General features: G+C 42.5%; 2 protein-coding genes and 1 long non-coding RNA gene across 7 annotated transcripts; 1 reads left to right on the top strand and 2 right to left on the bottom strand.

Moving 5' to 3' along the window:
- Window positions 1–30482: 30482 nt before the first annotated feature.
- Window positions 30483–35332, bottom strand: LOC147432356 (uncharacterized). Its single transcript, XM_086492333.1, has 2 exons — window positions 34463–35332; window positions 30483–33677 (listed from the first exon to the last, which is right to left on the bottom strand). Exon 2 carries the CDS (start codon window positions 33078–33080, stop codon window positions 32586–32588), a length of 495 nt encoding a protein of 164 aa, XP_086348459.1. The 5' UTR covers window positions 33081–33677; window positions 34463–35332; the 3' UTR covers window positions 30483–32585.
- A 28999-nt stretch (window positions 35333–64331) lies between these two features.
- LOC147432355 (MLO-like protein 9) lies at window positions 64332–80903 on the top strand. 5 transcript variants are annotated; one of them, XM_086492328.1, is made up of 16 exons: window positions 64420–64759; window positions 65017–65030; window positions 65214–65271; window positions 65355–65566; window positions 69278–69394; window positions 69478–69538; window positions 69835–69920; window positions 71011–71085; window positions 72225–72313; window positions 79179–79228; window positions 79319–79359; window positions 79439–79612; window positions 79705–79740; window positions 79876–79943; window positions 80083–80143; window positions 80349–80903. In XM_086492328.1, the coding sequence occupies exons 1-16, from the start codon at window positions 64681–64683 to the stop codon at window positions 80577–80579; spliced, it is 1452 nt and encodes a 483-aa protein (XP_086348454.1). In that variant the 5' UTR covers window positions 64420–64680; the 3' UTR covers window positions 80580–80903. The 5 variants fall into 5 exon arrangements, with proteins under 5 accessions (XP_086348455.1, XP_086348454.1, XP_086348453.1 ...); XM_086492331.1 differs by having other exon boundaries at window positions 64625–64759; window positions 65017–65087; XM_086492329.1 differs by lacking the exons at window positions 64420–64759; window positions 65017–65030 and adding an exon at window positions 64332–64395.
- On the bottom strand, window positions 71159–111399 carry LOC147432354 (uncharacterized). Its single transcript, XR_015185552.1, has 4 exons — window positions 111058–111399; window positions 110812–110967; window positions 78724–78838; window positions 71159–71942 (listed from the first exon to the last, which is right to left on the bottom strand). It is a non-coding gene; the product is annotated as an uncharacterized LOC147432354 (long non-coding RNA).
- Window positions 111400–144179: the final 32780 nt, after the last annotated feature.

The following is a 144179-nucleotide window of genomic DNA, read 5'->3' as shown; positions in this document are numbered from 1 at the left end:
AAAGGGGAACGTGGCCCACATCACATGTACCTTGCTTAGGACTCTTCCATTATGCACCACATGAGATTGACACCTCAGGATACCTCAAGGGCCCATGATGTCACCAAGCATGGTATCTGTACACAGGGAAATTTCTAAATAGAAAATTTTGGAATGGTGGATCATGCCACTTGACCTTCCAAACTTCACTCTTTCCCTAAGTAAAATTAACTCCCATTCCCTTTACCATGGATTTCACCAATGTATGGAACTCATTCCCATGTGAAGCTCATGCATGTGGAAAAACCAAGTCATGATTAGGCAGCATCCCCCAAGCATATCCTCTCAACTAGCTATAATTTTCTGTCCGCACTAGCATCACGCATGGAGCTGGAAGCCTTCAAAATGCAAGATGAATTTTTTTTTAAAATTCTTTTTATTTATTTTTTGGTTTTTTTCCTCTTGGCTATGTACAAATGACAACTTCTGGGGGGTTGTGAAAAGCATGCATCACCATACATTCCAGTTGCCCCTTGCCTGCCCAGGCCTTATATACGAAGCTTACCATTTGTGTCATGTTAAAGTACAACTTGAGTACACACCGTTATTTTCTCATATTAAACTGATCATTTAATGTGGGAGAATACACGGGAATAGGGGTTAAGATATAGAAATGTGCTTATAGATCTATCTCAACACGAGGCCAATGGTAAAGTGGCCCAAATGAGAGATGGTCTATCAAAGAGCAAGGCTAACCAATGGAGCATAAGACCTTAGGGTTAGCTTCATTGAAGACCTCCAATAATTAGTGTAAAAGTCCATTGATCTTAGGTAAGCTAGGGTTGAGCTTGAGGTGGGAACCCAGCCCAAGCTTAAGGTGCTTCAGATGCTTGTCGTGCTTGATGACTAAGTGCTTGAGGTGTCTGATGACTGAGATGCTTGAGATGCTTGAGGTGCTTGATTATTGAGATGATTGAGGTGCTTGTCATGCTTGAGATGCTAGGGTTGTACTTGAGGTGAGAACCCAACCCAAGCTTGAGGGGCTTAAGGGCCAAGCTTGTGGTGAGAAATAGGCCCAAGGTTGAGGGGCTTGAGGTGGCACAAAAGTCAAAGCTAATCGCTACAAGAAAGGGGCGAGCCCTACAAGAGGGGGGATGAGAGAGAACACACACACACACACACACACACTCACACAAAGCATGCTTGGTTCAATGAAAGCAAAAGGGACACTTGTCAAGTTCCTCCTCATGTTGCCCTCATGGTGTGGCTGAAGCCTATTGGTTGGCCACCCAAGGGGTCCAAATGATAAATTAGAAGATTTAATTTATTCTTTTTACATTTATCAAGTCCTTTCTCTCAAAGGGGAAAGGGGGACACTTGTCCCAAGGCTACCCTTGTTATTTGATTTACCTCCTGCTTTTGATTGGCTAGGCCTGGAGGGTCCAATGAGCTTCAAGCATGAGCTACAAGGGGCCGACCAAGGAAGTTAGGGAATTGCTTAGGGGGTATAGTCTCCCACACACAATCACACACACTATCATTGTGTGAAGTGATAAGTGCTAGAGCTCTCTCTCCTTCTCCAAGCAAGTAGAGAGGTTGAGAGCCTACACCAACACTCCTAGCTATGGAATGCAAATCCAACCAAGAGCCACGCTTCAATGCTTAAGCTTTCCATCTTCTCAATCTTCATTACTATGCTATTATGTACGCTAGCAAGAAGAGTGATGATAAGTGAGGAACTAATTATTTCTCCTATGAAATGTTTCTTCTTCCTCTTCCCTACCCTAATTCTCTGCTAGCTCTCTCCAACCTTCGAAGGTGTTTGAGGTCTTGGGAGTAAGGTTTGGGATAGTTAATACTTTCCTCAAAGTTTATGCTATGCTCGTGATGCATGAAGCTTTCTATCTTCATTGCATCACCTAGGTCACAAGGAACACAAAGATTGTATTGTAACAAGTTTTTCTTGATGGGAGAAATCATAATACAAATGCTTATTGGAGGGGGGACCGCGGCTCCACATAAATCCGGTCCTCAACTGTTGTCATGTTCTCTAAATTCTCTCTTTTGCAAAATTTGTGTTATGCCAAGTTAACTAAATGCTATGTTTATGTTGTTAACATCAATTATGTTCACTCACTATGCTCACAAAGTAATTTTACAAAAGTTATCTCTCTAATTTTTGCTACTCTCAAGTTAAAAGGACAATTCCATTACATTGGTATCAGAGCATTTGGTTTCTCTTTTCTAGGTCCTTAAGTAGCCTATAAATGGTTGATGTTGTTAATTATATTAGGGTAAGTGGAACTTGGATCTATAATCAGTTTTGTTGAGCCCACTATGTGGGATATGGTGGACACCTCTGGAGCTTTGGACTTAATAATGAAGTATTTTTAGACTTGCCTATGGCTTTACCATTATTGAGCCATAAGAAATCCAAAAGGATCTAGCCCTCAGAAACTCTACTATGTTAGACCTACTCCTCTATTCTCTATAATTAACCACTTCGAGCCGTGGGTGTAGATACTTAAGAGCCAATTTTCAAAGGCTAAGAGGAGTGGCAACTAAGGTTTTGAATTGCCAAAGCATACACTAAGTACGCACACAAATTTTGTTAACATGGCTGACAATAACCACGAGAGTAGAATGAACATTTATAACTTTGATTTTTCACATGTTTTGGTTTCCTTTGTTTTCTTTGATTTGACTTGTCAATTTTCTAAAAAAATTATAACTAAAATCACGAACTAATTTCAATAGTTGTCCCACCTTCACATAATTGGGTGCTTCTAAGTGTAAATAAGCTAGACATGTGTGTGTGTAAGGTGACAATCATGAGGATTGTGTGTCCTTGATGATCCTAGTGTGTTTACACACATCACTTCCACATGTATATGGTAACAACAGGGGGAGATTGCACCGAGTGTCTGCGTCTTTCTTCTCTCCTCTCTCGTCGTGCCGACATAGCACTCCGCTCTAGGAGCTGCGCCTACACGTTCTCACTTACTCTTTCTCGCTCTCTGTCTCTCAATGTTCGCATATGACGTTGATTATGTGTCATGGGATTTTCCAAGTAAGGAGATTTGTGTGTTTCATGGATTGGAATATGTTGTTTTTTGGTATTTTGTAGGGACATCGCACCTCTACTTATAGCAGTGTGGTATCACAGATTTGGAAACGCTCCTCAAAAAGTTGCTTAATGTTGTTGCTTTATTATCGACCATATTTGCTAATCAAGTCTTAATTGTATGTCTTACCCCCAAAGCATATTAGGCATGGGATTAGTAGGTCAAAGATAACTCATCGATTTGTTTAGAGACCATGCATGTTAATCTTAAAGGCACACTCAGTGTTGATAGTGATTTAGGAAGCTAGCTATAGTAAATTAGAGTGTAGCAAGCGAGACAAGTTTCATGCGATCAAGTTGCTGAAGGAGAAGATCATTTGGAGGATCTTTAAAATGAGAGAAACATGTGCATATAATAAAATTACTAGAAGGAAGGCAAGTAACATAGATGTTTAGCATGAGATGTTTAGGATAAATATGTATTCGACCTTGAAAGAAACAACCCAAATAAAAAATAAAAAATTTATCAAGGGCCAATACCAAACAAACTCAATTTCGAATTTGTGTGGGCAAACCGAGGGTTGAAAAACCACACCATGGGAAAGCTACCCAACACTGATGTTGTTTATTATGTTGGCATTGGGAAAATTTGACTGAGAAAGACGTAACCTCTAGTGTTACCTTCAATCGATCGTCTGCTGCGATGGAACGACAACATCAATAGAAGTGCCGCCGACAACATTTGTTACCAAGCAACCAGAGCCTACCGTGGAGCCACTCAGCAAAATCGCATGCATTGTGACAAACTCGGCAAGCTACTACCCCACGTTGTGCATGTATCTTGCAAAACCTCGATTCTCAACCACCCAACCTGCTATCCGTCCAACTACACTCAGCCACCTAAATCTCTCTCAGATTCTCATGCAACCACACACATAGTCAGTCTCTCTCTCGGCTACTTTTCTCTTTGAGCAAGAGATTGAGCTATTGGCTGTAACAAGGTACATAGAGTAATTGAGGGGGGTATGATTTACAATTTTGCTATGAAGCGTCCATAGTATGCGCACATACCAATAAAGATCCTTAGCTCGTGTAGATTCCTTGGATTAGGCCATGATTTTATTACCTCTAACTTTGATGGATCCATACAAATACCATCTTGAGGGATAATATGACCTACGTATTGAATCTCTTGAATGAAACATTCGCTTTTATTTTGGTTGAGAAAAAGCTTGTTCTTCATCAATGCTTGAAAAATTACTTGGAGATGTTGCTTATGTTCCTTTAAAGACTTGGAGTAGATGATGATTTTCAATTCAGGGAACTTCATATTGGCAGCCATGCGATCAAACCATGGTGCCCCTAGGATAGCATCCTCATGTTTGAGAGGAGAGATAAAAAAGTATTCTTTGTCGACATAGCTTTGGACATAGAGCCTCCACTTCCCAATCAAGGGAGTAATGGAGGCTTGCAAAGTTGTGTCAGCCATTACCATATCTCCCATCTCAAAATCTTGAATGCCCAACTTGGTGGCCAAGTCCGTTGTATGAAGTTGTGAGTAGATCCAAGGTCAAACAAGATGAAGGCATCATGATCTCTTACCTTTCCCCAAGCATCAAACAAAAAGTGATGCTCCTTTGCAAAATGAACATCCTCTTTTGGAGCTTCGATGGTGGAAGTCCTAGGAGTCTCATTGCGAGCATTCTTCTTGGGGCAAGAACAATAGCCATGTCCTTGCTCCCCACACTTGAAACACTTATGGTCCTTGCAAAAAGCTTCAAGCTCTTCAGGAGAGAGTTTGTTTTTGCCTTTGTAAACTCCCTTCTCCTCGGACCGATTTTTGTTGTTGTTGTTGGAAGTGCCTTGAGAAAAATTTTGAGCATTGGTTTTCCCTTTTGCATCATTTTTGTCTTTGTTTTCCATGGGCTTGACATTCCTTCTAGCCCCTTGATGGATATTGATGCGTGAAGCAACAATGGTGTGATGGATTACTTGGATGATAGAACCAGGCCATTGAGAGTTGATGTATTTGGCCATCTCTTTAGGTAATCCCACACAGAATTGCTGCTTTTGCTCGGCAAAGTCTATCTTTTGAAAGACACTAGCCTTGAGATGTAAATCCCAAAACTTGTCTACATACTTGTGGATAGTGTTAACTAAGTCAACGTCTGTTAACAAAAGCTGCTAAAGATCGAAGACGTACAGATGCACATCAAGGATGAATACAAACAAGTAGTAAAGATTGGACTTACACATTTTCCACGTTTTTCCAAAATGGTCACGTAGTGTAAATTCCTGATTTATTTCAAGCCATTGTATTATTGTTAATGTGTTACAGGCTCAATGGGAGTTCCAAGCTGTAAAGAACAGGTCAGTTAGTGTGCCTAGGTAGCAGATTCAGTAAGTGGTGGAGCCCTAAAGGCCTTGGGCACCCGGACATTGCATATTTTTACCCTAGGTATATAAGGCAGTGTGTAAAATAAATTAGGGTTCTCAAGCTCATTTGTTGAGAGCACTCTTTGGTGAGCTCTTGAGGTGTGTGGCTATGGAGTCCTTGAGCTTCTCCTTGCTCATGAGACTTTATTAACACTAATCGATGATTCATTCTCTCTCACTATGCCTCTCTCATGCTTCTTATGATTGCCTATGATGCTTAGATTAACTAGATCTTAGCTAATTAGTGGTTAATCCCTCTCTAATCTTGTGTGATTGCCCTCTTTTGCTTGTGTGTGCATGTAGGTTTGATTGGAGTGTGGTGCTCGATAGATCTAGGTGTGTGTGCTTGCCATTAGTGTGTTGCATGATAGGATTAGTGTTGTGTGCATCTTGTAATCGTAGTGTGTGTGATTGGGTTGATTGGCGGTGAAGAGAAGTGGATGTGGAGATTTCCCTTCATTGCGGCTTAGCTCCTCCATAGGTAGAGAAGCTCACCTCGTAGAGTTAACCATTTGTGATGACATGATTAGATCACTAACCGTGTGAGTGTTTCCATGCCTTAGCCGGGTAGCTCATCCCTCTAGATTGATAGTTTTGTTGGCCATTGGAGCTATTGCAACGATGGAGGCCCCAACATTTGGCACCGTTGCCGGGGACGATGGCCTACGCTAGTGTAATTATGGCATAATCAAATGCGTTCCCTCACTAATTTTACTACTAATTTCACTTGTGTGTTTATGTTTTTGTGGATTTTGAATGTGTGTGCATGAAGCAATGTGTTCATAATTCCCTAATGTGTCACTGTATCTTGTCAATTGTGTTTTAAACACGCTAATTTCACACTAACCCCTTGTTAATTTGACTAATTTTTGCTAGCTTACTAATTTGCTATGAAGGATTGGAGCATTCGACCATTCAATTGATCTTCAACGGAAAGGTAATCAAAGGTGGTATTCTCAACCTCCTTAGAATCTAAGGATATGTAGAATTGTGTAGAAATCCCACCATGATGCAATGTAATGCTATGCTATGTTGATGCAATGCAATGTTGATGTTATAAGATTGGAAATTTTGCGATTGTTCATTTTCATGCCGTCGTAATGCCGAAATTTTTAAAGATTTGGTGGCGCATGAATTTGCCAATTTCAATTGCTAATTCATCATTGTAGGTTGCTAATTGGGTGCCTAATTGAGTTAATTGTATGCTTTGATGGTCAATTTCAAGTGTGTGCACACTAAAATCAAGTGTGTGTGCATTCTAATTCAGTGTGTGTGCTAATTTTAGGTGTGTGTACACTATTTTGCCCATGTTTGTGCACCTAAAAATCAATGTGTGTGTTATGGATTTTCAATTGTGATGATTAATTTGTGTTGTGCTCATGCCCAACTAATGATTTGTGAAGTCACATTGCAAATTCGACAAAATTAACCCTTTTGCGTGCGCACCTAAAGATTGGTAAAAACTGACAATTTTATTAGTGTGTGTGTGCGCCTAAAAAGTGTTGATTTGCATGATTGGTTCATATTTTGATTGCATAACTGACGTGTGTAATGATGAATTTCTACGTTTTTGTGCTCACAAATGGGAATTTACACATTTCAATTGCGTCAAATTTTGACCTAAATTTGTCGATAATTTTGCCGGTTTAATTGCCTAATCTTGATTTTATTGATAAAATTGTTTGGAAATTGAATTGATGTGATTTGTGTAATTTTATTTGGCTGCACTATTTCCCAATCTGTGGAGAATTTATAGATAATTTTTGTAATTTTTGATAATTTTTGCATTAATTTCTGGATAATTTTAGAAGAACTTGATTTTGTGATCTTTACGATCTATTTTGTGTGTGCATAATTACGGCATCATTTTCTTCGCATTTGTGGCCTCTATGGTCAATTTCGTCGAAATTCGCGTTTCAAAAAAAAAAGCTATTTTCGGTGTGCTTTTGCATGTCGGAAAGTGTTCGGTTGTAAATGACAATGATTTTCTAAGGTTTATAGAAATTTTCCGGCAAATTTTTGGATTTTCGAGGGATTTTCAGTGTTTCGGCTAATTTTGCGGCGTATATTAGGCTTTTTTTTTTGTTTTCGTTTGTGCCTTTCGGGGCATGGACTTTCCTCGGCGGATAGATCTTTACAGTCTCTTGGGATAGTTTTCTACGACGCTAAAATAATCTTCTTCTTCTTTTTACTTCCGCTTCCGTCGTCGTTCTCGCGCTTCATGGCGTGTGAACCCACCCTTACACACACAACACAAGAAGACCAAAAAAAAAAAGGGGGACCTCTTCTCAACGTGCATGCCTGCTCGGAGCCTTTTGTCTTTTGGCCTTTTTTTGTGTCATTGACTTTTGTATTGATTCATTTCATTTTAATTTCATTTCATTTCGTTTTCTTTCCCTTTAAATTTCATTTCATTTCAATTCAATTTCATTTTTCCCCTTTACATTTCATTTCAATTTCATTTGCTTTTTTTTTTCTCACTTTCATTTCATTTATTTGTATATTAGTAAAAACAAATCACAAAAAAAAACCATTAAAAATCATAAAAACAATAAAAATTTTCAAAAACCCAATAAAAAATAAAAAATAGAGTTAGAAAATTATAGAAAATGGAAACCTCATTAAAAAAAGAGTAAAATAATTATTAAAAAAGAAAATTCACAAAAAAAACACATAGAATATCACAAAAAATTCAAAAATTCACAAAGAAATTCATAGAAATAGTACAAAACTCAAAAAATTCACTAAAAATCCTAAAAAGGTCCAAAAGTGATCAAAAAATTCAAATAAATCATAAAAAGTTCAGAAAAACTCATAAAAATTAGAAAATTATCAAAAAATAAAATAAAAACCAAAACTTTTCCAAAAAAATCATAAAAATACAAAAAAATAAAATAATTCAAAATTTCATAAATAATTAGGAAAAATAAAAAGGGAAGTCACAAAAAGTGCTAGAAAAAGCCAGAACGAGGCCGAAAAGCATAAAACAACTCAGAGAAAAATATCAACGTCGGGAAGCCAGGAAGTAGTGTATCGCACACCGAACAAACCGTGAAAAAGCTAGAAGAGCCGTAAACCGAGCAAACCGTGCAAAGTGAACCAGAGATTAGCCGGAGAAAGCGAGAAAAAAGATCAACTTGAAGCTTTTTTTCAATTTTTGCATGCTAGAAATTGGCTAGTCAAGCAATTGCATTGCAAATTAGCTTCTGTTGGATGAACGGGGGCACAACTTGCACATGATTGCAGATTAGGCTAGTACGAGCAGCATAAATTTTGCTAATAAATACCAAAATCGACATGGACTCAAATCAACCGAGAGTTCAAGTACAACAGGACAAGCCAATAGCAGTTGCAGCACAAGTGCAACTGCAACCGACCAGATTTTACAACTAATTTTTGTACACGAATACAAAAGGTCATAGGTATCTTATGAACAGTAAAAGAAGCACAGTAGCCAAGATCCTATTGATCAGAGTAAAGCCAGATTCCAATAACTCCCAGATGTTCACAGACTTTAGTGGAGCCAGGTATTGCAATCTCAAAGATGAAGTGCAGATAGAAGTTCAGAAAGTCAACCCAAGTGGTTATCCAGAAATTTGCACAAGCCAGCAACACATACAGTTGGTGCATATGCAATCAGGATCATTGTACATGGATTACAGTGGTCAGATCTATAATCGAGAGCCAGTAATGCAAGATCCAATAGACCAACCAATAGAAGCCAGTCTAATGGGTGAACCAAGCCAAAGACGGTACAAAGGTCAAGATGGAGCAGTCTACAGTTTGATGCTTAATGTTCTAAAAGAAGAAGCCGGCAACTTGGTAAGCATAGAAGCTGAAACTTCTCTACAAGAGCTTGACATGACAGAACCAAATGAAATACCACCATTCATGCTGTATTGCTCAGATTGTGGACGATAAGGTGGACATTTTTCTGAAGATTGTCCAAGAAATCCTTACAACAGGGATATATCAACTGCCAAGCAAGGTACAAAGAAAATTGGAAATGCGAATCTCGATATAATTGCATTTAACTTGTCCCTTTTAATGCAATCAGATGATTCTACATTACCATTAGAAGCACTAGCAAAAGCACTACAAATTCAAAATTAGCATAAAGATGCACAAGCACCTGAAAAGCTTAAAAATTGATTCTTTGAACAACAAATTCTTGCATGAATTTGGTCAAGGTATAGAGATATCATCGAATGTTGAAATAGGTTTGCAAATGATTTTGCATCCAATGCCACAAGTGTGCAATCATTCTCACGAGTCTAAGGGACACATCAAATAGAATGATGTTAGCTTTGTATGGTACAGAAAATTCATATACACACTATGTGGACCAAAAAGGGCATTTATACAAAAAGGAACAACTAGTGTTTGAACGGCCCACATACCAGCTCATAGAAGTGCGCCCAGTGATAGATTAGAAAGGATGGTTCATTTCATAGGAAAGAATCTATTATAGCCCATCCTCTCTAGAGCTGAAGGATATTACTCGAGTGAACCCAAAAATTTGTTCAGAGCCAAACTCTCCTCCATCGGAAATCAAGCTTCGATGTTGTGACCAAATGAGCATATACTTTGACCAAAATAGTCATAGATATAAACGAGAGTCTAGTATCTATGATGCATTGGGTGTTGAAACCACAGAAGCTCATATCATAGAAGACCCATGGGATAGACAATATCAGGGCAAAGATAATGCTATCTATAGCTTGCCTTGGGGAATAATTTGTCATGTTTCCATCAGAATCTACAGATAAATGCCTCTATGAAGATTATCACGGACAAAAGTTTCACCTGATCTCCACAAGTCAAATTCAAAAGCCAAAAAATCCCATAGTGTTCAAACAGTTACATGTGATCAAGCTCACATATGCATATCAAGATGCACATGGTAACGAATATCAGCAAGATCATGACCTTGTACAAACTTGTATGGATGGTACGACTGAAGTCAAAGACTATCTGAAGATGATGCAAAGCCTCAAGCTGCCAGAACAGGTAACAGATAACTCAAATTCAATGGGAGCTAAAGTCCAAAATCTACACAAATGTCAGCACCAAAATCTCCTCCAAAGAGATAGATTCTGCCAGAAAGTACAGTGGATCTTCTAAGATCAAAGGTTACTCAGATGAAGGTAGATAATGCTCATCAATTGCGAACAAAAAGTGGAGTATTACAGCTAATGGAGCCAACATCAACGGAAGAAAGTGGTCAAAGCAAAGAAAATGCAGATGAAGCTCAACCAAAGGACACTATCACAACCAAAGAAACCAATTCAGACATAGATCCCAAGACAATCAAGTGCAATATTGTTGGTGAAAATGAAAAAAATTGTCAAGAGAAATAAAGCTAGATTTCAGTTAGACAAGAACCTCATGTCTTTTCGCACTTGGAAAAGATGTGGCCAACCACAGCTGGAAGATGCTCCTAAATTTGGGAGCATATTAGGAAACAAACGAGTAGAATGTTGGGGAATCATCTCCACCACCATTGAAGTAAGTTCACTGATCATCATAGCTCATTTCTATGTGATCACAACAAAAGATATGCCAGACGACATCATAATGGGAATGCCAATGGCCCAGAAGATATTAGAAATGTAGAATGCAAATATGATGGACTATCACGGACAACAAAGAATGGAGACCAAGACTGGTCACCCGCGGACGACAGCACAAAGTCCTCAAGCACAGATAAAATGGAGACTAATGCCAAAGAAAAGCTTATTGAAGATGATTCATCTCCATCAATCAGAACTTCACAAGAGCTTAAAGAAAATCAGGCAATAGCAAGTGCAGATCAAACAAAGCAAATAGCAACCATGGAAGCTATTGAGCAGAGAATGCCATCAAAGCCAGAAGTTAAGAAGAACGGGGTTGCAGACAGTCAAGAAGCAATATAGGAAGTCCAAAGATCAATCAGATATTGCCAGCTAAATCAACTGAAGAAAGTCAAACTGGAAAACAAAGTCTCAAGCTACCCTCCATAGAGACACATTTAGATCAAGCTGAGACCATGGCAAAATCAGGACATAAATCTTCAATAGAGCCAACAATGAGAATAGTTATACTTCTCAGTAGTACAAAAGGAGAAAGTGTCAGATGCAATGTTCTATTGGATAAAGAAGCAAAGTACGATATGGTTGCAGACAACATTCAGAGAATTCTAGAGATTACTCAGAGAAAACCAATTCTAGGTATGCATACAAGTCAAGAAGAAATGGTTGCTACCCTTAGCATCATCATGAAGAGCAGGTAAAATTTCAAGTGAAGCCTTCAAAGGAAATTCTTGAAGATGTCATCCTTGGACATCAGTGGTTAGATAAAGACAAGGCCTGCAAAGAAGATAAAATGCTAATACTCTCTTTTCCAAGAGGTAGCTAGCAACAGTTACAGGTACCGTTAATGCTAGATTCAGAGTTGCAAAAATCACAAAAATCAAAGAAAAATCTTGCAGACAAAGGTAAAGCTAAAGTGGACCTTCCACTCATTAGCAAAGAAGGTGTGACATCGTATGCCTCTACATCAAAGGACCCACATGGATCAGCTTCTTCAAGCAAGTTAGGCTTTCAAAATTTCAAGTCAATTGTTGACCCAACGGAAACCTCTAAGGAGACATCCAAAAAATCAAAGGTATATCAGCCCAAGTACTCAAGAAAGCTGAGAAAATTCAAGCAAGTGTTTGTTCAGAGAAATTTAATCAAAGTCAATGATCGAGTTTGGATTAAAGACAAGAAATCAACATAGAAAGACAAACACATGGGATGGATAGCTTCACAATGGAGCTTAAAAGAACAGGAGTACTATGGAGGTAATAAATTGATATGGGTACCAAAACCGCAGGTTAGAGCATATGAAGTAACATCAAGACTCTCCTCCCAAGAAAGAAGGCCCACAAGGTATCAACCTCGACAATGTCTTAGGATACCTAAGCAGTAGGTATACAACAAAGCAACATTGAAGATGGTAAAGTCAACACAAAACTCTCAAGAGGATACAGAACAAAGACAAATCTCAAAGAGTCTTCCTCTTGGAAAAGGATTTTACCCAGGGTATACAAAGATTTGGCTACTAGTCAACCATAAGCCAACTGCAACTACACCAGACCTGCATGAAGATATCAAGCAATCAACAAGACCTAGAGTGAAGCAGAGTCAACAATGGAGATACAAAGGTCATCGAGAGATTTGGATTCCTAAGTCTTACATGCTCTGAGTCAAAAGCCAGATGCCGACATCCAACAAAGGTCTACAACAACATCAAAGACTTCTATCAACAGGCCTACTTGGAAAATCAAACAGATGATGGAATCTTCACAGTCAAAGAAGGACAACCCAACCAATGTGAATGCAGATTCAAAGATGATGAAACAGGTATAGCAAAGAAACCTTCAATGCCAACTTGGTCCTTTAGTAATCCTGTTTTTGAGGATTCAAGATTACTTTTACCTGAAGAAATGTTTGTAGTAAGCACAAGAATGTGAAAAAGTCAAGTCGCCAGGGTGCAAAAAACACTCTTTGGCATAGTTAGAGTCGAGCTGCTGAGCCATAAAATGAGCAAAGCATTAGTCCCAAATCTTCAAGTCATATTATCCTTTGTGCTAGAGTCGTACTTACGCTCAAGCTGGAAGAGTTGAGCATATCTAAAGTCATGTCGCTCATGCTGGATGAGATGATTATAAGAGTCGAAGTCTATTAACTTACAACAACTGGTGGAGTGTTGTAGAGTCCAACACTCACGCACAGTGCATAGTAAGATGAGAGCACATATCCTCATCAACAAAAACATTCTTAAAGGGGTGCCAGCTTGCAAAGTTATTTCATATGCTTCTATAGCTACACCATCTTTCTGAAGAACTCCTCAAAATCTTTCTTGCACAACATATTGTTTTCCATGCACTTTTGTGTATGCATAAATAGGATGTCCCATCATTCGACATATGCATTAGACACTCTTTTTTGCTTCCACCTATGCACCTTGAGTGGACTACAACAGGAAACAAACCAATTTCATGCTAACCAACAAATCCATGAAGTGGGGTCACTACTGGGCGAATATAGGAGACTTTGGGACTGCCCAACGCTCCCCATCGCTTGGTGTTGACCTTGCTCTTAAAGTCATTACGTATGACAGTTAAGTCAATACGGGGCGAATAGGATTCTTGGGGACTGCCCAATGTTCCCTATCGCTTGGTACTGACCTTGGGGTTAAAATCATACATGCAACAATGGAGTCAACACCAAGTCCTTCCAATAATAGACTATTAGACGTCAACACATAAAACTTGCACGCACTGAGATTCACTTTGAACGTCAAATTCCATCATCCACTGCTCTGCTTCCATGCATTGAGACTTATCACCATGCTCCAAAGTAGATGGTCTTATAGCTTCTCCCTACTTTCTACAGCAACACCGCTCCAATAGCCATTGTACCTACTATCATAGCCACATAGAAATCATCCTCTCAATTGGGAGAACACACTGTTGGTAGCTGACACCAAATCTCCCTCACCTTGTTGAAGGCCTCCCTGTTAAGTATGGAGCCTGATTTATCCTTGTAATTTTCTGTGGTAAAAGCGTACATTTGTAAGGCCCCCATTATGAGGAGAAGCCATAAGCGTGAAGGAAAATCACTCACCGGAAACCAAAATTTTCACGGACAAGAATTAGGGCAGGAATATTATGGCCGGACGGCGGTCGGAAAGTGGTCGGAAAACAACCGGTCGGTTGGCCGGTGCCCGGTAGTCAATGGCCGATGGCCGGTGGTTGGAAGTCAATGGCCGGTGGCCGGTGGTCGGAAGTCAATGGCCGGTGGCCGGTGGCCGAATTCAAAAGCGGACTTGTCTTCTCAAGGGCAGCCACACATGGGCGGATTGGAGGGTCCGATTTGGACTTATTCGCACAAGCGCGGCTACACATGGCTGTCTCTCATAAGAGAGGGCATCCCTTTTGGCCTATAAAAGGAGGCCATTTCTACACACATTTCATAGTGTGAAGTTGATGCAACAAGGTGAGTGTGAGGTGGTGAGAGTGAAGCAAGGCGGGAGCTCCATTAAGGGTATAATCCCTTTGTAATTTACTTCTTGTTTTGAAGTACTAAAGCCATTGAGTGACTGCTTTCCCGTGGACGTAGCCCACATTGGGTGAACCACGTATATCGTGTGTACTCTCTCTCTCTCTCTCTCGCTCTCTACTCTATAATCTCGTGTATGTAAATCTGTCTCTCTCCATTAAGTAATCTACTCAATTATCTATTTAGCTACGTCTTATTTCCTAACAACTGGTATCAGAGCAAGGTTTTCTCGTAGCTAAATTATCTCAAGGAAAGGATTCCTTGAATTGAGTGGGAGTTATGGCGGAGGAAGGGAAGCTCAAGATTGAGAAGTTCAACGGCAAAAACTACCAACATTGGAAGATGCAGATTGAAGACTATCTCTACCAGAAGGACCTCTATTTGCCACTAGGTGGTCTTGCAAAGAAGCCCGCAACAATGGCAGATGAAGCATGGATTGTCCTTGATCGAAAGGCACTGGGAACAATCCGGTTAAGCTTGGCGTCAACGGTGGCCTTCAATGTTTCGGAGATGAAGACCACGGAGGACTTGATGAAGTCACTTGACGACTTCTACGAGAAACCATCGGCATCCAATAAGGTATTTCTTATGAAGCGCTTGTTCAATCTAAAGATGGCAGAGAATGGTTCAGTTGCAGAACACCTAAATGACTTTAACACAAACATAAGTCAACTTCGATCAGTGAAAATCAATTTCGATGACGAAGTGCGAGCTGTCCTTATACTATCATCTCTACCGGATAGTTGGGACAGCCTTGTGATGGCTGTAAGTAATTCTATCTCTGACACAAATACTCTTAAGTTTGATGATTTTGTGGGTGTTCTCCTAAGCGAGGAAATGCGAAGGAGAAGCACAGGAGAATCATCAAGTGCTGCACTATCAGTGGAAACAAGAGGAAGGCTTAAGGAGAGGTTCAAAAACCAAAAGGGTCGTGATCACTCAAGGCGGAGCAAGTCATGCACAAAGTCAGTTCTTGAATGTTGGAACTGCGGCAAGAAGGGCCACGTCAAGAAGGATTGCTGGTCCAAGAAGAAGAAGGAGACAGAGTCTCAAGACAATAAGCCAACATCGGAGGCCAATGTGGCAGGTAAAGTAGAGCAAGATGCTCTAATTCTCTCATTAGACAATGTGTCTAATTCCCTGATAGTAGATTCCGGGGCTTCATTCCATGCGACACCACACAAGCAACATTTCCAAGACTACACCAAAGGTAATTTTGGGTATGTATACTTGGGAGATGATGAAGCTTGTGAGATTGGCGGCAAAGGTACAGTTTCTGTCAAAACTACTAACGGAAATGAATGGAAGCTTAAAGATGTTAGACATGTTCCTTCTCTTCGCAAAAATTTGATCTCTACAGGACAATTGGATGATGAAGGTCACAACATTGCATTCGGAAACAAACGGTGGAAGATCTCAAAGGGATCTTTGGTGGTTGCCAAGGGTGAAAAAGTCGGTACACTTTACTTGTGTACTGTTAGCACACAACCTTCAGCTTGTGCAGCAACTACAGAAGTTGACAGTGCGGTGTGGCACTACCGACTTGGGCATATGAGTGCCAAAGGAATGCAAATCCTTCAAACAAAGAAGCTTCTACCAGGTTTGAAAGAAGTGGACTTAGAGTTCTATGAAGATTGTGTTTATGGTAAACAAAAGAGGGTAAAATTTAGAAAATCAGGAAATGAAAGAAAAAATAAAAAACTTGAGTTGGTTCATTCTGATGTTTGGGGTCTTGCAAGTACACCATCACTTGGTGGCTCATTGTACTATGTAACATTCATAGACGATGCGACTAGAAAAACATGGGTTTATGTCATGAAGAATAAATCCGATGTATTTTCCATATTTCAAAGGTGGAAAGCCTTTGTGGAGAATGAAACAAGTACCAAGGTTAAATGCCTCAGATCCGACAATGGAGGCGAATATTGCAGCCAAGCTTTTGAAAGCTTTTGTGTTAGCAATGGCATTCGGAGGCAAAGGACAACCCCAAGGACACCTCAACAAAATGGGATTTCAGAAAGGATGAACAGGACAATCATGGAGCGAGCACGAAGCATGCGACTACATGCAGGCCTACCGCTTGAGCTTTGGGCGGAAGCTGTAAGTACATCTGTGTACTTAATCAATCGGTCACCCTCAACGGCATTGGATGGGGGAGTTCCAAAAGAGGCATGGACAGGTAAACCGGTGAATTATGCATTTCTCAAAGTGTTTGGGTGTGAGGCTTTCATGCACATAGATAGAAGCCTAAGATCAAAGTTAGATGCAAAGTCCAAAAAGTGTTTCTTCATTGGCTATGGAGAAGGAGACTTTGGGTATCGCCTATGGAATCCTGAAGATGGTAAAATCTTAAGGAGTAGGGATGTAATTTTTAACGAACAAAATATGTACAAAGATTACTTGGAAAGAAAACAAACAAAAGAAACAAGTGATGAGTACATGGAGGTTGAGGACGGTGAAGACTCATGGACTGCAAACGGTGACAATGTGCAACAACGTCGACCAAATGAGGAGCCTCAACCTATTCCCCGAAGATCTACAAGAGCAAGTAGACCTCCAGAAGGGTTTGTTCCTTCCTTCAACCATCTCTTGATCTCAGATTCTGGAGAGCCCGAATCATATGAAGAAGCTATGCAACATGAATCCAAAGAAGAATGGACGAAGAGCATGCAAGTGGAGATGGACTCACTACATCACAACCAAACATGGGAGGTTGTTGAGTGGCCTAAAGGTAAGCGGGCACTTCAAAACAAATGGGTGTACAAGCTAAAGGAAGAAGAAGGTGGGAAGAAAAGGTACAAGTCTAGGCTTGTGGTAAAAGGTTTTTCTCAAAAGAAAGGTATTGACTTCAATGAAATATTTTCTCCTGTTGTAAAAATGAACTCAATTAGGCTTGTCTTAAGCCTTGTGGCTGCTCATGATCTAAATCTCAAGCAAATGGATGTAAATACGACATTCCCTCACGGTGACTTAGAGGAGGAAATCTACATGCTTCAACCAAAGGGGTATGATGTAAAAGGTAAGGAGAAAATGGTTTGCAGATTAAAGAAGAGCTTGTATGGTTTAAAGCAAGCATCAAGACAATGGTACTTGAAGTTTGATCGATGGATGTTGGATCATGGATTCACAAGATGCAACTCGGATCACTGCGTCTACACGAAGAATTTGGGAGATGGGAAATTCATCATCCTAATGTTGTATGTTGATTGCAAGTGCTAACATGCAGGACATCAAAGACCTAAAAGAGGAGCTGTCCAAATCTTTTTCAATGAAAGATTTAGGTGCTGCAAAGAGGATACTTGGTATGAAAATATCAAGGGACAGGACGAAGAAGACAATAAAGCTATCACAAGAAGATTACATCAAGAAGGTACTAGAAAGGTTTGCAATGCAAAATGCAAAACCAGTTTCTACACCTTTGGCTGGTCATTTTAAACTAACGAAGGATATGTGTCCAAAGACACAAGAGGAGATAGCCTATATGTCTAAAGTTCCATATGCTGCAGCGGTAGGTTCTCTAATGTATGCTATGGTCTGGACAAGGCCAGACATTGCACATGCAGTGGGAGTTGTGAGTAGGTTCATGGACAACCCAGGTAAAGAGCATTGGCAAGCTGTGAAGTGGATACTTAGGTATCTAAAAGGGACAACAACAAATGCTTTGTATTTTGGAGGAACTGATATTTTTCTAGAAGGGTATGCTGATGCAGATATGGCAGGTGACAAAGATACTCGAAGGAGCACTACTGGCTATGTGTTCACGGTTGGAGGCACAGCAGTAAGGTTGGCTTCAAAGCTGCAGAAAGTGGTTTCACTTTCTACCACGGAAGCAGAGTATGTAGCAATGACGGAGGCAAGCAAAGAAATTCTGTGGCTTCACAGATTCTTAGAAGAGCTTGGATTCAAACAAGACAATTGTGTCTTGTACAGTGATAGCCAAAGCGCTATCCATCTTGCGAAGAACTCAGCCTTTCATTCAAGGACAAAGCACATTGAGGTGAGATATCACTTCATACGCACTCTTTTGGAAGAGGGACAGCTAAAGCTAGGAAAGGTGCATACAAGTGAAAATCCTGCAGACATGTTTACAAAGGTGGTCAACAAGGAGAAGTTGAGCTTTTGCTCATCTTCAATCGGCATTCAAGGATAAGAAGCCAGAATGGAAAGCAGTCACAGGTTTGGTTTGGAGATCAGTCTCCAAGTGGGAGATTGTTAAGTATGGAGCCTGATTTATCCTTGTAATTTTCTGTGGTAAAAGCGCACATTTGTAAGGCCCCCATTATGAGGAGAAGCCATCGTGCGTGAAGGAAAATCACTCACCGGAAACCAAAATTTTCACGGACAAGAATTAGGGCCAACTTTAAAGGCCTCGGGGGCGGAGGCCCCCGAGACTTTTTTTCTCGCCGGAATATTATGGCCGGACGGCGGTCGGAAAGTGGTTGGAAAACAACCGGTCGGTTGGCCGGTGGCCGGTAGTCAATGGCCGATGGCCGGTGGTTGGAAGTAGATGGCCGATGGCCGGTGGTCGGAAGTCAATGGCCGGTGGCCGGTGGCCGAATTCAAAAGCAGACTTGTCTTCTCAAGGGCAGCCACACATGGGAGGATTGGAGGGTCCGATTTGGACTTATTCGCACAAGGGCGGCTACACATGGCTGTCTCTCATAAGAGAGGGCAACCCTTTTGGCCTATAAAAGGAGGCCATTTCTACACACATTTCATAGTGTGAAGTTGATGCAACAAGGTGAGTGTGAGGTGGTGAGAGTGAAGCAAGGCGGGAGCTCCATTAAGGGTATAATCCCTTTGTAAATTACTTCTTGTTTTGAAGTACTAAAGCCATTGAGTGGCTGCTTTCCCGTGGACGTAGCCCACATTGGGTGAACCATGTATATCGTGTGTACTCTCTCTCTCTCTCTCTCTACTCTATAATCTCGTGTATGTAAATCTGTCTCTCTCCATTAAGTAATCTACTCAATTATCTATTTAGCTATGTCTTATTTCCTAAGAACTGGTATCAGAGCAAGGTTTGCTCGTAGCTAAATTATCTCAAGGAAAGGATTCCTTGAATTGAGTGGGAGTTATGGTGGAGGAAGGGAAGCTCAAGATTGAGAAGTTCAACGGCAAAAACTACCAACATTGGAAGATGCAGATTGAAGACTATCTCTACCAGAAGGACCTCTATTTGCCACTAGGTGGTCTTGCGAAGAAGCCCGCAACAATGGCAGATGAAGCATGGATTGTCCTTGATCGAAAGGCACTGGGAACAATCCGGTTAAGCTTGGCGTCAACGGTGGCCTTCAATGTTTCGGAGATGAAGACCACGGAGGACTTGATGAAGTCACTTGACGACTTCTACGAGAAACCATCGGCATCCAATAAGGTATTTCTTATGAAGCGCTTGTTCAATCTAAAGATGGCAGACAATGGTTCAGTTGCAGAACACCTAAATGACTTTAACACAAACATAAGTCAACTTCGATCAGTGAAAATCAATTTCGATGACGAAGTGCGAGCTCTCCTTATACTATCATCTCTACCGGATAGTTGGGACAGCCTTGTGATGGCTGTAAGTAATTCTATCTCTGGCACAAATACTCTTAAGTTTGATGATGTTGTGGGTGTTCTCCTAAGCGAGGAAATGCGAAGGAGAAGCACAGGAGAATCATCAAGTGCTGCACTATCAGTGGAAACAAGAGGAAGGCTTAAGGAGAGGTTCAAAAACCAAAAGGGTCGTGATCACTCAAGGCGGAGCAAGTCACGCACAAAGTCAGTTCTTGAATGTTGGAACTGCGGCAAGAAGGGCCACGTCAAGAAGGATTGCTCGTCCAAGAAGAAGAAGGAGACAGAGTCTCAAGACAATAAGCCAACATCGGAGGCCAATGTGGCAGGTAAAGTAGAGCAAGATGCTCCAATTCTCTCATTAGACAATGTGTCTAATTCCTGGATAGTAGATTCCGGGGCTTCATTCCATGCGACACCACACAAGCAACATTTCCAAGACTACACCAAAGGTAATTTTGGGTATGTATACTTGGGAGATGATGAAGCTTGTGAGATTGTCGGCAAAGGTACAGTTTCTGTCAAAACTACTAACGGAAATGAATGGAAGCTTAAAGATGTTAGACATGTTCCTTCTCTTCGCAAAAATTTGATCTCTACAGGACAATTGGACGATGAAGGTCACAACATTGCATTCGGAAACAAACGGTGGAAGATCTCAAAGGGATCTTTGGTGGTTGCCAAGGGTGAAAAAGTCGGTACACTTTACTTGTGTACTGTTAGCACACAACCTTCAGCTTGTGCAGCAACTACAGAAGTTGACAGTGCGGTGTGGCACTACCGACTTGGGCATATGAGTGCCAAAGGAATGCAAATCCTTCAAACAAAGAAGCTTCTACCAGGTTTGAAAGAAGTGGACTTAGAGTTCTATGAAGATTGTATTTATGGTAAACAAAAGAGGGTAAAATTTCAAAAATCAGGAAATGAAAGAAAAAATAAAAAACTTGAGTTGGTTCATTCTGATGTTTGGGGTCCTGCAAGTACACCATCACTTGGTGGCTCATTGTACTATGTAACATTCATAGACGATGCGACGAGAAAAACATGGGTTTATGTCATGAAGAATAAATCCGATGTATTTTCCATATTTCAATGGTGGAAAGCCTTTGTGGAGAATGGAACAGGTACCAAGGTTAAATGCCTCAGATCCGACAATGGAGGCGAATATTGCAGCCAAGCTTTTGAAAGCTTTTGTGCTAGCAATGGCATTCGGAGGCAAAGGACAACCCCAAGGACACCTCAACAAAATGGGATTTCAGAAAGGATTAACAAGACAATCATGGAGCGAGCACCAAGCATGCGACTACATGTAGGCCTACCGCTTGAGCTTTGGGCGGAAGCTGTAAGTACATCTGTGTACTTAATCAATCGGTCACCCTCAACGGCATTGGATGGGGGAGTTCCAAAAGAGGCATGGACAGGTAAACCGGTGAATTATGCATTTCTCAAAGTGTTTGGGTGTGAGGCTTTCATGCACATAGATAGAAGCCTAAGATCAAAGTTAGATGCAAAGTCCAAAAAGTGTTTCTTCATTGGCTATGGAGAAGGAGACTTTGGGTATCGCCTATGGAATCCTGAAGATGGTAAAATCTTAAGGAGTAGGGATGTAATTTTTAACGAACAAAATATGTACAAAGATTACTTGGAAAGAAAACAAACAAAAGAAACAAGTGATGAGTACATGGAGGTTGAGGACGGTGAAGACTCATGGACTGCAAACGGTGACAATGTGCAACAACATCGACCAAATGAGGAGCCTCAACCTATTCCCCGAAGATCTACAAGAGCAAGTAGACCTCCAGAAAGGTTTGTTCCTTCCTTCAACCATCTCTTGATCTCAGATTCTGGAGAGCCCTAATTATATGAAGAAGCTATGCAACATGAATCCAAAGAAGAATGGACGAAGAGCATGCAAGTGGAGATGGACTCACTACATCACAACCAAACATGGGAGTTGGTTGAGTTGCCTAAAGGTAAGCGGGCACTTCAAAACAAATGGGTGTACAAGCTAAAGGAAGAAGAAGGTGGGAAGAAAAGGTACAAGTCTAGGCTTGTGGTAAAAGGTTTTTCTCAAAAGAAAGGTATTGACTTCAATGAAATATTTTCTCCTGTTGTAAAAATGAACTCAATTAGGCTTGTCTTAAGCCTTGTGGCTGCTCATGATCTAAATCTCGAGCAAATGGATGTAAATACGGCATTCCCTCACGGTGACTTAGAGGAGGAAATCTATATGCTTCAACCAAAGGGGTATGAAGTAAAAGGTAAGGAGAAAATGGTTTGCAGATTAAAGAAGAGCTTGTATGGTTTAAAGCAAGCATCAAGACAATGGTACTTGAAGTTTGATCGATGGATGTTGGATCATGGATTCACAAGATGCAACTCGGATCACTGCGTCTACACGAAGAATTTGGGAGATGGGAAATTCATCATCCTAATGTTGTATGTTGATGACATGTTGATTGCAAGTGCTAACATGCAGGACATCAAAGACCTAAAAGAGGAGCTGTCCAAATCTTTTTCAATGAAAGATTTAGGTGCTGCAAAGAGGATACTTGGTATGAAAATATCAAGGGACAGGACGAAGAAGACAATAAAGCTATCTCAAGAAGATTACATCAAGAAGGTACTAGAAAGGTTTGCAATGAAAAATGCAAAACCAGTTTCTACACCTTTGGCTGGTCATTTTAAACTAACGAAGGATATGTGTCCAAAGACACAAGAGGAGATAGCCTATATGTCTAAAGTTCCATATGCTGCAGCGGTAGGTTCTCTAATGTATGCTATGGTCTGGACAAGGCCAGACATTGCACATGCAGTGGGAGTTGTGAGTAGGTTCATGGACAACCCAGGTAAAGAGCATTGGCAAGCTGTGAAGTGGATACTTAGGTATCTAAAAGGGACAACAACAAATGCTTTGTATTTTGGAGGAACTGATATTTTTCTAGAAGGGTATGCTGATGCAGATATGGTAGGTGACAAAGATACTCGAAGGAGCACTACTGGCTATGTGTTCACGGTTGGAGGCACAGCAGTAAGCTGGGCTTCAAAGCTGCAGAAAGTGGTTTCACTTTCTACCACGGAAGCAGAGTATGTAGCAATGACGGAGGCAAGCAAAGAAATTCTGTGGCTTCACAGATTCTTAGAAGAGCTTGGATTCAAACAAGACAATTGTGTCTTGTACAGTGATAGCCAAAGCGCTATCCATCTTGCGAAGAACTCAGCCTTTCATTCAAGGACAAAGCACATTGAGGTGAGATATCACTTCATACGCACTCTTTTGGAAGAGGGACAGCTAAAGCTAGGAAAGGTGCATACAAGTGAAAATCCTGCAGACATGTTTACAAAGGTGGTCAACAAGGAGAAGTTGAGCTTTTGCTCATCTTCAATCGGCATTCAAGGATAAGAAGCCAGAATGGAAAGCAGTCACAGGTTTGGTTTGGAGATCAGTCTCCAAGTGGGAGATTGTTAAGTATGGAGCCTTATTTATCCTTGTAATTTTCTGTGGTAAAAGCGCACATTTGTAAGGCCCCCATTATGAGGAGAAGCCATCGTGCGTGAAGGAAAATCACTCACCGGAAACCAAAATTTTCACGGACAAGAATTAGGGCCAACTTTAAAGGCCTCGGGGGCGGAGGCCCCCGAGACTTTTTTTCTCGCCGGAATATTATGGCCGGACGGCGGTCGGAAAGTGGTTGGAAAACAACCGGTCGGTTGGCCGGTGGCCGGTAGTCAATGGCCGATGGCCGGTGGTTGGAAGTAGATGGCCGGTGGCCGGTGGTCGGAAGTCAATGGCCGGTGGCCGGTGGCCGAATTCAAAAGCAGACTTGTCTTCTCAAGGGCAGCCACACATGGGAGGATTGGAGGGTCCGATTTGGACTTATTCGCACAAGGGCGGCTACACATGGCTGTCTCTCATAAGAGAGGGCAGCCCTTTTGGCCTATAAAAGGAGGCCATTTCTACACACATTTCATAGTGTGAAGTTGATGCAACAAGGTGAGTGTGAGGTGGTGAGAGTGAAGCAAGGCGGGAGCTCCATTAAGGGTATAATCCCTTTGTAAATTACTTCTTGTTTTGAAGTACTAAAGCCATTGAGTGGCTGCTTTCCCGTGGACGTAGCCCACATTGGGTGAACCACGTATATCGTGTGTACTCTCTCTCTCTCTCTCTCTACTCTATAATCTCGTGTATGTAAATCTATCTCTCTCCATTAAGTAATCTACTCAATTATCTATTTAGCTACGTCTTATTTCCTAACACTCCCGTGTTTCTTCCATCCATTGGAAACCATGCACTTGTTGGATCATCTTCACATATTGCGAAAACATCCAAAAAAATGTGACGAACACTTTAGCTTATGCATAAATGAAGCCAAACATTGAGCACACGATGGCGGCTCCATCAACACCAGAGATTTCATTTTTTCCAAATTAGCTTCTATCCATTTTGTGACACCACATGATGCATTAGCTGAGCTTGAGGTTGCGCTAGCTTGAACTTCTTAGGGTTCAATTGACCACCTTCCTCATCAAGCCTTTGTAAACATAGGTGCAACTTTGATAGGTGCTCCAACCTAGAATTGTGGCATCCTACATCATCCATGAACACCCTAATAAACCTGACCAAGTTTGTGACACCACATGATGCATTAGCTGAGCTTGAGGTTGCGCTAGCTTGAACTTCTTAGGGTTCAATTGACCACTTTCCTCATCAAGCCTTTGTAAATATACGTGCAACTTTGATAGGTGCTCCAACCTAGAATTGTGGCATCCTACATCATCCATGAACACCCTAATAAACCTGCCCAAGTAGGGCCCAAACACCCTGCTCCTGTTCATCTAATCTTGAAAGGTAGCATATGCATTCACCAAAATGAATGGCATCCTATGGTAGGAAAAACATCCCCATGAAGAGATCAATTATGTAGTCTTCAACTGATCCTCAAGAACAATCCCTATCTAGAAGTACTAAAAAACCCATCCATAATCAAGTACCCTATGTGCCCTGCTACTTGGTTTATGATCTCATCCTAAAATGGAAAAGGGTAGTGATTTCATTTTGTAGCTGCATTAAATGGCTTGTAGTCGACGCACACCCTCCATTTTCCATTCTTTTTTGGAGTGATGACCACAGGTGAAACCCACTCCAACTCCTTCACAGGATAGATGATACCTATATCTGACAGCTTATTAATCTCCTGTCATAGGGATTCTTTTCAAATCTCCCTTAGTCTTCTCAACTTCTATAAATTTGGTTTATACCCCTCCTTGAGTACTATCTTTTGCTCCACACATTTTGCCCCTCTGCAAATCTTTGCACTCTGTCACAAAAAAATAAGGATAGGAGGCACACAGTTGCAGATAACCCTCCTTCTGTTGCTTGGTCAAATCCTCACTTAACATTCTATCTTCTCTACACCTATACCATGAAATTGAGATGGCATACCTTCTTTCACATGGTATCATCTACGGTAACCTCAAACAGATTGAAATCTATCTTCAACATGTTGTTGTCGCTCTCATTCTTCTGATGTATTAGTGTAGCCCTCATCATAGTTCTTCTTGGTCTCAAACTCATAGTGTGTTGTTGTGTTGTCTTCATCTCCTACTATCATAGGATGAACATTACTCTCCTTAGTCTTCAAATCTAGTAGTATTTGACTTTGACTTTTCATGTCGCTTACTAAATCACACTCAGGGTAAACAAGTCTCAACTGGAAGTTTTCATGCTTGATTTTGGAGGGTCTCCTTCTTTTGCCAATCTCTAGTTGCTCTTTGCCCTCATACACTTCCTCTTTGCCTTTGCGAGCTCTAGTTTTCCACTCGGTTTCTATTCCCCTTTCACGTCTTTCTCTTTTGTTAGCCAAGACCTCCACATCTTGCTTATTCACCCCTATGATATTGACCCTAGCTGGAACCTCTTCACCATTCGGGGGAGCTGGCGGTATCGAATTCTTGACTGACTACTCTCTTTGGTCATTGAATTTCCCTTGACCTACGCCTCTACCAAACAGTGGGTATATGCCTCCTCTTTCTCTAGGCGGATGGGGGCAATTTGGTGCATAATGACCCTCTTCTCCTCAATTATAACACCTACCAGGCGATGGCCTTGCCTTGTCTCTTCCTCCTCTTGGCTGTGATTTATCCATCATGCTTAGTCGCAACTCCTATATCTGCTCAGACAAATCTTGGATTATATGCACCAAATTTTATGGAACAATTGCTATACCTCAATTTCCATGATTCTCCTCAGAACCGCATCATGAGGGCTCTTTGATTGAGTAGGATTCACCATCTCATAGCCCAACATGTCCTACTCAACCTTCTTCTTGATCTTCCTACTCTTTGACCGTACAATTGCCACTACACCATTGTAATTCTTTGGGCTTTCAAAGTCTACCTTTTCCCTCACCTTAGGATGCACGCACACCATGATTTTATCTAGCTAAAGAAATTGCCATTAGCCAACTACATGGCTACCACAAAATTTTTCCAACATGCTCCAAAACGTTCCAAAAACAAATTTTTGAAGTGCCTTTAGCTTTGCATTCATCTCGACTTGGGATGCCTCCCTACAAAAATTGTCCAAAAATCATGCCCAAATAGCCGAACAAGCATGCCTTGGCTTGCGTTCCAAAGGTTTGTACCACACCTTTGCTTTACCATGCACCACCAAAGGAAAAGTCTATATCTTGCTATCCTTGTTCGGCATACGCAATGATAGCATATACAACTCTATATTATCAATCCACTCGTCTGGATTCTCCTCACCTTTGAAAATTGGTCCATAGCTTCGTGTCACCATGCTTACCAATGCAAAAACCATGCCTTCTCATCAACCTAGGAGCAATCAGTGTGCTCCTAAGTGGGGGCACCAGAAGATGGAGATGTCAAGAGATAGATAAGGATAGAGATTGAGCACTTGCAAGCACGCACACGTGTACACACACACGCACACACACATGCACACACACAAAGATGAAGGCAAAGACTATACTTCTTCTTCTTCACTAGCTCAAGATAAGAGTTCTACAAAACATAAGGGAAAACACAACATAAAAGGAAACTAGTACAATGGTCTAGTGTAAACCACTAGTGAGTGAGGTGAGTAGATAAGTATGTCATCACTCTAGTAGGTATTTCAACTAATAAGTGTGCTACAAATGAATACGTGGAGAGCCCTGCAAAATACCAAAACTATATACTACAATCCATGATACACACAAATCTACATACCTGGCAACCATCCTTGCACATAATCCAAGCTGTACGCGAACATAGAGAGACAAAGAGAGAGAGCCCGTACATGCGCACTTCCTAGAGTGGAGTGCTACACTGGCACATCGAGAGAGAAGAGAGGAGAGGAGAGAAGAATAACAGGGACATTGGGTGCAATTTCCCCCCGTGCAAGAGTGACCATTTCCCTCTTTCAGGTATTTAATTTATAGATTTCTTGAATGGTCAAAGTGAGTACAAACTGCCCGGCCAGTCATAAATGGCTAAAGCTCATAAAAGAGCACTTGAATAATAAAATGTACATAAAATATATATTCATACGCATAGGCCTAGATCGGTCAAGACTTTTCCACCTGTCAACTGCAATAAATAGTAAAATATCAATTCCATTACATACCTCTCCGTTGGAAATAAATTCTCCTCAGTTGCAAAGATAAGAATCTGCAAACTATATTGGTAAAAAACAATGAATACTATTCTGTGTTAGGAACATCCTATGATTTTGGAAGTACACCGTGCTTGGCAAGCATGTCAAGCAAAGCATTGGGTAACACGGTAATGTACTTGCTTACCCATGACTAATAACGTCATCCGTATGTGTTACCCAAGTTAGCGTTTTGCATAATACCACATCTTCAAGATGCAAGAAGAGGCATTCACAGTTGGAGAGTACCCCCCACTTGGCACACATGTTGACCAAGAAATCATGGTGTTATTGTCCAATAACCCTTGACTGTAAATCTCATCATAAATTTGTTTGCCCCAACATCTTGCTTTATGCACATGCCTTCAAAAGACACCCACAATCATTGCATTTGGAGAAATTTGTTGAAAAGAGCCAAGAGATTTTGGTGATTGCATTGAGAGGAAAGCCCTATCTCTCTCCTTGTTGAAAACAACCTAGAGCTTCCTGGCCGTACGACACCACAATTGACATGCATGTTGAGCACAACAATTCCAAGCAATATTTTTTCTTTCCAAGGGATTGTAACGAACCATCTCTCCATGAAACTATTTTCCAACATCAACTACTTGTATAATGTCATATGCCTTGAAGATGCAAGCATAGGTGACTATGTCTATAGAGTAACATTCACTCCATAATGGCTTAAAGAATCCAATAGACCAAGGAAGTTCGAAAGGATCTTGTTGCGCTATCAACAACATACCATATTTGACATACATGACAACCACAACATTGCAAGACCCCTAGCTAAAGATCTCACCATGAATTTATTTATGTACACAACCATTGCCCCATCACTTCAAGATGCAAAATAGTTGAGAGATTTTGGAGATTGACAATCTAGAGCTTCCTTGCCATTCCCATGTTGGGCATACCCTAAAATAAATGTGCTTCAAGACACGACATCCTTACAAATCCGACAATCACTGCATTCCAAGAAATTTTTGCGTTTTAGAAGTACATCATAATTGACATGCCTGTCAAGCAAAAAATTCCGAGCAAGTTTTTTCCCTTTCCAAGACCTACTATTCAACAATCTCATCATGAAGCTGTTTACAATGCCAAGTGCTTTCATAATGTTGTATGACTTCAAGATGCAAGAATAGTGAGTGCATCTAAAGAGAAGGGTTCACTCTATATTGGCTTAAACAACTCATTGCTCACTTTCTAGTCTTATCCCTTTTGGGAATATTTAATAACCGTTGCATTCCAAGAGATAACATCTAGAGTAGGAGGCTAACAAAGAACTCTTTGTGCTTTCAATAGTATACCATATTTGACATACGTGACAACCACAACATTGCAAGAGTTGCTAGCTAAAAAAATCATCATGAATGTTTTGCAACAATGTACACAATCGTTGGCCAATGACTTCAAGGCATAAAGAATTGCATCTAGTATAAAATGTTTCCATATTAACCTTCTTGCATAATACTCCAGGGCCTTTAAGATGCAAGCATAGGTGATTGCATATGGAAAGAAACCCTCACGGAATTTGTTCTAAGTAGCCCACCACGTCCTAGTCCTACCTATGTTTGGCATATTTGACAATCACAACATTCCAAGAACATTTGGTGCTTTCAAAATTATACCAAAATTGACCTACAATTCGAGCAACAATTTCAAAAGCGCAATATTATTTTCCCAAGAGCCTCTGATGAATAACAATCCCTTCATGAAGCCATTTGCTTAAGTCCATGGCGTTTCCTAGACCTCCCTAGGTTGCCCTTGTTTGACAATTGTTGCATTCCAAGAACTTTTTATGCATTAAAAAATACACCACATTTGATATACATGCTGAGCAAAGAAAATTCAAGCACAATGTTTGTTATTCAATGAAACAATCTCATAATGAAACTGCTTGCCAATGTCCACAATGTAGCCATGGTGGTCAAAGGCGACATTTGCCCCCCCCCCCCGCCCACCCCCCCCCCCCCCCTCTCTCTCTCTCTCTCTCTCTCTCTCTCTCTCTCTCTCTCTCTCTCTCTCTCTCTCTCTCTCTCTCTCTCTCTCTCTCTCTCTCTCTCTCTCTCTCTCTCTCTCCGATCGAGATGTCCCCATAGTTCAATTTTTGTCTCACCAACCCCTGTTGACTTCTCCGGGTTGACGGTGATGACCCTCCCCCTCCTGCAGCTTCCCTACTTTCCTTTATTTTCAACCAAGTTAGCTTCTTTGAGTATGGATATGTGTAATAGAGTAAATAGATTTTGCATACAGATGGATCAAAGCATTTCCAGGCACATTATGTTTCTCCAACAACCCCTTGCATCGTCATGAGTTCTCTCACCTATGTGAATGGCTTCCATACATTGGAAAGGCGGAAGGGGGAAGAAACCCCAAACTTGCCTCTCTATAGCCCAGGGATTAACCCGCACCCCTAACCACACAGAATCACACACACAAATACACAAGTTGCAAACTGCAATTGCACACACTCACTTTTGAACACCGCTGCACACACTCACACATAAACACCTCAGCACCACTAATCCAACATCATACCATCACCCACTGTGACCACGCTCACACCGGGAGGCCACACATGCCTCGACCGCACCCAGAATAGTTCACCAATATCCCTCTCTCTCTCTCTTCTAACACACACACAATCGAGCATACGGCAAAAGAGGAGATGCAGATGAAATTGATGGCAAATTTGACAGAAAACACAAACCAACTATGTTTCTCATAAACACAATCAAATACAATGATGGCGACTGTCAACTGCGTGCCTTGGTGCAACCTGGTACCCTTCCTCGTCTATTGGCAACCCGTACAGGTGGCCTTCCCCTGTTTCACATCGGACGGCTACAACTCTGGAGAGACACACTCTCTAGTTCTTCACTTCATGTCAGAGCATACACTGCTCATCTCTATCAACACATGACCCAAGAGACCTTCCAAAAACAAGAGAAGAAGCACTCGTTAGCTACTTCATGACACACAATTCAAGCATTTGCCTAGTAGCCGTTGTATGGATTTCCACGGCAGACTCCAACAGCTTCTTGCATCCCTCGCCTTCACCACAACCCTTCACCTTTCTGGTATGCTCCCTTGAACTCTCAGACTATCGAAGGCCACCCCTTCTCATGCATCCAACCCCTGGCGGCCTCACTTGCTCACGGCCGAGTCCTCCAAGTTCCTGCAGGATCCACCCTTTCAATTGACGAGCCCCTCAGCAGTCCCCCCAAGCAGCTTGCGGCCTTCCTCACTCTTGCCATCCACTGGTCATGCATCACCCCCCTGTCTTCAGGCCTCCCTCATTTTTTTGTCCTCAGCGGCGCTGCTCCTTTTCCTGCATGTCGACCGCCCTTTTCCACCATGCAACTGGAGAGATGCTCCTTTTCCACCAGATGGTTCTCTTCTTGCTCACCACTGAGCTCAACTACCACTTGCACTCCTCTTTCCACTCTTGGCCCTGCTCTCTTTCCAGCACGCCTCGTTCTCCATCCAGATGGCACTACATCTCCATGCAATCCTAGCGACTTTCCTCCTGACTTTTCTCGCTAATGCATACCAACCCGAATTTGAAAAAATAACCTTTTTTTACCCTTAAAAAAACTCTCCAAGTTGGCAAGCATTCCCACGCGAAGAAATCCCGCCGATCGCTGTCATGTCGAGCTCGGCATTCCCTTGCCCACAATCACAAGCTTGTGCATGGTCATGATTCTGTCCCTAGCAAAATCCAACCCCCGCAATGATTCTCGGCCAAGGATATTTTTGCCAAAAGATGGTGAACGTCATGGCCATGCCGCTTCAAACTTGCTAGGATGCTCGACCCTCAACCTGCCATGCACCTCCCTTTGAACACATAAAACCCTTCAAGCTAGCTGACCTTGATGGCCGACTCGGCATACACATCATAGCACCTTTCACCTCACAAGGCTTGAGAACCACGAATGACCTGTACAATGCCGCATTTGGCATACACATCCTACCAAGAGTGTCCTGCAGACATCTGGATCAAAATCCCATATCATAAGCCTCATATCACATGTATCCAGCATCCCTTCTCTCGTTCCCAACCTTGTGATATAAGCATTTGCTCCTGTCACCTGTGACAACAAAAAACACTTGCAACTTCTACTAGCGAGTGCTCATCCCTGTGTACTTGTCTCCTAGCTCCATCAAATACCTGCTCAATGTCCCTGTCATTTGCCTGCAAACTGCTATTCCTGGGCTTCTTGCACTTTCATAAGCTGACCATCTTCAACTGTACCATCATTGCCCAACCCCTCGTTGAGCATTCATGCTCAACCATAGCATTATTCAGATAAGAGATGATTGCATATTAGAAAATTGATACTTAGTATGTACATAAGCAGTAGATAGATAGATAGAGAGATTTTATCAGCTGTAGAATCCCCTTGGATCAAATGAAAATCCATAGGCTCTCCCAATTGTGATGCAAACTCTGCTAGGATCAAATACATGGCATTGAGCACTGCCATGCGTCCATAGTCCATGCATAATCAACCATTTTTTTGCACCTGTAAATCCAAAAACAAGCCTCTCTTGCAGTTTGGCGTAGCATCGATCTTCAACAACCTGTATCCTCCATACACTGAATGAACCTCTACACCAACCTGCGAAGCATCTACACCATACATCATGGTTTTATCACTTGCTATAGAGCCCTCCATAGCATAATATTCTTCCAAAAAACTTTGCAATCGGTACACAGTTGCCTACAAAGCAACCTTCAGCAACATGCCCATCAGCAACATGCATGCCCATCAACAGAATGGCACAAACCTTTGGCAACCTATCTTCCACTACCGCTGCTTCTTGCATAGCCAAACCTACCTATTTTCCAAGCACTCTCTGTTGTTGCATGTCCTTCAAATAGGATACACTCCATACCTGATTGCCAATCTTTTCCCACCATAGCCTTTGATGCTACATCTTCAACCACTTTATGCGACAGCAAATCGGATTGCTCAATCATCAGCTCTTGAATGTCAACCTGCTCTTCTAGGACCACTTCTACAACCATATCATCTGCTAAGCGAGAAAGAAAGCCATCTATTACCTCATGTTCTAGTATGTTGAGATCGTCCACACTTTCTGGAATGCACTGCCGCTCTTCAACACAATTAGTAGGGCAAGGTTGCCCAACCCCCTGGCTAGCTTCTTCCTGCATAGCTTCGACCATCACTTTGCCAACATCTTCAAAATTGTCCTGTGAGCTCTCATCCATAGCTTCATTTCCTTCTTCATGCATACATACTTCGGCTTGGACCGCATCCTTGCTAGCCATGCTAATAGGATCTTGTACAACAGCACACCAAATTGGAGGTACAAATTGAAACGAGTGACCAGAATGGCAAAGTAGCTACCTCTTTGACGCTTGAACTTTCTTTTGGCACATGATGAAGCTCCGGATCCATTGTCGAGCTATACCCATAAATTGCAGGTTTCAACCAGCCCATCTCCAGGTTCTTCTTTGCTTTCCTCCTCTTACGTTCACCAAGAAAACCATTTTCGCATAGTCCTCTGCACCACCACACTCGACCTTCTCCTTGATCTTTGGATGCAAGCAGGCTAGAAACTTCTCTCGCTTGAAATGATCTCCATTTTGAACACATGTAACAACAACTAGTTTCTCCCAAATAGACTCAAATTTATCCAACAACAAAGCAAAATTGTCCCTTACATCCTCCTTCAACTTGCTCAATTGTTCACCCAAGTCCGATGGAGAAACACGCTTCTGAAAAGCTTCAACAAACTGCTTGCGAATCTCGCTCAGCGATGACTGCCAATCTGCAACCTTCAATCCTTCAAACCAAGCTTTGGCTCGTCCTTGTAGAACGAATGGTAGTGCCTTCAATTTGGCTTCATCTCCACATATTCTTATCTACAATAGGTATAGCTCCGGATCAGAAAACCAATCTGTAGCCTCTTCTTCTCCAACAAGCACCAATGTGATATCATGCATCATCTTAGGCTTTAAAACTTCACCGAGGAGCAATCAGTAGTTCCTCGGTGGGGGCACCACTGATGGAAAGGGGGAAGGCGGAACAAACCCAGCACACTCCAAACTTGCCTCTCTACAGCCCAGGTATTAACCCGCACCCCTAACCACATAGAATCACACACACCAATACACAAGCTGCAAACTGCAATTGCACACACTCGCCTTTGAGCACCACTGGCTGCACACTCACACATAAACACAACATCATACCATCACCCGGCCACTGTGAACACGCTCACAACGGAAAGGGGCACCACTGATGGAAAGAGGGAAGGGGGAACAAACCCAGCACACTCCAAACTTGCCTCTCTACAGCCCAGGTATTAACCTGCACCCCTAACCACACAGAATCACACACACCAATACACAAGCTGCAAACTGCAATTGCACACACTCGCCTTTGAGCACCACTGGCTGCACACACTCACACATAAACACAACATCATACCATCACCCGGCCACTGTGAACACGCTCACAACGGGAGGCCACACATGCCTCGACCGCACCCAGAATAGTTCACCAATCTCCCTCTCTCTCTCTCTCTCTTCTCACACACACACAATCCCGGAGCCACTGCTACCACGGGCATGCGGAAAAAGAGGAGATGCAGATGAAATTGATGGCAAATTTTATAGAAAACAGAACCAACTATGTTTCTCACAACCTGTACTGGCAGCCTTCCCCTGCTTCACATCCGACGGCTACAACTCTGGAGAGACACACTCTCTAGTTCTTCACTTCATGTCAGAGCATATACTGCTCATCTCTATCAACACATGACCCAAGAGACCTTCCAAAAACAAGAGAAGAAGCCCTCGTTAGCTACTTCATGACATACAATTCAAGCATTTGCCTCGTAGCCGTTGTATGGCTTTCCACGGTAGACTCCAACAGCTTCTTGCATCCCTCGCCTTTACCACAGCCCTTCACCTTTCTGGCATGCTCCCTTGAGCTCTCAGACTATCGAAGGCCACCCCTTCTCATGCATCCAACCCGTGGCTGCGCCTTTTCAACCTTGAAACCCTTGATCACTTCTCTACTCCGTTCTGCTGCCCACGCTACACCATGGCTGCCCCTTGAACTCCTTCAGGTCGGTGCCCCTCCTCCAATTATATTCAGCCCTAGCAACTCTCTACATGGCTTCCTTCACTGCAGCGTGAGGCCCCTCCTCGGTAGCCCCTGGCTTCTCCCTTCCTCAAGTGATCATCTCCCAGTCGGCACCCAACTGATATCAGCCCATCTCTCAACAGCTCCAAGCCCTGCCACCTCTGGCGGCCTCACTTGCTCACGGCCAAGTCCTCCAAGTTCTTGCAGGATCCACCCTTCCAATTGACAAGCCCCTCAGCAGTCCCCCAAGAAGCAGCTTGCGGCCTTCCTCACTCTCGCCATCCGCTGGCCATCCGTCACCCCCCTGTCTTCAGGCCTCCCTCGTTTTTTTGTCCTCAGAGGTGCTGCTCCTTTTCCTGCATGTCGACCCCCCTTGTCCACCATGCAACTGGAGACCTGCTCCTTTTCCACCAGATGGTGCTCTTCTTGCTCACAACCGAGCTCAACTGCCACTTGCACTCTTCTTTCCACTCTCGGCCATGCTCGCTTTCCAGGCACGCCTCCTTCTCCATCCAGATTGCACTACACCTCCACTCTCCAACTTGGCAAGCATTCCCACGCGAAGAAATCCCGCCAATCGCTGTCATGTCAAGCTCGGCATTCCCTTGCCCACAATCAAAAGCTTGTGCATGGTCATGATTCCGTCCCTAGAAAAAGCCAACCCTCTCAATGATTCTCGGCCATGGATATTTCTGCCGAAAAATGGTGAACGTCATGGCCATGCGGCTTCAAACTTGCTAGGATGCTCGACCCTCAACCTGCCATGCACCTACCTTTGAACACATAAAAACCTTCAAGCTAGCTGGCCTTGATGGCCGACTCGGCATACACACCATAGCACATTTTGCCTTACAAGGCTTGAGAACCACGAATGACTTGTACAATGCCGCATTTGCATACACATCCTGGCGATAGAGTGTCCTGCAGACATCTCGATCAAAATTCTATATCATAAGCCTCATAGCACAATTATCCAGCATCCCTTGTCTCATTCCCAACCTTGTGATATAAGCATTTTCTCCTGTCACCTGTGATAGCAAAAAACACTTGCAGCTTCTACTAGCGAGTGCTCATCCCGGTGTACCTGTCTCCTAGCTCCATCAAATACCTGCTCAATGTCCCTATCATTTGCCTGCAAAATTCCATGCCTGGGCTTCTTGCACCTCCATAGGCTGACCATCTTCAGCTGTACCAACGTCCAAGCATAGATGAGAACATTTGGAGACTCAGCTATTTCTTTGAATATGTTGAATATAGCGCATAGCTTCCTTGCCACATTTAAAGAAAGGCCATTCCTTCGCATCTATTGAAAACAGGGCAGGGCTTCCTTGCCACGATGCTCTCTCTCTCTCTCTCTCTCTCTCTCTCTCTCTCTCTCTCTCTCTCTCTCTCTCTCTCTCTCTCTCTCTCTCTCTCTCTCTCTCTCTCTCTCTCTCTCTCTCTCTCGCTGCTGTCCCCCCCCTGCTCGCTGCCCTGCTCGCTGTTGTCCCTGCCCTGCTCGCTCGCTCTGCTCCCTCGCTGCCCCCGCCACCCTGCTCGCTGACCCCCGCCGCCTTGCTCGCTGATGTGCCCCTGCGCTGCTGTGCTCGCCTGCAAACCTTGCCCGCCTGCAGCCCCGCGCCCAGTGCCTCCCTCTCCTCGCGTTGCCTTTGCAAACCTGCCCCCCCTCGCTTCGCCTGCAGCCCCGCCGAGACGCGTGAATGAGCAAGGGTTGCCCCCCCCCCCCAAAATAAAAAATAAAAAAATTAACGCGTAGGATGTCCCCCCCTTCTTCTACGCGTAGGAAGTAATTTATAAATAAATAAATAAATAAAAAACCCGCCCCCCCTCCCCCACTCTCTCTACCATACATCCCACTCCCCTCCCCCCCCCCCACACTTTTGTTTTGTTTTCCACACACACACACACACACAGTTGAGCATTTTGAGGCCGGCTCCCCCACTTGCGTAGCTGTCGCGCCCGCTGCTAGGGTGGGTGCACACGTACAACTAACTCCCTTGTGGACGGCGATCAAGCATGAGGAAGACAAACGATAAAGCCGACCCCCTAGAGGATGCCATTCGAAAATGCAAAGAGGAAATGACGGAGACCATCACCAAGTTGAACCGCAATCTCTGGGGCACAATAAACATCCTCGAAGGACGTGTGCTGATCCACGAGAGCAAGATAAGCACGCTGGAAGACCGAGTGACGACCCAAGAGGAAGAGATCGCGTCACTCAAGAAAGATTTCGCCGAAGCCCGATCAACAAAAACACTGGAAGAGGGCGAACTGCAACCCTCAGTAATTGACGAAATCAACACGATCAAGGAACAAGTACGGGTCATCAAAGAGGGAGAAGAACAACACAAAGAAATGACAACTTCTTGGGTGGATGTTCTTACCAAAACCCAACAGAAGGCGGACGAAGCCGAGAAATGGATCAAGGTGGCCAAGAAAGGAAAAGACAAGGAGATAACGCCCACGTCCACACCCAACAACATCATTAACCAGACACTAGAGGAGGAGCAGAGGAGAAGGGTGCGTGCTTTACATGTGAGAATTTGCGGTCTTAAAGACAAAGGCAATGTGGACGAAGAAGAAAAAGAGATCACAGCCCTGATGGGGATTCATGAGCCGACACACACAAGGGCATGGAGAGTGGGCAACATAAAGAAAAATGGAGGCAATGGAGAAACCTCAAAAGAAAGAGCACTCATCCTCTGTTTTCCCTCCATGGAAGCAAAGAAGTCATTCTTGAAGAAAAGACCAACTCTTAAGGAGACTGGCATCTTTCTCGGGGACGATCTCACCCTTTCGCAGATCGCTCATATGCAGGAAGTAATGCCGGAGATTAGAGCGGCAAGGGGACAAGGCAAGATCGCTTTTTACCGAGACGGAAAAGTAGTAATACTGGAGCGACGCTCCACATGATGGTGCGAGACTTATGGGACCACACTCAAAGTAGCTACCTGGAATTGCAATGGATCTATGCGTCTTGATGTGGGTGCTTTTGAGGATAGCTTTACTGGAAGAGACATCATCTTCTACTCCGAGACACACCAGGCCCCGGGGCAATCCATGCCTCACATCAGTGGATATAGGTGGGAGACAGCCTACAGACAGGAGACACGCTCAGAGCACAGAGGGCGGGGCTCGGGAGGAGTGGCAGTGTTATTTAGAGAGGATCTGCAGCCACTGATACATATAGCCCGCAGGGACGAGCAGGCCAGGTACATGTGGGTGAGACTGAAAGCAGAGACAGGCAGATACCTCTATCTAGCTATTTGTTACTTTCCCCCAAGTACATCAGTTTATGCACCACCCAGGGGACAATCCCCTTTCTCTATTTTGGATGATGACATATGGGAGTTCTCTAGGGACGGTGACATGATCATCCTCGGGGACTTCAATGCTAGGACTGCCCATCACCAGGCAGTGTTTTATGATACTTCAGAGGAGATGCTAAGAGAGATAGATGTGGCAGATATGGGCCTTTCCAGACTATCACACGATATGGAATATACTGAGTATGGGCGACACCTGATAGACATGGGCACTGCACATGGATTGGCCATCTTGAACGGCCTACAGAGATTTCCTGCTGCGGGAGGTTTTACATGCTTCCCACAGACATGGAGCCAGCACGGTGGACTATGTCATGGCACAACCGAATCTCATCTCTAGTATCCAGGATCTCACAATTGGGCCCAGACCGATCAGGGTGGCAGTGGATCATGCTCTGGTGTCAATGACCATCTCTTTCCAATTCAGTGTAGCACACAGGCCACAAGTAGCAGCCCCTACTCCCTACACATTCACAAGGGAGACGGACTCTGTATACATGGACGAAATCTATAGACGCTTATGCAATGAGGACCCGGGGCGACCTCTGGAGGAGCTAACTACTATACTGACACAGACATTACATGAGGCAGCAACAACAGAAGCATACCCACACACCCAGCCTGAACAGAGCCGCCGATCTGGGAGCATGCCTCAGAACAGCTCGTACGATGAGGAGTGCCGCCAGACTAGAGCCAGACTTCAGAGGGAGGTGCTGGTGGGGGGCGTCACTCACAGACAGTCACAGATGGACTTTCGACGCCTGGTGCGGCGAAAGAGGAGGGATTTTTTGGCTCGACTCGAGCAAGATCTATATCAGCTATTCATGAGTCAAGACTCGCGTGAGGCGTGGCGGCTCTTTCATGAGCAGTCCCCCCCCCCCCCCCCCTGCTATTTCCTCCACAGAGACCTGGGGTCAATACGCATCATCTTTGTACACAGTATCTGAACAGCCGCCCCTCCCCACCCCCCCCGACCCATGCCCACATACATGTGTCTTTTTCACCGTTGAGATGGTGAAGAAAGCTATTGACAGGATGAAGACTGGGAAAGCATATGATCATGAGGGCCTAGTAGCTGAGCATTTCATGCATGCCAAAGACCTACTAGTAGAGCTTCTAGCAGTTATGTTTAACCGTGCCATGTGTGAGGGCCTACCGGACACTTGGAGCCTATCCACGATCGTACCTATCTTCAAATCAGGAGACCCCATGGAGCCTGGGAATTATCGCACTATTATGATCGGGCACACACTGGCACGGTTGTATGCATCCATTCTTGAGCAACAGCTGAGTAGATGGGCAGAGAGGGAAGGAATGCGTGCAACTGGGCAGGAAGGATTCAGGAGAGGCTTCTCTACTCTTGACCATATCCTAACACTCAGGGCCATCATCGAGGAAGGCAGATCTCATGGGAGACGGATCTATTGTAGCTTTGTGGACTTCCGCAAAGCTTTCGACACGGTACCCAGAGCTAGACTGATGCGCAGATTACAGGAAATGGGAGTACCCACAGAGCTCATTTGGGGGATCATGGCATTATACAGATCAGTAGTAGGGCATGTACGCACCCCGGAGGGACTCTCAACACCGCTTCACTCCACTATTGGGGTGAAGCAGGGTTGCCCGCTCTCTCATACTCTTTTCGGTATGTATGTGGATGAGGTTTCTGACTACATTGACAGGGACGGGGATAAAGGTGCACAGTTGGCAGGGATGTGGATTCCACTTTTGTTATATGCGAACGATATTGTGTTGATCTCCGAATCCCCAGAGGGAATGCAACGCCAATTGGATGCTCTGCATACGTTTGCCCACGAAAGTGGTTTGTCTGTCAACCTTGGTAAAACCAAGGTTATGGTGTTGTTAACCCTCACGGCTCACGGACACCCCATCACCTACGACGGACGTGTATTATGTATTTGGTAGAGTCAGGTACCGGGCTTGTCGGACAAATAGGAAAAGGGTAAGAGTGATCGCCGATGAGAGGCGCACTCTAACTGGGACATTCATGGCTAAGCATGGGCGCCCAAGTGTGAATGGGATGAGCTCATATAAAAGCCAACTAAACCTAAAATTCACTCATTCTCTCATTTGTGCAATAGAAGAGTGCTCTTGCTCCATCTCCATCTCCATCTTCTTCTTCTTCACCTCCTTGTGTGTGTGTGTGTGTGTATGTGAGAGAGAGAGAGAGAGGGAGAGTGTGTGTGCGATCGAGCATTACGAAGGCACGACGGCGGCGAAGCGGTTGAGCGCGGCACGACTGCAGCTTCTTCTTCATCGCGGCGAGGAATCCACCACGAAGGCGAGCGTAGAGCGATGAGTGACACACCCTTTGCTCTCTTGAGCTTGCTAGTTTAGGCTTGTTGTGTGCTTGGAGCCATTTGTGGCTCGCACACGGTGTATCGGCAAGTCCTTTGCTTCGACAGTGCGGCAAGGAGCGCACATTTTTAGCGCCGTTGCCGGGGAAATGCCCTACACTAAGCTCGGTTAAGCACTTTACGCTTTCTTGTGGTGCAATTTCTATCATAGGAAAGGTAGGGAATGAGTGTGTGTAGTTGTGTGGAGAAGGATTTGTGAAGAAGGAAGGTGTGTGGTTGTGTGGAGAAGGTTTTTTGTTACACTATACTGTCTTTTTTGTTTTCTGTTAAAGAAGGAGTTACATTTTTTTTGCAATGTACTGTTAGAATTAAGGTATTAGCTATGGAATGTTAGTTCTGTAAGGTTCAATGTTAGTTCTGTAAGGTTAGTTTTGTAGATCTGTTAGCTACTGTAGTACTGTGTAAACAGTGTTAGAGTGTGTGTGGCAGTATCTCCATTAGCTGTAAGTAGATAAGTTAGGTGTAGGTTAAGTGTGTGTGTGCGCGCGCGCGGCGCGGCTGCGGTGACTTTAAAAATAAAATAAAATAAAATAATAATTTAAAAAAAATTTTAAAAAAATTTAAAAAAATTTCAAAAATTTATTTTCGGGCTGGGGATCATTCCCCAAGCTCAAGCCCAAACCCAGACCTTAGTCCTCAATTTTAAAAAATAGTTTATACACCTTTTTATATTTAAAAACTATTTTTAGGATTTCGAGGACTATTAAAACTATTTTTAGGATTTCGAGGGCTTCACGTAGCCAAATAGAGAGCTGTAAAGCACGGCACGTTCCTTTAGCTAAAATGCTCATCTTGAGCTATTACACGCCATATTTTGTGGCTCGGTTACAAAAAATAACCAAAAATAACGAAAAACTTGGGTTATAAACAACTATATAAAAAAAAAAAACTAAGTGAGCGGCCTTCACGGGCACTCACCAACGCGCTTAGAGTGTGGAAGTCATATGAACCTACGCTCTGGACGAGTGTTAGAGCACGAGCATATTGGTAGTGCCTCCATTTACGCGAGCACCCATTATTCCTCCACCCTAGGTTCTGGACCTTCGGCCGGGACTCAAGGTAGCGCGACCCAAGATCCTCATATCGCGTCTAGTGATTCTTTCTTTGACTACGAAGTCATGGAGGGGTATCCTACACCAAACCCTGATAGTTCAAGTCAAGACATGCATGCCATGGGCCCACGGCCCGGGTCCAGCGTGTTTAGCCGCTTAAAAGAGACCCTTAGTAGAGCTACTCGCTCCGAACATGCGGTTAATGAAATAAATGAAGGGAGTGGGGAAGTAAATTCGTCATTCATGCCTAAAATAGACTCTATGCTTCTTGAGAGTGTGCATGTGAATGTTCCATCCACTGCACCTCCTAATCCTTTAGGACTATCTCCCTCTGAGGTTTTACTACCCGATGGTAGGAGTCTTGCCGAAGTACAAGAGATCGAACGCTATATGCAAGCAACAAGGGAGAGGGAAATTGAGAACCTACGAGGGCTAGAACAAAGTCGAGCCCTGAAAGCAAAGGCTCCTATGACAACAATCATACCAGCCGAGCAACCAAGTGCTCCCAAGGTAGCAGTCACGGAGGGGCAAGCAATGGGGAGCAATAATGCTTCCACTTCAAGGGAAACCTCCAGCACGCCAGGCCTAGATGGGATATTCCTAAACAAAAATTGGGAGTATGACCTACAAGCAGAAGCTTTAACTAATCGGTACACAGGACACACCTATCATGTGGGTTGGTTAGATGTTCTACAATCCACATCGGGTGCTACTAGCATAGATGAGCAACAACAGAAATTAAGTCTGTGATGTCCTCCATAGGATTGTCGAGTTAGAAAGACAGAACACAGGGATCAACATGCCTTCAACAGGCCTAATGAGATTCTTGGATACGGGAAAGGCCAACCAACCAACCCTGTCACAAATGGAGACCCCCTCAGTGAGCCCCATTGATCCTCCATATGTTGTTTAGCCAGGGGTCTCAATGCAATCTGAGCCCACAAGTGGCAGCTTTACCTTCCCAGATCTAGCTCATCTTTCTCTTAATGACACTACGGCTACCATGCATATCCCAATGGTGAGCATGACAAGAAGTACACCATGGAGTTCATTTGTTAACACTGCGCCGATGCCTAGTAGCACAGTGCCCCCAACTATACCTACATGTATGTATCAATCATGTGCACCTGTTGTACCTCAGCCTCATGTAGCTCCTACACCTCCGATTATTCCAAGAGCTTACAATCCACAATGGAATTATCCAAGCTCTTATACAAGTGGAGCCATGCCATTTAATAATAACATGCCATATCAAGCACCCCCTATGCCTAGGGCCACGCCTGTAAACTTTGGACCACCGTCTGGTACACCACCATACGAAATATGGGACCCAAGAGCCACGCGTATGCCAAGGCCAAGGCCAACTCCCATCTCACATGTGGTTCCAGGAGCACATACTCCCATTATACCTGCTCAAATAGGAGATTTGGCAGCATTTTCTCAAACTATCGATCGCTCTATTGCGGAAAACATGCGTGGTGCACCTGATAGAGAGCCTAGGAGCAAGGCAGTTCAAGTAGCTAAGCTCACACAGAAATTCAATGGAGACGGAGATGCTAGAAAGCATATGGAAGTCTTTGAACATGTGTGCGATTCCTTGGAAGAGCACAATGAGCTACATAAGTGTAAGGCTTTGAGTTTGACCCTAAGCGGAAAGGCTGGAGATTGGTATAGAACCTTAAGAGTAGAAGAAAAAACGATCTACTCTACTCTTAGGAGACTGTTCTTAAAAGAATACATACGAGAGGGAGTACTTTGGGGTGTAGCCTCTCAGCTCCAGAAAGCCCAACGAGAAGAAGGTGAATCCGTGAGAGACTTCATTAGTCGCCTAAAGAATTTGAATTCTCGATGCAATCCAAATTAACGAGCGATTCAACAACAACCAATTGCTCGATAGATTCATTAGGGGACTACGACATGAAAGTATCTATAATGGCCTAGTCATTAGAGGTATCACTACTTGGGAAGCAGTCACCATGAATGCAATCCAATTGGAGGATAATTTAATGATTGCAGGAGAAAGAGTGTCTGCCAAGCCGAAGTCAAGTAGCTCCCAAGCATCAGGGCATGAGCCAATGAAGATAAAGCCAATCGTGAAAGAGCAAACGATATCTGAGATGACTTTGGCAGATCTCACAAAGGCCATCCAAGAAAGCCTTAGGGGTAATCGTGCTCCATAAAACACTCATATGTATCCAAGAAGGGAGCAACAATGGTGCTCAATTTGCTTGGGCCCACATACTACGAGTGAATGCCCTACTTTCAGAGTAAAGTTTAACGGGACTTGTAACGCGTGTGGTAGGTATGGCCATCAAGCGAAGGATTGCCTAATGCTTAAACGCATCATGGAAAATAGACCGCCTATAGCTTCGGCAGACTCACCTCGAGTTCCTGCATTGATGCCTACCCCACCCATGGAGCAACAGTTGCCATTACAGCACATGGTCCCTAGAACCCAAAATGTGGTCCAAACCACACCGTTGCCACCTCCAGTGCTAGGACCGCAACCCCCTCATCCAAGAGTTACACCTATGAACCAAATAGGTTGCGAGTCATCTAGTACTTATGTAGATTGCGAAGAGGACATAGACTCTAGTATCACCTATGGAGTCGACATGCTTGAGGAGTGTCCCATGTACTATATGGAAGACCATTGGGGACAAATCAAACCGGTATATCAAGCTACTGCCCTAGCAGCAAGAGGCCAAAACATTAATAGTTTTGCCAGGAGACCACCTCTTCAGTGCTACGAATGTGGTGGACCACATCGAGTAGCTGAGTGCCCCATTAGAATACAAAAGAATGCCGCACTAATGCAAACCAGTCAAGGGAGTGCATTGGCAATGCCAATACTCACTTGTAATCGTTGTGGCATAGATCATTTGATCGCACATTGTCCTAACAATCCAAACGCACCGAAAATCACACCATTGAACATAATAGGGATTTTTGATGGGACACCACCAACTATAAACATAGCACCAGTGAATGCACTCACACGGTCGATGCTCCAAAAGCAAAATTACATCCTCGAAGAGAGAGATGCTGCGTCCATTGGCCGAGCGAGAAAGAAGAAAACACGAAGAAAGAAATCCCTTAATGCTTCTAGCTCAAAACCTAGTTCAAAGACTAACATAGGGACAGGAGAGGATCCCGTACTGTATATGAATGACCCTGAGGATGACTCAGATTCGATAGAGACCACGGAGACCAAAACTGTTACTACAAAGGAAAAAGCCAGTGAGGAGGATCACGAGAGGGAATTACGACGAACACCAAAAGAGTATTCAAAGTTAAACTACCCAGTTGCGAACCCCCAAGATAAGCCACGAGAGACAAAAAATGAGGATTGCAAGAGAAAGATTGGAACCTATCCAAACCCAACAGTGGAAATTGAACGAGTCCAACAACTGAGGGGTTTGGTGAGAGAAACTCAACGAACATTAGAACCTGAACCCAAACACATCCAGATGTTGGACACAGTGTTTCCCACACAAGTTCAACCTCACAAGAACTACAGGCCGTTAGCTATACCCAGTATCATTCCGGAAGAGAGTGAGGGTAGGACATCTGAAAGTGGACACACACCTTTCCTACTAGAGAGAATGTTTGGTGAGGGAATGCCCGACCCCCTTGAGGAAGTGGAGATTCCATCTTCACCATTCTCTTGTCACGGTCCTACATCCCACAAGATGCCATTAAATGTTGCCAAATTGATGGATTTCATGTCTTCAGAAGTTAGAACCACCATCATGTCCAAACTATATAAAGACCCCGAGCTAGTCTCAGCTCTTCGAGCCTTCCTCAATGGAGAATTACAGGCCGGATTACCACAGTTTGCACATATGAACAAACCTCACTCGGTAATGAATGATGAGGAACATTTAGCACCACCATCTGACCTAGCGGGACATGAATCTGTAATTGAAGTACCCGTTAACAAGTTGGGGCAATACTTTGAAGGTGATGAATCTAATGCTACTCTACCAATCACTACTAAAGGATTAACTGTAAAGGGAGTCCTTGACGGTGGTGCGGGAGTTAGCATGGTGACAAAGAGTTGTTGGGAGTCTATGGGACAACCTCACCTTGAAGCCACAAGCGTGGTGGTAAAAATGGCTAATGGATCTATTGTTACGCCTATCGGAATGCTTAAGGATCTCAAGATCAAGGTCTTGGGACACAAGGTAAGGCAGACTTTCATTGTTATGGATTTTTCCAAGCATCCTATGTCATTTGAGATGATCTTAGGGCGTCCATTCATGAGGGAAGCAAAAATGGTGCATGACTGGTCCAAAAACCACGTCTACTTACAGTTCCAAGACTCTGTCATTCGAGTTGATCTTTTAAGTGGTCGAACGCATACTCTAGGAAATAAATTCATCATTGATAATCGATCAGACACTACAATTCACTCAGCTCCATTACAGTATTGTTACATGTGTAACGAAGACACGGATATTGGGGAGAACTCTCCTTCTATGGATATCCTACCCGGAATGGCTGAGTCGGACAATGTGGATTGGGTCCACCTAGCAGCAACCATAGACACTTGGGGAAATAGGGGGACAACCTGGGTAACACCTGAGGGGGATGAAATGCCTGTACCTTTAAATATGCTAGAAGCAATGAGTATAGCTTCTTACAAGACTCATCCTCACATAACGAAGAAAACATACAAGTGGGTCCCTAAAGCTTCTTTAGCGACCATGGCTGATGCTAAAAAACAAAAGCCTCATAAGAAACGTCCCACTCGCTCTAAGAAAAGTAAGAAAACGTGGCGGTGGATTCCTAAACGACTATTGGAAGCCCAAGGCTACTATCAAGGAAATGATCAAATCTGGGTGCCAAAACGTAGATTGTGTTCTTACCTGTCACCTGACCCATGTGAGTCCAATTCCGTAGCTCCAAAACGAATCGACAATCGCGGAAAGAAAAAAATCACAGAAAGCTACACACCCGCTCCAGAGCTAGTTTGGGTACCAAAGAAAGAACGATTTGTTTCACCTAGCTTAGGAAGGGGGGAGTCCCATGAAGCTTCTAGCTCCTCATGTAATGCATCCATAGAGGTAAAATCTTCTCCACAGTCTCCACCTACAATAGTGGACCTCCATAAAGCTACAAAGGAATCCACACCTCCCAGTGTTCAAGAATCACCTGAAAAACCACTTCAAGTTCGATCCTGGGAAAGTACCTTACCACCCTTGCAACTTGACGAGGCACCTAAGGCCAGAGAAAACTACTGGCAAAAATCCTCACCTATTATCAACTGGAACGATTGGTTTCAAAGGGTGACGAGCTCATTTCAAACGGTATGATCTACCCAAGGAAGGGGGGAGTGTTTGCTGACAGTCATCATTCACTTACTCCCCTCTCAACCTTCTTCCCTGACCTCTCAATCTCCCAATCTTAGGGAATGTACAACCTTTGATCCTCATCACTCGAGCGATGGAAGGTAGGTAAAATTAGTACGATAGGAGTGTTTTTGTTTTAGAGTTGAGTGATTAGCAAAGTTCCTTTTTCCCACTGATGTGCCTCCTAGAGGTATCTTTGTGTTTCCTAGTGTGTACAAGAACATGTTGCTATTGGTAGGATTTGGACCTTCATGGAATCTTTATCTCAACTCACTCTTCAGATCAAGTGCAACCATCAACACAAACAGGTGTTTCTTGTCCATTAGCATTGCCCCTTATCTTTTTGCATCCATGTTTGTCTGCTTTGATTGTGATTGGTAGCATAATATTTCAGCGCATTTGCTTAGTATCAAACATTTAATTCAATGTAATGTTTTGTCATAATCACTTGTCTAGGTTTAAAAATCAAGCAGTCCGACAAACTAGTTTAACCAAGTTAGGTGTTAGAAATCTTCTCTTAATACCATGGGGAATGCCTTCCTAATAATTAATGGTTACTTAGGTTCTTAATCCAATTTAGGCAGCATTGTGTGAAATGTACTAGGGCTTTCTAGTGGGCTTGACCCTATTGACCTTTAGCTTAAGTATTATAAAGGGAGTTTACTGGTGTGATGAGCCTGGGAGGTGTATCAGTGTTATATGACCCCCCAAAGTTACAAAATTAAAATGCTGAAAATGAACAAACAAAAAATCAAAGTACCACACTGTAAAATCTTAAGCTGGAAGAGAAATCTCAGCTTGATTTGGTACTTCACTCACATGTATTGCCTATGGTACTAGAGCCCTAGAGGTTCCCATTGTGGGCGCTTTTCCTTGAAAAGCAAAAAACCCAAGGCATACAAAATAAGCACACACATCAAATTGAATCACTGTGAAAAGACTTTGGGGGGTCAAAGAAAAAGTAATCAGTCAGGCGATGATTTCATGAGAAATTCCTTTTATGGTAGCTTAACTACAAGGTCTTCTAGATATAGCCTCTAGTCAGCCCTCGAACATGAATACTTGGCTCTCGCGATTAAACAACTTAATTGACCACTGAAAATTAAGAAGCTTACCCATGGTATTAATATTCGATCTCTAGTGCCTTTCGACCGTCAAATTAGCGACCCGAGACTTGTTTAATTTTTTACCTTTACATTTGTTTATGCATTTGATTACATTGCAATTTAATGTTCATTGCTGACAAATTGTTTGAAATTCTTTTACCAATCAATGTGTCTACCTAAAACTGCATATGCTTTTTAATCACTTATGAAAATGCAATTACTGTGCCAATGTTGTTTGATTTTGCAGTGACTGAAGAAGGCTAAGGACATTCATCTCAAATGCTCTTCCACCTCGACGAACGAGCTTCAACTCAATAGCTTCCGAGGACGGAATCTACATCAGGAAGGGGGGCATGTTAACCCTCACGGCTCACGGACACCCCATCACCTACGACGGACGTGTATTATGTATTTGGTAGAGTCAGGTACCGGGCTTGTCGAACCAATAGGAAAAGGTAAGAGTGATCGCCGATGAGAGGCGCACTCTAACTGGGACATTCATGGCTAAGCATGGGCGCCCAAGTGTGAATGGGATGAGCTCATATAAAAGCCAACTAAACCTAAAATTCACTCATTCTCTCATTTGTGCAATAGAAGAGTGCTCTTGCTCCATCTCCATCTCCATCTTCTTCTTCTTCACCTCCTTGTGTGTGTGTGTATGTGCGAGAGAGAGAGGGAGAGTGTGTGTGCGATCGAGCATTACGAAGGCACGACGGCGGCGAAGCGGTTGAGCGCGGCACGACTGCAGCTTCTTCTTCATCGTGGCGAGGAATCCACCACGAAGGCGAGCGTAGAGCGGTGAGTGACACACCCTTTGCTCTCTTGAGCTTGCTAGTTTAGGCTTGTTGTGTGCTTGGAGCCATTTGTGGCTCGCACACGGTGTATCGGCAAGTCCTTTGCTTCGACAGTGCGGCAAGGAGCGCACAGGTGTTTAATACCACCCCACAGTGGATCAAGAGATCAACACCTACATTCACATACGGCCAGGAGACTGTGGAGTACACAGACGCTTACACTTACCTTGGAGTGGTTTTTACTGGACCCACATTCTCACTCATGAGAAGAGCAGCAGAGACCAGACGGACTAGAGCCCACGCAGCATTGGGTAGATTGGAGAGGATGTGTTCGCAGGTTCAGTTTCAGGAACCCCGGACGAAGCTCTGGCTCTTTGACACCTTGGTGGCCTCAGCACTGCTCTATGGGGTTGAGATATGGGGACCTTCATTGGATCACCACGGGAGGCCAGGTCGCACAGACGGATGGGGGAACATGGAGAAGCCTCTCCATCTCTATGATCTCGCGGCTCATTAGAGCCAAGGCATCAGTACCACGGGACATTATCCGAGCAGAGCTGGCGGCCCCCCCACTAGTGGTAGAGGCGCTCACCAGATCAGTCTCCTTCATAAACCGCACATGGGAACTTCCCAGAGACAGATATGCTCGCATAGCACTTGAGTCCTCTCGACAGTTAGCCATACAAGGAGATACAACATGCTGGTATGGGGAGATGACAGCATGGTTTCAGGCGCATGGGTTCAGCATAGACGGGTTGCCACCATTCCAGTACTCATTGGATGCACCATCTCTCATTCTTACACAGTCGGAGATCACCAAGCTCATCCGCCAAGACCTGACCCAGCTAGATACCAAGAGGACATGGATACAACCAACACAAGAACTGGGCACGAAGATGGATTTCTACAGAGACCACCTTCTCCAACTTACGGAAGATGGTTTTGTGATGAGACCCAGATACATGGATACCCACCTGTCTCATGGGATACAATGTGCTATTGGCCAGTTACGCACATCGTCTCACCAGCTGCGGATTGAAACCGGGAGATATAACGGAGTACCAGCAGAGGCCAGGACATGCCCCTTGTGTGACATGGAACCTGAGACAGAGCTGCATTATACATGTCGCTGCCCCGTCTACTACGAGATACGAGGCCGCTTCCATTGCTTGTTCACAGAGGCTTTTGGACCACTCTCAAGAATAATGGGATACGAAGATCAAAGATGCCTGGGTTTGTTATTGCTCGAGCTGCGTAGACACAGAGAGAGCCTGATGAATGGCGAGGCTAACCAGTCTCAAAGACGGATTACAAACTTCTTCAGAGCAGACACGGGACAGCCGCAAGAGCCACTCCCACAGCAAAGCTCCCCCCCGTCTCACACCAGAGGCACATTGATTGACCGAGTGATTGAACTGGGGAAATCTAGGTGCCCACAACTGCGCAGGACTACACAGAATCGACGGAGGCTACGTCAAAAGATTCAGAGCACGCTGGCCAGGCATGCACGACGCCCGGTCAGACTACTAACCATGGAGGAAATTGATGAGATTCGCCAACGACCGATGCTAGATCTTTTGTGATTCAGCTATCCCAACTAGCCGCCCATTTTTGCTTAGTTTTTTGGCTTAGCTCACATCGACCTATCTAGAATCCCATAATTTATATCTTTGTTTTGTACTAATGATTAGGTTATTTTGTTACTCTGACTTTGTATCAGATCCACCACCTTGTAACTTTCTGGTCTCATAGGTCACTATGGCCTTTTGAAGACGTTAATATAACATTTCATTTCTCTCTCTCTCTCTCTCTCTCCTCTCTCTCTCTCTCTCTCTCTCTCTCTCTCTCTCTCTCTCTCTTCCTTCCTTGCCACAATGCTCTCTCTACATGTATGAAGGTCTCTCTCTCTTCCTTCCTTGCCACAATGCTCTCTCTACATGTATGAAGGTCTCTCTCTCTTCCTTCCTTGCCACAATGCTCTCTCTCTCTCTCTCTCTCTCTCTCTCTCTCTCTCTCTCTCTCTCTCTCTCTCTCTCTCTCTCTCTCTCTCTCTCTCTCTCTCTCTTCTTCCTTGCCACAATGCTCTCTCTACATGTATGAAGGAGAGAGAGAGAGAGAGAGAGAGAGAGAGAGAGAGAGAGAGAGAGAGAAGAGAGAGAGAGAGCCACAGTGCTCTCTCTCTCTCTCTCTCTCTCTCCTTCATACATGCAGAGAGAGCACTGTGGCAAGGAAGTTGTGACTCTCCCCCCCCCCCCCCCCCCCCCCCCCCCCCCCCCCCCCCTTCATACATGTAGAGAGAGCCACAACTTCCTTGCCACAGTGCTCTCTCTGCATGTATGAAGGAGAGAGAGAGAGAGAGAGAGAGAGAGAGAGCATTGTGGCTCTCTCTCTCTCTCTCTCTCTCTCTCTCTCTCTCTCTCTCTCTCTCTCTCTCCTTCATACATGTAGAGAGAGCATTGTGGCAAGGAAGGACTTCATACATGTGGAGAGAGCATTGTGGCAAGAGAGAGAGAGAGAGAGAGAGAGAGAGAGAGAGAGAGAGAGAGAGAGAGAGAGAGAGAGAGAGAGAATGCGACAGCTTGGGAGTTGGGATTGACACCTACCAACTGCAAGCAGGAGAGGGTAAAAGAGATGGGCATTTTGTTCATAACCCGTTAGACTAAGGACCGAGCCTTTTTCCACAACCTGCAATGCCTCCCGAGCTCCTCACAACATTGTTGAGTTGCGGGAGAGCCTGGAGGCCACTTTTGAGCTCAATGTGCCCTATCAATGCCCTCGTACGCTCTCTCTCTCTCTCTCTCTGTCTCTCTCTCTCTCTCTCTCTCTCTCTCTCTCTCTCTCACACACACACACACACACACACACACACACACACACACACGTGAGTGTGCACATGCACCGTGAGAGGCTTGTGCCCTATCAATGCCCTCGTACGCGCTCTCTCTCTCTCTCTCTCTCTCTCTCTCTCACACACACACACACACACACACACACACACACACGTGAGTGTGCACATGCACCGTGAGAGGCTTGTGTCATCAAGATCTCTCTCTCTCTCTCTCTCTCTCTCTCTCTCTCTCTCTCTCTCTCTCTCTCCCCCCACAATCGTCTTCTATTCGTGCATGGCATGGGAAGTGGGAGGCAATTGTGCTCGCGTGGAGGTAGGCTACCCTACGTTCAACTTTTTGCCAAGTTGAAGGGATGGCGACTGGATTGCGGAGTTTTGCAAGCCCTCTAGGAGTCGACACGTGGAGGGTCTCTCCTTCATTCAAAATTTAAGGTCCATTATATATAGTATAGATGGCATGGAAAGGGTTGTGGAGTACATGATAAAGATGCATCAGAACCCTCACATCGACTTCCTACAGTTGCATGGGATATAAGAAACTAGGCAACTAGGCTCTCCTGGATCCTCCTCCCAACCTCCCTTTATAGGTGGGCTCCTAGCCCCTTGCCCTAAACGGATCCCCTGTCCACACTGCCTAGCCCGGCCCTTGGCCGTAGTCCTTGCCTAGCCTAGTCCTTAGGGTACAGGACCCGTGTCCTGACATTACTTCCCCCTTCAGGAAGAGTTTTCTTCCTCGAAAACACAAGTAGTAACATCTTCTTAAGAATACTGGTGTTCTCTTTATTGACGTCCCATAAGTGAGCCAGTTGTCTGTATGACCGATAATCGGTGCAGTGAGGAGGTTCAATGAAACCAAGAGGAATATCTCGATTTTCAACATTGTTGTCCGTTTGCAACCACTTTGGTCTAAATGGTAACTCCATATATAACTCACTTGAGTGCTGTAAAGGAGGAACCACAACTAAGAGTTGTCCAAATGTATAACCAGCTTTCAGATCTTCTGAAGGTACTGGAATTATGCAAGGAAACCTTGGCGTAACTTTCCATGCAGTTGTGAGCCAGATTTCCTACTGGCCTGAGTATCTTGAACAATCCGTTACATGTTCATCCCTAATGAAGGTTACTTGACAACATGCTCTGTCAGCACACCTGGTAAGTCTTTGATGTATGAAAGTATTGACACAATCTCCAACCCCACCACAAGAGTGTTCAAAGTCGAACATCGTACTTAAGCAAATTCTAGAATAGGGAGAAACTCATCTATTTAGAAATGCGTTGTGTTAACGTATGCTCTTAGCAGATCCTTTAGCACAATATTACTCTTTGTAATCTTTGTTATCTGCCTATCCCCTTGGATAACTGACAGTACTGAGGTGTGTTTTCCTCATGGTTTACAGACAGTCATCCCAGATGACTGGTAAACGTGAAATCACAGCAGTGTTTAACATTGGTGAAGAATCAACAATGTCCGAAATAACCATCGTGGTTAACTTGAAAAAATCTACAAACACCCAAACCGAGCCATGACCTCTATTGGTGATTAGTAGACTCAAAGGTAATCTCATAGAGATAGTGCACATAAAGTGCAAAATGCTTCATAAGCAACAACTTGAGGAATATGCATGCCGTTCCAAATCAGCCTTTGCTAAACACTAGGGCCCATAACACCTAGTGTGCATGCATTTAGCAAAAAACAGATCCGAACCTGTATTTCCATGGTAATTCGTGCCAATACTCATGGAAAATGTGATGCGCCTAGCACACATTAAGAGGAATGTAAATAGTTCTAGAAAGAAACTAAATACTGTCATTTGCAATCTTTTGCAAGCTTTGCTTAAACATAATAGAAGGTGAAACAGTGATCACTTCTAGATACAAACAATGAAACTTTTTCATTTCCTATATGTATAAACAACCATCTGTAATGTTGTTTAGCAGCACTTGTACCCTAACAAGCCATTCTAAGTATCCGACAATTTCTGGCCACCGAAATTGATCCTGATACGTGCTAAAAATGGTCTAGAAAATAGATGTGACCAGCACCTAGGGACTTTGTCGTGACACAGAATTGAAATAATGGCGCCAGTGTCAGTCCAGAGACTCATATTCTCCACATGTGGAATATGTCTCAACTAAGGATGTCTGAAAAAGAACATCCTACAAGTACAAGATGTACTTGTGTGTGGAGGTAGCTCTAAACACTTTACGACAAGAGTGAGAGGGACCCTCATTCATTGCTCCACGCTGGCTAAACCGAACTCCTTGAGTTCCTAGACCATGTTGTATCCCATGTGACAACATGTGCCAAATTGAACCCTACAAGTAGGTTCGTAACAGCATAAGGCAGAAAGATAGATTGGATACTTGGCCAAAAATACTTTGTGCCGACATGCCCTTGGCATGACTCTGTAACATTCAAGCGTACTTATACGTCTTGAAAAACCAAGCAAAGCATACTAAAAATGGAGTAACACCAAATCAATAGATGCGTACCTGGAGATTTGAACATAATGTTCACTTACCCGTATTCAAACGGGGAGGAGCACGTCTCCTACCTGAAAAAACAAACAACAGTGCACTGGGAACCATGGGTGTTGCCCTCGCAATCCAACCCCTTTGGTTAAAATCTACATAGTCAAACCCTTTGGTAAGACCCTTTGTAGAAACTGCTCAACTAGCAGGTAACAGTAACCAACAGAGTTAATCGTGTACGTAATGATTGAAAGTTGAATTTGTCTACTACCACGTGGTAGATTGTAGAATTCTCTCCTTGAAAGTCTAACTGGGAGAGATCAAACTGTGATCCTCAATGCAGATCAAACAGTGATCCTTAATGCCTATGGGGAGATGTAGCAATCACCTGCCGGGTCTTACCCCAAAACAATATGTCCGTAGACACTCCGTAGTGCTATAGAGAGAGCAGGACATCAACACAAGTGAACTGCCTAGCTCTTGTGGACAGCCATGCTGTCTCAACTGATTGCTGCATCTATACTTCCTTGTAGAGATCAGCGACTGTGAGTTGAAGATTTATCAAAAAGTTAACTTGGGTGTCGCACTGAAAACATATAGTGCAAAAATGACACTGTAAACATCCGTAATGACAGGACTCTTGCTTGTCCAGTAACGGCGATGTATACTTCCTTGGGTATGGCTTGAAAACAATCACCCAAAGAATGCCAATAGGTGGATCTTACCCGTGTCCTGACATCGGCTCTTAGCCTGTTTGGCTCATAGCCCTGATGCAAAATAGTGTTCAATCGATGAACCGATGAAGACTAAGTTGAGTAGCATCTTAGCCACGTGCTAGCTGTGAGTTAGAGCAACTTGGCTCAAGCTGACTCACGAGCAGAATATGTAGCAAAAGCTTCTTAGAAGAGTTTCGTTATTCTTGAAAGAAATAAGAAAAAGAGAGAAAAGAAGAGCATGCTGGGTTGAGGAACTTTCCCTAAATTTGTAGAGTGCGTGCCCAAAATGTGTGCTCTTAGACATCTTATGCCTGAATTGCAGCTTATCCTATAAGCATTCCACAATCTGACTATATGACGCTCTCATCGAGAGCGGCAATAGAAAACACAAATTGAATCTTGACCATCTACCGTGTAGGGTCGTGACTGTATGGGGATGACTTAAAAAGGCACCTTGCACAGTTGAAACTGGTAAGGATTCTGTGAGCTGAGATCCCCTATTTTGCCAGTTCCCTGAAGCCGTGCTTCCTATAAAATTGCTAAAGCACTTTGCTTTGCACAATGACAGTAATTGCCAAGTAAAGTGAAAACAAAAAAAAACATAAACTTGGCTAACGTGGTCGTTGTTGCTGCAACCAGTTTTCATGAAATTTGGAAGGAAAAACTCATGCCAAAATGGCTTATAGCCGTATCTACACAATTAGGTAGCACAATCTGGTGTCCTTGCATCATACATTCCATCACCATGCCATGCATGTGACGCATGCTTTGACGCCTTGCATACCTCAAGCTCTGCTTGATAACTGCCTGTGAGACATGTGTGTATGCCCTGCGCACCTTCATGATCTCCTAGGCATGCTTACTGTTGCTTAGGCAAACATGGTGCCTGTTAGGCACACTTTTTCTGCCTCCGAGACATAGGGGTTACCTCGAGGATGGAACTATCATCGGTTAGGCATAAGGGTACCTCTGAGGATTACCCTAACGCGTCCCAAGCATAAGGGTTACAACTTGCCTCGAAGCAAGTCAACAACATGCTCTACAGGCATACCCTCCACAAGCACACATGGTTATTTCTCCTCCGCGAGAGCCATGTCCATGTCATACATGTAGGGTAGAAGCCGTGACCACATGGAGTGTATTCCGAAGTAATTTGACACACACATCCATCTACTACGACTCAACCAAGTGTTCTATCGTAAGCATACCATATCAAGCATACAAGGTCGTATGCCTTCTCTAGGGGCATTCCTTGTCATGCATGATATCAAAACATCTAATGTACACGGTACTTGCAGTCTTGTGCAAATTTTGTGTACATCAAGCAACACATAGCTGTCTCTACGACTACTCAAGCATAACTGCTTGTGTCAAATGCATATGTGAAAGAAGAAAACATAACTTTAAAAAGTTACCTTGGCTTCCAGTCCCTCAGCTTCATGTTTCCTCTGGCAAGCAAGTATGTCGGAGCGTGTGCATATAAGCTGACCCAAGCATTATTGAGTACACCTGTTTTGATTGCCTGCTGTTGAGAATGGAAGTTATAATCGGGACCGGCCTTCCAATCACCGTTGCCTTATGTGAAACTCATGGTGAAGAGCGATAATGAATCGTAAAGATATCCGTACTATCGTTCTTTATTATTAAAGGACGCCACCATAATAAATTCGCGGCTTTTTGTGTGCATATTCTTTTGTAAGCAATCGCCTAGCAGATGATTTTGTAAGCAATCACATGGCTACATGCAAACATGCATGCTGCATGCAGTCTGATATGAGCACAATACAGTGTTTGTGCTTACAATTCCGCAGGCCACTCTTCCTTTTTTGTAGCTATACATGCCGTGCATGCAATGCCTCGACAACATGTATTCGGCCAATACCCTTGCGGGTGGCACGCAAACATGCCCACCTTGCAAACTATGTAGCTCCTCTACCTGCCGTCCATGTATTGCCTCGACAGCATGCCTTGCTGACCATGCATGGAGAAGAACCCCTGTTGCTTATGGGAAACGGACCCTGCTAAAGTTGGGAGAAAAAGTTAAAAATAAAAATAAAAGAAAAAATTTAACCTCAGTGCAGCGATGGTGGAGGCGGCCGCCTGCGCGCAGGCGATGCAAGAGTTGCAGCGCGATATGTTGCTCCCTGCAAGGCGCCTCTTTGACAGGTTTTTCTCCCCATGCAGGTGCGCTCCCAGCGATCCCGCTCTGGCCTAATTCGGCACAGGTCGACTGCCGGACCACTCCCCTGCTAGCGACCCCTCCCACGCTGGTAGTGAGAGTCTCGTCTTCTACTCAAGGGGCCATGCCCGCGCTGCAGCATCGAGAAGAGGACCTTCGTCTTCTACTCAAGGGGCCATGCCCGCCCTGCAGCATCAAGAAGAGGACCTCCCATGGTTTTTCCAAAGAGAGAGAGAGAGAGAGAGAGAGAGAGAGAGAGAGAGAGAGAGTTTTGGAAGAAATGGAGAAAGAGAAGGAGAAAAAGAGAGAGAGCTCCATGCCTTCTCCTCCACCATGGCTCCACCTTCCCCCTTCCTCTCCACCTTGCTCTGATACCAATATAAGAAACTAGGCAACTAGGCTCTCCTGGATCCTCCTCCCAACCTCCCTTTATAGGTGGGCTCCTAGCCCCTTGCCCTAAACGGATCCCCTGTCCACACTGCCTAGCCCGGCCCTTGGCCGTAGTCCTTGCCTAGCCTAGTCCTTAAGGTACACGACCCGTGTCCTGACATGGGAAGCAAGCAAAAAAGTTCAAAAGATGCATAAAAGCAATATCTTGAGCATGGGATGGATGCAAGACATAAAGAAGTGGTTTGGGGAATGGGATGCATTACACTTGCTACATGATGCCTCAATTGACTCCCAGAGTCCCAAGTGAATGAAGCCTTTCTACAATGCCAATGTATTACGTCTTCTTGGGAGAAATCCGGTGGGTCATACATTACACCACCCATATTGTCCCCAACTACAAAACCATGTTCTTCGATGAAAGAGGAACTCCTCCTCACCCTTACATGCTTGAGCCTATCCCCTTGTCAGCAATATGCACTATCGTAGCCATTCGGCTTAGTTCCCACTCCCTTCGCTATGAGACAGGGTGCATTCGCCGAACTTGCTTCCCTCACATTTTTAGCCATGACTTAGGCCTACACACTTTCCTCTCCTAGCCACAATGTGGGCTCTCGATCACCACTCTCATCACCACAATTTTGGAGCATCGCGAGTCATTCATAAGCCATACACATACTACATCACATGTAACTTTGGTCCCACATGTCATATTTGACCTCCAAAGGCGATAATAAAATCTATCTATCTGTATATCTATCTCTTTCTTCCTTTCATTGATCGTTGCCTCTATGACTGCTCCCTCTTTCACACACACGTACACACACACACACATGCACACAACCTCTTTCTACTATCTTCTTATTGATTGGTGCCTCTCTCTCTCTCTCTCTCTCTCTCTCTCTCTCTCTCTCTCTGTGTGTGTGTCACACACACACACACACACACACGCGCGCGCGCACGCACACACACACACACACACACATTGACAATGACCTATTTACAATCCCAAAAGAAGGCGATTCATAGAAGTAGATGTTCTCTTGTCAAATCTAGCACTGGAATGCCCACGTACCTCCTCTCTTTGCCAACTCTCTCTCTCTCTCTCTCTCTCTCTCTCTTCACTGGTGACATACTTGAACTACATCTAAAGCTAGTCCATGGATGGCCCACATTTTCTATAAGTGGGCAAGCTACCCTCTCTTCATAGAAGCATACTCAATGTTCAAGTTTTTCTTAGTGTCTCTGTTGTGTGTGTGCACATACGTACATATACTACAATAACCGACAAATTGGGGGAGGAGGGGCAATAGCAAAGGTGCCTAAAGTTTCACAAATTTTCAAGCACCTAAGAAAGAGTACTTATAGAAGTGTCTCTTTATAGTTATTTTCAAATTTTTGAAATGTAAACTTGCACAAAATTTTAAAAATATCATTATTGGTCTCAAAAAAGTCCCTTGAAAAGACACAGAGAATTATAGTTTTAGAAATCATGTTTGCATTAAATAAAAAAATCTCCACCAAAATTATCTTTTTTATGGTTATGTGCACTTAAATTGGTGCATTTACTTTATGTAGAGTAGAAATTCTTTTGACTTTCCATTACAAAAACTTTCCATTTCCTACAATGTCACCCTTCATGTTTCCGGTTTAAATATGCTCACCCTTCACTTTTGCATTTTAGATTAGAAGTTTTGTTAGGTTTTTTTTTAAGTCAACCAATGTGCAAGACTTGTATGCCTTGTCCTTCCTTAAATTTTTTAAGCTCCATAATATATAGTATAGATAGATATAGATAAATAATAAATGACAAAAATAGATTTTATATTGTTTTAAAAGAAATTAGTAAAATAAATCATTTTTCAAGAAATGATTGATGTTGACAATTTGGCCAACATTTACATTCTCAATTGGAAAATTCACAATGCCCAAATGTTGACCTTGGACACTTACGTTTAATCAAAATTAAAATCATTTTACACTGCAAAGCAAACTCAAGCATCTGAGTGTTGATAGCCTCCTCTACTTTAGCATCTTCAATTAGCATGTCCATGCACGTCACCACTTAAAACCAATATTAATGAGTAGCACTTGAACTCATCACCTACTTAGTGTGAAACTCAACGTAAACCACTAGGCTATATGCCTACGTTGCTCCTTGAGCTCCCTTTGAGCTAAAAAAAAAAGGGATACACCCCCCTCCCCCCCCCCCCCCCCCCCTCTCCTTTCCCTTTTTTCCCCCCACCCTTTCCTTTTCCTTTCTTCCCCCTCCCCAAACTAATTAATGCATTTGTGAAAAAGTCGTTTTGGTTGCCTACTTGCAAATTTAATTACCTTTTATTTTACCTTATTCATTGATACACCCAATTTATTATTTGGGTGCCTTTATGTTGTCTTTTAACTTTTTGGCCTCTACAGGCCTTAGTATCCATATGGATGAAGGTGTTCAAATTTTGTTGCTTGAGATGTGTCCCTCAAAAGAGCTTTAAAAAGTCTTTAAGAGAATTGAAAAGAAAGAAACCATGTCCTTTCAAATGATCTTTCCCTAAACCATGTCCTTTTAAATCATCTTTCCCAAAAGCTTTATTCAATTTTTCAATTTCCTTTGGAGGGGGATGTAACAAATGTTTGAAGTTTGAATATAATAATTTTTTTAAAAATTTGATTTTTTTAATGTATCAATAATAATTTTATAATTAATTAAATTCTATAGATTAAGCATGACACATTGCATATAGACAAGGCCGCACATTTATCTATACTACTAATAATGGGGGGAGAGATTCCCCCCCCCCAACCCCCCCCCTACTACCATGTGTCAGAAGCTCCTTCAAGCGACGGGTGTGGCCTGTAGCTCTGGGAGCACATCGACGCGCGCGCGCGCGCACACACACACACACACAGAGAGAGAGAGAGAGAGAGAGAGAGAGAGAGAGAGAGAGAGAGAGAAATGAAATATTATATTAACGTCTTCAAAAGGCCAGAATGACCTATGAGACCAAACTGATACAAAAGTGGTGAATCTGTTACAATGTCTGGGTACCTTAATACTAAAGTACTAAGTGTGAAAGTGTGAAAAAAAACTAAATACAGAGTATTAAATAAACTTCTTAGGAGCATTTTGGGTGTCTGGCTAGAATGTTTCTAATTCTTTGTTGTAGTCTCCTCCGGTGAAGTGTGCTTCTGCATCTCGGTCGTGGTCGTCTCGATTTCCTAAGCTCAATCGCCCTGTCAATGAGGGTGCCTTTGGTATAAATGTGGGTACTCCTTTGTGCTGGCTGCTGGCCTCTTGCTTCTCCTTCCACTCCTGCTTCTCTCGATCCGAAGAAATTTGTGATCTGCCTCTGAGGTTGTATTTTACAAAGACCCTTGCCATGTGGAGCTCATCGAGCCAAAGAATCCAACGGCCTCAATGTTGCAACAACCTTGCACAATGAACCCTATGGTCTTCCACATGCCAAAAAACATATATGTGTGTGTGTAAAATTTACTAAAATTATATAAGGTGAAACTTCACTTTAGCATTATAAAACAATAGAATGCAAAAAAGTAAACACATTATATGAAATGAAAGGCAAGTCTCCATCATGCACTTAAAACTATGAAAGTCCCTCTACCCCAACCCAACACTAAGGGTTTCTTTTAGAAAGCCAAAAATAAAAACTCCATCAAAAATGCAAAAGTGAAGGGTGTAGAAAATGAAAAGCTTCTTACATTTGGGAAATCAAAAGACTTTTATTCTATACTAGTGCAGTCTCTCTCTCTCTCACTCTCTCTCTCTCGCGTGCTTGTGCGCTCGTGCACGTGCCATTTCCTCCCATTTTCTCCTGAAAGCCCTCAAGCCATCTTTGTAGATTCCTATCCAAATAAATGGACTCTAAATTAAGCAAACTTACTCGCTTTCAAATTAAGACATTTGGTGAAGGGTTTATTGTATCAAATAAGAAACAAAAAAATACAAAGTTTATGTTAGTCGAGGCAAAAAGAGTGAGGCACTTTAAGGCAATGTCCCTTGTGCAATGAGCTAATGCAAAATTTTCATCTCATATTGTAAATGTTTTTTTTTTCAAACTCATAATTGTGAGTATATGATTTTTAAATCTCTCTCTCTTTCCCACATACATACATATATACATACATACACACACACACACACACACACACATAAAGTAATCTCATCAAATGCATTAACTAGTTACGAAAAAAATATCTTCAATATGCATGTTTGGATGATTTTTTGTGAAAGATTACTTTTATATAGTGACATACATGATTCTTTAAGGCTCCAATCTTCCTCCATGGCAGATGAGATACAACAAAATTAGATCCCTTTTAAGGAGGTTCTCTAAAAATACATAGACAAACAATTAATAGCTCAAAGTCTTTTAAAATGTGTGTTTCTAATCTTTGTAAGTGCCTTTTTTAATAAAAATGATAATTATTCTTTTAAAAAAAAACCTCAATTGTGATGGTTAAAATCTCTTCATTTTTAATCATAAATAGTAATTAATAGCTAAAATTTTGTAAATCTACCTTTTATATTAAGGGCTAAGTAAAATGTTTCTTTTAAACTCTCTCTCAAATTATTATGAGTTTTAACCTTTTTAAAATAGACTTTTAACTCTCACGACCCCTCAATAGTCACTTTTTTGCCTTTTGAAGGTCCGTGTGAAGACTTCACCTTGTTCTTTTAAGTAGTCTTTCATTATTTCCTTTCACAATTGGAATCTCAGAAATAAAACAAGGTGAAGACTCATTTCGACATTTTAAAACAAAAAATTGAAAAGAAAAGTCTGACCTTAAATAGAGGGACCAGTCCATTTACAAACTTATCTAAGCCTTTTTGGCTCTCATAAAAGGACCATTTTACAAACTAAAACATGAGAGAATATATCAAGCTAAAACATGTTTTTCTCTCATGTTTTAGCTTGGTCGAAAGAGCCACAGCGGGCCCGATGGGAAGAGAAAGCATGCCTGCAACGAACTAGATCTAGCCACAGCGATTTCACGCCTCTGTGCATAACATTTGCCTAGCAACGTCTGAACACAGCCTAATTTTGCAACGAAACTTGGTCAAACATGTGGAAGCTTTATGCCTTGCTCCTTGTTCTCTAAGGCATGTTTTAACATGTCAAAAATTCACTAAATATGAGTTGTCTTATTTTTAGTAATAGAAAGCATCAAACATGAGTCGTGGACGGGTAGGGGTTGGCATCTAGATTTTATTCATAAAATTGGTCATTAGTTTGAAACTTTGAGGTTGAAAAGATGAGGGTGTATAGGCCAACAAATTTTTTGGCGTGCAAACTAGAGTTGGCATCAAAAACTTGCTTGCATGGGATTTTGTGTGACAAGGGTGTAACAAACCTAATGTTGCCATGTGCGTTTCTCTCTCCCTCTCACATTATTGCAGCATGTGGAGCTGCACCATTGTATAAACTCTCGTGCATGTTGCATCTCTCTCTCTCTCTCTCTCTCTCTCTCTCTCTCTCTCTCTCTCTTGTTTGCGTGCAAGGGATGATAGGAGGATGGCATATGCATAGATGTGATAGGGAAAGGTCGCTCAATGACCTTTCTTTGTAATCTAGGCGAGCAATGGGTGACTGACGAAGGTCGGGAGCTGGCTTGGGAGCACAAATTACGAGAAAGGTCACTGAACGACCTTTCCCATCCATCGAGGTCCATAGGAGGGGGGACATGCCTATATTTTCTGTGTGTTGAGGTGACAGCCACACGATAGCCTTATAGTCGCTATCGTCTCTTGCTGGACAATTTTCGTGTGCTGATGTGGTGGAGACTCAGCTACTCTGTGTACTAACTTGTCAACCATCTAGGGAAGCTAGGTGGTGTTGCGTTTTTTGCGTGCCGAGTTGTCAAGGATCCAACGGTGCATGCATGATTTTTTCAATCAGTAAAGTACTATAGATGGACGATGGAGATCTTCAACTCCCTGACCGTGGTCATTGACGAGAAGGGGATGGGAGGAGTAACAATCTAGATGATAAGGAGGAGGTGATGGAAGGAAGTGAAGGGAAGGTTCAAGGGAGGAGGCGATGGAGGGGCAATAGTATCCAACCCAATATTTTTTAGTCCATTGGTGTAGTAGCGGGTGACGAACCGTGGCGGTTTGAAGTCTAATACGGGTCTAGGGCAGAAAAATACATTCTCCCTAACTTGTGAAAATATGGGCAGACTTAAAATTCTCTCGATTTTCAAGTCAAAATTTGAAGCTTTTGCTTGTGTAAATTTCCCGGTTTTCTTAGGGCAAGGTCAAAATCTATTTGGGGATTCTACTATTTAGGGAAAATTACCAAAATACCCCTCAAATTTCAAAAATTCCCAAAATATCCTTGTACCTATTTTAGCTGGATTGTTCACGATTTCCTAATCTTTATTCTTTTTTGACAATGTATATCGGCTTAGCATGTAATTTGTCACAAATTACCTCCCAAAAAAAGACAATTATGTCTAAAAATAATGAAGCAATTCATCTCCAAAGCCTACCTAACCAGCTCAAATTCTAGTTTTAGTATCTTGTATTCATAGACAATCAATCGCCTTATGAAAAGCTACAATTTTTTAAAATTTTGGATAAATTTACTCTCACAATCAGGGGTATTTTGGGAATTTTGGAAAATTTGAAGGGCACTTTGGGAATTTTTGACAATATATGAGGGGTATATTGGGAATTTTTGAAATTTGAAGGGTATTTTGGGAATTTCCACAAATTAGAGGGGTATTTCGGTAATTTTCCCTACAATTTAATATCCACAGGACCCGGTCTCTTACGATTTTGAATGCAAGAGCATTCAGACAAAGACACGATTGAGCTGGTTCTTCGTGGGGCATGTCAGCCAATGGCGACTCTCCTCGACCAGGTGACAAATTGCAATTTGCATCTTTCCCTCTCTCTGTCAGCTCGCGCGCATCATGCATGTATGTGGTAGCACCCACTTTGAAAATTTCAAGTGGGCTCTGCTCCGGTTTACGTGTGAGAATTCGCTTTCTGCTTGAGCAGAAGCAAGAGATTACACAGAGAGAACGAGCCCAAGAGCCAGAGAGCGCGAAGCCTGGAGACAGCGAGAGCAAACATTTCTCTTACTGCTTCAAGCTTCTTCCCTCTATAATATGGCTGAAGAAGAAAGCCTCATTTACACACCCACATGGGCCATAGCTTCCACTTGTGGAGTTTTCATCCTCAGCTCGCTCGTGGTAGAGCGTGCTGTGTACTTTATCGGTCAGGTTAGTACTGGTCCCATGCTCACAATTTCTGCTTTAACAACTTACGCGCACACACATGCCCAATTACCAGCCGAGCTACTACTCATTGGTGCAAAATGCAAGAAATCCCATTACTAGTTGAAGCCAAATATGGGATAATGCAGTGCAGCATGCATCAATGTGCTCTTGTGGGGTTCAAACCTTGATTTGAGCTTCGAGAGATTTGCCTCAGGGAATATTAACACAGTAGCTCTTTGGTTGGAAAATTTATTTTGCAGTTATTGAAGCAGATGTAAATATACATATACCTTGCATTGGAACATTCTGCTAGGAGTTTGCATGATTTCCGGTCATCAGCGCTCTCAATTTAATTCAGACCACCTTGCATTTCCTCTCTTTGGATTAAATCTGCATGCCTGATTACACAATATATGGATACTCCCCTACTGTTGACTCCTCATTACCTTTTGCCCAGCTCTTGGTGAATCACAAACTTAAAGCACTCCAGGCAGCCTTTGAGAAAGTAAAAGAAGGTAAACCTTCCTAATTCTATGCTTGTGCAGGCTCATTTTCATCCTTTAAGTACACAGAAATTACGGTTTTTTTTTGCCTGCAGAGCTGATGATGGTGGGGTTTATTTCACTCGCTCTCACGCTTGGGCAGAGTAGCTTCTCAAAAATTTGTGTGCCAACTAAGTGGACTACAACCATGCTTCTTTGCAACAAGCCAACCAACGACACCACGGTCGAAGAAAGTATGACACTGGCCATAAGAGGACTTCAAGAAACTGAGAGCACGGAGGCAGCTGACTCTTCAATCTGCAAAGAGGTGAGCTTAACATCACTTTGGATGCTTTTGATTGTGGAATTAACATATGCGTTCAGTTGGTTATGTGTCTCAAGATAACAATAACTTTCTTTTAAATCTGTAACGAAAATTAAAACAGCAAGTGATAACTCTCCCCACAAACCTGAAAGATTAATATGTATCAGCTGAGCATGCTGTTTTTTTTCAGAAGAGGAGGTTTTGCATCATTTGTTTCACAATAATCTTTGGCCACTTTCTGATTTTACTGCTGGAAACAACATAAAGAAAGAAGTATTAACATCTCTTAAAGGCCAAAACGGCATATGAGGCCAGAACAAGGGACGACTGATCATGATATCTCTCACCATAAACTGTTAAGAAAGATGAAGCATAATTCCAATTAAAATCCCACAGGTAATGCCACATCACATGCCCCATATATGACTATATGGTGTAGGGAAAGGGAATGGTCACTCGTGACCATTCCTTGTAAACCGGGCGACCACATGGCGGAGGCTGGAAGCCATGGTGGGAGCACATTTTACGGGTGATTACTGGGCAACTGTTGGCGGTCATAACAGTCGGGGGGAGGGAGGCGATAAGGTAGATGTGTCAAAGGTGGACACATCAGCAGCCAGAAAAGTTGACTGCACGTATTCCTGATGGGTGCTGAGGTGGCTTGCAAAGGTTGGTAGAGGCGGAGATGATTCCGCATGCTGATGTGGTGCTGTTTTTACGCTCTGAGGTGGTGTTAGGTGATTGGAGGTAACCGCAGGGATTGTGGCAGCTGATGTGGCAATCATCAGTCGGCTTCAGGCGGGGATTCTGGCCAGGCCAGGATCTGCTGTCCCCCGACCTCCAACCGTGACGGAGACCTAAGGGCAACCTTTGAGCTCTCAAAGTGGCTGAAAAAGAGCTCCCAGCTATATCTCACACGGGCATGGAAGATGGGATCAAAGGCCCCCATTAATCTAGGGCCCCGACATCTAGTTAGTTCTGTAGATCTTGTCGTGGGAAGTGCCCGAGTGTACTCTACCTGGGTACCTGAGTTTACTCCCCCCCATTGCAATGTGTTTGCACGTCTACATTACACAAACTATGTGTGTGGGTGATGTGGCTAGGGATCCCTTAGGTTGTAGGTTCAATCCTCCAAGGTGTGAGGGGGGGCCAAGGGGGCCAAAGTAAACTTGAGTGTCCGAGTTTACATTTTTCCCAAGTCTACTTTGCCCAAGATTTAAAGTGCTCAATCATCCCACCGTAGATCCCATCACCTCCCATGCCCGTGTGAGATATAACTGTGGCTCCCCAGGAGTGAAATTTCTATGTACAAAAGCACAATTGATGAGAGATTGAGAGCAGGTAATGACCGTCTCTGTCACCACAAAATCAACCAACACATGTCTACTGTACAAGCCCTTTTAACTCAGCCATGCAATGGCCTGCATCAAAAGGGTCACACCTAGGGATTTTAAGAAGAAAGAATCTGCCCATGCAATTGACTGAAATTGGTTAAGTGCACCATAGACGTGATTGCATAAATTGAAGTGCCTAGTGGGTGGTGAGCCTGTCTTACCGATGTCCACAAATCCAAAGACCCAATGAGCTTTCTATTTGGAATACTGGAAGATCGATTGTTTCCATGCAACGAATTAACTAGGTTTTACATCTTTTCACGAAAATCCATATGCTTCATGGTATCACAATGAGAGAAGTTTGATTGTATCCTTTGCATATTCAGTACCAACGTAGGCATTGGTGACATTGTCTGTGATGTCTTTGGGATACAAAAACCATATTAAGTAGAAGATAACAGCATATGTAAATCACAGAGTATATCGCAGAATTGAACTTTTGATTTACGTCTACAAAAGACACAAACTACCTATCAGACCAGAAAATTACATCATAATTAAATGATCCAACAAAATTTAAAATGTGAACAAATTCTTTAGCCAGTAGAGCTAGCTGGTGGTCTATTTCTCTCATGGGCCGCTAGATCATGGCGTCAATCTCCTCTTTAAAGAACCTCGTAAGATGTGCTGTGCCTCAATAATGGCCCGGATGTGGTCACGATAGATATGTTGGTGATGTGGTCTGCGAGAGGTACGAGGGCGTTCACATTTACTAATTTCTAACTCTATCTGGGAAGAGTCTTGTGAGCTGAAAATTGACATGTCCTGGGTCCTGTCAAGAGTTGCTGTTCTGGAAGAATTTTGCCACTTGCCTCTTGGTGAGTCCTATGCTACTTGGTGTGTAGAACTCCGTGGTAAAGCATGTTTTTGCCTGCGAAGCTCCAACTTTGCCTGACAGTCCCTATAGCCCCTCTTGTGAGTCAACAATGAGAACAATATCATCCGCAAAAACCAACAAGGGTATCCAAGTGCCTAATAACTGTGCCCTTCTATCACCCTTTCTATTAACTAGTCTGATATTTCATCAACGTACAAAGCAAAAAGAGTTGGAGAGAGCTGATATCCGTGTTTCACTCCAACGGTGGAGTGAACTATCTCTGATAGACAGATAGCCCCTCTGGTGCACACACTCTACCTGTCACTCTGCAAAATCTACAAAGCAGACACAGCTACGGCGTGCATGTGTTTGACCCTTCTCAATGACGGCTCAAAGTGCAAGTACATATCAAACAGAGAGAATTCTGTCCAGAATTAAGCCTGTCCACGTGCTCAAACACCCTCTCTTTCTGCCCAATGACTTAGCTCATGCTCAATCATAGAAGCGCAAAGCTTGGCGAATGTGTGGCCTATCATGATGGTAGGACAGTTATTAAGGAGCATAGGAATCCCAGCCTTCAATACCAGCACAATGGTGTTAGTGCTCCAGCTTTCAGGAAAGTCTTTAATGCAAACAAAGAACACCAATTGTAGAGGCGAGAGAGGCGGAGTTCCACTCTACAGAAAAAACTGGTGCTTGTGACTGTATTTGTTTACTCTTATCCACACATCGTGTGCAATTTCAAAACCACATCGGTATACAACATAATTTCATAAGAGTGTCAGACACAACTTGTGTGCCATAATCCATTGTATCTGTCCAAAACCTCATAAAAAGTCACCAGAAGATGCCCTGCGGAGTGCTTGCTGCTTGAGAATAAAGACTGCCCACAGAGTTACATCCTGTGGGGGAGGGCATTTTCCAAGGAAAAGTTGAATGACCACTTGTTACTTGCCTATTACATCAAAGGATCTTTACAAGCTCCTTTAGCCCTACATTCATCTCAGTTGATGCAGTCTAAAAATCTTGATGGGAGCATTCCCGAGTATGCTGCATATCCTCATCTGTTATTGCAGCTTGATGTAGAGTTTACTGAAAATGCTGTTCTTATTGTTGCTGGCCCTGACAGCAAAAAACACTATTACTGTTACTTTTACATAATTCATTTAGTACCTGATAATTAGAGACAAATCTCTACGGTCTGTGTTTAGTGTGTCTGCATGGCACCCACATGACAACGCAAAGCTTCTCACAGACGTGAGCTCATGCACACACTCGTGCATGTGTGTTTAGTGTGTGTGCACGGCACCCACATGATCAAATGTCACATACACACCATCAAGTAAGCATCCAAGTCACGATATTCTACGGATTCTTGTCATGCAATCATGTGAGTATCAAATGTTTTATGCGTTTGGTTTCTTGCTCTTTCGCAAAGTTTTACATGAGTTGAGATGTTTTTGGATATAGATGATAAACTTGCACTTTTTGTTGGTTTTGTAGGATTATTCGCTTTTCATGCCTGCGGAAAACCTTCATCAGCTACACATTCTGATATTCGTGCTCGTGACAACTCATGTTGTTTACTCTTTGGTCGTTGTTGCACTTGGAATGTGGAGTGTAAGAAATCTTTTTTTGAAGAAAATTTATTATGAAGCATTAACAGAAGGAGAAGTTTCTTACTAGCCTCAATTGGTTTATAGGTCAGTCAGTGGAAGGCCTGGGAAAATAGAGCCCACATGAAAGAGGAGTTGAGTATCCATAGTAAGGCCAGTTTTATTTCAACTTTTGCTACATTTTTCTCACTTTAATTGTTTGCAATTATGCTCAAGATTGGATAGCATGCTTTCCTGCTTGCATCAATCAAAGATTTTTACATACCCAACAGTCAAGCATGTCTGATTTACTCTTCATCTCTAAATTTATATATCCATGCATTCCCAAGATTTGATTGTTTGCATTTGTGGAAGGATATGATACTTGAGACTGGCTAACACTAAATTTCTTTCCAATACTAACTCAGTTTTTAATAACTAACATCATGCTTTGTATTCTAAAAGATGAAGTCAGACTGACAAGAGAGACGACATTTATGCGGGCCCATGCATTAAACAGATGGAAGACAAATACCTTCATTTTGTACCTGGTATGTATGCTGTATCGTTCTGTTTCCTTTGTTTCTAATAGGAGACTATCACTCTAAGGTACAGTTATTTGTAGGTTTATAAGAAGTCCCTTGACAACAAAAATAGAGAGATTCAGACAGAGAGGAGGACAACTTCCTTAGGTTCATTCATGTTATAAGGGAGCAAGAGACGAATGCTTATCTGAGCCTTTAATTGCAACTTGTGACAGGAGTCATCAAACGCTCTGTATGACAGACATAGCTAGAGTATATACTTCCCTCATGCAGACTGCATCTATTCACCCTTGCAGCAAGTCGTAGAAAAAAGCATGGCCGAGCTTAAGTGCATGTTCTTTTCAAGATAGACACTTTCCCTCACTAGATAATATTTCAACAAATGCTTACAAAGGTTTAAGACAATCTGTCATTTGTTGACATGATTTAACATTTATAATGAACATCTAATCTAAGTTGCCTGCCATAACAATTTCCTGCACCCCATTTTCCTTAAAACCATCGATGTATCAATTCCCAGTGAGAGACATTAAATCAGGATGGAAAGAGCAATTGATCTAACCATTTTTAAACTTCACCTCTTTAGCATGAAATTCAGCTAGATAATTGTTTGCAATTGAGTGCTTTGGTAGGTGATAGGCACTAAAACTAGCTACACAGAATTCTCAGTGTACATGGGAATACAGAATAGCATCTTACCGGTTGCCTCCTCAGTGAAAAAGCCTGTTAAAATGTATGTTTTAAGAACACTTCAAGAATCAAAACCAAAAACTTCTTTAGATAATACCAACTTTGTACGAGGCTTTCACTGGAGGAAGGCTAATAATTATTTGGTATACTCATATGTCAGTTATACATACATTAAACAGAAATGTAAGCCCCCTTGCACTTTAGAGAACTTGTTGGTGTCCATACTCTCTCACTCTACTGTTGTACTTTACTCCTCGATGCTGCCCCATTCTTTGACTTCACCAGAGAGTCACTGACCTCACTAGTCCATGTGTCTCTCCAAGTGAAGTGATCAGACGAAGCTTCTCCTTGGTTTTCTGTGCTTCTAGTTTTTCTATCAAAAGTAACTGGCTTGTTGCTTTTCTAGGTTGCTTTCTTTCAACAGTTTCACAACATAGTTTGCGAGACGGACTACCACACCCTTCGCTATGGGTTTATTATGGTAAGACTTCCTCCCTGTGGAACAGAGCGCCCCCCTGGTGGGTGAGTGCATGCGTGTCTCAGTTGGGTGTTTTGTCAGTGCAGGTCTGTGTTTGTGCATTTGTGTGTGTGTGGCGGGGGGGGGGGGGGGCATGTGTGTTTTGCACAAAAAAGGAGCTGTTTTGTATTACTTCATAAATCTCTCAGAATGCCCAAATGATGCCGATTTGGTGGGCAAGTACATATTGATGGTACACAGTTAGCAGGAAGGCGAAATCTGAGAAACCATATACAATTAGCCACAAGTCAAAACTGAAAAACTGAAATGAAAGACTAGGGGGAAAAACCTATCCTAGAGGCAGTAAAAAGTGCCCTGGCCACCTAATGGTGAGAGAATATATACAACTAGCCACAAGGGCAAAACTGAAAAACTGCAATGAAAGGCCAGGGGGAAAAACCTCCCCTAGAGAGAGTAAAAAGTTCCCTGGCCACCTTACAGTGAGAGAGGATGACTGATGCCTTTGAAAGATAGGCACTTTTTGCTAAGAATACTTTCAATCATGTGCTCCAAAATCGCATGAGAAGTAGAGTGCCGCGAGTGGTATCAGTGAGGAACAAACGTGCTGTCAAGGCAGCCATTTCAATGTCTGGCGAAAGCCCGCCAACAAGTACCATCTGCATTGTCAACGAGTGCTAGCTCAGTTGATAGAGCAAGAGCCTCTTGTGTCTAAGGTCTTGGGTTCAAACCCCCTTGACAGCTCGTGTGACATGTAGCCCTTAGGCGCTGTTCCCTTAGTCCATATGATGGGTTGGCCAACCTTATCTGTCTGGGATGCTCCACCTCACGGAGTCGGGTGTGTGAGTTGTAATTTCAAGTTCCTGCTTTCAAAAAAAAAAAAAAGCACCATCTGCATTCATGGAGCTGTGCTAAAAAAAGGAATGAATTATTTATCAATATGAGAAAGTTGCTTGTTTTGTATTTTCTTTCAGTGCTTCACTTTTAAAAGAAAATATCTTGTGTTATTATAAAAGGGATAATATATATGAGATACTTAATGAGCATATTTTTCTTTTGTGAATGTCATTGTATATGTTTGAAAAGTTACTTGTGATCAATGGTTAATACAAAATGCTTATGTTGATATGTTCACCTTGATCTAGACCCATATGCCAAACAATGCTAATTTCAACTTCCACAAATACATTCAAAGGTCATTTCAAGATGATTTCAAGTATGTGGTTGGCATCAGGTATGTGCTCCGAAACTTTAAAAGTCTTTATTTCTAGCCACAAGGCATAATCTTGGAATAAATGATGACCATGTAGCTATCTTAGAAGCTTATGTTGTTGCCCAAAACATAAGTCCCTACCGGAAGACTTTTAATCGATGCTTCAGAGGACCATGTGTAAAGCTCAATTGTGTCCCCTATTGCTGTTTCTTTACATATTCAACAACTTGTTAAGTGTTCACAAAAACATGTTGCAACCTTTAGGAACTCTAGATTGTTGTATTTTGAAATAAAACACGTGTTTGGGAGGAAAAAACCATTGTTTGATTGGTTTTGCAAAGTGCGTTCTCAAGGCCTTCAGGCATGTCATTGAGATGGTGCTCTTTCCATGGGAAAACTGTTCTTTTATGGTTTTCTTCGAAGCTCTCACCAAATTATCTGCCTTGGTCCAAGAGGTGTCTTCGCACTTGAATGGAGTAGGGCAGCGGTGGGGCCCTCTCTCCTTCCATGTTCCCAACTAGCTCGTGTAAGTTGAACTACAAAGCCAATGGATTGAGAAAAAGAAGAAGGGGGCGGGTGGGGGGTTTGCGGGGAGCAGGGCAGCGGGCTGAGGGGCGAATGCAGCGCGGGATGGGAGGGGGCAGGTGAGATGGCAGGAACAGGCTGGGGCAGTGGGAGCGGGGTTTTGGGGGGGGTGCAGCAAATTGTCTAAGGCTGGCGTATCTTCTCAACATTTCTTTATTATTATGCTTCGCAAAGTACAATGTCCAAGTGTCCTCCTCCTCTCAGTGCTCCTATACTCACTACTGTTATATGGCAGGGGGACCGGAACGGGAAAAAACGAGGACCCCCAAAAATGGCCATTTCTTGTGACTATAGAGTGTGGCCCTTGGGTCCCCTATGTAGGGACCTGCATGGCTTCTCGACTCCAACTTTGTAGCCCATGACATGAAAAAGGAACCACAAAAGAACAATCCCTATAAGAAGGCATTGATCCTAACAAATGCTAGGATAAGGGATTCAACCTATTGCTGGCCTACAAGCTGGGCATGCACATGGATTGATAGGCCAAGGGAAAGGTATGTCTTATCTTATATATGATTGGGCACAACCACAAAACAACCTTCACTCCCTTATCTACTCCTAGGAGATCTTGGATCCACTACAGACTCTGCATACACCCTCTTAAGCTTCTAGACATGGAACCAATCCGAGAGAGCTAGAGTGAAGGGTGAGTGTCTTCCCAGGAAGAAGTTTGGTAAGAATCAAGACATCTTCATTATTGTTCAAAGTTGAACAACACACAAACAGAATAGTCTAATCCAACATCTTATGTGGGGCAGAGTAATAATCTACCTCTATTGCTTCGTTAAAGCATGAAATACCAGATTTTGGGCAATTGCTATACAACTTTGGTTGTGAGAATAAATTACAATTGTCTACTATGGAAATCCCATCTCCAAAAGTAACTGCTTCTACCAAACAGACTCGCACGTCCTTCACCTCTGTGGAAGACAAGGCTATATTGGATTGCTGCTTACTACTCCTTGAAACTGCTCTGTACCAAGAGTAAAGGTGTACTTCTAGTCAAACGTCACCACCCTATTCTGAATCACTCCATCCCTGCCAGAGTCTGTACCTCTCTCAGCATCCCAGATGTGGGAAGACTTCAACTGCCCAAAATGTCGCAAGATCACCACCCTAATCTGAATCACTCCGTCCCTGCCGGAGTCTGTACCTCTCTAAGCATCCCAGATGTGGGAAGACTTCAACTGCTCAAAATGTCGCAAGATCCAAAGAGCTTGCTGTTGATGTAACTTCGTGGGATTCTCATGAAGGAATTGAGAAGTTTCACTAGAAAACTGAGGTAAAGACGGGTACTCAACAATAAAATGAGAGAAACAGCCAATTTTTGGTACTTCGTAGCATAAATTGCTTGTGATGAATCATACAATGGAAGCTTTGTGTTGGGATCCATAGGAGTAGAGCCTTTAACATATTGCTGCACAGAGAGAGAATATAACCCCCCTCTATCTACAGTCCAAGAAACTAGTGCAGTAAGCCAAGATTTGTCATGTCAAGCTCCTCTGCTAGGGTCTGCATAGTCCAGCGTATATGCTCAATATGGTTACCTGTAAAAACTAGATTGTCCACATGTAGGATGACAACTGTCAGGAGTCCACCTGCTCCACAAAATGTATAATTTTGGATTTGTAGAAGACAAATGAAAGCCATGTCGTCCTCAAAAAGCATCTATCGCTAGCTAACACACATGAGGAGCCTGCCTCAAGCCTTTATAGATCTTAGGATTTAGAACTTTAAAGAAAGGTCTACCTACTTGGATTGATTGAAAGTTCTCCAATCACACCTACCTACCAACTTCTATCAAACCTACCTATCACACTGTTTCTCTCCCCATGATCTTGCATATAAACCCATTTAATAGTTTGGTTTTCATAGGAGTTTTGAGTACTCTCAGCTTGTGTCTCTAGTATTTCATTAGTGTCAAATGTGTTTTCATAACCAATTAGTTCTCATATGACACATGGTATCAGAGCTCCACTGGTTTTATTAGCCTCCTCCTCAGCTACTATAGCTATCATCTAGCCCATCAAGAAGCTATGATCCATTCCAAGGAATTGCAAGCACTAGATGGCTTGCTCAGATTCCTCATCTGCTTCTGCTTTGTCTTACAAGCCTGTTGTTGCTAGCTATTAGTGAGAATGGAGCTCTACCTCAAACAGCTTTGTCTTTGGGATCTTATGTTAAGCACGGCTCGTGTGCCTAAATCACCTTAAGATAAAGCACCTCAGGAAGGTGATTGACATACGAAGCTGGAGAGACAGTAGTGCTGGAATGGAGCTCATACAACATTGCCATGACAAGAAAGTGCAAATGATAAGAAATATTACCACCGATTGAGCCATTTGGCAATTTTTGGAGCCCAGCTACGAGCATTGTTAAGAGACTACTTAATGCCAACATGCAGGAAGATTATCATTTATTACGATTCAAGCAATCGTGGAGAGCTTGCGATGCCAAGACTTAGTGGCAGAGAATTGAAAAGGAAGAAACATTGTGTGATCAATGTGGTGACTCTCAAACATTAGCGGCACGAGCTACCACAACTGGAATTACAACAATACCAAGACGCCTTATCCTCGACCCAAACAACCTCAACCTCAGAAATTAGAAATTTCTCTGCTTAGCTTTCACCTCTTTCAAGCAACTTGCTGATGAGTGTCATTGCAGAGATCCTCCTCCCATAATCTGAGATTCTGGACAAGTCACGAGCTCATATGCCAAATGTGTAGTAAAGAGTGGAGTCACTGGAGCACTATATATGCCATTGTAAGGTGTACTGTGAGATCTGAGGAGGTACTATGGCCTTTTTTGTGAAGGGCTTGAAGGCCTTCTTGGACCATTGCTTCAGATCATCAGCTTTGAGGATCAGAGTTGATTTGGGCTCTTTTTAGAGGAGCTTCAGCATGAGGGACAGAAGGGCAGTAGGCCTCACGCTACAGACATAAAGAGCCCTCACAATGCCAGCTGGCACTGTTCTCCAGAAGCATACAACCACTGATTTACTCGTGGTAGACATCCCTCCACACAAGCGACATTGGAGAGGGACATTGCCATCTATTATGAGTGTGGTGATCACACAAGATGTCTCACAAATGAGGCTCAAGTCCTATTTATAGGAGTTAATAACTAAACGTCCAGGCTCACACTGGCCGGACATATTGCAGGCGCCCATCCTGATGTCTGGGGATGTAACAGCCCACACTGCTGACCTGCAGCCGCTCCTAAAGACCACCGCCTTGGTGCCAACTTGCACCGCCTTTACAGGTCGCCGCCCTGCCGCCTTGTTACCAGCTCACGCCACGCGTGCAGGCCGCTGTCCTACAGCTGTATTGCCAGGTTGTGTCGTCCTTGCTGGCCGATCTGCTGCGACCACAACATGCAGTCCTGTGCTGCAGCCATACGGTGTGGCTGGCTGTGCGTAAATGCTGATTGTACACACACATGCCGCCCAAAACGACCTTGTGCAGCTTGGCTGCCTCGCAGCACAATGCCACCAACCCAAGGAAATTTTCATAACAGAGTAGAGAAAATAATAAATCCTCTCTTCAATATTGAACACTCCATGCAAGAAAAACTTCCAAAATGCACATACGGGGGATGGTAAGACATAGGAGTGGCCAGCTCCTAAAAGCGTACCCGTGTGCGAACTGATATGCGGAGAAGAAAAAGTAGAAAACACCTAAGCAATCCATGTGACTGCCTCCAGCAATCAACATTGCACACACGGGAATCTGTGGAAAAAAACTCACCAAATTCCCACCACCGACTGGCATGTGCCCGCCTTGCCCTCCTCTCTCGCTAGTAGCGTCCCATACCATCATATACGAGAGTTGGGAGATCCTATCAGGCTGCGCCATCACGGCCCCATGAGCTCTAGTCGTTTTGTGGACGTCACCATGTCGCGTATACGAGAAGGAAGGAGGCTCTGTTACCAATGTTAGTACCCCTGCCAAATCCATCTTGCACACATGACATGACACAAGCAAAACTCACACCTAGACACACATAGTGAGCGGACATCAGGCCCACCTCCCAGCCATAGAGCCAATACAAGCTCACCCCGAGCCTGGGAGCCTGCAGCCAAGTAGGCTAGCCTCTACCACAAGGGCCGGCGTCCCATACCACCACGCCCACACCAATATGGGTGTACGGGCAGAGCTGCCAAGGGCCTAGAGTCCAAGTGTGCCATGTGGTGATCACACAAGATGTCTCATAAATGAGGCGCAAGTCCTATTTAAACTAAATGGCCAGGTTCACACTGGCCGGACATACTGCAGGCACCCATCCTGATTCTGGGGATGTAATACCACGTCTTGTGAACGCCCTTGTCCATTCGAAGGAGGTTGAGGACTTCGTAGGTTGAAGTGACTCTTGGGGAAATTATCCTGTGATTTGAAAATCATTCATTTTTGGGCGCTCTGAGGATGCCATCCAAATCCCCCAGAGATTTGGCACCTATCTAGATGCTACTTCAAACACGGGGACCTCCATACAATAGCTGTGTGTAAACACTGCAGTGTTCAATTTCTGCCTGTCTAAGCTAGGTCAACCGTCACAGGTCAGGTGCATAGAAGCTGAATAGCAGTCTTGCTTCTATGTATAACCAGCAGCAATGCCATACGTGAAAGCACAATATCGAATAATCTACATAAAACAATACGGTGAAATACGCTTCTCTCTTTTGTTAAACTTTCATAAGTCTTAGTTGAAACAAGACAGCCTGTTGCACAGTCATATGGGTCTACAGCCCTATTACTTCAAACTGGATTAATCACTTATGTATGCCAGACAAAATAGTCTACACCTACGGTGCACCAAAGTCAACAGGAAGTTGCAGTTCTTCCCCCAAAGAGACAGCTCTTAAGAGTCCTAGTTTCAAAGAGTATCGATAAAATGATCGAACAAAATCATCACCTTTGAAAAAGCATGGTTCTATAAGCACTAAATTAGGAGCTCCTCAAAAGTTTCCCCTACGGATGAGGCCATGTGAGATGACACCGCATCATAGTTACCAGGAACGGAAAATCAGAACGTGGCATTGTGAATACTCGCATCTAAAACACGGAATGGGCACTCACATCTAAAACATGGAATGGGTATTCGTAATGGGAATGGGGAATGGAAGACTGAAAATGACCATTCCAACTCAGTAGGCAGGCCAAGTATATCCTTACCAAAAGATGCATCCTTTCTATCAGTATATCCTGCAAACAAATCTAAGAAAAAGTGCTAAGTGCCTCTACAAAAGAGAAGCAAAAGGGAGCAAGCTATGCCAGGAAGAACTGGTCAATCATCTAATAGGCACTGAAGCCTACTAGAGGCTTGTACTGCAAAATCAAAGGCTTTAACCAGCAGGTTGAGCTGAGCTCCTGGAGTGTTCTGCTGCCGGAAGCAGAGGGCTTAAGACACTGTATTTGATGCGTATGTAAATGCCTCAGATCACTCTTCTGGTATTTTATACCACAAACTTAGACACTTCGATGCCTTTTCTTTCACATAGAATCAGCCTGCCACAGTGTCTTGTAACTGGTTGGGTCTAAGTTCATATGCTTTCATGCTAAAGTTCTCGAATACCTGCCTCACAGACTCATAGATCGTCCCATTCAAGCTTTGACGCCCATGCTAGCATTGTTGACTATGAAGGGTGTATCAGAAAGCCTGACCCTAACCATTCTAGCAAGCCTTGCCAACATAATTTCACTCAATCCCTAAAGACCTAGATGAATCCAGGAAAAGCCCAATTCAACTATAAGGCCAAGTGCAAGTTACAGATTCATAGTAGTCATGTGCAACAATCAACTCTGGATAATATTGACCACATTATACAAAAAAAACATTACACATACAAGGGGGATGCTTCGGTTGCGTAGATCTGTCCACTCAGCCTTGACCCTTTCACTGCTACTGGAACAAAGGTCTTTGGATGAAGCTCAATGGGTCCAATATTCTCCACAATGCATGCTGTGGACCATTTGAAATATAGTCAGACTATAAACAACTGAAAAATATAGTTTTATGAGTATGGGCTTTTTTTTTTCGTCTTAGAATTAGTGATTCCGACTATTCTTCAACACACCTGTCTCAGTATTTAGATGCCCAGCTTTGATAAACTGTATGCGACAACATATTGCATCATTTTGTTCTCACACAATCAAATGAAGTACAGCGATACTGCACTAATAGTCATCCTCGGATCATCGATGCATACTTGTTCTGGTCTCATGGTTTTAGCTCTTCAAGAATGGGGGTGAATAAAACAAACAACTTTGAGATTTATATGATATATTACTTTTGTGGACAGTCCTGGACTATGGGTTTTTTCTCTTGCATGGTTGCTGGTCAATGTGAATGGTGGGTGATTCTTGGACCCTTTGGTATCAATTACTGCATGCAAATGTAAAAGTTACATCCTTACCCAGTTCAGATTGACTTTTCTTTCAGGTCGGGAGAGTAACATTATATTCACTGCTGTACCCTTAATTGTGAGCTTTCCAGAAAATGCGGTGTAATCCATCATTTTTTAAAAATTTGAATTCTTGCATAATTGAAGTTTTGGAACAGCTTGTTCTTGCAGTAGGTACAAAATTGCAGCATATAATTACGAAGATGGCAATTCGTTTCAACGATACATACCCTTTGACAGTAGGGATGCCAAATGTCGAACCAAACGACAAGCTGTTTTGGTTCAACCGTCCGAAATTTATTCTCTTCTGCATTCATTTTATACTCTTTCAGGTTTGGACATAAAACCTTCTTAGCTTTGCTCACGTCTAGCTTAATAAAATTGAGAAATATATGCAATACTAATAATTTTTATCTGATGGCAGAATGCATTGGAGATTTCTTTTGATATTTGGGCTGCAGTAAGTCTCATGCAGAGCCTTCTGACTCTATTGTACATCTAATGGCATGAAGAAATAGCTTGTAATAGCTTTGCATATCTCACTTCACTTTCAAGCATATGCTAGTCTCTAAGAAAAACTTGATTGTTTGTCCAGATCACTTTTCCTCCAGATAACTGTATATATCGACATACAGGCTTACTTCTTGGTCGCATTACTATAGGGTAAGTCATGAGCAGACCGCTTCATTAAATCACTTGCATCACTTGAGAAGCCAAAATCTTTGTGGTTACCTCCAATGTCATAATAAAAGCTTGCTGCAACACATATTCTGATGCGATATTTGCCGTGGCTATATTGCAGGATCGTTGTACAGCTGCTTTGTGGATTTGTTACCCTACCGATTTATGCCCTCGTATCTCAGGTATTACTTATGCTACTAGAAATGCATGTGGATAAGGTCAAAGTCATGTTGGCAACTGAAGTGCATTTGGATGTTTTAGCTAAGGCCTGCATACAAATATGAGAAAATCCTTTGTACTGCAAATTTATGTGCATTGTTGTAATTGAAAGGATGAGTAATAGGCCATGTTTCACAAAAGAAACCCTGGATGGCTTTGTGAGTGTAGATGGGCTCAAATGTGAAGAAGGCAGTCTTTGAGGAGCACATTCAAACGGCTGTAAGGAAATGGCACAAGCATGCAAAGGCAAGGATCCGCAATGCACAAGGCATTGGTGAAGGCAGCTCTTCAAAGTCCTTTTGTGCACCACAGGCAGTTGAGGATGAGCATCGTCTTATCGAAGATGACCCTTCTCAAGATGATGCTCGTTCTGTTGAAATGGTGGTTTATAGCTCCTAGAGTCGAAAGACACCTTAAATTTGATCATGTGTGCATTGCAAAGCTATGGGGGGGAAAGGCATGCAGAGAAGAGAAGCAACAAGCAGACCACCGGCCAGCTCCTTTTGTAAATTTCTCCAAAAACTTTTTATGGGAAGAGTGTGTGCAACATCAATTTTGCCTCCCAAAACCGACAGTTTTTTGCAGGCTACAAGCCAGTTGATAACCTTGGCATCAATACACAAATGTCTTGGTGGGGAGGGAAGTCCCACGAAAAAAAAACACATGTAACATATTATTGCAAACACTGTAATGCATTTTTTGTATAGTAGTAGTCTTTCCAAATCAACTGCATTGTTTAAATCAACTCCCAGGACAAGCCAGAAAATTTATAATAATGATTGAAGTGAAAGTCTGTCGGAATCTTGATCTGTGGGGCATTTCTTAAAGCAGGCAATTGATGACCAGTTATGTCGATCTTCGATGCCCAAGTTGTTTTTAAGTCGAGGGGCCTTGGGGTGCATAAATATCTTCCATGAATGCAGGATCTGTTGAATAACATAAATTGCAATGCTTCTGCAATAGTGGTGCTTCATGGCACATGACACCTTTGAAGGATCTGTTATCCAACATGCAACGAAATGTGGTTCCATTTTCATTGATGTTTTACATTAAGGAACTTGGAAATCTAAGTTTGCTAACTAGAACGCATTGATAATACGCCCAAATTGAGACCTAGAAGAGTCTTGTGAATGAGTATCTGGCCACAACAAGTTTTGCAAATGGAATTATTACAGGAAACTTCAATCTTGATACATGTTGAAATATTTCTTCAGAATCAATCATGAGCTTCATCTCTTCTTCTTCCAGAGACAAACATTTGGAATTTGGCAGCAAGTGATTAGGCAGCTCCCTTGCCCTTGCAGGATGTGGAGGTCCTCTTACAAAACTCTGTGGGTTAAATAAGGTCTCCAAGGTTGGATACACACCACCAAACTTGCCCCTGCCCATCCCATCCTCGGGCGCCTAGGTTTTACACACTGAAGAGCCCAAGTTATGTTTTGACCCAGCTTATTGGTTCCACCTCTATGTAATGAACACCACAATGTGATCCTAATTTAGCCACCCTAAGTGCTTTGTTGTCCATGAGAGCTACAACTTCCACCCATTTTGTGCAATAGGGTGTGGCTACAAGTTTAATTGTTGCTTCTATGGAATCCACAATGTCCAATCTCCATTTTTGAAAAGGCTCTAATGGAAGCATTGGGTTGTGGCCCATTATGTCTATATTGGTGTGGCCCCTTTCTCTTGACATTTCAACTAGCTTTTAGCATAATTATGTGTATACATCGCCACCACAAGCTTGCTTGTAATGTTTTTTTGCTTGTGATTTCTCTCAAAAAATGACCTCTAGAGTCGATGGCTCAATCCCTCCCCAATCATGGATAGGGAATCTTGGTTGTCCAATGGGTTGTCAATAGGCCCAAGTATTATGTCTTTTGGCATATTGTAGCCACGTTGGCTTGTGCACTTGTCGTCCGAAGTTGTGTAAGAGGGCTCCCCTCCTCACTAATTGCTACGTCCCTAGGGAGGTAGGATCAATGGCTCACATTAGGCATCGCGAGGCGGGTGCAATTTGAGCCGTCCAATCGCTTTTTGAACTAGGTGTGAATTAAGTGTGAACTCGGGAGGTATGTGCACCACACCAAATTTGATGTGAACTCAATGTAACCTAAGTGTGAGCTTCGTGTAAACTTGGAAGGGTATGCACACCACACCAAATTTGGTGTGAACTCAATGTGAAAAAAGTGTGACCTAGGTGTAAACTTATACGTGAAGACGTGATCTATGAACTTAACACAACACACCCTTCAATGAGCGTGCAATAGCATAGCGGTTAGAGTTGATCCCAAGGGTGGGGAGGGGAATAGGTTCAAGCCCCAGACTTGAAAATGTGGGAATCTTTTGCATTCCCTACGCAATCCAATGGTCATGATCAATTGGTGATTGTAAACCGTTGATCCCACCTCCCAAAGGGCTTTGGGAGGTGTCAATTGGTGACATGGGAGGGCTTCCTCATATGACATACACCCGCTAAAACATTTTTTAAGAAAGGGGCCCTCTTTAATGTGTAGGACCCTTTTTATTTTTTCTTGTGGCCATATACCCATTAAAAACAAGTTTCCACTGCTCATTTAATGGTGTATGAGAAAGCCCTCTAAGCTGCCTAAAAGAAAGGAGATCCCATCTTTTGGTGGTGATTTAGTGTGTGTTGTATTGTAGAAGGTGCACAACAATGACTAATACTCAACTTTCATAATCAACCAAATAGAGAACATCAACCCATAAACTTGTTTATGATGTTTGTGTTGCCATAATATGGAAGTGATAGGTCCATCGCTAGGAGGTTTTATCATTGGCTTCTGTATACACCCAACATTCTAGGGCAAGCCTTATGTTGGTATTTGCACACTCAATAGTACTACTTCCTCTTTTGTGTGCCCTTAAGATTCATGTTCTCATCATAGCTTTGCTCACATCATAGCTTAATAAAATAGAACAATGTATGCAATACTACGAATTTTTATATGATCGTAGGACACATTGGAGATTTCTTTTGACATTGGCTTGCAGTTTGTGTCACGCAGAGTCTTTTGAGTTTATTGTAGAGCTAATGGCATGAATAAATAGATTTTTATACCTCACTTCATTTACAAGCATATGCTAGTCTCTAAGGAAACCTTGCTTGGTTGCCTATACCACTTTTCCTCAAATAGCTCTTTATATCACCATACATGCATACTTATAGTCACATTACTGTTAGGCGATTCATGAGCAAATTGCTTCACATTGAACTACTCGCATCACTTGAGAAGCCGAAATCTGTGTGGCTTCTGCGACTCCAATATCACAATAGATAACAATTTTTAGCTAGGATTGCTTGTTATAACACATATTTTGATGCCATATCTCCCATGGCTGAACGGTAGGATTGTTGTACAAATTCTATGGGCTTGTTACCCTACGGTTATATGCCCTCATATCTGAGGTGTTGCTTATGTTACATTTTTCTTGGTCTTCATGTTTTGTTATAGCTCAGTGGCAAAATAAACATTTGAAATGTCAATAGAAATGTGCGTGGATAAGGTCAAAGTCATTTTGGCAACTGAAGTGCATTTGGATGTTATAGCTAAAGCCTACATATGAATTTGATGAAATCCCTCGTAATGCAAAATTTATGTGCATTGATGTAATTGATGAGTAATAGGCCATGCTTAACAAAAGAAACCCTGGATGGCTTTGTGAGTGTAGATGGGCTCAAATGTGGAGAATTAAATCTTTGAGGAACACATTCAAATGGCACAAGCATATGAAGGCAAGGATCCACAATTCACAAGGCATTGGTGAAGGCACATGTTCAAAGTCCTTATGTGCACCACAAGCACAAGACGAGCATTGTCTTGCTGAGGAGGACCCTTCTGAAGATGATGCTAGTTCTATTGAAATGTTGGTTTATAGCCTCTAGAGTCAAAAGACACCCTTAACTTTCATCATGAATGCTTTGCAAAGCTAAAGGGAAAGGCATGCAGGGACTATAAGCAACAAGTGGACCACCAACCAGTGCCTTTTGAAAATCTCTCCGAGAATAGGTATTGGAAGAGTGTAGAAAATCAATTTCAACTTCCAAAACTGGTATTTTTTGCATGCTACAAGTGAGTTGAGAACCTTGACATTCATATACAAGTGTCTTGGTGGGGAGGGAAATCCCATTAGAAGGCCACGTGTTACATATTCTTGCAAACAGTGTAACATATTTTTTGTATATTAGTCGCCTTTCTAAATAAAATGCATTGTTTAGAAACTCTGAAGACAAGTGATGGAAGTCTGCCTTTGTCAAAATAAATATTGATTTTTAACAGAAATTTTTCCCGTCAAAAATTAACCTGCTGAGAATCTTAATGTATGTTTCTTCTTGAACCAGTCAAATGATGCCTAGTTAAATTTTCTATGCCTAATTTGGATGTATGGTTGAGGAAGCTTGGGGTGCTTATATATCTTCCATGAATGCTTTTTTAGTGCAAGCTCTTTGATAACATGAATTGCAATACTTCATTAGCAGTGGACTTTATACCACATGTTTTGCAGAAGATTTTCGACCCAATTAACTGATATTATGCATGCTTTACATAAAGGAGCCTAGCAATCTAAGTATAAAATCAGGATCCAAAAGAGTCCTAAGAGTGATTATTCAATAAATTTCTACACAACCAATTATGATCTTCATCTCTTATTTTCCCAACCACAAACAATTGATTAGGTGGCTCCCTTGCCCTTCGAGGTGTGGTTGTGGAGACGTCCCTCTCACAAAACCTGTTGCTGCAAAAAATTACATTGCTAAGTTTACTATTTTGAACTGCACTAAAAGCTCGATACACACCAAACTCCCCCCTCTCGAGTGTAGGTTTTGAGGGAGCTACAAAGTGAGATTTTACGTTTTCTTGAGCCACATTGTATGTTCTCCCAAAAAAAAAGCTCACTCCAAAATCGCTTTCAAAGCTCACTCCTAAAACTTGCTCCTTAACTTGCAATATTGTTTAATAGACATTATGCGTAGACAATGCAGATCATATGTACATTTTTACAGGAGCATGAACACATTCTAAGAACATGCAAAGCATACATAGCACCAATATATATATACATAGTTGACACGTACGGTCATGTACAACAGGTACACGTACGAAGACGTGCCGTACTAATCGAACTAAAAAAAATTAGACGTACGATAACGTAACGTACGATGCAAAAAAAAATCACACGTCTTACACATGATAGATCATATGAGTCATGACATAGACCTTAGTACTTAGTACTAAATACTTGTAACTTAAGTCTTACAAGTTAGAACATGAAAGATCTGTCATGGACATTGGAAATGGCAATGTCCGAAGAAAGAAGAATCATGATCTCCAAAGTGGTGGCGGCCATAGTAGATCCGATACTTGAGCCTTGTCGCACATAGGTCATGGTTGTTTGAGCCAATGCAGCCATTGGGATCTTGGTCAAATGCAGTCGAGATGCAAAACAATCCCACACCAAAAATCACCCCCGCAAAAAAAAATAAAAAAAATTGGACGAGTCATGTACGGAACATATGAGTCGTACGGTACGGTACGGAACGTCCCGTACGTCGAACGTGGACAACCCTAATATATATATATATATATATATATATATATATATATATATATATATATATATATATATATAATATTCATGAAGGTTTAAAGGTACATCTTTTTCTTGACATTGCTCTAAGCAATATACTAGGCAAAAGCTTACATGTCATGGACAAACCGGTCGAGTCCAAGCATTTTTCTAGTAACACCAAAATGTTACATGTTGCAACAATTTTTGGACATTGCTATAACATGATCACATGACCAAAAAACAACCCCTCTCCTTATGATGCCCGATCAGCAAAGACTTTACAAGTGCACAATGGGTTCATTGCAATGTGCACTCCATATACATCATCATGTACTTGAGAACTTAAAGTCCTCACCATAAATCTCTCAATTTATTTTCTTTTATCACATCATGATTTGCCTCCATAGATATTGCAGTCTATTCGCCTAATGGTAGCAATGGAGATCCTTGATGATACCGTACGCTTATTAGGTCAGTCATCAACCACTTGAACCTTAAATCCTCCTTCCTCCACCATCTTTAATTCACTTGATTCCAAATTCGTCCCTTTCTACACATGCCATGTGTTTGGCGCTCTCTCTTAATATTAGATAATCGTATTATAGATTTGCCATGGACATATCCATTAGATAATGGATTACAATTCTTATCCTTGAGTAAACCTTATGTTCATTCTTCTCTCCAAGATTAAAGATCAATTCCCTATCAAACTCTATGAAAAAAGGATTAAGCTAGATATTGAATTGCTACAAATTTCATCTGTACTACCTCTTGATGATGGTATGTTCTCCCAATCTTGTAATATATGTTAGCCTTATGTTTTTTATTGTTCTTATTCACCCTTCGTTCCAATTATCTGTATGAAGAAGCAACCATGAATAAAACTAATATTTAAACCTTCAAGTTAAACAATTGTGTAGTCACTTTGACTTTTGGAAAATAACTTTATTCTGCACAACTGCATGTCATATCTCCACTAGTTCTTCTTAGTTGCTAGTGTAGACTTAAATGTAAACAGAACTAATGGAGAGATTGATTTACCTAGAATTTGCAATAGTAATGAATAAAACCTTGAAAGGTGTCATGTACTTAGGCACTTAGATACTCGATGAGGAGGTCAACTACAACAATCTACATAAGGAGGACCTAAAAGGCCCTTTAAGACCTCATTTCAGAATCTAAGAAACTGGGTTCATTCTGACCTCCACCCTATTGTTTCATATAAGGCAATTTCTAAATGTAAACCCTCTCTTGAAATCCCCACTCATGGTTGTCTCCATCGTCTTGGAGTCCCACTTATGATTGTGTGCCATAGTACCATCGACCTAACATGACTCCCATTATAGAAGAGTTCTTTTTCTCAGGAACATAAAGAGTTAAAGAAAACTCTTATTCAAAACATCCATCTTCTCCAAATTGAAAATTTCTTGAGGTTGGCCTTGCCACTTTACAAGTAGTTTTTATCATACATGATGTGGTGTAGGGTACTCATGGTAATATATAAAATTGAAATAGTGATCAAAAGTCACATTATATACAAAAGTGATTTTGGATTGAGAGTTTTAATGCATATGTAAGCGAGATTTGTGTGTTTTAGGAGGCTATTTTGTCCATCTCAATGTCTTTTTGAGCTTCAATCTTGCAACAACGAAGTGGAAGAGCTGAACACTAGCTAGTAAAGGACTCTCATAAAATCATGACTCACCAACGGTACATTCTTGGTACTCGATTCTATCTTTCTTAGGAGTTAATTATGATTTGTGCCTCTTCTTAATGTAATATGAGTACTTATTTCTAAGCTACCATATATAAACCTTGAAAAATCTAGAAGTTTATATCTTGTGTAGTAGAGGGATAGTTGCTATATTTTCAAGTTGTCTTCTCATATTAAAAATTTCAAAATGAGACTGATTTGATCTCTTGACCCACTAGACAATCCACTGGTTCAAATACTGGTCCAATATATCCTGATGGAGTGCCTATCACTCATGAAAGAACTTTTCATCCGAGAGAAGTCGCCCACCTTTTTGAACTAGGAGGAAAGGCATTCTTACACAAATTTTTATCTTGACCAACATCGTTTTTTTAATGATGGCATGAAAAAAAGTAGTGCTTGGTTCAAAAAGGTCTTCAATAGCACATATTTGAAGAAATATACTAGTGTAAAGTTACACACAAATATGGATGTAGATCAACACATCCAAAACTTTATCGAAGCTCATATTAAAGAGTTGGACACCATTGAGTTTGGCCTAGGGCCAAAGGATAAATTTCCTTGGAAAGTAGATGATGTATATGAAAAAGTTTTAGAATGGAGGCGTTTCAACAATTAGGAAATAATTACTTGCAAGATTACTACACCATTGTCCAATAGGATGGTAGTAGTCGAGGTCTCTCACAGGATGTGTCTTGCACCTTGCAAGATCCAAGCAATCGAATGTGTTATGCAGCACCTAAGCTTTCTTTCATAGTATGTAAAGAAGAAGAGACAGATTGGTATGTTGAATTGTATGAAAGTAGGAAAGATATACCATTGATAGTCATTGTCTGGTGATATGGCATGCAACGTGGTACTAGTGAGGAATATTTGAAAATTCCTAGCCTAGATTGAGATCTCATGATGTTTGGTGTGGGCACATTTCAAATGGAAACAAGTACTTCACATTACCTTCTATGGGAGGTAGAGATCACTCATAAAGTGAACAACATGCAATGCATCAACCCCATATACATCCCAGGATCTGGTGGCAAGCTCATAGGTGACTACAAAATTGTATCTATCCAATTCTTTCTTTGTCTTAAATATTTGACACTTTCTTACTTCAATAGATTATGACATTTATCTTTTTTGATAGGGAGATTGTATTGTCATACCCTTAGTTTATGCAAAAAGACAAACTTATACTAAGGTGCAAGGAGACATGGTAGGCGACAAGCTTAAGGATGTATTTAAGTAGTATGTTCAATTCTATATCAAAATAACTTTATCAACTCTTCAGGAATCTCAAATTGTGGAGGATTTCACTATGATGCATAGTGAAGGCTCTTTGGACAAGGGTGCTTTTGGAATGGGTTGGAAGACCTTTTCTAGAATACATGAATGAAACCCTAGAGCTAAGTGATGCATGTAAGATGCAATATTTTTTGGGTACAACAATTGCAATTCAAGAACAATGGTTATATTGACTATAATTATGTTATTTAATATCTTTTTAGCTTCATTCAGTCAAATCTATTCTCCAACCCCAAGTATGGAGTCGTTAAACAAAACGTCTTAGCTTCTCAAATTGGAGAGGATTTTGATAGCTATCAAAAGTAGACCTTGTTTCCAAAGACCTCCATCTACATGCGAGGATCCAAACCCACGGTATTGAGTCGTGGCCTTCTGAAAGGATGTGTAGAACATGCTCACTACAAACATGTGGTAATCGATTCCTGTCCATTCTTATCAAGCTATTGATAAGCTAATGATACACTTGTATGTCATCATTTTGAGAATGTTTTATAAATTTCCAGTCCACTTTTGAAATTCAAATGCCAAATACAAGTGGACTTCAAGAAGAGACTATCTTGGACAAAAATCATGGGTATTACATGACCACTAACTTTTACGTAAGTAAATAATTGATTTTAACATTTTGGATATTGAATCGTTAGTTGATTGTGTCAGCATTTGGCATGCTATTTCTTCTTCAAAAGATGTTATCACTTTATTATTTTTTTGTCAATTAGTTTGCATTCTTGTTGTCCATGAGCCAACCCTTACCTTCATGCTAGAGTTTTAAAGCATTCAATTTTCTCCCCATGTATTGTACACGAATGTTACATTTGTTATTTAATATAAGCTTTAGAATAAGTGAAACTATTATTTTTGCTTTAGCCATAGTCATGGAACCTCTTCTAGCCCTGCATTACACAGTGTGTTACCAGAAAAATTTATCTGTGGTATTCATTATTTGATATATAAGATGTAACCTATGGTTATGCAATGTTGTCAACCTTCTCATTATGTCTTGATATTTAATTAATTATTTAGTTTCTTCTTTGGTTTACCCTATCCATATTATTGTCAAAGGACAAGGAAAGTGGCTTTGAGAAATACTAGGTAATGAGACATGAAGAGAGTAATCCTAATCAAGGACAAGTGGAGAAGGTATGTCTCTCTAGCTACTAAACTCATGTATCTCAATTTACTTTTTTATATGTTCAATGCATAGTGTTTAAGTCACTTATTCAATGTAGCTCATTGATTTAGCAAAACTCGTCTATGATATTCATTATTTTGGCGTGAATATAACAAATGATGATGCAACATTGTCAACTATTTCATTGTTTTGTGATATTTAAATTAAACATTTTCTTTATTTGTTCACATTTTCATCAAAAGAAAATGAGAACGACTTTGAGAATTAAGAGGTGTTGAGACTAGAAGAGAGTAATCATAATCAAGGATAGTCTCAAAAAATTTGTCATTCTAGTTACTAAACTCATGTTTTTTATTTTACTTTTTCATGTACTCAATATACATTCTTTGGGTCACCTATTCAATGTAGCTTATAGATCTAGCAAGACTATTGTTTAAGCTATCTATAGATTGAAATTGGATTTATTACCCCTAATCTAGTCTACTACTGGATCAACTTTCGCAAAACTTATTAATTAGTTTGGTAGATTCCCTGGAACCTCTCCCAAAACACACGAAAAGAGTTTTGCAAAGCGCCCCCTTCGCCATGCCTCCCCCGTTGCCCCCAAAATCTCTTGCGCGGAAACCACCAGCGAGCTGCTAACCAATGACCACCTTCCACCTTTACCTGCGCATTGCAGACATGCCGTAAAGAAAAAAAGTCTATTCGTGTCCGGCGTCGCGGGTCCTTAGTCCTGCGACTCCTGCATGCATCCACACATAGAGGGCTACCCGTGTGCGCCCGGGTCAGGCGATAGGGTACCAAGACTACAAGTATGAAAGAGAGGGAGTTCGCGAGTCCGCCGTCCCTGCACACAAGGGAGTTTGCCATCCCTGTGTAGACAAACATGTGTGTGTGAGAGAGAGAGACATTCTTCCTCTCTCTGTGTCTCTATCTTGTAGACATCCACCACCAGCACTCCTCCTGTGATGCACAGTAGAGCTAAGAATCTGGCTCACACTTTCTTGCTCTCCCCCTCCGCATGGCATTTCCCTCCGCGCACACACACTTGACCTGCTTTGTGCAAGAACACTCGACCAGCCGAGAGAGAGAGAGAGAGAGAGAGAGAGAGAGAGAGAGAGAGAGAGAGAGAGAGAGAGAGAGAGAGAGAGAGAGAGAGAGAACTTGCTGTTGAGGCCTCCCTTGCCCAAGCAAACAGAAGAAAAAAGTATGCGTAGCGTAGACGAGACAGAGGGAGAATGCACAACCAGCCAGCAGCCCCCCCCCCCCCCCCCCCCCTCCTCTTTGTTGCCTAGTTGAACTGGCTGATCGAAGCGCGATGCCGACACGGAGAGAGCTACCCCCCATGGACCTACTGCTCACCAGCTAAATGGCCTGCGACCTGCCTCCCGCACATGGCATTCCCCCCTCTCTCTCTCTCTTCTCCTGTTTCCTCTATTTGTTGTGCAACCAGAGAGCGAACAAAATCTCTCTCTCTCTCTCTCTCTCTCTCTCTCTCTCTATACTCTCTCCACGTGCCACCTTCCTTCCCTTTTCAAAAACCCTCACCTCATACTCTCCCATCTCAAGAAACATCTTCTTCAACGTATCTCCTCTCCCCTTTTTCACTTCAAAGCCATGAAAAGGGATCTCTAAAGATACCCCTTAATCAACCCAAAACCAAAAATTGGTGGGGCCTACTTCCATTTTTGCATAATTTAATCAAGCGCAAACTCTGTGTAACATCAAAAGATAAAAAATGTGGTTTTGGAAAGAAGGATACGATAGGGCAAGAAGAGAATATCTCAAATTATGGCACGTTGAAGAAAATAGACCCTTTGGTGAATGCATTTTGTTAATTTTCTAATAGTTTGTGTTATTGCCAAAGTTCATTATTGGAGTTGCAACATAGACAAATTTTAAGAGGCTGTAGGTATGAACTTTCAAAAGGACAAGGATTATATTGGTATTTCATGTACACGATATGGTCTTGCATAGTAGTTTAGATACATACATATAGTTTTATGCCTGAAAATATTTTATTTGTTTAGTTTATAATTATTTGATATATCTTATAGAAATCTGCTATCCATCACGATTGATGGAGAGAAGATTCTCGATTTGAAAATGGGTGCTTCATTGAAACTCCCATTAGGAAAATTTTGGACTAAAAAATGGGCCTTGTAAGAATTGTTGATGTGGCATAGCTTTCAAAAAGTGGGGATTGGTAATTTTTTTGTAAATAAGATCCAAACTTGTCGGAGGTTGGATATTTAGAATCTACTCTTCAAATGCTATGATATATAGCATGCATGTATCGGACATTGCCTTCATGTAGATCTAGAAAAAGGTGATTTTAGATTACCGTAACGGTAACAAAATCTGGCTGATTGAAAAAAAATGGCATAACTTTCATAGAAATCATCCAAACTTTTCGGACCTTGGCTCTTTAGAATCCATTTTTCAAGAACTTTCCAATGATAGGTCATATCATGGGGTTCTAAGCAATATTTAGAGGGGTCTACTTGGTTGCTTTTTTTTGTACAACTTTGATGATGTGGCACTCTTAAAAGGCCCAAAAATGAGTTCAAAATTTTCCTAATGAAGAGGCAAACAGGATGGATTAAAGGAGATTGAGGTATAAGCATAATATATTGACTCCCAAGTGTATAACATTATTTTTTCATTGTTGTGTAAGTTTTGATTTGTGTGACAAATCCTTATCCATTCTTACAACTTGATTGTGATAATTTTTTTAATTGAACTATCAATACAAAAAAGTCGACTTCATGCAAGATGACGCAACATACAGACTTGCGTATGATTAATGTTGACCTAGAGAATTGGGTATGCATAAGATTAACATAAGTATACTAATATCTACTCCATTTCTTCATAATTTAATCAAGCGCAAACTCTGTGTAACATCAAAAGAGTAAAAATGTGGCTTTGGAATGAAGGATATGATAGGGCAAGAAGAGAATTGCAAACGCCTTAAACCTTTGAGTAGGCCGGAACCCAATATGATTGCATAGTCGAAGAATCCTAATTAGCAAAACAGAATGAGGCTCCATTGCAAAGAGATATGCTCAGTTTGGATCCAACACATCTTTATCATCCCTAACCATAGTGAGAGGAAAATGACCTGGTGCATACTTGCAGATGAACCTTGCACTCGTCTCGAAAAGAGGGATGATCATAAGCTCAAGTAACCCTGCAAATAAGGTGAAGCTCCATTGTGATGATAGAACGAAAAGCATTAACAACAACGGGATGGCAACTAGGTGAATGCTTGAAAGCCACAAGGAAACAACCAAAAGCTCTGCTGTGATCGGATTACAAGAAGCTGCTCTCCACTTAGTGTCGCTAGCCATCATCTGTGAATCAAGGAAACAAAGCCCGAGGCCCGCTTGATTGTTAAATTACAGGAGGTCTCTGGCTCCTCACCCGAAGGGGTGAGGTGGCCCTAGGTACGGGCGAGGGGGTGAGAAAAGGGAGCGAGGGCTCGGCAGGAGGGTGAGGGGTAAGGGGAGTAGGGCGAGGGGGACTAGGACGAGGGGTGGTGAGGGGGGCGAGGGGGAGGGACTAGGGCGAGGGGTGGTGAGGGGGCGAGGGCGAGTGGGTAGGGGGCGAGGGGGAGGGACAAGGGACGAGGGGGTGAGGGGGAGGGACTAGGGTGAGGGGGTAGGGTGAGGGGTGGTGAGGGGGCGAGGGCGAGTGGGTAGGGGGTAAGAGGGTGAGGGGGAGGGACTAGGGCGAGAGAGGGGGTGGTTAGGGCGAGGGCAAAGGGAGGGGGTGGGTAGGGACGAGGGCAAGAGAGGGGTGGGTAGGGGCGAGTTGGGAGAGGGGTGGGGAGAGTTGGGAGTTGGGAAAGGGAGAAGAGGTAGCAAACTATCAGGAGAAGGGAATTCATCAAGCAGGACCTGCTCTATGAAGGGGGTTTTCTAGACACAGAGGAGAGCTTTGTCGTGGTCGAGGAAGCAGCCAACCACCAATGAGGCTGATATTCGAGGGAGTGTGAACTCCTGTAGAGGAGATTTCTTCCCGCTTCTATGCTTCTTCATAGGCTCGCCAAATTCAAAGGCTTCCACTAAGGGCGCATCAAGAGTAGCTTTTGTGACCTTCAACCTTTGAGCTGGCTCAAATGGCTCATTAGGTTTAGGTATTGTGGAAACATTGGAAGAGGTTGTACGTTCATGCAAAGAGTGAATAGAGACTCCATAACAGGGCAGAGATTTGGTAGCATCCAACCACTCCAACAGATCCTTGTCTGACTCGTCAGGTAGAGTAGGTTGTTCTTGTTCAGGGTTAGTTTCCATTGACAAAGAAACTTGCTGCACCACGGGATCCATACCTCCTTCTAAGAGAATGGGTTGCATCGGGGAGCCAGAAGTATGTATCCACATGGCATCGTTTCCCCAATCATGAAGTGCTTTAGTGTGTCGCAGCCATGGTCTTCCAATGAGCAAGGGAAATCCGCCCTCAACCTGGGGAAGACGAACCACAATGAAATCCAAGTTAAAAGTAAAGTCTTGTACCTGCAGAGGCACATTGTCCAATATGCCCACTGGGTAGACTGTCCGTTGGTCGGCCAATGTAACTGTGAAGGGAGCAGGGCGAGTAGGTTGTAGACCTAGAGCTAACATAGTGAACTCGGGCATCAGGTTGATGCCCGATCCACCATCCACTATCACTCCTAAGAATTGCTGACCCAAAACAGGCACTGTCAGGTGAGGGCTTCTATAATTAGTTAGTGGAGTAGCGGGATTGGATATTATATAGGACTCGGATGGTCGCACTGGGAGGTGCCTGCTACTAGGCCTGGCTCTAGGGTAAAGTGACTGAATAAGAGCAAGGGTGTCACTTCGAAAACTCGCATCTAGTCGCTCGCAGCATGTCGTAGAGGGACACTTGTTGGAAGGTGTTCTTCAAGATTGTCTCTGCTGTAAGCTTCTCTTTTTCTACCTGTTGTTTCTCTGGTACCTTGATATTCTGTAGATCGGAAACTGCTTCCAAGAAAGCTTCATCAAGATCGGAGAGCAAAGATTTGGATTCTTGCTTGCCACTGGTTGCCGCATGTGGTGTGGATGGCCACAAGGAGAAACCATATTGGATGCCGGTGCTGCCAAGATTTTGCTGTATTTGTCACAGTAGTAGCAATCCTTGCCCTCATGACCAGACTTTTCACAGAAGTGGCAGTAAACCCGAAGGGAAGGGGACAGTCCTGTGGAGGGTGTCCTGGAGAGTGGCATGAGCTGCACCATACCATAGCCTTAATCTCCTATTGAGACCTAAGCTCTTCTAGCTCTCTCTTTATTGATCCAAAGCGTCGTGATGTGGGGGCTTCTCCTGTCTGAGGAAGATTGATTTCTCCTCTTAAAGAGCTCTCTGTAACTTTAGGGCTTCAAGTTCTCTGCGCAAAGAAGTCAATGGATCAGCAGGACTACTTTCCGAAAACACAGAGGGAGTCTCTATGTGAGGGGAGTTGCTGAACAGCTTCCTAGCCCCCTCTATCCTAGTAGCAGCTGCGATGAACTCCTCCAGAGTGGCATCGGGTCGGAGACTCTCTCGGAGTTTTTGCTGAGAAGTTTTGGGGAGCGCCTTCTCCACCCACTTATTAACCATGAATTCACTGGGTTGCTGGGGGAGCTTGGCCACCAGAGACTTAGGTTTAGTCATAAGCTCTTCAAAAGTCTCCTCTGGCTGGAGCACCATGTTGGACAACTCATCCAACACCTTCTCCTGGTAGTCACCTGCCTTGAAAGCTGCACATAACTGTTGTCTTAAGGCTTCCCAAGTTGCAAAATGGTTCTCTGCAAACTGGCTGTACCATTTGTTTGCTAAGCCATCCAAGGTGGATGAAAAGAGTACCAAATAAGCATCTTCTCTGTTAAGACCACGACCCCTATAGAGAGATACAAACCTCCTTGCATGGTCGTCAGCATCTTCTGAAGAGAGTCCTTTGAGGCTAGGGGACTTGATGTTTACCTTGGCCAAAACACTAGCCAACGCCTCCATGGCCCCTTGCTGAGCCTGTTGTAATAGAATAGGAGAGAGATTTACTAGAGAAGGTGATCTGTTGGAAGATGAGGAACCGGATGAAGGAATGGGGGAGGTCCTGTGTAGAGGTATGGGTGATGAGGTTGATAGACTTATAACGGGTACCAAGGGTCGTCTTCTGTTGTAGTATTTCAGAGGGCTCAGTAGTGCGCTTTGACGCTCGACTGAACGCCTTGTATGTGTCATGCAGTGACCACCAACCCAACCAAACTTTGGTCAAGAAGACCCTTAATTGTGGGCTGAACGAACACAGGTCTAGCCCAGGACGAGTGAGGACTAGACCACCTAGCTGAGCTGGACCAAGACGAGGAGGACTCGACCAGGGCGAGGAGGACTCGACCAGGGCAAGGATGAGCTGGACCAGGACTAGGGACGAGCTGGACAAGACAAGGAGGACTAGACCAGGGAGAGGAGGACTGGACCAAGACTAGCTACACAATGCAAGCAAAGTAGGCGAAATTATCTCCACAGAGAGTGAGACTTCCTTTGAGATCCCATCGTGGTCGCCAAAATGAGAGCACCTGTAGTGCGGATAATGTGTCGTGTTCTCTACAGTGGGTGGTCCTCAGTGCAATGTGCATGGCAATCTCACTCAAACAGAATGAAATCAAAGGAACAATAGACAACAGCTGAGCTCACAGAGACAGAGACACAACAGCAGTAGACCATAACAAATGACTCGACTATCTCCAAGAACTGATACAGACTCTCGCGTGGCACCACACTCAGCTCCAGCCCAGGACTCACAGGTACAATGGGGGTGTCGAGGCTCAGATGTGCAGGGATGGTGAAGACGTGCTCTGTGTATCCACTCTTGCTAAACTGCCTAAAGATAATATATGAAGAAGATGATGATCGTGACCCAACAACTACTACTCACATGTACCACCATAAAGAGCCTCCCATGGCTCATAAATGTCATCCATGTGGTCACCTGGCCACGATGTCCACTAGACCAGTCCGTATCTCTACTGCCACGTGTCACTGCGCAATCCAGAGAGTCTATCCAGTGTGAACCAACTTAGACCAACTGTACTAATTCTGTGTCCTGTGAAAGTGACACTATAGCCTGCTACAGATCTGCAATCTATGAGTCGAGCTCTTTCCATAGATATGCTACATGATATGATTTTACCCACTAGATTTTAGATTCTATTTTGGGGGGAAACTTTGAATTCAAATAAACTAGCCGTTTTTCTTGTTTGAATTCAAAAGCTGTCCTTTGATTACTTTCTTAATACAAAAGGTTTGACTTCCTTAAACTGCCAAATAAAGAGGCCCTCCTAGACCCCATTCTCTTCCTAATGTTAGATACATACATATAGTTTTATGCCTAAAAATATTTTATTTGTTTAATTTATAATTATTTGATATATCTTATAGAAATCTGCTATCCATCACGATTGATGGAGAGAAGATTCTCGATTTGAAAATGGGTGCTTCATTGAGACTCCAAGAGGCAAACATGATGGACTAAACGAGATTGAGGTATAAGCATAATAAATTGACTCCCAAGTGTATAACATTATTTTTTCATTGTTGTGTAAGTTTTGATTTGTGTGACAAATCCTTATGCATTCTTACATATTGATTGTGATAATTTTTTTAATTGAACTATCAACACAAAAAAGTCGACTTTCATGCAAGATGACCCAACATGCAGACTTGCGTACGATTAATGTTGACCTAGAGAATTGGGTATGCATAAGATTAACATAAGTATACTAATATCTACTCCATTTCTTCATAATTTAATCAAGAGCAAACTCTGTGTAGCATCAAAAGATTAAAAATGTGACTTTGGAAAGAAGGATATGATAGGCCAAGAAGAGAGTATCACAAATTATGGCACGTTGAAGAAAATAGACCCTTTGGTGAATGAATTTGTTAATTTGCTAATAGTTTGTGTTATTGCCAAAGTTCATTATTGGAGTTGCTGTTAAGTATGGAGGCTGATTTACCCTTGTAATTTTCTGTGGTAAAAGTGCACATTTGTAAGGCCCCCATTATGAGGAGAAGCCATCGTGCGTGAAGGAAAATCACTCACCAGAAACCAAAAGTTTCATGGACAAGAATCAGGGGCAACTTTTTTTTCCCAGGCCGGAATATTCCTTTTCGCCGGAATATTATGGCCGGACGGCGGCCGAAAAGTGGTCGGAAAACAACCGGTCGGTTGGCCGGTGCCGGTAGTCAATGGCCGGTGGCCGGTGGCCGAATTCAAAAGCGGACTTGTCTTCTCAAGGGCGGCCACACATGGGCGGATTGGAGGGTCCGATTTGGATTTATTCGCACAAGGGCGGCTACACATGGCTGCCTCTCATAAGAGAGGGCAGCCCTTTTGGCCTATAAAAGGAGACCATTTCTACACACATTTCATAGTGTGAAGTTGATGCAACAAAGTGAGTGTGAGGTGGTGAGAGTGAAGCAAGGCGGGAGATCCATTAAGGGTATAATCCCTTTGTAAACTACTTCTTGTTTTGAAGTACTAAAGCCATTGAGTGGCTGCATTCCCGTGGACGTAGCCCACATTGGGTGAACCACGTATATCGTGTGTACTCTCTCTCTCTCTCTCTCTCTCTCTCTCTCTCTACTCTATAATCTCTTGTGTGTGAAATCTATCTCTCTCCATTAAGTAATCTACTCAAATATCTATTTAGCTACGTCTTATTTCCTAACAACTGGTATCAGAGCAAGGTTTGCTTGTAGCTAAATTATCTCAAGGAAAGGATTCCTTGAATTGAGTGGGAGTTATGGCAGAGGAAGGGAAGCTCAAGATTGAGAAGTTCAACGAAAAAAACTACCAACATTGGAAGATGCAGATTGAAGACTATCTCTACCAGAAGGATCTCTATTTGCCACTAGGCGGTCTTGCGAAGAAGCCCGCAACAATGGCAGATGAAGCATGGATTGTCCTTGATCGAAAGGCACTGGGAACAATCCGGTTAAGCTTGGCGTCAACGGTGGCCTTCAATGTTTCGGAGATGAAGACCACGTAGGACTTGATGAAGTCACTTGACGACTTCTACTAGAAACCATCGGCATCCAATAAGGTATTTCTTATAAAGAGCTTGTTCAATCTAAAGATGGCAGAGAATGATTCAGTTGCAGAACACCTAAATGACTTCAACACAAACATAAGTCAACTTCGATCAGTGAAAATCAATTTCGATGACGAAGTGCGAGCTCTCTTTATACTATCATCTCTACCGGATAGTTGGGACAACCTTGTGATGGCTGTAAGTAATTCTATTTCTGGCACAAATACTCTTAAGTTTGATGATGTTGTGGATGTTCTCCTAAGCAAGGAAATACGAAGGAGAAGCACAGGATAATCATCAAGTGCTGCACTGTAAGTGGAAACAAGAGGAAGGCCTAAGGAGAGGTTCAAAAACCAAAAGGGTCGTGATCGCTCAAGGCGGAGCAAGTCACGCACAAAGTCAGTTCTTGAATGTTGGAACTGCGGCAAGAAGGGCCACGTCAAGAAGGATTGCTGGTCAAAGAAAAAGAAGGAGACAGAGTCTCAAGACAACAAGCCAACATCGGAGGCCAATGTGGCAAGTAAAGTAGAGCAAGATGCTCTAATTCTCTCATTAGACAATGTGTCTAATTCCTGGATAGTATATTCCGGAGCTTCATTCCATGCGACACTACACAAGCAACATTTCCAAAACTACACCAAAGGTAATTTTGGGTATGTATACTTGGGAGATGATGAAGCTTGTGAGATTGTCGGCAAAGGTACAGTTTCTGTCAAAACAGCTAATGGAAATGAGTGGAAGCTTAAAGATGTTAGGCATGTTTCTTCTCTTTGCAAAAATTTGATCTCTACAGGACAATTGGATGATGAAGGTCATAACATTGCATTCGGAAACAAAAGGTGGAAGATCTGAAAGGGATCTTTGGTGGTTGCCAAGGGAGAAAAAGTCGGTATACTTTACTTGTGTACTGTTAGCACGCAACCTTCAGCTTGTGCAGCAACTACAGAAGTTGACAGTGCGGTGTGGCACTATCGGCTTGGGCATATGAGTGCCAAAGGAATGCAAATCCTTCAAACAAAGAAGCTTCTACCAGGTTTGGAAGAAGTGGACTTAGAGTTCTGTGAAGATTGTGTTTATGGTAAACAAAAGAGGGTAAAATTTTAAAAATCAGGAAATGAAAGAAAAAAATAAAAAACTTGAGTTGATTCATTCTGATGTTTGGGGTCCTGCAAGTACACCATCACTTGGTGGCTCATTGTACTATGTAACATTCATAGACGATGCGACTAGAAAAACATGGGTTTATGTCATGAAGAATAAATCCGATGTATTTTCCATATTTCAAATGTGGAAAGCCTTTGTGGAGAATGAAACAGGTACCAAGGTTAAATGCCTCAGATCCGACAATGGAGGCGAATATTGCAGCTAAGCTTTTGAAAGCTTTTGTGCTAGCAATGGCATTCGGAGGCAAAGGACAACCCCAAGGACACCTCAACAAAATGGGATTTCGGAAAGGATGAACAGGACAATCATGAAGCGACCACGAAGCATGCGGCTACATGCAGGCCTGCCGCTTGAGCTTTGGGCGGAAGCTGTAAGTACGTCTGCGTACTTAATTAATCGGTCACCCTCAACGGCATTGGATGGGGAAGTTCCAGAAGAGGCATGGACAGGTAAACCGGTGAATTATGCATTTCTCAAAGTGTTTGGGTGTGAGGCTTTCATGCACATAGATAGAAGCCTAAGATCAAAGCTAGATGCAAAGTCCAAAAAGTGTCTCTTCATTGGCTATGGAGAAGGTGACTTTGGGTATCGCCTATGGAATCCTGAAGATGGTAAAATCTTAAGTAGTAGGGATGTAATTTTTAACGAACAAAATATGTACAAAGATTACTTGGAAAGAAAACAAATAAAAGAAACAGGTGATGAGTACATGGAGCTTGAGGACGGTGAAGACTCAAGGACTGCAAACGGTGACAATATGCAACAACGTCAACCAAATGAGGAGCCTCAACCTATTCTCCGAAGATCTACAAGAGCAAGTAGACCTCCAGAAAGGTTTGTTCCTTCCTTCAACCATCTCTTCATCTCAGATTCTGGAGAGCCGGAATCATACGAAGAAGCTATGCAACATGAATCCAAAGAAGAATGGACGAAGAGCATGCAAGTGGAGATGGACTCACTACATCGCAACCAAACATGGGAGTTGGTTGAGTTGCCTAAAGGTAAGCGGGCACTTCAAAACAAATGGGTGTATAAGTTGAAGGAAGAAGAAGGTGGGAAGAAAAGGTACAAGTCTAGGCTTGTGGTAAAAGGGTTTTCTCAAAAGAAAGGTATTGACTTCAATGAAATATTTTCTCCTTTTGTAAAAATGAACTCAATTAGGCTTGTCTTAAGCCTTGTGGCCGCTCATGATCTAAATCTAGAGCAAATGGATGTAAATTCAGCATTCCCTCACGGTGACTTAGAGGAGGAAATCTACATGCTTCAACCAAAGGGGTATGAAGTAAAAGGTAAGGAGAAAATGGTTTGCAGATTAAAGAAGAGCTTGTATGGTTTAAATCAAGCATCAAGACAATGGTACTTGAAGTTTGATCAATGGATGTTGGATCATGGATTCACAAGATGCAACTCGGATCACTGCGTCTACACGAAGAATTTGAGAGATGGGAAGTTCATCATCCTAATGTTGTATGTTGATGACATGCTGATTGCAAGTGCTAACATGCAGGACATCAAAGACCTAAAAGAGGAGCTGTCTAAATCTTTTTCAATGAAAGATTTAGGTGCTGCAAAGAGGATACTTGGTATGAAAATATCAAGGGACAGGACGAAGAAGACAATAAAGCTATCTCAAGAAGATTACATCAAGAAGGTACTAGAAAGGTTTGCAATGCAATATGCAAAACCAATTTCTACACCTTTGGCTGGTCATTTTAAACTAACGAAGGATATGTGTCCAAAGACACAAGAGGAGATAGCCTATATGTCTAAAGTTCCAAATGCTGCAGCGGTAGGTTCTCTAATGTATGCTATAGTCTAGACAAGGCCAGACATTGCACATGCAGTGGGAGTTGTGAGTAGGTTCATGGACAACCCAGGTAAAGAGCATTGGCAAGCTGTGAAGTGGATACTTAGGTATCTAAAAGGGACAACAACAAATGCTTTGTATTTTGGAGGAACTGATATTTTTCTAGAAGGGTATGCTAATGCAGATATGGCAGGTGACAAAGATACTCGAAGGAGCACTATTGGCTATGTGTTCACGGTTGGAGGCAAAGCAGTAAGCTGGGCTTCAAAGCTGCAGAAAGTGGTTTCACTTTCTACCACGGAAGCAGAGTATGTAGCAATGACGGAGGCAAGCAAAGAAATTCTGTGGCTTCACAGATTCTTAGAAGAGCTTGGATTCAAACAAGACAATTGTGTTTTGTATAGTGATAGCCAAAGCGCTATCCATCTTGCGAAGAACTCAGCTTTTCATTCAAGGACAAAGCACATTGAGGTGAGATATCACTTCATACGCACTCTTTTGAAAGAGGGACAGCTAAAGCTAGGAAAGGTGCATACAAGTGAAAATCCTGCAGACATGTTTACAAAGGTGGTCAACAAGGAGAAGTTGAGCTTTTGCTCATCTTCAATCGGCATTCAAGGATAAGAAGCCAGGATGGAAAGCAGTCACAGGTTTGGTTTGGAGATTAGTCTCCAAGTGGGAGATTGTTAAGTATGGAGTCTGATTTACCTTTGTAATTTTCTGTGGTAAAAGCGCACATTTGTAAGGCCCCCATTATGAGGAGAAGCCATCGTGCGTGAAGGAAAATCACTCACCGGAAACCAAAATTTTCACGGACAAGAATCAGAGGCAACTTTTTTTGCCCTCGTCGGAATATTCCTTTTCGTCGGAATATTATGGCCGGACGGCGGTCGAAAAGTGGTCGGAAAACAACCGGTCGGTTGGCCGGTGGTCGGAAGTCAATGGCCGGTGGCCGGTGGCCGAATTCAAAAGCGGACTTGTCTTTTCAAGGGCGGCCACACATGGGCGGATTGGAGGGTCCGATTTGGACTTATTCGCACAAGGGCGGCTACACATGGCTGCCTCTCATAAGAGAGGACAACCCTTTTGGCCTATAAAAGGAGGCCATTTCTACACACATTTCATAGTGTGAAGTTGATGCAACAAGGTGAGTGTGAGGTGGTGGAGTGAAGCAAGGCGGGAGATCCATTAAGGGTATAATCCCTTTGTAAACTACTTCTTGTTTTGAAGTACTAAAGCCATTGAGTGGCTGCTTTCCCGTGGACGTAGCTCACATTGGGTGAACCACGTATATCGTGTGTACTCTCTCTCTCTCTCTCTCTCTACTCTATAATCTCTTGTGTGTGAAATCTATCTCTCTCCATTAAGTAATCTACTCAAATATCTATTTAGCTACGTCTTATTTCCTAATAGTTGCAACATAGACAAATTTTAAGAGACTGTAGGTATGAACTTTCAAAAGGAGAAGGATTATATTGATATTTCATATGCACGATATAGTCTTGCATAGTAGTTTAGATACATATATATAGTTTCATGCCTGAAAATATTTTATTTGTTTAGTTTATAATTATTTGATATATCTTATAGAAATATGCTATCCATCACGATTGACGGAGAGAAGATTCTCGATTTGAAAATGGGTGCTTCATTGAGACTCCAAGAGGCAAACATGATGGATTAAAGGAGAGTGAGATATAAGAATAATAAATTGACTCCCAAGTGTATAACATTATTTTTTCATTGTTGTGTAAGTTTTGATTTGTGTGACAAATCCTTATGCATTCTTACAACTGAATTGTGATAATTTTTTTAATTGAACTATCAACACAAAAAAGTCGACTTCATGCAAGATGACGCAACATGCAGACTTGCGTATGATTAATGTTGACCTAGAGAATTAGGTATGCATAAGATTAACGTAAGTATACTAATATCTACTCCATTTCTTCATAATTTAATCAAGCGCCAACTCTGTGTAACATCAAAAGATTAAAAATGTGGCTTTGGAAAGAAGGATATGATAGGGCAAGAAGAGAATATATTACAAATTATGGCATGTTGAAGAAAATAGACCCTTTGGTGAATGAATTTTGTTAATTTGCTAATAGTTTGTGTTATTGCCAAAGTTCATTATTGGATCAATTGCAACATAGAAAAATTTTAAGAGGCTGTAGGTATGAACTTTCAAAAGGAGAAGGATTATATTGGTATTTCATATGCACGATATGGTCTTGCATAGTAGTTTAGATACATATATATAGTTTTATGCCTGAAAATATTTTATTTGTTTAGTTTATAATTATTTGATATATCTTAGAGAAATCTGCTATCCATCACGATTGATGGAGAGAAGATTCTCGATTTGAAAATGGGTGCTTCATTGAGACTCCAAGAGGCAAACATGATGGATTAAAGGAGAGTGAGATATAAGCATAATAAATTGACTCCCAAGTGTATAAAATTATTTTTTCATTGTTGTGTAAGTTTTGATTTGTGTGACAAATCCTTATGCATTCTTACAACTTGATTGTGATAATTTTTTTAATTGAACTATCAACACAAAAGAGTCGACTTCATGCAAGATGACGCAACATGCAGACTTGCGTATGATTAATGTTGACCTAGAGAATGACATTGATAGTATAAGTAAATAATCATTATATAAAAGTATATTGTATTAGGCTTTGTTATGGTAGTGCTCTATTTCTTGAGCATTGTATATGTTCTTGTGTTTTGTACATTTACCTTTAGACTCCACATGCGATGGATCAAAGTACATTATATAAAAGTACATTGTATCAGTATTTGTTATGGTAGTGCACTATTTTTTGATGTTCTTGTGTTTTGTACATTTACCTTTAGACTTCACATCATGAGATGGATCAAAGATCATCTTCAAGTGAAGGAACTCTTGTACCTCTTGTCAAACATTCTAACATTGACAAAGAGGATGGTGCGGTCTTTAAGTAGTTGCTTAGAAAGAAAGAAAGCTAAAAAATGACAAGAAATTTGTTAGCCTAACTTGTTAATGGTAATTGAGTGTCACGTTTTCTTTGTAGTCTAGTATGGATAGTAGTATTCTATGTTTCCTTTCTCCTTTGTGATTTATGAAATCTCAAAAGAAGAGATCAAAAGTCGAAACGAATATCCAGTGACATCAAACAAAAGAAAATACAATGAACCTTCACTTGCTTCCTATAGCAAATTCAAATAATTCTCTATTGATATATACATTTGACTGATTTTATGTATTGAAAGAAATCGAAGGTAATGAAACTATTGGTGTGTGCAAGATGCGAGACAAGGGTCAAGGAAGTGATTTTGGTTTTTGTTTTCTTAAACAACTATTGAGATTTTTGGTGTACATTACCTGTTGCTCTCTGCTAATATATTTTTTAATAGGGGGCTCCTATGTCAAGGTCATCTTGAGTGATAAAGAAGCCATTGAAGTACAATGACGTCTCTAAGGATAAGGTGAGCATTATATGCAATTGAAAGCTTCAACAAATATTGATTTCTGCATGATAGAGCTTCTTTATGAGTTTGTGATGTGCAATTCAGAAGAATACATTAAGGAAAAACTAAGAAGGGATCAAGCAAAAGGAGCAAGCTTTCAAATATGAAACACACATTATAAAGAAGGTACTTTAGTTCATTAATCATTATCTTAACTATTGCGTGTAAAGTTGTGTTTTTACTCATTTAAATAATATACTTTGTTAAACTGTTAGTATGGTAAAAATTATCATGCCTTCTTGATTGTACTTTTTGAAGGTTTCTAGCATTATTGTTGATACCAAGGAAAAAATTGCAATGCAAGCAATGGATGTGCATGATGTTGATAAAACGTACAACCAAACTATCGAGATTATCCGAACTCTAAAAGTTAAAAAAGTGGTCTTCTTTGTCGATTGTTCTATCAAAACTAATCCATCTTACTTTTTAGATTACTTTGTTGAATGGGCTATAGATAGTGGTTGTGTTAGTTTTTCAAGCCAACTTTTATAATTTGTTAGTCTTGCAATAGATTATTGCTAAGTGGCTAACAATAATAGAATGGTTTTAACTGAAGAAGTCGTTACATGGAAAAACAGTTGGTCCATGTTGTTACTCGTATTTTTATAAAGCACAATTATGTTGATACAATTATGGATGTACTTTGTTAGATTTGTTTTGGGTTTTGAACAGATGTCCATGCCAGTAACACACTGTTAGTAACTTAGTCCTATCACTTGAAAAGTTTTCGAAGAAAATATTTGCATGTGTGAAGGATTTTAAGTGATTCGATGGATTCACAAATTGTTGTCTCAATTGGATTGCATTTGAGTTACTATAAGTATTAGATCTTGAAGGATGAGCACTTCTGGAACTGATTACATCTTTTTGTAAGATGTTGACACCCATGAGCTTGTCTATAAGTTTCAAGTTTCAAAGTACTTAAGTTAGTATATATATAATGGTGGATCACAATATAGCTCATCTTTTTAAAAGTGAGCACAATTTTATAATATATTTTTCATTTAAAAAAAGAAAAAATTTGTGCACTTTCATCGGGTATTTATTATCTTGAATGGAGTTAACAACTTATGGTATCCGTCTGGTACTATATATGCACCTTAAGCTCTACATGCATATGTTTTCATGAGAAATAGAGCACATCATATATTTTTTTACTAGAGACAACTTGTTGAGATTCTTTTTGTTAAACTCTTTCCTACTTTATAATGCACACAATACTATGTTTAGAAATACAATGTCTCTCCTTTTCAAAGTTAATAATTGTTACCATATACATGTGGTAGTGATGTGTCTGAATACACTAGGACCGTCGATACATTTTTTTTCTCTTTAGGAGGTTTTTTCTCCCGTACATTGTATATACATCCATCACTCTCTAGGGCTATCTATCTTTCCATTGCACACTAAGTAAAACACTCTCTATTGTGTGCCTTGAGCTTCCTTCGTCTTCTCCAAGCTGTGTGTGTTTTCCTACAACCCTAATTCCAACAATTGTATCAGAGCAGGTTGCGTCCTCCCGGCTTAGTCGCAAGCAGCTCCAGCACATGCTTGCTCATTTTCTCCAATTTTAGTGAGCTTTGGCGAGCATCGCAGGTCGACAAAAATTTTGGGCTCATTTCGGGCTCCGTTTCAACTACAGCCAGGTCTGCATAGGCAATAACTTTATTTTGTGCAAAATTTCTGTCAGTATCAAATACTGCATAACAGGGCCCCATACGGTCTAGTCTCGGGGGGTTCACCGTTCAGTATACCCTTATATAACGTGCGTTTCTAGGGTATTTAAAAAACCCCTCTTTGAACATGTCTGAATGAATAAAATGACTCCTTATTTTATGATTTTTTTCCAAAATTGAATATAAAAACCCCTTATATTAATGTATCTTTGTTAAACTGCCTAAATTTTTTGCATTTCAAAATCCCTCCTTTTGAACTCACGTTAAAAGTTAACATGATTACATAGTGCACTTCTCGAGAGTCTACTGCGGGTTGTCCTGTATAACACGTGCTGGTCTCACTCAATTCCTCCTCATTTTGGGCAGTTTTCACATCAGGTGTAGGCATTTTCCATGGCTGATAAAAACACAGATGTGTTCAAGATGTTTGCTAATGAGGACAGACTGGATGGGGACAATTACCCTGTGTGGGCTTACATGATGCAATATGTTCTTGTGTCAAAAGGCGTTTACAATATTGTGTAGGGCATCGATGTATGTCCTGGTTCTGAGGATGTAGGCGATGTTGAGGATGTGGCAGGTCTTGCTGCAAGGATTGCTGCTATTAGAGTTGTTTTGCCTACGACAGAACAAGTTTGTTGGGATGTAAAGGATGCGCAAGCTCATGTGATTGTGTTGTCTGTGAAGTGCACCACTACTCCTCACATTCGTTCAACAAAATCTGCAAAATAGGCTTTGATATTCTGGCTGGTCTTTATGCAAGCCGCAATAAGGAAAAAATTGCATTGCTGCGTAAAGAGCTGGAGTCGAAGATTATGCATGAGGAAGATGATATGGACACTTTCCTTGCTGGTGTGAAGGATATCAATGAGCAACTTATTTCTGCAGGTGAAGTCATTTTAGACTTGTGCAGATTGTTCTTGATGCCTTACCAGATTCTTACCAGACTTTTGCTAGTACTTGGAGACTTATGATCCAAGGAAATCCTGAAGTTGTCAAGTTTGATGCGTTGTGCACATTGCTGTTGCAAGAGTCACTTTCTAGAAAAAATAGGACTAGACAATGTGCAGTTAAACAGGCTTCAAAGAAAGGGTGGTAATAGTAATGCAACCACTACTTATGGTTCTTCTAGGAGTGAAAAATCACCTGTTCCTAATGCTTCTGCTGGTAGCAATTCGTCTGTAAATTCTAGTGATAAGAGCAAAAAGAAGATGCGTTGCCATTATTGTAAAGCTAATGATCACTTGATCAAGCAGTGTCCTAAGTTGAAGGCCAAAGAGGCTAAGAAGAAAGAGTGTGGTTCCACTGCAAATGCTGATTCCACTACAAATACAGCCATTGTTGAGTCTTCTGTGAAAGGAGACTGTGATGCTGATATTGATGCAGAATGGGCTTTTAATGCAGAGTGCGCTTACAATCCTGCTGTCCATGATGCATGTATGTCAGTTGCTGCCGATTCACATATGTGGTATTTCGACAGTGTTGCTATAAAGCACATTACCTCACATCGTGAATTGTTCACCTCTCTCGAGTCTATCCCTCATGACAATGCCTCTTATTCGGTTCAGGGAGTTAGAAAGACTGTACTTATTGCTACGAATGGCAGTTCTTTCACACTTGTTGATGCACTTTATGTACCTGCGATAAAAAAGAATCTTTTGTATATATTTGCACTTGCTAGACTTGGACTTGTAGTCAAATTTGTGGATGACAGATGTACAATTTATGATCTCAGTTTTGGTGATGAAATTGTTGCATCTGGCCTTTTGTGTTGTGGGTTGTATAAGCTCACTTTATATGACAAGTATAGACAAAATTTTGCAAATGCAGTTGTAGATTCAAGGGCTGTTTTAGATACAAAACTGTGGCATGCACATTTTGGACATATGAATTTTGTTAGTTTGGTGCGTTTGCAGAAATCTGACATGGTTACTTCTTTGCCGCCTCTTGAAGCACCTATCAAACATGTTTGTGAAGGCTCTATTTTGGGCAAAATGCAGCGTTCGAAGTTTCCAAAGGATGGTTTAATTAGGATTATGCAGGTTGCAGCTTGTGCATAGTGATGTTTGTGGGCCCATGCAAACTCCGTCCTGGGCAATTACCTTTACTTCGTAACTTTCATTGATAATTACTCCAGGCATGCATGGGTATTTTCGCTTAAAGCGAAGTCTGAAGTTTTCATGTGCTTCAAGCAATTTATGGCTATGGCTGAAAATGTCTCAAGATGTACTATGGACACCCTCCATTCCGATCGAGGGAGGGAGGGGGGGGGGAGTATATGTCTCATGAATTTAATGCATTTTTGGCTAATCGTGGAATAAAACACCAATGTACATTGCCTTATATGCCTCAGCAAAATGGTATTGCTGAGAGAAAAAATAGGTCACTTACAAAAATGGCACGATGTATGGTCAAAAGTTAAGCTTTGCCATATTTTTTTTGGCTTGAGACCATCATGTGTGCCAGTTATGTACTTAACAGATGTCTTACGAAAGCTTTACAGTCTATTACTCCATATGAAGCATGGCATGATAAAAAGTCTTATATTGAGTACATGCGTGTTTTTGGCTGTTTGGCATATACTTTGGTGCCACAAACACAGCGCAGAAAATTGGATGATAAGGCTATCAAATGTATTTTTGTTGATTATAGTGATGAAAGCAAAGGTTACAAGTTGTATCATCCGCAAACAAAGCGTATTCTGGTTTCACGGGATGTAGTGTTTGTGGAAGATTCTGTTCAGTCCTTGCTGTCATGTACTAGAGGCATTATATAAGCTCACAGGACATTTATGACACTTTGTTGCCTCTTTTCAGTGGTGGAAATTCGAATCTAAATTTCAATGAGGCAAATCTACAGCCCATGAGGGTTTTCGAAAATGTTACAGATCAGCCTATTACTGATGCAGATGTACATGATGTACTCGATGAGGAAAGGACTGGAAATGAGCAGGCTAGAGGTATGCCAAAATGATTAGTGCATACATTGCGTGACAGTAAATTGCGCACACCTTTGTGTAGTCGTACTCGTTCAGGCTCTCGCCATGCATCTTATGCATCACATTGTTATGCTTTGGCTGTGTTTAGCTTACATGATATTGAGGAACCTCTGTGTTTTGATGAAACACAAAATTCAAAAAATTGGATGGCTGCCATGCAATTAGAATATGATGCACTTATAGAAAATGACACATGAACTTTATGTGATTTGCCTCCTGACAAAAAGGCCATTGGTACGAAGTGGGTTTACAAGTTGAAATGCAAGCCGAATGGTGAGATCATTAATCGCCGTAAGGCTCGACTTGTTGCAAAGGGTTATGCATAATAAAAAGGTATAGATTATGAAGAGACTTTTGCTCCCACTTGTCGTATGACTACTGTGCGTTTTCTATTCCTCACTAGTAAAGGATGAACTCTTTTTCGCATGGTAGAGTTTGAGGATTAGTAAATCAATCATAGGTATACGGAAAAAAAAAGGGGAATCGTGATGCCAGCAAAGTGTCTTTTGAATAATACATTGTCTATGTGTGTGTGTGTGTAAGTGCTGAGTGTATGATGCAGTTATTAGTCTAATCACCATGCATTCTCAATACCCTCCTACACCTTTTCAAAGAAGAAATACTAAATCCAGAGATTGCAGGAGGAGGAGTTTGACCTGGTTGAACCAACTCCGGGTTATAATCAGCTAGTTTGTTGAGTACTTGCATCTGGCAAGCTATGGAGTTCGCTGGCAGGTTGTGTCAATGACAATACACCTTTCCTCTGTCGAGTTGAGCCTATGTATGGCTGACTTTGTTGGAGTTACAAATTGCTGCAGTTGAAAAGGAGACAAATTATTTCACCATTGATCTTGCGCAAGGAATAGAGAGCCTAGAGAGAGGGAAAAGTCTATAAGCACTACCTGCAGCCAGTCCCATTTCTTGCATTGCTTCGAGGAGGAAAGAGATGAAAGAAGAATCGGGAGCAACATCTGTTATTCTGATCGGACATCATCAAATTGGCTACGGCAGAAGAGCTTCACAAAAATTTGGCTATGGCAGACGTGTTGGCACAACAGAAAAATGGCTATGGTAGAGAATTATGCAAGAAGGCAATGTACCTGTACGACGACGTTAAGGAGCCTGTTTGTGTGTGTGTGTGTGTGTGTGAGAGAGAGAGAGAGAGAGAGAGAGAGCTGGAAACTGGCGAACACGCAGCGCACGAATAATTAGGAGCCTGCGTGCGAGAGAGAGAGAGAGAGAGAGAGCGAGGTGGGTACAGTACGTGAGGGGGAAAACTCATATGCAACTTGCAAGACTCCAGAGTGGTAGCCTTCAAGTTTTAAAGGTCTTGATTAAAAAAAGAGGGCCTTCCAGAAACAAAAAAATAATGGCACACTTAAAACTCTTCCAATTTGCTCTGAAATTGTAGAAACTTACTGGTATAAAAAATAAGGAAAATTACCAGAGTACCCCTCTAATTTGTTGAAATTTCCAAAATACCCCTTCAATTTCAAAAATTCCCAAAAATACCCTCAATATTTTGTCATAATTCACAAAAAACCCTTCAAATTTTCCAAAAGTCCTTGGTTGTGAGAGTAAATTACTCCAAAAATTAAAAAAATTGTAGCTTTGCATAAGAAAACTACTTGTCTATCATACAAGATGCTAAAACTAGAATTTGAGTTGGTTATGTAGGCTGTGGAGATGGATTGCTTCATTATTTTTAGACATAATTGCCTTTTTTTGCGAGGTAATTTGTTTCAAATTACTTGCTAAGCACTCAAAAACGGATCTCAATTGTCCAAAAGGGATAAAGATTAGAAAATCTCGAAGAATCCAACCAAAATAGATACAAGGGTATTTTGGGAATTTTTGAAATTTGAGGGGTATTTCGGGAATTTCCATAAATTAGAGGGGTATTTTGGTAATTTCCATAAATTAGAGGGGTATTTTGGTAATTTTCCCTAAAAAATAAAACCTCCTATTACTTCCTAAGATTCCCCCCTTTCCCCCCCCCCCCCCCCCCCGCCCCACCCCACCCCCCCCTCGTTACTAAATGACACCTCCTTTTGGGAGGTGGGATCAATGGCTCACGATCATTGGTTGATTGTGACCGTTGGATTGGCTATGGAATGCAAAAGATTCCCACTTTCTCGGATCCGGGACTTGAATCCACTACCCTCTCCCACACTGAATTGACTCTAACCACTAGGCTAACGCGCGCTCGTTGAAAGGTGTGTGTGTGGTAAGTTTATAGATCACGGTGTCGTGCTGTGACATGTACATAGTGGGAACACATGCTACAAGAGTTATCTTGTAACTTTTTAGATACATAATTATATTTCTTATAATGTACATATGCATATGTAAGTATAAAAATAAGCTTTCTATCTCATCTTATTATTTATCTCAAGGGTAATGTATTCTTACTTCACCATCAAAAAATACTATGGGAAAAGTGTCAATAGCTCCACCTCTTTAACTTGGGGAAAAAAAAAAGCATTGATTCTTTCTTTCTACCATCTCATTATTATCTCACACCCTATCTAGATCCTATATCTAGAGTAATTTCCAATCTATATATATTCTATGTATTTTTCATATTTTTCTTATATTTCTTTTTAAATAGCTACTAGGAGGGAATAAAATCCTAGTGGGACACTAGGTGGCATGATTTCAAAGATACACTTATTTTAATGCATTATTGCAAGCATGATTACAAAACTTTGTCAAGGAGCAATGTCATGCTTTCATATGGCATGAGGTGTCCTTTGGAATCAAATGAAAGTTTAGGCTAAGGGGACCACATGAAGACTTTTGCTGCCAGAAATGGACCCTATTTTGATGAATTTTTTACACAAGGTTCCAATCCGAATTGGAAAATGATTTTAAAATGAAAATCGTAGCTAATGAGCTGAAGTTTCTGCCCATATTTTTACTTTTTTATTTGGAGCCACGGTTGAGGATATATGATCAAAATACTGGATCCCAGTCTGCCCACATCATGCAGGGACAGCTCATTTCCAACTTTTCCAATTCCTGTTCACACTGGCTCCTCTCTTCTTGTGTAAACCCTTGTGGGTTTCCTTCACCTATAAAAGGGGACCTCTTCTTCCTTGGAAGGAACTCAAGCATTCAAGCCATTGATGAGAGGAATTCTTGAGGGAGTGAGTAGTAATGCCTAATTGTACTTAGCCCCATTAACATAAGCCCAAGCCTACACTTTCTCCTAGAGGAAAACTAGCCATTCTTGTACGCCATCCTTGGAGGATCAACTCTAATCAAAGAAGGTGTTGTACTTGGCGTATCAATCAACGTTGAATTCTCCCCTCTTCTTCTCTCTCCCATCAATAATGGTGTCGAAGGGTTTCCAGTAAGATGTGTTCTACATTGATGTTTTCTTGATTTCTTGTTGTTTTCATTTTCATCTCTAATCCAACATATATATATGTATCTAATCTCATCTCCTTAACCAAACCTATCTCTCTCATTCTTAGTAATTCATCCTCTCTAGGTTCTCTTTGCTACAGGTACATCTCTTCCCGCAGTATCCTTATTGCCTACGGGCAAGAATAGGGATTGGGAGGGAAACTTCTCATCTCTTCACTTCTCTCATATCTACATTTCTCACATACTATCCTAGATGAATAACCCACATGATGATCATTTCTATCGCTTTCACTCTGTACGATCTATTAGAATTAACGTATGGATTAGCCGTAAATTACACTTTCAACAACGTATAGTGTTTCTCTTCGGCCCTGAAAGGCTCAATGAAATACTTCTATCACCGGATCCCATCATACTACCTCTCATAGACTATAATTTTTCTTTTGATGTAAGCATAGTTATCTTGCTATGAACCAAGAGGATTTGTACACACAATTAATCCCAATCACTAGGCAAAATATATATATTATGGTAAGCACAAAACTACAATTCCAAAGAACAATTCGTAGCCTATTTGGTCAGCCAAGATTGAATGCCATTAACTCATCCATTAACCCTTTCATATTACCCATGATACGATATGACCATAGCCTTGATGTTTTCATCTTCGTATTGTTTTGACATTCTCTTTTGCGTTCTTTCTTTGTGTGTGTGTGAGTGCAAGAGAGAAAGAGTGAGTCTTCTTTGATTGCACTTCTTTCCAAACCCTAGTCTTCATGGCATCTATGGTTTAACTCCTTCATATAGTTTTTGTTGAGTTCTCTCACAAACTCTCACAGCCATAAGCCCGGTGCTTTCCTGGCAAGACCGCAAATTTCTCGACATATTTTTTGGTGAACCCGACGTGAATCTGCTAAGGTGAGAGTTTGTGGGTAACCATGGGTGATCATGTTGAGCAACAGGGTATGCATTTTGACCCAGCAACAATGCAAATGTTTCAAGTATTTGCAATGTTCATGCAACAACAACATGCTACTGAAAGAAGGTAGATTTCAGCAACGAAGGCCATACAAGCGGTCGTCAACAGAATGGATCAGTTCAATGGCAAAGATGTAACCAAGTACTTACGCGAGTATGTGAAGGAGATGGAGCTGCATCGCGTGTTAGAAGGTGAGATGATTCAAAGCTTTGAGCTAGTTGTTGCTCAGAAAATTAGGGAGCATGTTAGGTCAATTAAAGATGGGCATGGGAGAAATTGGGAAGAACTCAAAGTAGCTTTAAAGGAGGAATATTTCATGGAGGACTCTGAGATAGTGACCAAAAGGACATTCTTAGAATGGGTAGTCAAGCCAAAGCAAGGACTATCAATAATAGAGCTACTTAGGGAATTTGAGCGGCGCTATGCACAACTCACTAGGACAGAAAGGGCCACACTAGATGCAGAGAAGACATATCTTTTCTTACAAGCTGTAGGTAGAGAGTTTCAAGAAAATTTGGAGCTTCTTCTTGAAGATAAAGATGCTGAGCAAGGACTAAAGACCGACTGAAATGAGGTTGAAGGTGCTGTCTCACTGCTTGCCAAACGACAAAGAAGAAGGGACAAGATGGTAGTAAACACTACAAGTCCTTCCACCTCAACTTCTGACAAAATGGTAAAGCCTACTTTTATCGCTCCTAAGTTTGATGAGTCCATGCTAGATGAGCTTGTGAAGGGAATGCGTGACTTGAAGGTGAAGTTTGCAAAGCTTGAAGAAAAAGGCCAACCATCAGGGCCACTTCCTAGGCAAAGACAACAGCCCAAAGAAGGGTTTGTTAATAGATGTATTTGGTGTGATAGTACAAACCATGTAAGAAGGGATTGTGATGATTTTAGTGATGCTTTGTCAAAAGATGTTGTCTTTTTTAAGGATGGTAAAATCCACTTAAGAGAGACAGGTCTACCCTTGAGAACTAACTTTGGGAAGGGGGGAATGCAAACCTTAGTTGAAGATATGGCAACCAAGCATGCCACCTCTTCAGTTGAGGCAGCTACTTATGGAGTAAAAATTGAACATTTTTGTGATGAAGAGGTGAGTGACCATCATGGTCAAATTTGGCCAAATGTCATGCAATTAGCTAAAAAGGGAAAGCTTACAAAAGAGATTCTACATGAAGCAGGTGATTGCATACGTTTAGAAACAGGATGGAATGATCCGGTGGACTCATTGTCAGTGCATGTCTACATTACAAAATGCCAACAAAATGAGGCAATTGTAGAAGAGAAGCACAGACGTGAGAATGCTGATGAAGGACCATCAAAAAGAGCTTCTAGAAGTGGGGGAAGAAGCGACTCAATGCCTTCTCAAACACCCTCAACACAAGGAGCATCTCCACCTGAAGTACTCATGGAGGAGTCTACAACAGGAAAGAAGAAAGAGCCAACGAAAGGTAAGACAAAAGGCCCAACTTATAAACTACAATCTGATATTGAGGTTGCTACAGATTTAAAGAAAGTCTTGGAGGAAAGGATCTTGAATAGCAAGATTGAGTTTACTCTGGGAGAAGTTCTTGGCATTGCAAAGCGTGAATTCCATGAGGAGATCATTGACATCATCAAGAGAAAGAGGCAAACCCTTGCTGAAGTTTCTCGTCCACAGGTTGAAGGGGAAACCTCAAAGACACAAGGGATGCAACTGCAAAATAAGGAGAATGATGGAGCTGTGGTAGGATGCTACCAATCTAGTGGGAGAGTGAAGCAAGTGTGTTTCTCAAATGATGATGAAGAAGTTGAAGATATTCCTAGGAGTTACTATTCACGAAGTCATTGGGCAAGGGCTACTACAGAAACTTTGGTCAAGGTAGGTGATCTTGAAGAGCCATTTGTTGCCTTGATTGACCATGGTTCAGAAATAAACATAATGTCAAAGAGTCTCTACAACAAGTGCAAATGGGCGATGGACACAGATCATGGCTGGATGGTAAAAGTGGCAAACAATTCATCCGGTGAATTGTATGCAGCATGTCCAGGTGTGAAGGTAACAATAGGTGATGTAAAGATTGACCAAAAATTCTTTGTACAGGATACATCTTCATATCATCTCATCCTTGGACAGCCCTACATTGTGGGAGTTCGAATGGAAACAAAGGTAATGGACGATGGTTCAGCATATGCTAGGATACGTAGCAAAGATGGTAAACGTGCTGTCCAATTTCTCACAGTTTGTGTAAACCATGAAAGAAATCGTGACAACCTTAGAGAAAATCCTCTACCAAAGGTGAGCAAAGAGTTTCATGATCATAGAGAAATGATGGGTTTTGGCCAAGTACCATTGTAAAGCGGGATTGCAGTGGTACAGAAAGAAAAAGGGTCTCGCCTGATCCAAAAATAGGTGAAGCATTTTCAACGAGCTCCTTGGTAACAAAGAATGGATCAGTATATTTTACAAAACTTGAAGATTCGAAGAGATGTGAGAAGCAATATGTGCATAATGTACAAATAGGCATGAAAAAGAGTGGGTTGCTAGAGCCTACTGAAAATGTTTTGGGTTTGTGTGAACAAGTTTCTTTTGTAGATACTATGGGTGAGCTTGATGCTATAATGAGGTCTAGTTTGCATCTTGAAAATGAAGTTGTGGAAGTTTTCTCTATGGAAATGTATCAAGTAATAGAAGCCTTTAAAGAAAGCCAAACAGTAGGCCCAGAAGTCCATGTTGAAACTAAATACAAGAGTGTAGCAAAGAAGGTGAAACCAGTAGCTTCACCCTTACCACCCAACAACAGGGAAAGATTGAACAGGCTTCTTTACAACCAAGTTTGCGGAATCCTAAAAAGATCGGGCATACCTTCACAAAGAGTCTTTTCAAGAGTTGCAGATTGGTTGCGAGGAGTTTCTAACACAGGAGGAGACAAAGTGCTTCAAAGAAATGCTTTCAAAGCATGGTAAGGCTTTTGCATTTGAGCCACATGAGATAGGATGTGTTGATCCTTATATTGTAGCTCCTATGGTAATTTTCACAATACCTCATGTGCCTTGGAATCTGCGGCCTATTCCGGTTCCAAAGGCTCATTTGCCAAAGTTAGTAGAGCTACTGAATGAGAAAATCAAAATGGGAATCTTGGAGCCTTCTTGTGCTCCATACTCAAACAGGTGGTTCACAGTTCCAAAGAAGAATGGTTCTCTATGCTTCATCCAAGATATGAAACCAGTGAACAAGGTGACAATTAGAAATGTAGGTACAGGTCCAATTGTGGATGAATTTGCAGAGGCGTTTGCAGGGAGAACAATCTACTCAATGGGGAATCTCTACTCAGGGTATGATCAATTTCAGCTTGCAATCGAAAGCAGAGACTTGACAACCATGAGGACACCTTTGGGTTTGGTAAGGATGTGTACCTTGCCGCAGGGAGCAACCAACTCGGTTGCACATATGATGAATGGGATGAATAAGGTCTTATGTGACTTTATTCCTCAAATCACAATGCCGTTCATTGATGATTTGCCTATCAAAGGATGTGAAGAAAGTGACAAAGATGAAGCTTTGGATCTCAAGGGATGTCGCAGGTTTGTGGTAAATCACATGAATGATTGTGATAAAATTTTGTCTAGGTTGGAAGAAGTGAATCTTACATTGTCAGGGAGAAAGTCTATGTTTGGTGTCAAAGAAGTGCTCATTGTGGGGCACATGTGCCGTCCATATGGTAGGAAACCTTGTCCATCAAAGGTAGATGCCATCCAAAGAATGAAAGAAATATGCACTAGCATCACTGAGGTTAGAAGGTTTCTGGGAGCGTGTGTCTTCTATGTTATTTGGATTCCACATTATGCACATGTAGCTGATCCTCTTTATCAGTTGCTTAGAAAGAATCAAAAGTTTAAATGGACAGAAGCACATGTAAAATCCATGAAAAAGCTAAAGGAGTTGCTCCAGTCAGCACCAACTTTGAGAAAGGTAGACTATGAGTGTCAAAGGCCAGTAATTGTGACAGTAGACACCAGTCCTACAGGGATTGGATGGGCAATAGGGCAAGATGACAAAGAAGGACAGGTATGTGGTAAGATTTGGAGCAAAGGTACTAAGTGCTCGCCAAAGAAACTATCCACAAATAAAGAGAGAGTTATGGGGTATGGTTACAGCCTTGAAAATGGGAAAGAGTACCTAATTGGTGCATGTGTGGTTGTAGAAACAGATTGTCTACCACTTCTTGGGATGATTACAAGCTGCTCAACACCAGACATTGCTATGTTGCGGTGGATTGCCTACATTAAGTCCTTAAATCCCGAGTTTAAGCACATTGCAGGTAAAGTCAATACAGTGGCAGATATGCTATCAAGGGCAAGGTATGAAGATGAGTCACAATATGATTGATGAGGGAGATGATGTAGGCACAAAGTTCTATTCTATCTCTCATGTCAAAGGTAACAATGTCAACATGACTAATCCACTTGAATTGTTCTTGAAAGATCTTTATGAAGGTGATTGGATTCTTATTGGAAGCTACTTGAGTACTCTAACAAAACAGGATGATTGGTCTGAACATGAATTCAAGAGGATACGCAGGAAAGCATATGGGTACTTTTTGAGGGATGGTTACTTGTGGAAGCATCCTAAACAAAAGGGTGCTACACCACAAAGGGTTATATGTAAAAAAGAGACTCAAGTAAAGCTCATGCAAGAGTTTCATGAGAGTTATGGGCTGGACACAGGGGTGTGTGGGCAACCTTCTCCAAGTTGAAAGAAAAATACTGGTGGAAGGGTATGTATAAAGATGTATCTCATTTGTAGAGTCATGTGTAACTTGTCAAATGTATTCAAATGTCCGACATCGTGATGGATTGCACCCTACATACCACTAGCCATGCACTATAAATGGGTTGTGGATCTAGTCACAATGCCTTTAGGACTCTGGCAGATGAGGTACTTGGTTCTTGCACGAGAGGACCTAACTAATCAGGTTGAAGGAAGAGCATTAAGAGCTAAAACCACAGAAGCTGTGTGCAAATTCCTTCTTGATGAGGTGATTTGCCGTTATGGTTGTGTGGGAAAGATCACTGCAGACAGAGGTGAACTGGATGCCGAAGAAGCAAGGGAGTTCTTTTCTAGATTAGGGATCAAGCTTTCTCTTACTACAGCTTACAACCCTGAAGGCAATGGAAAGAGTGAAAGAGGGCACCCTCCTATCATCAAAGCTTTGGCCAAGGCTTGCGAAGGAAGAGTTGGTGAGTGGCCAAAATTGTTACCATATGCTTTATGGGCTGATCGTACAACACATAGCTCAGTAACTGGCTACATGCCTGCGGAGCTAATGTATGGTCAAAAGCCAGTCATGCCGATTGAAGATACAATTCCCACATGAAATGTACTACCTTGGCAAGAGGGGCTTAGCAGGGAAGATCTCCTTGCATTGCGCATAAGGCAACTAGAGAGAAGACTTGGAGACATTGAGGCTGCAAAAGAACGACTCAAAAATGCAAGATTGAAAAACAAGGACTACTTTGATAAGCGACATTGGCTTAGGAGCAAAGCAATTGACAAAGGTGACTGGGTTTTAATGTATGATAGTAGCCTTGATAACCAACACACAGTCATGCGTAAGTTTTCAAAAAGATGGTTTGGACCATATGTTGTAAAACATGTGCATGAAAATGCTACTTACAGCTTGTCTGAACTAGATGGCACAGAAGTAAAGATTCCCATTGCAGGAAAAAGGATCAAAATGTTTAAAAGAAGAGGAGACAATGATCCAGAAAATGTTGATGAGGAAGAAGAGCAAAACACAGGTGAAGATCAAAGTGAAAATGAAGCTCTGGAATCATCCCGTGAAGATGAAAGCAAGGAAGATGTACAAGAGGGTTGATCTTACAAAGAAATAATTTGGCACATATCGGAGGATGTGCAGGTTTAGAGGGGGTGGATGTCGTGCTGTGACATGTACATAGTGGGAACACATGCTACAAGAGTTATCTTGTAACTTTTTAGATACATAATTATATTTCCTATAATGTACATATGCATATGTAAGTATAAAAATAAGCTTTCTATCTCATCTTATTATTTATCTCAAGGGTAATGTATTCTTACTTTACCATCAAAAAATACTATGGGAAAAGTGTCAATAGCTCCACCTCTTTAACTTGGGGAAAAAAAAAAGCATTGATTCTTTATTTCTACCATCTCATTATTATCTCACACCCTATCTAGATTCTATATCTAGAGTAATTTCCAATCTATATATATTCTATGTATTTTTTATATTTTTCTTATATTTCTTTTTAAATAGCTACTAGGAGGGAATAAAATCCTAGTGGGACACTAGGTGGCATGATTTCAAAGATACACTTATTTTAATGCATTATTGCAAGCATGATTACAAAACTTTGTCAAGGAGCAATGTCATGCTTTCATATGGCATGAGGTGTCCTTTGGAATCAAATGAAAGTGTAGGCTAAGGGGACCACATGAAGACTTTTGCTGCCAGAAATGGACCCTATTTTGATGAATTTTTTACACAAGGTTCCAATCCGAATTGGAAAATGATTTTAAAATGAAAATCGTAGCTAATGAGCTGAAGTTTCTGTCCATATTTTTACTTTTTTATTTGGAGCCACGGTTGAGGAGATATGATCAAAATATTGGACCCCAGTCTGCCCACATCATGCAGGGACAGCTCATTTCCAACTTTTCCAATTCCTGTTCACACTGGCTCCTCTCTTCTTGTGTAAACCCTTGTGGGTTCCCTTCACCTATAAAAGGGGACCTCTTCTTCCTTGGAAGGAACTCAAGCATTCAAGCCATTGATGAGAGGAATTCTTGAGGGAGTGAGTAGTAATGCCTAATTGTACTTAGCCCCATTAACATAAGCCCAAGCCTACACTTTCTCCTAGAGGATCAACTCTAATCAAAGAAGGTGTTGTACTTGGCGTATCAATCAACGTTGAATTCTCCCCTCTTCTTCTCTCTCCCATCAATAATGGTCGAAGGGTTTCAAGTAAGATGTGTTCTACATTGATGTTTTCTTGATTTCTTGTTGTTTTCATTTTCATCTCTAATCCAACATATATATATGTATCTAATCTCATCTCCTTAACCAAACCTATCTCTCTCATTCTTAGTAATTCATCCTCTCTAGGTTCTCTTTGCTACAGGTACATCTCTCCCCGCAGTATCCTTATTGCCTACGGGCAAGAATAGGGCTTGGGAGGGTCCCCGCAGGTATCCTTATTGCCTACGGGCAAGAATAGGGCTTGGGAGGGAGACTTCTCATCTCTTCACTTCTCTCATATCTACATTTCTCACTACTATCCTAGATGAATAACCCACATGATGATCATTTCTATCGCTTTCACTCTGTAACGATCTATTAGAATTAACGTATGGATTAGCCGTAAAATACACTTTCGACAACGTATAGTGTTTCTCTTCGGCCCTGAAAGGCTCAATGAAATACTTCTATCACCGGATCCCATCATACTACCTCTCATAGACTATAATTTTTCTTTTGATGTAAGCGTAGTTATCTTGCTATGAACCAAGAGGATTTGTACACACAATTAATCCAATCACTAGGCAATATATATATTATGGTAAGCACAAAACTACAATTCCAAAGAACAATTCGTAGCCTTTTTGGTCAGCCAAGATTGAATGCCATTAACTAATCCATTAACCCTTTCATATTACCCATGATACGATATGACCATAGCCTTGATGTTTTCATCTTCGTATTGTTTTGACATTCTCTTTTGCGTTCTTTCTTTGTGTGTGTGTGAGTGCAAGAGAGAAAGAGTGAGTCTTCTTTGATTGCACTTCTTTCCAAACCCTAGTCTTCATGGCATCTATGGTTTAACTCCTTCATATAGTTTTTGTTGAGTTCTCTCACAAACTCTCACAGCCATAAGCCCGGCGCTTTCCTGGCAAGACCACAAATTTCTCGACAACGGCGTCATGGACAAGTTTACACCTAGTTTACACCGAGTTCGCATTGAGTTCACACCAAATTTGGTGTGGTATGCAGACCCTACCCAATTCACACCTAGTTCACACCGAGTTCACACCAAATTTGGTGTGGTGCACATACCTCCGAGTTCTCTCTTAGTTCACACCTAGTTCAAATGACGATCGGACGGCCCGGATTGCACCCGCTTCGGGCGCCTACTGTGGGCCATTGATCTCGCCTCCCTAGGGACGTGTCAATTAGTCTGATGAGCTCCCCCCCCCCCCCCCTTCTCCTTTTTGCCTTGCCTTTTGCCCTACGCTGTCCCCCTCCCTTGCCTGTCGCCTCTGTGTGTGTGCTTCAGCAGTAGCAGCGAGCAAAGGTTTGACTCCGGGCTCCCTTTCATCCTCCTACCCCCTCCCCACCTCGCCATCATCAAGCACCTTCAATACACTTCTCCTCAATCCATGAGCTAGCTCATGCCATCGATCCTGTAGTATGGCCGGCCTGCAAGCCATCCATGTCGAGTTTCACTAATCTCGCATGTGCTAAGGGCCATGCCCATGTCCTTCTAAAACACACACACACACACACACACACACACCACACACACACACACACACACACACACACACACACACACACACACACACACACACACACACACACACTAGCCTACAACAAAGCGCACATGCATGTGTGCGTGTGTGTGTGTGTGTGTGTGTGTGTGTGTGTGTGTGTGAGAGAGAGAGAGAGAGAGAGAGAGAGAGAGAGAGAGAGAGAGAGAGAGAGAGAAGAGAGAGAGAGAAGAGAGAGAGAGAGGAGAGAGAGAGAGATGTGACCATCTCTAAGCGGCTACGACCTTGCCGCATGCAGACAGACCAAGGGCTTGAGGGGTTGCCGCTTTGCCTCGCACAGAAAAAGATAGTTGAGAGAGAGACAAAGAGAAAGAGAGAGATGAAAAGGGAAACATAGTCCCCTATTTCCACATGGCATGCGGCTGCCTGGCGCCTGCCCCCTCATCTTCCCTTATCCTCACAACGTACACCCTTCCCCTTTCTGTTTCAAACTAATGGCACCATTTTCGATTTTTACAGGTGGGTACCCCTACTTCTATACTATTATAAAAGAGGGAGGGATCCCCCCCCCCCCCCGACACGTGTTGCGTGCTCCTTGATCCGGCCTGTGAGCACATAGTAGGCGCAGGGTACAAGAGCCGACCACCCCCACACAACCCCCTTTTCCTTTTCTCTCTCTCTCCCCCCCCCCCCCCCCACCCCCCCCCCCCCCCCCCCCCCCCCCCCCCCCCCCCCCCCACCCCCCACCCCCCCCCCCCCCCCCCCAACCCCCCCCCCCCCCCCCCCCCCCCACCCCCACCCCCCCCCCCCCCCCCCCCCCCCCCCCCCCCCCCCCCCCCCCCCCCCCCCCCCCCCCCCCCAACTTTGATATAGCCAAAAATTTGTTCGGTCACTTTAGTGTTACTACTCAAAATATGCCATTGGCTTATAAAGACCATGGGGCCTAGCCCTTGAGTAATAATCTAAGAGGTTAAATTAAGTTTCCCCTGGCGTGTCGAGCGTGATTTAGTTCTCTGTCCTCATTACACCATGAAGGCGACCTCCCCTACCTGGCTATGGATCTCCCCATTCATGGGTATCTGTGTGTCATTTGATGCTACCACACACTCACAAAGGAAGGCGGCTCGGCTCACTCATTACTCCTGCTCAGAGGACTGGCAGTCCACCCTCCTTCCACCCTCACTTAGCCTGTGTTGTTCTGTTGTGTTTTTCTGAGAAAAATTACTGCCTGCTTCACAAAACGAGCTATGGAGCTCACCACTCAGGTGTCTTAGGTTCTTTTCTACCCTAGCTTTGATTTGCTGCTGCTTATGTTGGAATTTTTTACAATAAGCATTATTCTTCTATTTTTTGACACAGTTGGTTTAATGCTTGTTAATAGCTTTGTGGCAGTTGTTTTATCTCAGGAGTTTATTGCTTGCGTTCTTGATTGGGTTTTACAATTGTCGGTGACTCTCGTTTCTTTGCACTGTGCGAAGATGGTGTATATATTACTCAGGAATAATTGGTTTATTATTATACTGATCATGGAATATGTTGTTAAAATTTGTCAGTATAATCTGTCACTTGCATCTATTGGAAAAGGAAAAATTGGGTTAGGAAGGGTTTCTCGGCTGCTCTCGATTATTGGTTTTTTCTCACTGTGCGGAGCAAGGTTTTTACTTTTCTTAAAAAAATTGTTTTGTTCTTTTACGCAGCAGTGGAAAGGTTTTTAAGGGAGGATGTTAAACATTGGCACTTACATCCACATTTAAATGGAAACTGATGTTGCTTGGCTGGCTTAAACCATAAAGTCGCTTATTGTCTACAAATTGTAATAGGGTGTTTTTCCCTCGGGTACTAACCAGTGCTATACTGGTTCAATACATTACTGGCTTTAAACTGTGGGAATTGCATGAGCAGATATAGTGGATTTGATAAACATGGACTAATGGTTCACTATCTATAACCCATCGACTGGGCTATGTGAATATAAGGTGTGCCGATTTGACTTGTTGCACATTATGTGTGTGGGGGTTGTTGGCCCGGCTGCATACGTTTGCTGTACCAATTCACTAACTAGTTAAATCATGTACTTCTGTCGTATTTTCTTGGCGGGGGTAAATTCTATAAATAAATGAATCCATGAATCTGTTGCACTTGCTGCTTTGTAACAATTTTTTCTTTACTAAAGAACCTATATCTTTTAAGGTAATATACACTATGGGACAGTTCTTTGCTTTTGGCTATATGGTATGTGCCCCTTGGATTGGTATAGGCATGTTATGGTGCCGAGTATCTTCTTATGTAAAAATCGATACTTGCTCTTATCTGGCTAGAGTTTTAACTCATAAAGAGATACAGTCTAAATGATGTTTTGAACTCCATATACTATGATGTACTTGAACTTTATTTAAACCTAAAACAAACATAAACTAGCTTCAAACTTTTTTGAACTTTAAAAGAGGAAATTTTTGACATGGTAAATTTTCATCAATCTTGAAGGATATTTTGATAATGGACTATGACACTTGGATTAGAAGGGGTGGCAGCCTTCTAATTTGAATAATATTTTTTGTTAGTAACGTGGGTTGTTAAAAAGTAAGAAGGAAAAGAAGAACATTTTGTACACATGTTTCACTAAGCTTGTTAAGGTTAAAAAAAGTTTGTAAGATGGACATGAATAACAATTGGTATGGCCCATTGATACCTGTAAAACACATCCAAGGCTAACTGAATTGTTGTCTTGTTTGGATGGATGCAGGTAAGGAATCTATCTTATCTTGGAAGGTTTTTTCACTTTGGCAAGCTACCCTACTTTGGATGGAACACTCACTGATGACTTGGGAAGTTCATTTACTTTCTGCATACTGAAAGGGATCTCTTTCCTACAAACATTGTACTTAAATGATTCTAATACTGAGTTGTTTATGTACATATCTATTCCTTGTTCCATTGCCAGCTATCTTTTACATGTAAAAATTCAATTATGTCTTATTATCTAAGATCTAACAGCTACACACACATCCTATACATAAGGTTTTTCTTTCCAAGAGAAACCGGGATGCTCGCTTTAGAAATTCTCTTCAAAATTGAGTTCTAAGTTGGACCAACAGTCTGTAAACCCTTGACCAGTTTACTGGTGTTAGGTGATCCCTTTTAGACTCTTTTTCTGGTCCCTTGTTCACGGCTACTGTAGTCTTTGACTTTGCCAGTTGAAAGTTTGCAGGCCCAAAGTACTACAATTACTATTTCTACATTTGTTTATGTTTACACCGTTCCCTTCTCATGATTGCTTACCCTATAGAAAGACAGCTCGCATGAGCACTAATCACAACCCTGAGAATCATGCAAAGATTCTTGAATATATTAAACTTTACCTTAAGGACCCTAAACCAAAGAATGCCTTGGCAGTTAGAACTAGACCCTTCCTCTCTAGGAAGGCCAAAGATTGTATTACCTACTATGGTACGTATAAGTGAACCTCACTTCACTGTTTTTGCAAACTCTTTCTCTCTCACAAGGATTGGAACTGACCTCGGAGCCCCTCTCAGTTGCCACTTCTCTTGTTCTCAGATGTAGTAGCAGCTTGGATGCTTCGCAAGTAATTTATGATTCGGCTCTTACCTCTGACAAAAAATTATCTGTCTTACATATGCTGTCTTTTAATGATTGGGTCAAGATTTTAGCAGCTTTGGATAAAGACTCCATGGAAGGAGTAAATTTAATTTCCCAGTACGTTGCCCAGCTTCCTCTATTATCCTCACAATATTAGCAAGAGCTTGCTCTATTCTCCTTCTCTGGTGCTGATCCGTCTAACTTTCTTAGGAGGTTATGTGGGCTTAATCCCTCTTTTGTATGTGCACCGGCCACTCCATCTATTCCACAAACTGGTGGATAGTGCAGCCCTTGAAGCGGTTAAGGAATTTCAAAGTAATCTTTGCTCCCTCAATGACTCAAACCTCCTGGAGATGGTGCCTAAAACTTCTAAAGTTTTTCCTGTCTTGCCCATGAGACAAATTGAAATTGAATTTCTCGGGGTTGACCATTAGCTTTGGATCCTGCTCAACAAAGCTTTCTTAGCACCTATTTTGAGTGAAACCTAGGTTTACCTTGCTAACCTCCTTGCCTCAACTGTGGAAGATTGCAGACTCAAGATTTTTAAAGGAGGGCAATTCTTGGACAAAGGTGAGCTCATCAAAGCACCCTTCAATCTCAATCTCATCGACCACTCCAACACTACAACACTAAATGAAGATATCGACGCGCCTATATCGACGGCCATGCTTTTCCACGTGTATATCGACGACATTAGCGGGTGTCTCTATACGCGTCGCAATGTGCGTCGATATACGTGTGGAAAGGCTTTATTTGCCACGCGTATAGCGACGCGTATATCGATGCCAAAAAAATTGGGGGAAAAAAGAGAAACCCGCGCGCAGGGGCCATTTTCGCCTGCTTGGATCTTGGCCGAAACCTGCTGCGCAGGTATTATGTCCATCTCCACCCTCCCCAACCCCTCTCTCTTGCTCTCTCTCTCTCTCTCTCTACCTCTACATCGTGTGTGTGTGTGTGTGTAGGAAAGAGAGAGAGAGAGAGAGAGAGAGAGAGAGAGAGAGAGAGAGAGAGAGAGAGAGAGAGAGAGAGAGAGAGAGAGAACGGTGTGTGTGTGTGTAGAGAGAGAGAGAGAGAGAGAGAGAGAGAGAGAGAGAGAGAGAGAGAGAGAGAGAGAGAGAGAGAGAGAGAGAGAGAGAGAGCGGTGTGTGTGTGTGTGTAGGAAAGAGAGAGAGAGAGAGAGAGAGAGAGAGAGAGAGAGAGAAATGTGTGTGTGTGTGTGTGTGTAGGAAAGAGAGAGAGAGAGAGAAATGTGTGTGTATGTGTGTGTAGGTAATCACACACAGAGAGAGAGAGAGAGAGAGAGAGAGAGAGAGAGAGAGAGAGAGAGAGAGAGAGAGAATTAATGTATGCTTAGGAAATTAAAACTAAAGAAAAAAAAATTAAAGAGAGAAATGAAATGAAATGTTATATTAACGTCTTCGAAAGGCCAAAGTGACCTATGAGACATGAGACAAGAAAGTTACAATGTGATGGATCTGATACAAAGTCAGAGTAAGAAGATGACAAAATAAAATATTATGGATTCCTAAACTGCTGGGTGTGGACTAAATGGCTAAACGAGCTAGCTGGGATAGGTAGATCTCCTCCATGGTCATTACTTTGACCGGACGTTGTGCATGTCGAGCCAAAGTGACCTAGCTAGATCCTTTGATGCAGCCTCTGTCGATGTTGTGTAGTCCTCCGCAGTTGTGGGCGTCTAGATCTCCCTACATCAGTCGCTCGTTCGATCATTAGAGAGATAGGGAAGTAGAGAGAGAGAGAGAGAGAGAGAGAGAGAGAGAGAGAGAGAGAGAGAGAGAGAGAGAGAGATAGAGAAAGAGAGTTATATATATATATATAAATATATATATATATATATATATATATATATATATATAGAGAGAGAGAGAGAGAGAGAGAGAGAGAGAGACAGAGAGAGAGAGAGAGATAGAGAGAGAGAGATAGGGAAGTGGAGCTCCAGGAGTTATGGCAGAGAAATAGGAAAATAGAGAAATAGAGAGAGATGGGAAAATAGAGAAAGAGAGATAGCGAGAGGGAGATCGAGAGAGAGAGAGAGAAAGAGAGATGGCGAGAGCGAGATCGAGAGAGAAAGAGAGATAGCGAGAGCGAGATCGAGAGAGAAAGAACGAGAGATAGGGTACGTAGACAGAGAAGAAACTATGGAACTAAAAGAGGCAAAGGGGTTTTGCCTGCTACATGCATTGCCATGTATACCTAGGAGTGCACGTATGTGTCTACCCATATAGGATTTGACCAATAAAGACGAGATTTTGACCCGGTGGTCCTGATCTCCGTACACCTCTGGACCAAGGTGTACGGAGATTGGGCAAGACTAGAAAATGCGAGGTAGTTTACATTGTGAGGAGTATATATATATATATATATATATATATATATATATATATATATATTATATATATATATATATTAAAACAACATTCATAATCATTGTAGATGGCAATGTCATCAACTAACATGGAGGAAAAGATTGCATGCTCGTGCACGCTCTGCAAGTATCAAATCCTGTGCAAGCGTAGGATATGTAATGAGCATGTGCACAAGTACGGAGAGTTTGCTAGAGAAACCGTACAGAATCTGCGATACGACTCCTACGGAACGGGCATTGATTTCCGTGACATAGCACCTACATCTGAGAGAGAGAGAGAAAAAAGATTATGCGAGAAGGTCCGACCAATATAGAGCCACGGATGGAAGCAGAAAAGGGATTACAGACAGAAGACGACGGCATGGAGGAGATGCTGGATGCCTTCTTCCAGACAAGCGAGGAGAATGCGAACGAAGCAGCACCAGAAGCCGTGCGCCTATCTCTTGAAGACATGTTGAGAAAGTTGGCACGTCAACCAATCTATGAAGGCGCCAAAATATCTATGCTTCGTACTTGTCTGGCGTTTTTGAATCTTCAGTCAGTGTATGGGTGGTCAGATGCAAGCGTCACTGCTTTGTTTAGGTACGTAATTTACAAAAGAGATTTTCCGATTGCAACGGTGATGTGCTCGGAGAGCTTTAATTTTAAGTTAATGTGGCTTAAACAGGTTATTGCGGGAGCAACTTCTCCCGGCTGGCAATGAAATACCTCCTTCCAGGCCAGACGCAAAGCAACTTCTGACCTCAGTTGGCTTGGACTACAACAAGATTCATGCATGTCCAAATGATTGCATTCTTTTTCGCAATGAATTCGCAGATTGTCTATCGTGTCCTAAGTGCGGAGCAATGCGCTACAAACAAGATGCAGTTGGCCAGACAGTGCCAGCTAAAGTGTTGCGGCATTTCCCTATTATTCCTAGGATAAAAAGCATGTTTCGTTGTGGTTCCATTGCAAAGTTGATGCGGTGGCATTCTACGAATAGATCCACTGACACAACATTTAGGGTGCCCGTTGATTCGAAGGCTTGGAGGAACATTGAAGATACCTGGCCACATTTTAAGAGTGAACCACGCAATTTGCGTTTGGGCATGGCAATGGATGGAGTCAATCCATTTGGCTTGAGAAGCTCGTCATGGAGAACTTGGCCTGTGTGCCTTATAAATTACAACCTCCCGCCGTGGCTTGCTATCAAGAAGGGTCATTTGATTTTAAGCTTGATTGTACCTGGTAAGTTCAAAGCAAAAAACATGGATGTTTATCTAGCTCCACTAGTTGACGAGCACTACAAGAGGCTATTCATATTAGCGACGCTCACACAGCGACGCTCAAAAAAAAATAATCCCGGCGTCGCTATGAGCGTCGCTATGAGTGTCGCAAATTTCTTTGTAAATTTGCGACGCTCATAGCGACACCGGTTGGGCTAAAAAAATAACCGAGCGCGCCCAAAAACTCAGATCTCAGATCTGAGTTTTTCGGTGCCCTCAGGCAAGGAGCAGATAACGCTCTCCCTCTCTCTCTCTCTCTCTCTCTCTCTCTCTCTCTTTCTTCTCCACACACACACACACACACACACACACACACACACACACACACACACACACACACACACACACACACACACACACACACACGAGGAGAGGAAGGAGAGCCAGGTATGCTCCTTCCCTCTCCTCATTCTCATGTTCCCTTCCCCTCTTTCTCTCTCCCTCTCTCTCTCTCTCTCACACACACACATACACACACACACATAGTGTTTTTGAGAGAGAGAGAGAGAGAGAGAGAGAGAGAGAGAGAGAGAGAGAGAGAGAGAGTACAAACAAAAACAAAAACGCACACACACATACATAAACAAAGAATGCACACACACATTGAGAGAGGAAAAGAGAGAGAGAGCATGCATAAACAAAAAACACACACATTGAGAGAGGAAAAGAGAGAGAGAACATGCATAAACAAAAAACGCACACATTGAGAGAGGAAAAGAGAGAAAACATGCATACGATCCAAAAAAACGCACACACATTGAGAGAGAAAGAGAGAGAAACTAATTTAACGTCGTAGGAAACTAATTAAAATTAAAAGACCTAAAGATCTAGCCGACGAGGAGTTGAACTCAAGACCTATTATTCAAGAGGGAAATGGCATAATCAATCTATCATACTTGGCATGGGTGATAGAAAGGTTATACCATTTATCTCTTTTTATTGGCACACACATCCACACACGCGCACACACACAAGAAGAAGAGAGTTATAACGTCGTAGGAAACTATCTTAAAAGACGTTAAAGATTAGGTTAGATGTAGACTTACGTTAAATTAGATTTAGGTTTATTTTTAACTAGATTTACGTTTATTTACGCTAGATTTAGATTTACGTTATATTAGATTAGATTTAGGTCTCCATAGACTGCGATGCCTGCATGAAGCGGGTGAAGAAAGCCCTCAATGGAATATAGGGTATTGCTGCCTTCACTCATGGTGGGCTCCGTCGATCCAAAAGTACTGGTGAAATGTCTTCAGAAGATAGGGAAGAAGGTGGATCTTCAGGGCGGCAAGAGTCACTACATCCCCGACACAATGACCATCTAGACAACCTCTAGTCATTCAACAGCAACTTCAAAGTTAGTAACAAGAGCAAGAATGGTCTAAAGGGCCAATTGCTGTCGACAGATGTGGATGGAGATGAGGTAGCGTCACCGCCGGAAGTTAACTCTCACATCTTTAGTGATGAGAATGCCAACTCTTGCCGAGTTATGTGAAAAATTATGTGTTAAATCAGTTTTAAGGTTCTTATAATCCCTGTTAGTTTAGTTCTTTGTTTTTAATATAACATAATTTACGTTAGATTTAGATTTATGTTATATTAGATTAGACTTAGGTTTATTTAGGTTTACCCACACACACACACACACACACACACAAGAAGAAGAGAGTTTTAATGTCGTAGGAAACTATCCCAAAAGACGTTAAAGATTAGGTTAGATGTAGACTTACGTTAAATTAGATTTAGGTTTATTTTTAGTTAGATTTACGTTTATTTAGATTTACGCTTATTTACGTTAGATCGAGTCCACGCAAGAATTACTTACGGTTTAGGGTTTAGAGTTAGACGAACAATGAAAAGATCTCCTGTGAAAAGATGTTAAGATGCTGTGAAGTGCTACAGCTAGAGAAGAGGCAAAGGGGTTTTGTCCACTACATGCTGTATCATGTAGACGTGGGTCTGTAGATTTCTTGTACCCACAAATATAGGTATTGACCAATAAAGACGAGATTATAACCCGGTGGTTCTGATCTCCGTGCACCTCTAGACCGAGGTGTGCGGGGATTGGACATGACTAGAGAATGTGTGGTAAAGAGAGAGAGAGAGAGAGAGAGAGAGAGAGAGAGAGAGAGAGAGAGAGAGAGAGAGAGAGAGAGAGAGAGAGATAAGACGAAGCATGCCAATAGAATATTAAATTTGTTGTCCAGATTATAAGATTTTTATCCTCATTATGAGTAGTGACGAGGATGTGGGACCGTCCAACCGAAACACCTATCTCTCAACGAGGGTCTTATGTCCTTGTAATCAATGCAAGCATGCTGTGCGACGGACAAGATGTGTTTCTTTGCAGCACGTTCGCGAATTTGGCGAGTTCGATCCATCTATTATAGATCGAGTTGTTGCCAATTATAACTCGTCGGACTCTGACGCTAGCCAACAAGCAGCAATCTTGCAACCCAATAGACGTGTTCGCAGGCGCTTTGGTCAAGCAGCATATGTGAGGCCACAAGATGTAGCCTCTGACAGCTCGGGGGATGATCATGCAGAGCACATTCCCAACGAGGCAATGTTTGAGCCCAAGATTGATGAAATGATCGAGACGATCATGGATTCAGAAAGGCTTATCTATGATGATATGAAAAGTGAAGCCGATACGCCATTGTATAATGGAGCACGTATGTCTAGATTGAAAGCACTCCTGGTTCTTCTCCACATGCAGGCAAAGTTTGGATGGAGTGACACTAGCGTCACAACGCTTTTCAGGTGATCTATTACAATTAGTTTACTTTAATAAAACTCTAAATGTATAATGATCTGATAGATTTTTACACGACTGTATCGTATTTTTATGTTGTGTAGATTGCTGAAAGAGCACATACTACCAGCTGACAATGTGATGCCAGATTCCCGAGATGAAGCAAGAAAGATTTTGCGAAACTTGGGGTTGGATTACAATGCTATCCACGCTTGTCCTAATGACTGCATTCTTTTCAGAGGGGAATACACAGACATGGAGAAGTGTCCGAAATGTGATTCGGAAAGATATCGAGTAGATCTCCACGGGACAAAAATTCCACAAAAGGTTTTGCGAAATTTTCCTCTGCTTCCTCGCATCAAGCATTTCTTCGAATGTAAGTCCATGGCCGCCCTAGCATCCTGGCATGAGGAGAATAAATCTTCGGATGGTGTGCTACGAATTCCTGCAGATTGCGCAACCTGGAAACATATAGATGGAACATGGTCGGATTTTGCCAGGGAAGCTCGAAATTTGCGCTTAGGCCTAGCTATGGATGTCGTAAATCCATTTGGTCAAAGATCAACATCTTACAGTGTATGGCCCGTTGTCATCGTCAACTACAACATTCCCCCGTGGTTGACTACGAAGAAGGGGCACCTATGGCTAAGCTTGATTGTGCCAGGGCGATATAAAGTGGGGAATATGGATGTGTATCTTCGTCCACTATTGGAAGAGCTACAACAATTGTGGATTGGCATAGAGGTGGTGGATATGAGCCGACACACAGGACGACGGAATGCTTTGATCAGAGGCATTCTAATGTGGACCATGCATGACTATCCCGGGCTAACAGAATGCTCAGGTGATCTATTGACACTCCTCACTCAGACACTGTAAATCTTGTTTTTTCCCATAGTTGATCTATTATCATGTGTATACATGTAGGGCTTCAAACAAGCGGATACAGAGCATGTGTCACATGTGGACCTAGACTGAATGCACATAGGGCACCCTCACTGAAGAAGCAAATCTACGAAGGTCATCAAGCGTATCTTCCAGAGAATCATGTGTTACGCGACGGATTTTTGGGAAGAGAGCCACCAAGGATGTCTGCATAAGCATGGTTAGAGCAGAAGGAGATGTGCGATGACGGATTGCCTTCAGGGATGAAGAGACTATCTCTATGGTAGGAGTTACCATACTGGCCCCGACTCATGATCAATCACTTGCTCGATCCAATGCCATTGAGGGATGTTTGTCTCTCGACATCCGTAACACAATCTACAAACTTGCAAAGCTAGTGCAATGGATCTCACAAAAGGAGATCAACGTAGACTCCATACCATTCGCCAAACTAAATGCTGCGGAGCTTGTGTGCATGTTTGAGAAACATTTTCCTACTACCATGCTAACCATTCAGGTGCATCTTCTTGTTCACATAGTTGATGAGGTGGAAATAGCTGGCACAGTTCATTCCAGATGGATGTTCTTCTTAGAACGTTTCATGAAAACGCTTAAGGGATATGTGCATCAAAAGGCACGTCCGGAGGGTAGCATGGCAGAAGGTTGGTTGGTATCAGAGTCCCTAGTGTACATTGGAGAGTGGCTAGACGGATTTGATAAAGCACGGGACATGCTATGGCAAACCATAGATGATGAGCGCATATCTGGGATTGTCATGTGCAATCTCGGTGTTGAGAAGAAGATGACGAAAGATCTAGAGGCTAAAATCAACCGATTTTGCATGCTTCACAATCTAGTGATGCAAAAGTGGATTTCACAATATGAGGATGCAAAGCAAGAGCGTCAAAGGGCACGAATCGAGTGGAGACGGGGAAGATGACCACTGATGCACTATCCAGCGGTTCTGGAGAGCCTACCAACCTTCATGAGCTTAAGATGGTTGCACAACCAATTGAAAAGCGCACAACAATGCGGTGATGAAGTGACTGAGGAAGAGTGGGAGTACTCTCGGGTTGCGCGACCAAGGTAAGTTTGCAATGTACGACTAGCAAGTGACTTTATTTATAAACGTTTGAACGGCCACTCATAATCTTTGTTCGTTGTAGTATAAGTCATACACAGCAGCATGGTGTAAAGGTCGACATTTTAGGGTGGAACGAATCGACAAAAAGCCTTTTACTCAAGATTGTGGAATCATGGCAAAATTTGAACAGTCTAGTCGACGACGTTCCTCTGATGCAGATCATGTGGTGGCGGAACTCACTTACTTCGGCACGCTGCAAGAGATTTTGAGGATCGATTACAAAGGATTTTTTGTCGACTTGTTCGACGTGCAATGGTTCAAGATAATCATGGAGGGTCGCAACGCTACTGTGCGTAGAGGAGAGTCTGGTTTTCTTGAGGTGGATTCTACTAAGAAATGGACTGACCTAAGAAACACTTTTGTACTACCCGAGCATTGTGAACAAGTAAGTATGTAAATAGTTAACATCCCCCTTTTACAAGTTATGTGCTTGAAAGCTCTCATGTAAGTTATATGGCTCTGGCAGGTAATATTTCATTCTACAAAGTCTACATCAAACTGGTGGTACGTCATAGAGGTAGCCCCTCGTAGTGCAAGGACGTATGAAGGCTACCATGTGCCAATCACAACGGCATCAATGGAGGAGATCAGAGAAGATGCTCAATCAGAAGCCGCTGCGGTGGTGCCAGACGAGCATCAAGATGCTACTACTCTATATGGGGTGCATGCAGAGGAGCTACAAAATGAAACAGTGGATATGTGTTTAAACGGAGAGCTCTGTATAGATATAGGAAGTTATGCTGAGTTATGTGAGGATGAGAGAGAGATCTCTTAAAGCCACAAATATTGTATTTGAACAATTTTGCTCCGTGTTGTAAAAGCTCTGGCTCTCTAAGTACCTTCCATGGTGTATAACGCTCTTTTCTACTCACGCTCACATCTTTTGATTGAAAATTCTGAGTTTTCGACTTGCCTCTTCTATCACTCAATTCATTGCGTCATTGTATTTATATGCGTCATTACGTCATTGTATTTAATGGTCTTTGCGTCATTGTCTACTCTATTCATTCAATATTAAGTTTAAATATTCGTGTATTTAATGCAGGTATGGATGATGAGGAGTTTCTTTCTTCTTTGTCACCGTAGCAGAGACAGTGGTACGTGGAGCGTCATCGCTCTGGCGCATCATCGCGCGTTCCTACTCCATCCGCATCTCCCTCTCTTTTGGAGCATTCGGCGCGCTCCGAAGCTTCGGCGTCGACGAGACGAGCTTCACACTCGTCTAGACACCGGCGCTCTAGTGGTGGCGGTGGCGGTTGTTGTGGGGATTCCGCCACCGATGCCTCCACACCGCCTCGTGTTCGACGAGGCTCTTTAATCTCCCCTTCTTTGCCCGCCCCCACACCAGCCACAACATCGCCATCTACGCCAGGTTTTGCACGGCTGACTGTTCCTAGAAGCTACACACCTCTACCTACTCCGCCAGGAGCCACCCCACTCGACACTCCTCGCTTCGGGGCCCAGACGCCGGTGGAGACACCTGACGTCTGTACCCCCATCGACATGCCGCTAGAGACCCCTGCCGGGACACCCAGGTTCACGCATCACCGGCCAGAGGGCTTGTCTTACTCCATCGACTTCAGCGGCGGCATCATCATGGATGATGACGGCAAGAAGGTGATCTCGCGCATGCGTGGTCTTTGATCTCAGCTATTTAGACACTACATACTAAACAAATGGAGTGAAGTACCAAGTGATTTAAAAAACAGAGTCATCAGCATACTTCATGATGAGTTTCCCGTTCCAACACGGGATCAGCGCTTCAATGAAGACCTGATGAATATTCGAATGCGCGAATAGTGCAAACACAAGCGTTCCGAAGTGCAAAAAGCAATCAAGAATGGGTGGAACAGGCCAGATTGGCTGGCCAAAGAAGATTGGAAGAATGCAAAGAAAGCAGCGCGCGAGAATCCCGACAAGTGGAAGCAACAAAAGGATGCAACCAGAGCGCGAGTAGAGGCAGGGAGCTCGCACCACTTGGGGAGCGGTGGATGGGCATCATTTGAGGCCGATTTTGTAAGTGTTTTCACATTGCTCTTTATGTTCGATAGTTTAGGGTTTATGAGTTTTTTAATTCTAACATAATGAAATCTTTGTATGTTTTGACAGTGGTCGATGACAGGACGTGATCCGACACCGTACGAGCGCGAGTACGCAGGCAGGAAGGGCTTAAACACCCTGATGGACATTCTCAGTTCTCGCGGCGGCATGGTTAGTATTATGGTTTACTCTTTTCTATTTTTTGTATTGTTTTATAAATGTCGTTATATGTTTATACTTACTGAAAGCTGTCTTATTGTCTTTTTTTGCAGAATCCGACAGATACGCCGCTTGGACGCGATGAGACGTCTGACTAAACGACGTCAGTTTAGCCGTAGCTAGATAGCATTAGTTTAGGGTTTCTCATAGCTTATGTATCATGAGACGGATTTTATACGTCTTTTTGAACCATGTATATTATTACATTTTTCACCGCAGTTCCTTTTGCCAATCAATTCTTTATGCCTATGATGTTGTACAATTGTCATTATTACATTTTCCAATCAATTAATTTTGCCTATGATGTGTACAATTGTCAATTTTGCAAACAATGCGTCTTGTGGGTGACTATTTTGGGTCTATTATCTACCCTTGCACTTTTTTTAAAGAGTGAATCAAGTACAATATGGTTGATGGGTGGCAGGGCATTCAATGCCCTGCCACCAAAAAAAAATTCTCTCGGGCGTCGCTATAACCGTCACTATTTATGGCTCTGTAGCGTCGCTATGAGCGTCACTATAGTCTTCTGTGTAAACGTCGCTATAACCGTCGCTATGAGCGTCTCTATATAGAGACGCATATAGCGACGCTCTCGTAGCGACGGTTTTAGCGACGTCGTGGGTTATAAAAACCCAGTGTATTTCCGTCGCTAACAGCGTCACAAGAGCACACAACCTCTTGTAGTGGAGCTCCAGGAGTTATGGCATGGGATCGACATAGCAGATGCGGTTGAACCAGTAGGACAACAGATGGTGCAAGAGTCTCTTGTATTGCCGACCGAATTTCTATCCGTTTCTGACCCAGAAATGCCTCGACTGTGGAGCGATGAGGAGGATGCAAGACTAGTGGGAGAGGAGCCGCAAGGGCAAGGGGTGCCGAAGAAAATGAACCTGGCCATGCGAGAAAAGATCATGAAATTCTGTATACTAAATTCAACGCCGATGCAAAAATGGCTTGAAAGGTACGGAGAAGAGAAAGAGAGACGCAATCTAGAGCGATAGGATTTCAGGCGAAGTCGAACGACTAGAGGCTTACCCTTGTCAGACTATCTCACTCCTCTACCTGAATTCCCTACAATGGCATGGTTGGACAAGACAGTGAGAGCAACTCGACAGATCGGAGAACCCATATCTCTAGAAGAGGAAGATCTGGCTATTGGATGTGATTGGAAGTATCATACATACATGGCACTGTGGTCGCATGGAAAACATTTCAGAACACAACAAATTGACAGCAGAAGAAACACGTTTGACAGTGGGGTAATGGTTAGTTTCATGCAAAAGAGCAGGGCCAGTGCTAGAGACACGAATGAGAGCACTAGCAACCTGGATTACTGTGGTCTGGTGTCAGATATCCTAAAAGTAAGCTTCATGCGGTTTGAGATATTTTTGTTGGATGTGAAGTGGTTCAAGGTGATTACTTCTGGTCGCAATGCAACGGTACGCAGAGATGGAAACAAAATTGTGCAAATAGATTCTACAAAGACTTGGACAGATACGAGCGACACATTTGCTCTCCCCGAACATTGCGAGCAAGTGGTCTTTGTATCGGACCCTCGAGAGCGACAATGGTGGTTTGTGGTTCAGGTTGCTCCAAGAAATAAACAAGTATTTGAAGGGCAAGATCTCCTGGAGGAAAGTCAGTCAGACGACGTCCATACTACTGTGACATTAGATGAGATGGGCAAAGTTATGGCAGAGGAAGCTGACAGATATACGAGGGATGACGCAGACGAGCCAGAATTGACACTTGTAGATGAAGATGCAATGGATGAAGACAATCTGCCAGAACGAGTTGGGGCAGAGTTATGTTTGCAATTAGAGATAGACGATGATACGGTGCAAGATCTTATCAATGATGCCTCACTCGTCGAGGCCTAGGCCTGTAAGTGTTTGTGTGAAGACTTTGATTTAAAATTAAGCTTAAAGTTAATTTAAACAACTGTGTTCTGACGCTTTATTTTACTTTCTTTGTGCAGGACTTTAGTATGGCAGACGAGATTCCAGATCCCGCTTCCATGAGTGCAGATGCATTCATGGGCTTCGTTACATGGATGACGCCTGCTCAGATGGCAGAGGCTTCTCAGTACTGGGTAGCCAGAGGCACGGGTACTATGCCTCCGGGCTTCACACCCGAGGGTCCGATGCCTAGGGGAGGGACGCCTATGGGTACGACGCCTTCTTCTCCCATCACGGCCGCTTCGACACCTAGGGGTGGGACAGAGGTGGGTATGTCCTCATCTGCGCAGCACAGGCGCACTCACCGATCACGACGATCGTCAGGTGGAGGTGGTGGTTGCTGTGGAGGAGGGTCCACAGATGCTTCGACCCCTCCTCGCTCACGACCCCCGTCTTACTCAGGCACACCTCTCGCCACACCTCTTGGCACACCTCGGACACCTTGGGGGGCACACGATCCTAGTGCCTCCAAGCTCTATACTGTACGGGGAGATGGTTGTGTTGACATGGATAGAGTCGGGACTGAGATGCGACAGCGGATTCACCAGCTCGTGGAGCTGCAATTTTCGACCAGCATTCTGACGTCTTGGGATCAACAAGTAAAGGAAAAATTCACTTACATAGTGGAGACCATCCTGAGAGAGTACCAGCCTGCTCCAGGTTCTTTCATTGTATTGGCGCGGTGGATCAAGGGTGTTGCACGGGACACCATCAAACATCGACGAGATGCAGCTCGGAAGGCTTTCAGGACCATAACGACTCGCCGAAGCCTTCGTGCATCCCACACGAGACGTGGCTGCAGATCAGGGAGGATGAGCGGACAACAGCCACGCGGTTCAGACAGTAGCGTGAGGTCGCGCAGGTACGACAGATGACTAGGGGGACATCTCATCTTGGCAGCGGAGGCTTCGACACCTTTCGCTATGAGTTTGTGAGTTTCTAATCCAATCTTAACTATGGCGTTTTTTAAAACGCGATGAATCATGTATTCTTATTACTTTGATTTTTGTATAAACGCAGAATCTTGCGATGCATCGAGCTCCATCATGCGAGGAGGAGTCAGATGGATATCGCAGAGGTATCTATGAATTACTGAATGATCTTGAAGCTTCATGAGAGCCTGTAGACTGGGAGGCCTTACAGTCTCGCTGATCGCTTGAGGTGAGACGTTGTGAGCGGGATGAAAACACACACAGCGCCTCTATAACGACCCGACACACACTCTTGGAATGATACACACACACGCTATGGGGCACCACTCGGCTTACACAACACACCTGGCCGAGACAGGGAACACACCTCTGGAGTGAGAGGAGAGAGACTATCCACTTGCCCACTCCACACACAGACACACACACACACACACACACACAAAAAACTCAGCTCAAAAGAGGAGAACTTCTGATGTTTAGATACAAATGAGCTTGGGACAACACCAATGGGGCAAACAGCTCACACAATATGGGTAAAAGATACCAAATACAATCACAAATTGGAGATGAAGCTTCACTCACCGGAGAAGATTACACAGAAAAACAGCAGAAAAAGAGTGAGTAATTTGGCAAAATGGACAGCGCCATCGCGTCCGGAACGGCCCAAAACCCCAGTCTACAATGTCAAAGTGCTCAAATCCGACCTCGGATGAGCAGTTTACGGCCAAAACAGGCTCCAAAATGAGCAAAAACACAGCTGCGGCTGTTCCTCCTCTCTTCTCCACATTTTTTCTGGTCTTCTCTCTTGTTTTTTCAGTTCCCACACTTAGATTTATTAGTTGGGCACCCTTGGCCTTTTAGATGACCTCAAACGGACCCCGAACAGGCCAAAAACTGACCTCGCAGTGCATAGTTGTCACCTTTTTGCATCATCCGCACACCTGGCACTCAGTTTTTTTCCAATAATGCATCTCGCCACCACGTGAAGTGGCCCCAAAAAGTGATCCTAATGATGACCTTTCTGCATAACTCTCACAAGAAAACACCCACGTTGTGTCCGTCCTCATCCGCGTGCAAATATTGACCTCGTTCGCCCTCCTGACGCCACTAGATGCCATCTGACGCACCTGCTGACCTCACGTCGTCGGCCCGCGGATAGCTTCCTCGAGAAGTTTTACGCGCTACCAACTCCTCCTTATTGTAGAAAAAACACACTAGTATTGATAATAGTGAAAATCGCTGCACTATGTACATGTTGTCCTACCTGTACACATGTGGGCCCCACATAACCACCTGGCTCTGGAAAATGGGCAATCCTTTATTCCATGCACCATGCATGTGTATGTACATATGCGCAATTCCTTGCTCCAAAAAACTCCTGACATAATTTGCCCACCCCCTAGCCTGCTAGATCATTCATGATCAGCAGCAACAAAGAGAGATATGAGACTCGCCGCTTCACAGGTCTCCTCATCCCTCACAGACATCACTCGCTCTTCAAAAAACTCATCTTGCTCCACCATCATCAACCTGGCATGATACAACTTAAGACGCAATCCATTTACCCTTGACGTATGTAAAATCCCATCCACGTTAGCCAACTGATATGTACCATTCGGGAAACACTCCACTACCTTGAAAGGGCCTTCCCACTTAATTTGAAACTTCTTTTGGAAGGTGTTGTCCAGTTTGCTGTTGTAGCGCAAAACCAAGTCATGCTTCTTGATACCCTTACTTTTGACCTTTTGACCTTATCCTGCATCTGCCCATAATGCTCCAATGCGCTCATCCTATCCAACTGGACCTCTTGTAACTGCAAGAGCCTCTCTTTGAATGCATCACCAGGCGGCCCAAGCAACTTCTCCAACATTTTGACCGCAGGCAACTCTACTTCCACAGGCAATAGTGCTTCTTTTCCATACACCAAATGAAATGGAGTAAACCCTGTACATGTCTTCACCGAAGTACGGTAAGCCCATAATGCACTAGGCAATTCCAAATCCCAATTCTTTCCTTGGTGCTCTGTCACTTTTGAAAGAATCTGTACCAACTCACCATTGAATCTTTCATTTAAGCCATTACACTGTGGGTAATAAGGAGTGGTATGCTGGTGCTTAATCTTCATCTTTGTGCATAAGAAGTCTAGCAGTTTAGCTCTAAATCCTGGCCCCTTATCTGAAAGTAGCTCTAATGGCACCCCAAACTTGCAACATATTTCATCATACACAAATTTTGCCACATCCTTTGCAGTGATCTGTTTTACTGCTATAGCCTCTGCCCATCTAGAAAGATAGTCCACTGCCGTCAAAATATAGCTTTTGCCCCTGCTTGTGATAGGTAACGGGCCTATTGCATCAATCCCCCACTTTTCAAACACATCAAACGCCATAATGGTTTTTCGTAGCTCTGGCTTCAACACTCTCTTCCCAAACGCTTGACACCTATTGCAAGACCTACACCAATGGTGAACATCCTTGTGCAAACTAGGCCATACATACCCCTCTTGCAAAATCTTATGCAAGGTGATCTTTAGAGCAAAATGGCCACCACATGCGCCTTCATGATTCTCTTCCAACACTCTGTAAAGCTCCTCCCGCCAAGGTACACGTCTCAACACGAGATCAGCCCCTTTCATGTATAAGACATCACCAATCAATTTGTACCTGTATGCTCTACGCACAAAGCCATACTTCTTAGACTTCTGAATCTCCTTTGGAATGATTCCTGTTAGCAAAAACTCCTCTTCTTGAGCCAAAATTTCCCGGCCATGATAAAGAGGTAAATTGGTCCTCAACACGAATAGCTCCTCAATCATGCCTTGAGCTGCTTCATGTGCCTCTCCATTTAGAGCACGTTCAATGTGTCTGATGCTCCATGCTTCAAACTTTTTTAACAAGCCTTTAATTCTGAAAAACATTTCCTTCAATGAGGTGTTCTTGCTCTTCCACACACCCAGCACTTGCTTCACCACTAACAAGGCATCACCTTTTATGCTCAACCTTCGAACCCCATGCTTCAAACAAATGTGTAATCCGGCTTCCAATGTAGCATATTCAGCCTCATTGTTACTATGCACATCCAATTTGAACCCTCTCTTGCATACTAGCTGCCCCTCTGGATCATAAAGTGCTATACCCCCTGAAGCTGCATCGTGGCTCTTTCTGTATGAACCATCAAAGAACAACACATGTGCATTTCTGATCTGTGTCACTTCTTCAACTACCTTTCTCACCACCTCTTCCTTAACAATAAGGGGATTCTCCTTGTAGGTCAACAAATCAGCTAGGGTAGCCCTTGTACTATCTTCCACTAGAAAAGAGAACTCAAACTCTTGCAGCTCAATTACCCATTTCTTCACCACATTTGACATGTTAGTACCATTAATTAACTGTGGCAAAAAGGCATAACTCGTCAAGAAAACAAAAGGCCGTGGTAACAAGTAATGACGAAATCGTCGACAAGCAAATATTACACTGGCCATCACTAGCTCTACTTCCGATAACTTTCTCTCCGCTACCAACTTCACTCGGCTTGCACAATACACTGGCCTCATATAATGGCTGCCCTTCCCTTTTTGCAATAGCATGGCTCCAATGGCATCATCCCCTACTGATGGATTTACATAAAAAACTTTCTCCCAATCAGGAGCCTGCATGGCTGACAACCCCCCTAACACCTCTTTCACCTCTTGAAACACTTCTTCACACTTGTCATCCCATTGCAATGGATCATGCTTTGCCACTTGCTGTAATGGATAAAGAAGCTGCGAAGACAATGGAATAAACCGTGCCATGTACTTCACTTTGTGTATAAAGGTTGCCAATTGCTTCGTACTCGTAGGTGATGGAAGAAGAATAATAGACTTAACCTTGTCTGGATCAGCCTCAATGCCATTTTCTGACACCATGTGGCCCAATAACTTCACCCTTGGCTGTGCTAGATGAAATTTCTTTGGATTTAGTTGTCCTCCACATTCATCATAT

The sequence above is a fragment of the Adiantum capillus-veneris genome, chromosome 20, assembly GCF_014529385.1.
Source record: "Adiantum capillus-veneris isolate H3 chromosome 20, ASM1452938v2, whole genome shotgun sequence".
Classification (NCBI taxonomy): domain Eukaryota; kingdom Viridiplantae; phylum Streptophyta; class Polypodiopsida; order Polypodiales; family Pteridaceae; genus Adiantum; species Adiantum capillus-veneris.
This window is presented reverse-complemented; position numbering and strand designations above follow the sequence as displayed.

Bases quoted from the DNA above. Each gene is read 5' to 3' on its own strand.
- LOC147432356 (XM_086492333.1), bottom strand. From the start codon at position 33,080: ATGGCTAGCAAGGATGCGGTCCAAGCCGAAGTATGTATGCATGAAGAA.
- LOC147432355 (XM_086492327.1), top strand. From the start codon at position 64,646: ATGGCTGAAGAAGAAAGCCTCATTTACACACCCACATGGGCCATAGCT. The intron at 72,314-79,178 runs GTATGTGCTCCG...TTTTGTGGACAG, and splicing joins AAGTATGTGGTTGGCATCAG to TCCTGGACTATGGGTTTTTT. The intron at 79,741-79,875 runs GTAAGTCTCATG...TTGTTTGTCCAG, and splicing joins CTTTTGATATTTGGGCTGCA to ATCACTTTTCCTCCAGATAA.